Genomic DNA, 144,179 nt, shown 5'->3' on the forward strand with positions numbered 1-144,179 from the left:
CCAGACCAGGGAGTTTCCTGGTGACGTCTCTCACCCAGGCCCCAGGGAGGCAGCAAACTTCCCTGTGAGTTGGGTCTGGTCGACATATTGGGCCCTCTGTACCCCTTAGGAGGGAGTCACCTACAACTATCACCCTCCTCTTTTTCTTAACTAAGGACGTCTTGATGCGTGGGGCTCGTTGACTCACCCTAGGCACCCCCTCGGACGGACCTTCGTCAGGGTCCTCATGTTCCTGTCCCTCATGTTCCAGAGCCCCATACCTGTTGTGTAAGGGCAGCTGGGACGGTGAGGGAGGCCGGGAGGGAATTCGCCGACCTCTCCGAGGAGGGACCTGCTTCCATTTCCCCTCATCTCTTAGGTCCTCTCCTTCTGCCCGGCAGCAAGAGGACAGGGGATCTCTTGCTGCTTGTGGAGCCTCCACCAGCTGCCCCTGCCTCAGGGCCGCCAGGGTGTGGCTCCACCAATCTATCTCCCTCTCACACTCCCTAATGCTCCTCAGCCTCTCCACTTCCTCTTTCAGCTCTGCCACCAGGCTGAGCAGGTCGCTGACCTGGTCGCACCGCACGCAGGTAGTGTCCCCGTCGGCCTCTGGTACAACCGACAGGCTCAGGCACTCTCTGCAGCCGGATACTTGGACAGCCGCGTGCCTGAGCGGGAGCTCCGTCTGTGTCGCCACAGTCTTTCTGGCCCCGGTTTTCAGCCGAGTGGCGACCATGGCTGCGCCTCCTCTGGGAGGCCTCCTCTGCTTCCAAAGCATTTCAAAGGGATCAGCGATGGAAAAAATATCAGCAAAATTTGTGTAACAGAGTTGGAGAAAACAGACCTGACATAAACTTGTAGCAACTGCTAACAGTGCGAGTCAGTCAAAGAAATGCTGTTCATGGTACTGATGCCATTTTAAGGAGGCAGAATTTTCAGGTGTTCACCTTTGTGTCAGGTACAGTCCAATTCTGTGCATACTGTTCTGGAAAAAAAAAACCCTATTTCAAGGTGCAGTCCATGATTCCCTAGGGAACTCTGTGATCACAGCACAACTCTTGGAGCTGCTTTGATTGCAGATAGAAGAAACATTAGTTTGTGATAGAGACTGAGTTTAACCATAGCAACTGGGTCCAAAAGGACAAATAATGGACAAATGACACTACAGGATGCTTTCCTGTAATCGCTGTCTGAGATGTCTCACATTGGGTATATAATGGATTTACAATGTTTGAGCCTACTTGAGTTTTTTTGTATTGGTGCATTTTTGTGCTCCAGTTCTCTTTTCATGGATTTGTTTTTGAGCTGATTGATTTCCCCATATGGTGCATTAAAAGCCCTGGGCATGAGAACATGTAGTTTAGTGACAATACATGCTAGCACTTTAGCACTTGGCTTACTCTGGTAAAGTATTACTTGTAATCTGAAATGGTACCTTTTTAATCTAATCAAGCAAATAATTCCTGTGTCTGATTTTCATGCAAAGGTGACTGCAATGTTGCTGTTATGTTGCTTCCTACATCACGTTGCTTCTGCAAGAACATCTCTGCCAAACTACATTCAAGTGCTTGGTGGTTGTTTGACCTCACACCAGGTTTCAGTTTTATAAGAGACATAGGCCTCTTTGTCCCTCTTTTTAAAATCATGCATGGATAGATACAGGGATAAGATAGGTTAACAGAGGAAAGGAGCAGTTACCTTGCTGCATAAAACAAGTAGATTTGCCACTTTCAGCCTTAATTAACCAGGGTTCTACTTTGAGGAAAGAGTGCTTGATTGGTTCCATTACACGCACGTAAGATTTTAAGGATTATTCCGCTCTCAAGGGAAAGAAAGGATGTCTGTAACTGGGGAGGCCTGAATTCCCTTATCATAGTCCCAGAATTAATGTTCAATCTACCATGTTTTTCCATCAGTATCTTCAGAGGAAATGGTAAGGCAGAGAAACTGAAGCCTCCAGAAAGACAGCAATATACCAAAATTTGAGGTATGCAGCACAGTGTGCTGTATGCTTTTTTAGCTTGTTTCTCCATGTATCCTGCCTGAGAACTGCTTTAATTTCAGTTGCATTTGTTACTACTCTACAAGAGCACCCTGCAGAAAACTATAACATGATTAGAATTGAATCAAATGTTATGAAAATATTTCTGAATGAAAAACAAAGGCCTCATCAAGGAGTTTATGGTGGAAATACAATCCCCTAGCCAAAGTTGTATCTGACTAAGTTGTATCTGTCTGTATCAATCCGAGTCAGGTGGGAATTCTCCTCTCTGAAAGAAGAGAAGAGAGAGCTTAGGGTGCTAAACTGAAAATAGCTGAAGGGGTGAAAATATTTGTAAGAGAAACTGCGAAGATGAGGAGTTTGGACAGTAACCTGGCAGTCGGAAGGGTTTGAATATGAACCAGGAAATGCTCAAAGAGACAGAGTTTAATGCAGAACTATGGAGAAGAAAAGAACATCACTGAAGAGTAAGAGGCAGACAGTTTTCACAGTGTCTAAACAGGCATTTTATAGACCAGTATTTGTAAATCTGCTTATCTATGCATGTACAACAGCTTTGAAATGCAAAATTTATCTCCAGCAATGTTTTAAGACTTCAAAATCCTATAATAAAATTGGCATTTGGACATAAACCACAACATAAGTAATTCTAAATTGTAATAATATTATCTACACAATTAATCTGGCATAAATCATAGCTACACTAACCAGGCTCTAAATATGCTGGGCTTGCTCATTACTACAGTTATTCCATTCTCTTATTTTACTGAAGCCCTTATCAACCCTTTGCAACCACATCTTCAGTGGTAGTGACTTCAAAACAATACACAACAGGAGGCAATGCTGTACTTCCACGTAACAATTTCTGTACTACCCAAGAATCTTCCATTGTAGTTAAATATAGTGAAGCATTCTTCAAGCAAAATAGCTCGTTAATGAAATCTATAGACAGGACATTTATTTATTTATTTAAATACTATATTTACCACCAGATGACTTAAGATGTACAGCATTACAACAAGCAAACTTCAAAGCTTGTTACTCTGCTATTTACATGCATGTTCTTGTTCTATTGTAAGTGTAAAGGAAATCAAGCCTACTTGCAGTGAACTAATTCAAAGGATTTTTTAAGCCTTAGTAATCTGATTTTACTGATACTGTAGTTTGTCAAAATAATAGGTCAGCTATCTTTGTAAGTCATTTCAGGGGTAGGCTGAAAAACACAAGTGGAGTAGTTCATAATTGTACATGTTCCTCTTTCACAGGGCCAGAAGGCTCAATCAAAGAATTTGGGACTTCACTACAGAACAGAAGGAACATGGTGACTTTTAAGTTTTTCCTTACTTTATAAGTGAAATTATCACTTTTAAGGTCCTCCATTTTAGGTGCCAATCCTTAGTTACACCAGACTAAGGTTTTCAGGATTGGTTGCACTTGCTGATCTCTCTTTTGCAGGATTGGGCTTATATTTCCTACTAATCAAATTCCATAGAACACAGTAGGCTTTTGTGTTCAACAGTGTTTACTGACATTTAGTGCTTTTCTACTTACATATCAGCCCATGCTGCCTGAGCTGACACCAATAAATGGGGCTTCAGGGGAATTTTAAAAAGCAACTAAGTTTATTTCCAGAGGAAGGAGGAAACGCTGTTTTACTCTGCTGTTTTGTGGATTTCTACATCAAAGTGCTAAACAGAAGAGTGTTACCTTCTCTGTTACTGTCTTATGTACAGGACACCTTCTGTTTATTGCTGACGGCATCTTTTGCTTCTAAGTAGCTGATCTATCATTGTATTACATATTCACAAAAGCAATGTTTTACTTTAACGTTTTATGTCTCTGCAGAGAAACATTCCAAGTTTCCAACTATTTTATATATCTGCTTCTACCTTTCTGCAATCTTTAATTAAAAATTAAAATTATTTTTATAGAATATTCAGTAGTTGTTTCCCACTGTATGGTACTAGAATATTTGGAAATAATTTAGATTGATTTATACTTACTGCTCAGTGCAGATCATGGTTAGTCATATTTCATTCACAAAAGCTACATTTCTTAAGTTATTATTTGTGTTAAAAGATTTAAGAGAAAAAAACCAATGGAATTTTAAAGTAAACTTGGATTTGAGGATGTTCCTAACAGTGTTTCTTAGAAGGGCCAGGAGTACAAAATGCTGGTTTGCTGAACCCAGTCTTTGTTCAGAACTGAGGAAATCTGGGCCGAGACCAGCCCTTCAGTTGCAAACTCAAGATGTCTCTGTACCTGTGTCGTGGAACAAAAATTCTTGCTGTTACCAGGTACCTTCTCAATTTTGAAGTCAGCCGCACAGCGTGAGTCTGCATGATGTTCCCTTTAAGTAACACCCAAAACCAATGCTCTTACCTGTAAGAGGAATTTAAATTTTTTTTTTTTACATCTTTGCTCCACCCCTCCTTACTTGACTATCTGAATTTGTATACAACACTGTGCAGCCAAATGTCATGTTTAAGCTGTTTTTTATAGTAAGTTAACACAATGTCATTTTACTACAATGTCTTTTTTTTCATCCATGGGATCAAAAATTCATAGCTCTTAATTTACTAGAGGACTAAAATTTATCCAAGAAGTTTTGCAATAAATATTAAATTAAGAAAGTTAAGATATTTTTCATGATAATAGCTAGCGGGCAAGACTATAGCAACTTGCCTTGCAGTGGAAACACAGATAAGGATTATTAAGTACGGGATTAAAGGAAAATCTGAGAATGCCATTTAAAGCTACATTTTCTCCTCATGCTTTTGAAAGGTCAGAATATATCCTGTAACCTTTTCAACTGAGGCTTAAATCAGCTAATGCAACTATCATTGATTTGCTTTACTTTTGAGACATGTATTAGAAATGACTGACCTCTTCCTAGTGTTCTTAAAAACATGCATCTTTCCCTTCTAGCCTGCCTTTAATCATCCTCTTATAAAAATAAAACTGCCTTCTGCTCAGCAGCACTGAATCAAACTGATAACACACAGCACTCATCCTTTAGTATCAGACTTTCCCAAACAGTAGCTAACTGTTGTTTCAGGGTCCATTAAAAGATATTGGGGGGCCTTAACAAGTAAAGGGTTAGTGCAGAAAACAGTTTCTTATTCCTCTCTCTTCCACAAACACCTCAGCAAACATACAGGAGTACATGCGACTAAGTTACAGCTCACTTCCACAGCAATCTCAAAATTGTTGAGGAGGCATCAATACAGTGTGTGGGACAGGACCAAGAAGGCAGGTGTAAGTAATTTCTCAAGATGAGTTTGCCACTTAAGAAGTAACATGTGCTTTAGCCATAGTATCCAATTTCCTTGAAGCTGTCAGCCATTGCATACCTATATGCTTGAGGTATATGCCACTACCTTGTCTTGATTATGGCATCTTGAGTTTGGGTTTTCAGGGTACAGAGAAAGGGTGCTGCTAGGACAAAAAAGCATCTGTGATTCTCTCCACTTAAGACCTATTTATTCTTCCAGACCTTTGCTCAGGGGAATAAATAGTGTGTGTTTGTGTAAGGTCCAGAGTTGAGTTTTATTTATTTTTCTGTTGGTATTGATCAGGAGAATACACATATACTTAATACAGTCTCCTAGACATTATAGTAATGAATGTTTTACAAGCTGAGAAGTAACTAAAGAGATCATCATCACATCTGAAACTCATTAAGGACAGCTTTACAGAAGATACTACCTATGACTATCACTAGATTTTCAGAGCATTCCACCATTCACCCTATAGACTTCAAACTTTAAAAAAAGAGCTTTGTAGTGCTGAGCAGAGTTAGTGATAAACAAGATTGTTACAAACCAAATTAAAACGTTTTCAACAAGATGTGGTTTCTCTGTTAAGTGGAGCCAAGAGAACCACAGAACAGCCCTGGTTGGAACGGATCTTGAAAGATCACCTGGTTCAACCTTTTGTGGAAAAGGGAGCCTAGACGAGATTATCTAAATCCTCCAGCAACAACGACTCTACCACATCCCTGTGGAGGTTGTTCCAGTGATTGTTCTCACTGTAAAAACAGTTCTTTCTTACATCAAGATGAAACCTCTCCCAAAGCAACTTGTATCCATTGCCCTTATGAAGAGAGAACCTCCATCATCTTTGTAGTTACCCTTTAAGTACTGGAAAACTGTGACGAAGTCCCTCCTGAAATGTCTCCTCAACAGGCTGAAAAGACCTAACTCCTTCAGTCTTTCCTCATATGGCAGGTTCTCCAACAATTTGATCATCTTTGTGGCCCTCCTTTGGACCCTCTCCAGCATGTTCACACCTTTTTTTGAACTGTGGGGCCCAGAACTGCACACAGCACTCCAGCTGCAGCCTGACAAGCGCCGAGTAGAGTGGGATGGTCACGTCTCTGTCTCTGCTAGGAATGCCCCTGAGGCTGCAGCTCAGGATCCAATTTGCCTTGGCTGCTGTGGCAGTGTACTGCTGATTCATGTTCAGCTGGCTGTGCACCAGGACCCCCAGGTCCCTCTCAGCAAGGCTGGTCCCCAGCCATGCAGATCTGAGCCTGCACTGGGCTCTTTGGTTATGTCACCCCAGGTGCACGACTTTGAACTTTGTTAAACTTCATACAGTTCTTGCTAGCCCGCTCTTTCAGCCTGTCCAGGTTTCTCTGAAAGATGGTGCTCTGTTCTGACATGTCCACCTCACCAGCCAGTGTAGTGACATCAGCAACTTGGTGAGGGTGCTTTCAGTCCCGTCATCCAGATCATTTATGAAGGTATTGAACAGTGTGGGGCCCAGCACCAATCCCTGGGGGACCCTGCTTGTGACAGGCTGCCAGCCTGAGTAAAAAACATTGATCGCCACCCACTGAGTGTGGCCTGTGAGACCGTTTCCTGCACATCTCGCAGACCACCCACCCAGTCTGTATCTTGCCAGCTTGTCCAGGAGAAGGCTGTGGGAAACAGTGTCAAATGCTTTGCTGGAGTCCAGGTAAGCAACGCCCACTGCTCCCTCCATGTGGACAGAAGATGTTACTTTGTTGTAGAACGTGATCAGGTTAGTCTGGCATGATTTGCTTTTGATAAATCCATGCTGGATTTTCCCAATCACCTGCTTCATTTGCATTGTAATAGTTTCTAGGAGGAGTTGTTCCACGACTTTCCCAGGGACTGAAGGAAAGCTAATGGACCTGTAGTTTCTTGGGTTCTCTTTTGAGCCATTCTTGTAGATGGGTATGAGATTTACCCTCTTGCGGTCATCAGGGATGCCCCCTGATGTTCACAACTTTCCAAAGATGGTAGACAGTAGTCTTGCAACAATGTCAGCCACTTTTGTTAACACCCTGGGGTGAATTCCCTCCAGGCCCATCAATTTATGTGGGTTGAGCTCTTGCAGAGGGCCACTACTGGTGGGTTGACACGTGTTGTTGTAGCTGCTTGATTCTATGGTCTACAGCCCAGCTGTGCTAGTAGAGACAGAGGCAAAGAAGGTCTTCAGAACCTCTGCCTTGTCAGCATTATTAGTAACTTGTTTCCCTGCACTGTTTAGTAATAGGCCTACGTCTTCCTTATGCTTCTGCTTAACTGCTCACGTATATGAAGAACCCTTTCTTCTTCTTGACGTCTGGCCAATTTCAGTTGTAGCAGAGCCTTAACCATCCTGTCTGCATCTCTGTGTGCCCTAGCAAGGTTCTTGTAGTCCTCAATGGGTATGTGGCTGACTGTCCATAGCTGGTGTGCTTCTTTTTTGCTTTTAAGCACATCCAAAAGCTCATTGTTAAGCCCTGGTGGTCTCTTGTTCTGCCTTCTTCCTTTCCCTTTGTAGGCGACAGACTGTTCTTGTGCTTCCAGGAGGCTGTTCTTTAAAAACTCCCAGCACTCAAAAGCTCCTTTGCCCTCCAAGCATGCTTCTCATGGAATCACTCGCATCTGGGCTTTCAGCATATTGAAGCTGGCTCTTCTAAAATCTAGGGCCTTTGTTCTACTACTGGTCTTCAGTGTGCTCAGCAGGATCTTAAACTCCACAATTTTATGATCGTTGTATCCAAGGACAGCCTTGGTACAGCACTGGTAGTTATGTTGTCAAGTAGGTTTTTTCGGTTTGTGGGCAGTAAATCTAGCAATGCACTGTTCTTAGTTGGCATGTGCAGCACCTGTAGCAGGAAGCAATCCTCATCCATGAGATTCCCGGAATGCACAGCTTGCACACCAATGTGTTGTTCTCCCAACAAATGTCTGGGTAATTGAAGTCACTCATGAGGACCAGGTTCTGTTTGCCCAAGATTTCCTTGAGCAGCCAAAGTAAGCTTTCTTCAGCCTTGTCATCCTGGTTGGAAGGTCAGTAACAGATACCCAATATAAGATCAACCGTGGTGATGAACCATCTAATCTTGATCCAAAGGCATTCAATAGAACTTTTGTGGTCTCCATAGCTTACCTCTATACACTCAATGTCTCTTTCTTTATGAAGTGCAACTTCACCTCCTCTTCCTCCCTTGCTATTTTTCCAAAAGACTTTGTAGTCATCCATTGTGGTCTTCCAGTCATGAGTCTTCCCCCAAGTTTCTGTGATTCTTATCACGTTGTAACTCTCAGACTGGGTATGAAGCTCCAGTTCCTCTTCTTTCCGGCCCAGACTACATGCGTTGGTATACATGCACTTGAGGTGGTTGGAGTTAGGGTTCTTGCCTTTGTAAAGGGTTGCCGAGCATTCCCCACACACAGTGGGTATGCTCATCCACCTTGTTGCTTATGAATATGCATGTGTCACAGCTCTCGATCCTACCCCCAAGTTGGTTAGTTTAAAGCACAATTCACTAAGTCAGCCAATCTGCTAGCATGGTTAGGCTGCATGCAATTACTCATTTGTCCATTTCCCATCACATTTCAGGATTTGTGAGTCCCTCTTTCCAGATGATTCCTGTCAATATTGTATCAGCAACAAACCCAATTAACACAAGTCCTACAGGAATAGGCTGATTTAATGGGCTACTTGAGGTCACAGTTAACAAGCCAATTCTACATCTAATGGGCCACTGGTACTTGGTACTGTCTTGTTTCTGTGGAGGCAGGATAGACAACAACTCTCCTAAGTGTGCTAGACTATCAAATTGTACTATATATACTCAAGAGTTGTTGGCTAAAAAAAAGAAAAAAAAATCAGTGGTACAGCCTACAGAGAAACAGCATGGGGATCAGACACAAACATGTAAGAGACATATTTCATCTTGATGTAAGACCAGACAGAAACATGCTTCATCTCAACACAAGAAAAATTTTTTCAGGACAAACAATCCATCACTAGAACAACATTCCCAGGGATGTAAAGTCCCAATCACTGGAGGTTTTCAAGATACAATGGGACTGGGTGCTAGATAATCTCATCCAGGCTCCCATTCCCAACCATAAGGTTGGACCAGACAATCTTTCGATGTCCCTTCCAACCAGGGCTATTCTATGATATTCTGGATCTCTTAAGACAAAAATCAGGAAACTCTAGAAATAAAAAAAAATAAATAATGCAGTCAACTTTTATCTGAAACAACCATGCCTGTGTGAAATATTTATTAGAAACCTAGTGAACAGACTTTCCTCGTTGATCCTTCCTCTCTAGTACAATTCCTCCCACAGAAGTCACAGACATTTATTTATGAAAACAGAGGGAAAATATTACTAAGATAATATCAGAATTGTTTAATTTGTGCTTTAGAAAAACAAACCTTCAGAAAAAAAGCCAAGCTTAACATAACTCCCCCCTATATTTATACTAAGATTTTCAAAACAGCCTAAAAAGGTTATATGCACAAGACTTCACTCAACTGGAACTGCAGTTGGGTGCCTACTGCCTTTATGTCTGTGGAATGTGAGCTGTAGAAACCAAGAGAATTTTTAGAATACAGGTGATATGACTACAACCAAAAATGTAGACTTGAGCTTATCTGTCAGCAGTCAGAAAAACTGCTCACTAGGAACCAAAAGAGCAAAGAAAAGATACATTTTTAATCATATTCCAGCCACCACAACTGGACAACCCTTCAGAGCGGAAAGGGGAGCCGTTAATGTACTTCATATTGAGCTCTATTTCACTGGCTTCAAAACCACTTATGTAAACACAGAACTCTCTAAGAAAATTTACTTTCTACATTGTGGAATATTCAACATGAAGAGGAAAGGTTTTTTTTAAATTTTTCTTCCTTCTATGGAAAACAAATAATAGGGACACCCCCACCTCCCCATTAGAGAAGAACTGAAAGGCCTTTTGGCATATTTCATTATTAACACAATAGTTAATAGGCATATAGATTCTTGAAGGGTTTGCTTTGGCAAGGTGCTTAAGCATATGTCTCATGTAAGAAATACCTAAATGAACCTCTGGATCTTTAAGTTAAGCACGTATTTTATTCACTTACTGAGCCTGAGTCAAAGGAATTACAGGGGGGAAAAAGCCCATCAGAAACAGTTTTGATAACTTACTAAGTACACATCCAGAACTGAAGCATTATCATTTTCCATTTCCAGTGTGCTCTGTTCTGAAGTCAAATAGATGGCACTGTCTTCTAAAGTGAATGTTGAACTTGAAGGCAACCCTTTACTGCAAAGAGAAGGGAGACTATAGTCAACCAAAACTACAAGTTACAGATTGCTCAGTCATAACTGAAAATTTGAAAATATGTTTCTCTCTTAAACAAAAAAGCTTTAAATACTTAAGGACAGAATGCAAATGGACAAATATTGATGTGTTGACAATGGCTGGATAATTGGCAGCTTATATTTGACTAATGTACACAAACCACAGCTTCTACCTTTGCATTAATTAAAATTTTATCAGGAAGTAATACTGCTCTGAGCTCTCATATTTTTTTTAAGAATGAAACTATGTCACAGTAAATATGGGATAATTTAATTAATCTCAAAAGAAGTTACTTCCACATTACACATGGTGTAAATTTTGGCAGCATTTCTTAATTCAAAATAGGAAAAAAAGATTCAGTAATGAGGCACAGTGTCATTGGAGTTTCTCATGCAGATACAGGATCACTTGCAGGCAACAGTTCAGAGAAAGTGGAAGAAGAATAAGAGTATACTGTAATTAGTACAGCTCTGCAAGGAAGTGGTATTTACAGAGCAGGTGCATTGTATTGTTTCATTCATAGATACGATTTTTTTGTCCTCTGCTATCCAGAAAGAATGTGAAACTGCAAATGCATCTGCACAGGATTCTTGTTTTGTTTTGTAAACACACTTGGAACCACAAAGCTGAAACTCTGCAAGGTGTTTTAATGGAGTTAGGTGCCCATTATCACCTGTCCTCACTAACTGCCAGCAATTAAGACTCCAGGCTGCCTTGGAAACAAAACTGTCAGTTTTTCAGAGACATATTTTTAAAGTTTTTATTTATTTGCACACAAGGTGAAAAGCAAACAATTCTGCATTATTAGTAGGTATGAAAACACGGTTACAGCCATCAGTCCAGAAATTACTAATTTCCCCCCTCTCTTTAAGTATGTTTCAGATGGGGTATAATTTCAGAAGGAGCAAAGCTAGCAAGCAAAGTAGAAAACAAATTCAAATGCTCAAAATAATAATGAAACATCAGTCACCCTCATGTTGCATTAGTATTAACTGCACAGCATTACACTTGCCACATGACAATGCTCCTTTTATTATAGTGTATTAGGCACCTTTTCAATAGCAAGACTATTTCTTTTGTCCTGAGGGTGACCCAGCTCCCACTGACTTAGTAGCACTTCTCACACCCGTTACTTGTATTCTGTTGAGCAACATTTCAGTCACATCAGTTTTCTGCCAATGCTTCATTTTAGTGAAGAGGGGAGAGCAGACACGAAGGGAAAGAATGGGCTGTTGCCAAATGTTCAACTATGTTTTATCACAAAATAAGCTCTGGCATGAAAGATACTACTCCTGGAAAAAGGTGGGGAGGAGCCGGGCGGGAGAGAGTCACTTCTGCTCGCAGAATTTTGATGTCTGCCATTGCACAGGCAGGCCTGTGCAATGTTCAGGCCTCTGAATGTGCAAAGCCTCTTATATGAAAACCACGTGGCATGAGCTGAATGTGCAGTGAGAGCTACTACTGCTACAAAAATATGCAAACCCAGTGGTCAACCCTTCCTTCTGGAAAACAGCGCTCTGCATTACTAACCATCAAGCAAGTCGGGTAGGCTGTGGTGTATACCTGGCTTTCATTCGTGCATCTGGCTAGGTTTAAAAGCAAAAGAAATTGAAATAGTTATTCCTTTCATATACATATCAGGCCACATCACTGCCACCTTTACTGCTGTTTTTAACTTCTCTCACTTCCAGAAAACCTCTGGAACCTGTACTCAAGACGAGGTGAGGATTCTGCAGTTCACACCAGTGGCATTTTACTTTATATCCTTCATGTATCAGAAGACTAAGACCCAGTCCCCCTATTACTCCAGTTTAATTCACTGGCTAACCGTGACACATACTTTTCTTCCCCCCTCTCTTCTCTACTTTTCCATTAGAAGGCACTGCGCTTCTTTTGCTCTTAGTTTATTAAATTATAATCTATGTTGCTTCACAGCCTGCTGTGGATAGCAAATAGCAATGTAAATTCAGCACTCAGTCTTGGGACTGTTAAACTACTATTTTACCTATAACACAGCATAAAGACAATGCCATCTCCCCCTCACCCCCGCCCCCGTTACAGAAATACACTACACAGTCACACAGGAAACGAGAGTTGAAACAGCATCACAGAATCACAGAATCACTAAGCCCTCCTAAAGAATCTCTTTTTTAGGAAGTTCACTACTAAATAATCAAATTGTGACATTTATAGGAGCTTCTCTTAACATGCTTTTGTTTGTGAAGGACAACCAAGGGATCAGGCCCAGCCAGCATGGGTTCATGAAAGGCAGGTCCTGCTTGACCAACCTGATCGCCTTCTATGACCAGGTGACCCACCTAGTGGATGAGGGAAAGGCTGTGGATGTTGTCTACCTGGACTTTAGGAAAGCCTTTGACAGCGTCTCCCACAGCATTCTCCTGGAGAAACTGGCGGCTCATGGCTTAGATGGGTTTACTCTTCGCTGGATGAGGAACTGGCTGGATGGCCGAGCCCAGAGAGTTGTGGTGAACGGCGTTAAATCCGGCTGGCGGCCGGTCACAAGCAGTGTTCCCCAGGGCTCAGTTCTGGGGCCAGTCTTGTTCAAAATCCTTATAGATGATCTGGACAAGGGGATCGAGTGCTCCCTCAGTAAGTTTGCAGATGACACCAAGTTGGGTGGGAGTGTTGATCTGCTGGAGGGTAGGAGGGCTCTGCAGAGGGATCTGGACAGGCTGGATCAACGGGCCGAGGTCAACCATATGAGGTTTAATAAGGCCAAGTGCCAGGTCCTGCACTTTGGCCACAACAACCCCATGCAATGCTACAGGCCTGGGGAAGAGTGGCTGGAGTGCTGCCTGGCGGAAAGGGACCTGGGGGTGCTGGTTGACAGCCGGCTGAATATGAGCCGGCAGTGTGGCCAGGTGGCCAAGAAGGCCAACAGCGTCCTGGCCTGCATAGTATGGCCAGCAGGAGTAGGGAAGTGATTATGACCCTGTACTTGACCCTGGTGAGGATGCGCCTCATATACTGTGTTCAGTTTTGGGCCCTTCACTACAAGAAGGATGCTGAGGTGCTGGAGCATGTCCAGAGAAGGGCAACAAAGCTTGTGAGGGGTCTGGACCACAAGTCTTATGAGGAGCAGCTGAGGGAACTGGGGTTGTTTAGTCTGGAGAAGAGGAGGCTGAGGGGAGACCTTATCACTCTCTAAAATTACCTGAAAGGGGGTTGTGGCGACGAGGGTGTTGGTCTCTTCTCCCAACTAACTGGTGGTAGGATGAGAGGAAATGGCCTCAAGTTGTGCCAAGGGAGGTTTAGATTAGATATTAGGAAAAATTTCTTCACCGAGAGGGTGGTCAAGCATTGGAACAGGCTGCCCAGGGAGGTGGTGGAGTCACCATCTCTGGAAGTATTCAAAAAACATCTGGATGTAGCGCTTCAGAATATGGTTTAGGGGACATGGTGGTGTTGTGTTAATGGTTGGACTTCATGATCTTGAAGGTCCTTTCCAACCTTAGTGATTCTGTGATTCTTGCAAGGCAGCCTGCAGGATAGGTGGAACTCTTCAGTCTCTTTTGGTAATGACTCCCAAGTCATTGCATAGCCTTTGAAGAATGGTAGAAACAGTGCCAGGTAGAAACAACCAACCAAAGCAGAAGTTTGAGCTCTATTTTGGTTTTGGCTGTTTGGTTTGGTTGGTTTTTTTCCTCCTGCAGTGTGAAAAACACCTCGTGTAGGAATATAATTATCAGCTTTTTTCAGTTAGTGCCAAAATAAAACACCCATGAACTAGAATAAGGCACTGTGTCTCTCCTGTTGTTAAGACTTGTAATAAAAATAGGCTTTGATGTCAAATATGCTTTCTTGCTGCATACCCCACAGAATATTTACACCCTAAATAGCAGTGCATTTGCAATGTCCAGTGTGTTTGAAACATTGTATATAAGCTTTTGAAAAAATTATCAGCTCATTGCATCATCAGTTTTGATCTTTAAAATCTCTGCACATAGAAGTTAGTCAGAAAAATGTCTTGTAGGATAAATGATCAGTAGAACTATTGCTCTAAGGTATATCACAGCAGGCACATCAATTTCACAAGTCAACAAACTCTATACCTTTGCGTGTGCCAATTAAAATCATGAGACCTGTCTTTTTTGTACCTGACATACATATGTAGCTGAAATGAGATGGTGTAAGCAATCAGAATTTAGGAACTCAGTCTATATTACAAAATACTGACTAATAACAGCCAAATCCACTGACAGGTACACATCAACTTGTATCAGCCCTTGGAGGGGTCTACACATGAAGTCTGTTCTGAGAAGCTCCTCTGGATATTCCTCACCAGAAAAAAATAAGGTATTGAAATTAGACTTGCAAGGGTGAGTATGGAATATGAAAAGCAGCATGCAGAGGGACAAATTCAGTCAAGGAAACATTTACTTATGTATTAAATAACTGCTATTACCACTGGAGTTTCACATACACATCTGTTATTTAACTGTGCAGTAATTTTGAATTTCAAAAGTATAGGTTTTCCTTCCACTTTTCGACAACCAAGTTGTTTCCAGAAACATTGGCTAAATAATTTATAAAACTTCTTTTTTTCTGTGAAGGAAAACAGTTATGATCTTTTTAGGGCTCTACTAAAAGAAATTGCAAGAAAAAGTGCTGCAAACAGGGCAGCAACAGCCGAATGGGATTAGATCCAATTAATTTAGTAAGCACAGATGGAGGCATTCCTCCTTCAGTACATATGCAGAGATCTTCACAAGAAAGCTCACAGCAACATACAGGGCTGCTTTTAAAATGTACCAAAAAGAAAAAAAACCAAACAACCAAACACTACACTGTCCAGACTGCAATGTCAAATTATGTCACAGTTCATCCAGCATAAGCAGCAAAGGATCCCATCAAATTAGGAAACGTAAAATTGGCAACTCACTCTTTAAAGTGATGTTGATGAAGTTAATGATAATTCTGCAGACTTGCTTATGATATGCTAGTATGTCTCAAGGGAAGATAGTGCAGCGAACCAAAGTATGAAGCAACATTGTGTATTCCACGATGCTGCAATTTGGTGCAAATTATGGGAAGGCTCACTGCTTTCACATATATAGTGTTATTTTTACACTTACAACAGTGAGATTTAAAAAAAAAATCTATTAAAAAAGTCATATATCTATTTGATGGTGAAGGACACACTCTTGAGCTAATATTCCTTCCATAGGGCTACCAACATCTGTTTCCTAACAACTGCTAATCCCAATTACCTGATGGTAAGGTCAGGTAACATCACAAGTACCAGCAGAACCTCAGAACATTGGTCTGCTGCAAACAGAACGCCAATTTTTCTGGAGGTTTTTATTTTTCTGAATGGGTGGAGCCACCTTGTGAACATTTTATCAAAAGAAGAGCCCTTCAGTCATGAAAGTGAAATAAACCCTGGAACAGAGCAAAGTATTCTCACTCTGCCTTGAGGCTGCCTACCTATGTAGCACTAGAACTGAAGAAAGACTCAAAAGCAGGGGGTGACATCCCTTGTTATTCACCAGTACTTTTATCAGAAACCTCTAGGCAGTACCATTGAGCAAAAAATAAATTAAACAGGTATGATGTAAACAGGGTACTATATTTATTGGTGCTCTCTCTCCTATTAAATATCATGTTTGCTTAATATCCTGTTGAGTTATGCAGCAGTGGTATTTCTAGAGATGTTTTGAGAGGATGAACTTTTGTAACATGAAATACAGTCATCTATGAAATCACACAGGCTACTTCTCAGAAAAAACGATGTACTTTCTACATAACAATATAGCCTTGGAGCAGGAACAGGTGAAATTAAAGGGTCGCTCAAGGCTAATTACAAAACACCACACTGGATCACTTTCTCAAAGCAGACTGAGGAACTTCTGTTCACAGTCCTTTTCATCTTTGTTAGGTCCTTCTTCCATTGTCAGGGACACTGACCTTTGCCTTTTGGGACAGCACTGATCTGTTCCAGGAACAGAGCCTCCACTTTTCAAAATACTTGACTATCTTACAAACTTTCATTAAGGAAATACTCCTGCTAGGTCTTCTAAAAAAAGTTATCCTTGTTACTGCTTTCTTGCCACCCTTCACAGAGAAATACTGAAAATTATTCAGAATCTCCAATAAGGACAAATACACTGTGGCAAAATATAAAGTGTCTAGTTTTGCCACAGTTACTAATGATTTCTGTGTAGAGTTTCTAGGCTTTATTTTATGTACAAGCCTCAGAATATCAGTGGGCAAGCAAATAGTTTACATCTGAGAATCAGTTATCTCTCCTTGCTTTGCTGGAGTTAATGTCTGTTCTGAATTCTTACTTGTTATATGGTATTTAATACTGAATTTAAATACCTACACAAAGTAAATAATATATTAAGAGTAGTTTCACATGCTTAAATAATACATCCATAGAGCAGCATTATAACCACACAGACCACTTTAAATAAGATTTGTAACAAAGCAACATTAATTTTTTCCAGACTCATACATTATTAAGGACTCTCTGATATCTCAATGATTAAAAGATAAAGTGTAAATGGCTCAGAAAACTTTAAATGGAGAAAGAACTGCATTTCTTTTTCAGGAAATCTAGATGCCTCACTGATCCCTCAGTACCGATACTAACCACTCAGTACTTGATACTAAGGATTGATAAACCCTAACCGTTTACACTGAATTCCAGGATTACTCAGTATTCCTCTGGCTATGAAAGTAACCCATACTACAACCTCAACTTCAGCAAAAAGCTAGTAGGAAAAGCAAATTTTAGATTAATATTTCTTAAGACTATGAACTCCACAAGATAGGGATCATCATACTAAATATATGTATGAGGCTTAAACCATTGAAATTTAGACATGCCATAAATTAATGAAGCTGGTGCATCATCCAGATTTGCTTTACGCTTCACATTTGAAGCCAGAGACTGAAATTTTATATTTTGATCTGTATTCAGGACAAGCATTTACATGCTAAGAAAGATGCTCTCTTCTATTTCCCCAAACACTTTGCAAACCAACTACAATAAACCCAAATACTAACTTCTGACACCACTGGAGAGGGAGGAATTCTGTTCACTTAGATGGCATTGTTTTCTGCTAATGCCACCATATACCATTAAGAAAATACCAAACTGTAAGATTACATTAAATATGTATTAGTCTTTTGTCCAACAGTGCTTTTTTGATGCTTCTTCAGGACTACAGGTAGCAGTGTTATGCTCTTAAAACCAATAATCTTCAACCTGTTCTTCTGCTAAGTTTCTTGCTCTGTAAACCTTGTCACAGTATGTTTGTTCCAACAGAGCATAATGGATAAGCAAACAAACATAAATTGTTTATTTGATTAAGCACCCCTGAACACTTTTAGACCTTATGCATTAGTATTTAGATATGCTATTAACTACTGCAGCTGTAAGCCTAAAATAGGAAAAAAAAGGAAAGAATGACAGTACACCTTAAAGCATATGAAGCTCTTCAGATACAACAAAATATAGCTTCTACCATCATCTACTAAATCACATTAGTGAGATTTACAAATAACAGCCTTTTTTCAAATTAAATAACTGAGCGAAACTGACATGTACATGGAACTTCTGCATAAAAGAGTAAAAAAAAAATCTCAATCTCTTAACAGCAACACACATGCTATCAGCAGTTGGTAACTAAACATTCATATCTGCAACACCATCATCACAGCTGCATTGATCACTGGTTTTAATGCAGGCTTCTGGTAGGGGAAAGACAAATTGGGGAGGGGGGGCACAGGAGAGAACAAGAGAAATGCCTATATTACACAGTGTATGTATCAAAGAACACTTCAGCAGAACAGAGGTTTTGCACAATTTCAACAGTGCACTGTGTTCTCATCCTCAATTTTTAGATTGAAAAAGGAACAAAAGCGAAGCAAAAACCCTCATTTTTACAGTTACTTCCTCCCATTCAGTAATGATCAGCCACAATAAGCGTGCTCAACTGTGCTGTTGCCCCCCTATTGCTAAAACAGTCTATTTTATCTTGGTTCTTAATTAAAAAAAAAGCAAAAGTAATTCCATTAATGGAGAACTGGGAAAGCCTTGTTTTTCTTTTAAGCCACAATTGCATGTTACTTCAATCATAGTCAAATTTTTTTTCTTTCCCATGGGGATTCCCCCACTGTCTCAGTGCATCTGTTCCTAGCCTTAGAGCATTCAAGTCTTTTTCCTCCACCTACCTGCTTATTTTCATGAAGCTTGCATTAATTTAATCCTCTTCGAATCAGATTCAGACAAATTTGTCTAAGCTTCAGAAGCTAAGGGTGGTGGGTGGACAGACAGAACATTTAAACTTAACACACAAAAGTTTGTTTACATAGAAAACCAGACTGGCAAAAGGTGTGATGAAGTATTCCTTACAGCAGGAAAACTAATACCTACAAACCCCTTCCACTGAAAAAACAGCAGAAGATTTTACTTTTATTTTCTAAGCTGTCTTTGAAAAGGTTGTTTGACAGAATGTCAAGTCATGGGACATTTCAGTTCAAATTTTGGACATTTCAGGAAGTTTAGACTGTGTAAGAGGGAAAAAAAAAAACAAACACAAACCCTCAAAGCTTTCCAAAATTTCAAGTGGTCTGTACCAGAAACCATAAATGCAAAGGTAAGGCAAACAACCAGTTGAAAAATGTACAGAAAAGCAGAAAGAAAAGGGAAGAGAAGGCAGAAGTCCATACTACATACACATACATGTTACAGAAAGGAGGTACAGAATATATGAAGAGAAACAAGAATTAGATTTCTTATAGATTATTTTCCTAGGCTTAAACATATCAGAAGAATTCAGCAATCCTCCTTATATAACCTGCAGTATCTTGGCATTGCTCTAAAGACAGAGAGGTGAAGCATCCCTTTATGCATCATGGGATTTTGTTTGGGTTTGTGACTGGAAGCCATGACACCTGCTGAAAGATACACTGGAAAGAGACTTTCGATTGTATCTTGCAACTCCTATTTAAAACATTTCCAGAAGCACCTGTGAAGGCATTAACCTCCTTTAGCTGTTTACAATTGTACAAGCAATGTTAACTGAGACAACAGTCATACTGCTCCGGACATTCAGACTTGTCATCTTTAATTTAATTCATCAGTACTTACTAGGAAAACTTTACCTGGAGGAGGAAAAAAAATCTGTTATCACTTGTGCTATAAAAATAACCCCTGCTACAATACGTAAGTTTCACATTTCCTAAGATAAAGCAAATAAACCCTTTCAAAGAAGTGTATTTGGACTCAAAATTGAAAATACATCTAGTGGAAAACAGACCTTTTAGGTACTAAAATATCTCTGCGCCAAATATAAACCTACTTGAGGAGGAGTGGAAAATCTTTGAAAATTTTAGCAGAAGCAATAAATTGTCAATTCTGTTCTCTTACTAAATGAACACTTGACATTGCTTATGACAGAACCACTTGACTGAGAAACAGCTTCGTAGAACAGAAACCAGCTGTCTTTTGACAAACAAGAAAGCCTACATTTACTGAACAACATATGTCGTGTTCGTCCATTTTTTCCTGTTTACTTTCCTTTTTTAGATAAAGTCCATTTTGTGCTGAAAAATACAGTCATTTTCCCCTCTCCACTACTCCTTCATTCACTACTTTTACCAGTTCCTCTTCACACTGCCTGGGTTACACCTCAAGTTTCCTCTAACTCTTCAAGGACTGAGGAATAACTTGGTGAAAAATAATTAGCCATTTCTAATAAGCTGTATCTTTATGCCTGCTGCGCAGTCTCTCTTTTTTGCTTTAACCAGAAATCCCTCAATGCTCCTCTGCATTATCTACCAATTAGTTATGCTAGTTCTTATCTGTACCAAGCCAGGTCCACATAAACCCTCCTCACATGATACAGCCTCAGGACCTGGCTCTGGCTCAGCAGGTCACCTCTGCCTGCTGAACCACATTGGCAGCAACTCCTCACTTCCTACCGTAAGTGTTGAGCAGCCTCAAGGAGAGATGGTGCTGAGCTCCTTTCTCATATGAAATGCCATTTCCCTCTCCTTGGAGAACAACTACATTGATGGTTGATAGAAACAGATGGTAATTCCAAAAAAACCAAAGTTAGAAATAATGCTTCAAGGTATCCAAGAGTATTACTGCTCTCTTTTTAATGAGGCAAGTAATGGCATCTGTCTTCTCACTGGTATGGGCACATACTGCTCGTTAGTGTTATTAGGAGTCAAGGAGCTGTACAGATACTGTTTTATGACTATGTACACAGGATTATCTCACTGTATTGCACTAGCCCAGAGATTTCTAACTGATTAAAAGGAAATTCATATACTCTCTACTTTGTGCCAGGACACTTTGAAGGAGAAGGAAAAAGCCCAATGAAGAAGATGCCAAACTGTAATTCTATTAAATAACTTGAAGCAGAGTGTCATAGTCAATTACATATTTAATGAGTAAAAGGAGGGTCACATCTGTAAACAAATCATTCATTCAGGGTTTGTTTCAAAGGCTGCTCCAGGATTTCTGCTTATCAGAGATAAATGACAAAGTAATGAGTCCTGCATCACAACATTCTCTAATACTCCAAAGCAGAACTCCAGTGGGACAAATCTAAACCATATATGACTCAATGCATCATTGTAGCATGGGTTTTTTGGTAGTTTTGTTTCCCTGTCAGCTTTATCATGGGAGGACTGAAGTTCCTCCAACGTACCATAAAACTATAAAAAAAAAACTTCAGCTGGATATATTATTTAGTGCTATGAAGAAGGAAAGACCTCCCTGCATTGAGGCAGAAACCAGAGGTGGGTACAAAACTGCAAGTGTCCAGAATCATCTTCGGGAAATAAGTTTAATACTGAGCATGCATAGCAGCTGTCTTAAATCCTAAAAGAAAGCCACTAGCTATTACAGCAAAGCTAATCCTTGTGAATTGTACTGAGATTGACATGAACCAGTCCTTGGTCAGGAGAAAAAATTACCGTGGAGCCCTAGCTGAAAAGGATACAGCTAGACCAGCACAGATGTTAGTTGGTCAGCCTCTGTGGCAGATCTCTTGGCTAGGGGCAAGGTCTTTTTTTTTGACCCAGGACATGGAGAGAGCCACACATACAGGAAAATATCATAGACTTACAGCTTTTGTCTACAATTAATTTACGGAGAGTAAAGAGCATTTGAAATGTTTTAAATCTGAACTCTTTATCCAGACAACCCTGCAGTTCTTTGCTGACTGATGCTAATACAAAGTAGTTCTGTGGTTTTATTTGATGCTTAAAGCAAATAAAAAATGCCAGTACTCGATAACCTGTATTTCTAGCAAAGCTAAAACTTTGTAAAAGACCAGGGATTATTGAAGTCCTTTGAAGTTTGAAGTTCCTATTGAAGCTTTGTCACAAACTGGACAGACTGACAGAAGTTGAATTGAAGGACCTCTATTTCTACTAATGTGTATTCATTGGTAATTTTATTTCCTAAAGGTTCTGTAGATGCATTTTGGGACAACTTGTGATGGTTCTGTAATTAGAACTTCATCTTTGTTACATTCCAAACCATACCTCATTCCAAATTTTTATAGCAAAACATCAGACCTATGGAAGATGCCACATCAGTGAGATTAACTTAATGAAACTGGCAGGTGCAAATATCACTTTGGTCAAGTAACTCTGCAAATCTTTTTACTTCTTATGAAAATGCAGTTGGTTAGATTTTAATAGGAGGTTAAATCCTACTGCCTCAAGATTGCTTTTAAAATAACTTCATCTTTTTGGACAAAGTTTAAAGAACTACACCTCAGCACACGAGTAAGCTTATCAAATTTATATAGACACTGTGTAGTCCAGGATTCCAAATTATTCCAAATAAAATTCAAGATACTTGAGTTCACAGTGGCTACTCTTCTTGAAAAAAACAACAAAATGGCTGGTCTGTAGTACGACACATGGCAAAGAGATCCACAAGCAGGCAAGACAAAAAAACACAGCACATTTCAAGTGTACAAGATAGGCTACAGGCACATACATAGATGATCTCTCAGCAAGCCTTAGTTGTGTAAGTGTGGTGTTGGAAAGTCATGGCTAAAGTATATTCAAACACAACTCAAATCACATTCAAGATAGCTCACAAGCATCTGCACAACTTTTCTTGAGGCCTTCCTGGTTTTATCCTTCCTGGGTTAAAATTAGGCAAGCTCTAATCACACCCATGGACGAAGTTTCACAGAAATTAATTTCAGAAAATGGTCATTTTGAAAAAACTTAAAACAGACCATTCAACACTGCACATTCAGAATAAATATCAGCTTGAAGGTAGGTCCCTTTTCCTAGCACGTCACAGTTTTGTGCAGCTGTTTTAGGCTACAGCCAAGTTACAACAGGTATTTCCTACCCTGATCTTAAATGTAGTTTGGTTTATCACAGAATCACTAGGTTGGAAAGGACCTTCAAGATCATCAAGTCCAACCATTAATCCAGCGCCACCATGTCCCCTAAACCATCTCTTGAAGTGCCACATCCACACGTTTTTTGAACACTTCCAGAGATGGCGACTCCACCACCTCCCTGGGCAGCCTGTTCCAATGCCTGACCACCCTCTCAGTGAAGAAATTTTTCCTAATATCTAATCTAAACCTCCCCTGGCACAACTTGAGGCCATTTCCTCTCGTCCTACCACCAGTTAGTTGGGAGAAGAGACCAACACCCACCTCACCCCTTTCAGGTAGTTGTAGAAAGCGATAAGGTCTCCCCTCAGCCTCCTCTTCTGCAGACTAAACAACCCCAGTTCCCTCAGCTGCTCCTCACAAGACTTGTGGTCCAGACCCCTCACGAGCTTTGTTGCCCTTCTCTGGACATGCTCCAGCACCTCAGCATCCTTCTTGTAGTAAGGGGCCCAAAACTGAACACAGGATTCGAGGTGCGGCCTCACCAGTGCTGAGTAAGGGTCACGATCACTTCCCTACTCCTGCTGGCCACGCTATTTCTGATACAGGACAGGACGCTGTTGGCCTTCTTGGCCACCTGGGCACACTGCCGGCTCATATTCAGCCGGCTGTCAACCAGCACCCCCAGGTCCCTTTCCGCCAGGCAGCTCTCCAGCCACTCCTCCCCAAGCCTGTAGCGTTGCATGGGGTTGTTGTGGCCGAAGTGCAGGACCCGGCACTTGGCCTTATTAAACCTCATATGGTTGACCTCGGCCCGTTGATCCAGCCTGTCCAGATCCCTCTGCAGAGCCCTCCTACCCTCCAGCAGATCAACACTCCCACCCAACTTGGTGTCATCTGCAAACTTACTGAGGGAGCACTCGATTCCCTCATCCAGATCATCTATAAGGATATTGAACAAGACCGGCCCCAGAACTGAGCCCTGGGGAACACCGCTTGTGACCGGCCGCCAGCCAGATTTAACGCTGTTCACCACAACTAAAATGGTTGGACTTATGGCACAGACTAAGGCCTAAGCAAGTTTTCAATGCCCTGTTTCCTTTGGGAACATGACAAAAAATTCAAATTTTACTACAACATTTTTGCTTTGTTGATGTTTTCTGTTTTGTGACCCCAATCATAATACATATAATAACAAAGAAATACATAACAAACCCTATGGACTTATGGCACCCCTCCTTTACTGGAGAGGTTCAAGACTGAGCTACAGAGACACCTGCCCTTATGCTTTTTCTTTCGTAGAGCCTCCTCCATTGCACACATTGTCAGGCTTTTAGCAAAATGGTGGGGAATTCTCTACCACATATACAGTCTTTACCTGCTAGAAGAGAGCATAGATTGATCATGATGATAATGCTCATTTACGTTCCAGGAAGAAGAAGAAATTGTAGTTGCCAAGGAAACCGCTTCAAACAGAGATGGAGTGCTCGGCACTAGATCTGGCCGGTGGTGTGAACCTAGTACTGCATACACAAAAATAAAGAACATTAACAAATTCCATTTCAAATCAAATCCAAGAATCTTTGTGCAAGTGTATGGAGTCACATAGTGCTCTCAACAGCTTCTTTGAAGCTTCTTAATATGTTTGAATTGATTAGATTGTAATATTCATGTGCCCATACCCACATTCTTTTGCATTACAGGGCGAGTTTCAGCTGCTAACCAGTATATTCAGCAGAATACAGAGCAAACCCAAGGTCAAATATTAAACAATATCAGTATGAATATCTGATGAATTCTTTGAAGTTCTGGGACTAGCCTCACACTACCAGGGCCCAGTTTTTAGATGGGCTTAGACAGCTGGTTCTCCTTTGAGCCTGGCTGCAGATGAGCTCCGAAAGGGACTGTATCTCTTCAAAAAGACTCTGGAATAATGAACTGAGCTTCAAAAAACACTTCACGTGACATGTTTGTTTAGAAGTCAGTGAAAAGAATAGCACTGGCTCTGGCCTCGATCCTCTATCTGGGCTGCATAATTTTTTTTAGGATCCCCTGAAATCCAGAAGATTATCATCATAGTATAACACTGATTCTAATTTCCTCTTGATCCTGAAGGTCCATTCTGCCAAATATGACTAACAACTCGCTCCATGAGAATAATCTGACTCTGAAGTTTTGAAAGATCAGCTGGATTGGAAGATTTCTAGTTATAGGGCTTCTAGAGCTTATACTAAATTCCTTTAAAAGCATTGTTTAGGCTGTTGATTTAAAGACATTACCTTCTTCATCAAGGCTGGCATAACTTTGTCCTTCAGCGAGAATGCTATGTTTTTCATCCTTCCACTCCTCGCTAGCCGCACACACTACTTCTTGTGATGTTGCCTTTAAGGCTGTGATGGAATTGCACCGTTTCTTTGAAGGTGAAGACTTCAAAGCTGCATTACCAAATGAACATAGGTGTTGAATAATGTCATCTTACCTCACTGCATATCTTTAATAACGTATAAAAAAGCAAGCCATCTATAAAGGTAGAGTTTCTGAATACAGACAAAGAACACATCCAGATACAAACCCACTTATCAAACATTATATCAAAGCTAGAGCAAAAGGCATTGTTATTTCATCCATGAGTCAAGTATTTTTGTCTTTTTCTGGGGTTTCTTAGTACTCATAGGACAAAAAAAAAAAAAAAATCAAGTCAGTTAACCATCTTTGACATCACTAAGTTACAAATCTCCTATGGAGTACCAAGCCATGTAATCAGAGACAGAATGATACAGAAAAAAACAGAAGACAGGAAAACTGAAAAGATATTTGGGGTATTCTGAGACTTTATGATCATTTCCTTGAGCTGTGAACTACTGCTATATAATGATGTATATGCTACTGCAGAATTTCCACTTCAGTGACATGTCAAACACCTTCTTTGGGTAAAATAAACACTTCCAAAATGTTGATGGCTTGTACACTCAGGTATGAGCATCCCCTTTATAATTCTTAGCAGGGCCTGCCTAGTTACAATGGAATTTTGGGTGAAACTCTAGGATCTTACCATTGCCACTACTACTGAACCATGACACCCATTTGTAGTTCTTCTCCAGAAGGATGACAGCTAGTTCAGCTACTGTTTTTCAGTTGCCAGTTGCTGACCCCCATGCACTGGCTGCAAGGTTACTTCAGCTGCATTGCAATAGCTCGTATTGTGCTCCACAACAAAATTCAAATTAAAAGCATCAAAGCCACTTGGCTAAAGACTAAAGAAGAGAATCAGATGCATAGCTCCAGTATGTTGCTAAATAATATAGTAGATAGCTGCTGAGCTAGCCTCTTCCCAAGGCTGAATCTGCTTGTTATGTTTTTATTGTTATTTATGAAGGCTTGTTCTGTGCAGTAGGGGAAAAAGCACACATTCAGAACAGGGCTTAAAAGTTTAAACTGTCTAACTCAAAGTTTAGAAACAATGTTCCTGAAGGCAGAAACACTCCCAATTCTTTATTTTATGAAAGAATGATAATGCCTTTGAACATTTAATCCATACAAAAGTAGATTAATAGCCTTGTATGCAAAGCGGATCAATAAGAGTGGGATATTAAGACAGGTTAATAGTCTGGAAAAATAAGACAGACAGATGAAGATTAGAGAGAAAACTAGGCATGATGTCCTTAATTGTACATTGTAGTTTCCAAATACAGAACGAGTTGTGTCTTGTGCTGACATAAATGTAGCAGTCAGAATTAGAAAGTACAGAAAAAAGGACTCCAATGTTCAGGAAACATATATGGCTGCATGAGAGATTTATTTTGTCCAACAGACAGAAGTACAGAGTTGTCTGCTCCTTACTCTGGATCAGTGCAGAGGAGTTCCTTTGAGTAATGTGTCTCAGACAACAGACCTCCCACCAGTCCTCTGGCAAAATTATTCTAGGGTTTAAGAGATCTGGGTCTCAGAAGGTTCCTTTCTCCTTTCAGCTGCATTTTCCTTCATATTTTGTCATATTAGATCACATTCTTTTATTTTTATATTAATCATCCTTTTCTGAGGGATTTAATATTTAACACCTTAAATTGTTAATTTGTGCTAGTACTTGTAGTCATTCTTTTTTCATTTAAAGCTCATTTAGTTCTAATCGTTCATTTGTATTTTGTTCTATCTCTATCCACATAGACTTGTTTCCCACTCCATATAACTGATTACAGTGTTAAAGAGACCAGCATAACACTGGTCAAAGAGGTATTTACAAAACAAGTTCTACCCGTTTGATACAATGACATATGCTCAATACTCTTTTTGTTAGTATTTGAGCCAAGTGTCCATTCCACATTTTGACATTCAACTCCAAACCTAATACAGGATTATCAAACTGCTAACTAGGATCCATTTTAGAATGTAAGTTCCTCTATAAACCACATCATTCTAGCCAGCCAATTTATATTTATTTGTCAAGAACTCTGCTTCATAAGAAGCCTTGAAACTCACAAAACACTTTCCTAGAGGCTAAGCAGAAACATCCCTTCTCTTAATCGGGGCGGGGGGGAGGAATGTGCAATTGCAGCACCTTCACAGATTTAAATAATAATTTGTCTGTAAAGCAGTAAGTTAGTATGGATGCATACTATTGAAACCAGCTGATCTGTGTGACCTATAAGGTTTTATACCACTTGCCATCATTGTTGAAAAAAAGCCTCATTGCTCAGAACAGCTTTTCCCCAAAGAGCAGCCTGGGCCACAGTGAACCCCAAGCACTCATCTTTGCCCTGATGGTATATTTATCAGGTCTTCCCTACAGCCTTCCTCACTGTACACATACACCAAATGCATCTCAGCAGTCATGCCCATCCTTCTCTGCACTTGGTAGTGCTTCAGACCTAATTTCCTTTCAGTAGCATGACCACCTCACAGAGGAATTACCCATCGATTCATTAATATTTGTAAGACTTTCCAAAAGTCTTATTTTCTTGAATAGCTGTCACAACATACCATGCATATAGGGAATCACTAGCATTAATTCAAATTCTCTTTTCTTCTAAAGACTCCTTCACACTACTTAAAATATCTCTTTTTTTTTGTTTGTTTGTTCAGCTACTCTCAACTTTCTTCTTTCATCAGTTTACCCTATTCTTTTTTCTTCTTAGTTAGCAATTTCACAAAGTACTTCTCACCTACACTTCTGATTTCTTGTTGCTCTCAATTATCAGTTTTCCTTCTTCTTTCTTACTCTTTTAGACCTAATCACATACGTAGTTCTAATCTGCCATGTCTCTAATATTATTTTTTGTGGACAGGGTCAAAGTTCCACAGGCTCATTCCAAATAATTTGATTCTTTCCAAAAAAAGCTGGTTACTGGTCTTCAGAAAAGTGGTATTATCATTAGACAAAATGCAGAGTTACAAAGGCCAGTACAGGCTGAAAAAATATTGACTTCCAGTGGTAGAAATTTTAGTGAAAATAAAACCTGATCTGAACTTTTGATGGGAGAAGCCTGTAAGAAGATGAGGCTCTAAACTAATTTTTTTTTGATTGTGCAACGAGAATATACTTATCACATCTGGAAAAACTGTAATTCATGGTAGATATCAACATATGAATGTACGTTCAAGATGTGCATTTTTGAATGATAGATAATTTTTCCCTGTTAATTTTCAATGTCAGGCTAAATGCAGCAAGTCTGAAAATAAATGTGTTCCTTAATACTTGCCAGTTCTGTTGTTTTGCTTCATAGCTGTACCCAAATTATGATAAAATATCTATACTGCTCACTCCATAGGACTAAGGCAACACTGATTTGTTCTTTTCAGTTTGGTATCAAGAAGCAAAATGTGATAGCTATTTCTCCAGTATTTTTTCTGCAATTTAACTTCCTTGCTGGCAAGGCAGTGTGAGAAGGCCTTGTCACTGTATAAGCACTGCTCAGCAATAACTGAAACCTTGGTGTGCTAGCAACACTGTTTTCATCACAAATCCAAGACACAGCACCATAAAGGTACTATGAAGAAAATTAACTCTATCCCAGCCAATTGCGGCCCACCGGGGTTAAAATACAACATACAGGAAGAACTCACCTACATAGGATCAATCTATCCTCCATCCCCAACGCCTTAAGAGAATCTACAGTTTCAGGATCTAGTTTAAGTTATATAAATCAATTCATTTTATTTGACAAAAGTGACACTCAATAGTCAAATTTTTGCTGCAAGACTTAAGCCTTTGGACAGCTTGGTAGTGATGTCCCTCTGTAGTGATGGTGGGTTTCTCTTGGCTTTTTCACTTCCCCTGTGTATTTGGTCTATGTGGCAAGGTTTTGGTAGCAGGAGGAGGGGTAGGAAGGGGAGACGGGTTGCAGGGATGGCTTCTCCAAGAAGTTGTTAGAAGCTTCCCTTATGTCCCATGGAGCCAATGCCAGATGGCTCGAAGATGGACCTGCTGTTGGCCAAGGCTGAGGCCATCAGTGATGGTGGTAGCGCCATTGGGATAATGTATTTAATAAGGGGGAAAAACTGCTGCACAACAACAGCCAGAAGGGAGGAATGAGAATGTGTGAGGGAAACAGCCCTGCAGATACCAAGGTCAGTGGAGAATGAGGGGCAGGAGGGGCTCCAGGCATCAGAGCAGAGATTCCCCTGCAGCCTGGGGTGAAAACTGTGGTGACACAGGCTGTCCCTCTGCAGCCCATGGAGCTCCATGCTGGAGCAGATACCCACCTGCAGCCTGGGGAGGACCCCATGCTGGAGCAGGTGGATGCCTGAAGGAGGCTGTGACCCCGTGGGAAGCCCACGCTGGAGCAGGCTCCTGGCAGGACCTGTAGTCCCATGGGGAGAGGAGCCGAGGCTGGAGCAGGTTTGCTGGCAGGACTTGTGACCCCATGGGGGACCCATGCTGGAGCAGTCTGTTCCTGAAGGACTGCACCCTGTGGAAGGGACCCAGGCTGGACCAGTTCATGAACAACTGCAGCGTGTGGAAAGAACCCACATTGGAGAAGTTCATGGAGGACTGTCTCCCATGGGATGGATCCCGTGTTGGAGCAGGGGAAGAGCATGAGCACAACCCTCATTCCCTGTGTCCCTGCTCCGCTTGCAGGGAGACGGTAGAGAATTTGGGAGTGAAGTTGAGCCTGGGAAGAAGGGGAGGGGGCAGGGCTGGATTTGGTTTTATTTCTCATTACCCTACTCTGATTTTGATTGGCAATAAATTAAATTAATTTCTCCAGGTCGAGTCTGTTTTGCCTGTGATTGGCAATTTGTGAGTGATCTCCCTGTCCTCATGGCGACGCATGAGCCTTTTGCTATATTTTAATCCCCCTGTCCAGTTTAGGAGGAGGAGTGATAAAGCAGCTTGGTGGGCACCTGGCATCTAGCCAAGGTCAACCCACCACATGCTGTAAAGCAGCTAACAGTGATATGTATCTTACCGTTGAGAATGAATTGAAAGATTACGGAAGGAGAAACGGAGGGGAAAACTGATAGTGACAAAGACAAAAGACTTCATTAATATCCAACTTCCGATTTTTTTCCTTGATAAAGCACAGAAGAAATCTGTATCAAAGGGCAGAATGCCTATCTTTTCAAACATGCTGGAGGTGGCATGTAAACAATCTTTACTTTTGCAAATTAAATAAATTAAAATTAATGGGGGTATTCCTATGATGCAGGACTAGACACATTATTAGATCATGACATTTATCTTTATATTAGTGCTAATATAAGGGAACCTGTTTTACGTTCAGATGCCCCTGATGTGTCAAAAAATACCTAGCAAATAATTCTCTGTAATTTTGCTATTGGAGTACAATCCCATTAGCTCCAGTGAAGAAACTCAACTTCTGGCAATGTCAGTGCTACGTGATGCTGAAGAAAGGATTCTTTTGTTGCAAGACAGAAGCACTGTAAAGTAATAATTACAAAAATTTCTAAATGAGTAAAAGTGGCAACTTTCTTACCTTGAACTTTCTTGAAAACTCTTGTACTCATAAACTTTAAAAATCTGTCTGCATAAAAACTTGGTCGGTGAACTGAAACAGTGTCCTACAAGATTGAAAAAATTCTTAGTCACATTTTCCATATGTAAATTACAAGTAAATTGTCAAGAAAGAAGCTGGACACCTCAGGTAAACTATATCATACATTTCAGGTATACTCAATACAAGTGAATCCTAACAAGTTTTTCCTTTTTGAAGGTTAATTCTTCAAGCACTTTAAGTTGTAAGTTATGAATTATACAGCCATCTTCTGCAAAATCTTCCTAGCACTTGAAATGCTATTTTTCACATTATGTACATTTTTCAGTTCAAGATTCATCAACATCCTGCTAAGCGGCCATCGTCTTGTGTAAGTTATAAGGACAAGCTCATCATTTTAGTTGTTTTTTGAAAGATCAACAAATCACATTGGAGCATATACTGGGAAATGGACCTAAAAGATTTCAGCAACAGTCCAAACCACGTGGTGATGGCAGACTACAAATACACCAGAGCTAGCTCTTTCCTGGTCAACATAAGTCAAAGTTCCATTAGGTAAAATGTCAGCAGTTGAAAAAAACATAAAGAAAAAAGATCTACTTACCCCATCATAAACAAGAGCTTTCCAAGAATGTTCAAGCTTCTTCATTAACCTAAGCATAAAAAAACCAAAATCAGAACTGCTTTTAAATTTTCCACATTTATAAGGCATTTCAGAATAGCTTATTCAATAAAAACTTGAAATTCAACTGACCTATAAGACTGAAGAATATCAATAATACCCATAAATAGAAGCAGCTTTTCTCCTTTATGGCTCTTAGCTGGAATACCTCCCATTCTGAGAGAAACAACAAAAAAGTAGTTAGATTATCTTATAAGACAGCTCTGATCATCGGTTTTCGGGTGAATGGTACCCATGTGCAAACCCAAAGAAATCTGAACAACATTAAAGCTAGATGCCACAGTGCAAAGTCAGTCAAATGTAGGTAACTTAACATACAACTGATTTTAAATAGCAAACCTAAAGTATCTGGGATCCAGTGGTAAATATCCATTATAAACAAAGTGTGTTTTAGGATAACTTTTAGTTAGAATTGGAAATCTGAAAATTGGAAAAAAGTATACATCAGGTTATTACTAAGGAAAATAAATAATTTTGCCTAGCTAAAGGAGAATTTTGTCACTTTATTGATCACATAAAACAAAATTGTAGAGACCCTGCATATTACTCCAAGTCTGAAAATGTTCTTTTGTAAGTTTTTCACTAAAAATTAAGTACCTGCTTTTCCAAAATTTCTTTACAGACAGATTAGTGACAGAAAAAGTAACAGTATCAAGTTGAGAAGGCTGACTGCCTGTATCTCCACTTGGTTCAGAGTATTTACTTGACCGTGACCTTAAAGAACAAGATGCTCATCCTAAGAACCTCTCTTCCTGCTCCACCACCTAGAAAAAAGGCTCCATTGTTTTTAGAACCAGAATCCGAAATCCAATTTTCAGTTTGTCAGCTTCTGTTGACATTGATGGATCCACTACCAAACCAGAAGAAAAAGAGATTGAAGATGCAACACGAGAAATACCTCCAAATCTTTTTTAACAGTTTGAGAAACAAGTAATATGCACCTGAAACAGCTATCAAACACAGAGTTGAGAGTATATTCCCCATTCTCCCACTAAAGCACAGTAGTCCCTTCCCCTGACAAAAACAGAGCTACCACCTATTCAACCTTTTTTTTTTTTGTGGAGTGTGTGGGGTGGTGGGCGGGGAAAGGTTTTCTACTATTCTAGGCACAAAGGAAATCATGTAAGAACAAGTGGAGTTGAAGTTACTGTAAAACCCCATTACTGTAAACCCCATCTCAATTATTGGTCAGACATTCAGAAGTGTTAAGTGGTTTACATAACTGTATTCTGTCATCCTTTCCTGGAAGCTATGACTGTAAATTCCATACCATACAAGCAGCAGTTACTGCTGCTGGGTATCCATTCTCATGGATTCTAATGAACCACAGAAGAAGACTGACCTAGGGGTCTTTTGTTGTAAGACTTAGTCTTATTTTCAACCTCCTCAGTGAGGTTTGCCACACTAACAGTTCTGTCAATACGAGAGAGGAGATAACGCAAGGGGCCAAGGAAGGACTCAACTGCTGCAGTGGGCTGTCAGCAGTGGTACTGCATTACTCAGGACCTGGGCAGCACTATATCAGCTCAACTGATGGGGCAGCTCTCCTGGTTTCAGCTGGGATAGAGTTAATTTTCTTCCTGATAGCCGGTATAGTGCTGTGTTTTGGATTTGGGACGAAGATAATGTTGGTAACACACGGATGTTCTCAGTTGCTGCTGAGCAGCCAAGGGCTGTCCAGCTTCCCGTGCTCTGCCCTGGCAGCGAGGAGGCTGGGGGTGCACAGGGAGCTGGGAGGGGGCACAGCCAGCACATCTGACCCCGGCTGGCCAAAGGGATGTTCCCTACCATACGGCGTCACGCTCAGTGTATAAACTGGGGGAGTTGGCTGGGGAGGCACCACAGCTCAGGAACTAACTGGGCATCAGTCAGCAGGTGGTGAGCAAGTGCGTTGTGCGTCACTTGCTTTTGTATATCCTTCTATCGTTATTGCTATTCCTTCCTTTTCTGTATTATTAAACTGCCTTTATCTCAATGCACAAATTTTACTTTTCTTTTCCCAACTCTCTCCCCTATCCTACTGGGGTGGGGGCGAGTGTACAAACAGCAGTGTGGTTTAACTAGACAGGCAGCTAAGCACCACAACAGAGCCCAGGGTGGGTTTCCATACATAATAACTGACCACAGGGACTTTCTTGGATGACCTATATAATCAGCTTTGGCTTTTAGTTAAAAAACCAAAACAAGCCCAAAACCCAACACGCCTCAAAACTACCCATGCAACACCTCTGCCACAATACAAGACCATTCACCATCTTCTGTGTGAATGTGAGTAATGCTGTAAAAATAAGAGTGAAAATCAGCTCTATCTAATTTATATCCTAGAGCTCTGAACATCTGGAAACTCTCTATAAATGCTAAATATCATAATTCTCCCATTTTTTTTTGTTGTAGGTTTAAGCACATGTTTCTATATCATTAGTTATATTTACCTAGTCAGCTCCCTTGAGAAGCAGAAGAATAAATCCTTAATTTGAAATTAAACCCTCATTACAATGAGGGACTGATTATATAGAATGAGAACAGTGAACATAATGCTCTCACTCACACTGAATATATTTAAAAGAAAACAATAGAATAATGATCATCTATATACTTAAGTTTCTACTGCAGTTTTTGCTAGATAGAAAAATAAGAGGAAAGCAGCTGTTCTTAATCTCAGGAAATACTGGATAACTCAGTTATTCATGGATATGACTGCACTTCAGTATTGATGATACAGTTCTACATACTGCGTATACTACTTCGAGATGAAAATAACCACTGTAGGAATATCCATTTCAGTGGTAATAAATAGTTTTTCCTTATGGATCATCAGGCTGTTTCCAGTTAAAATTAGATTATACCTGGGACTTTTGTAATAGCTGTCTCATAACATCTTTTTTATAAATGAATACACTTGTGCATACATAAGTCAGTGTGAGCTAACCAAATTTGCTATAATGTATTTAAAGATGATCAATCTACTAATCAATGTTTTAATTTCCTGCTGGGCAGCAAATCTTGGTGGTCCAGCTTTTGGTGGGGGCAGGAGGGAGAAGCCTTAATCTTTCAATTCCTGAAATGCAGTGTACTCTTGAATGTTTTGCCTCTTAATCTGAAGTGGCACAGACTGAAGAAACAGAATGCACAAGTTTTAACAGTAATCTTAAGAGCAGGTTATGGCACTTACGTGTTTGTTGTCTCTGTGGTAACGGAGTCCCCTGACTTCCCAGGGCCCTGTATAGACTCCATGGCTGTGGAATAGAGAACTTTCTGCCCTCCAGGCCGTTTCATGTCCGATGCACTCTGGGAACTCTCTCCGTCTTTTTCCTTCATGTTACTGTTCAGTATGTGGATTCCCAGTAGCAGACTGTAATCCATGATCTTAAAACTTTCTAGAACCTATCAACAAAGAAGAAATGGCTGCACTAAAACAAAAAAAGACTACTTACAATATGAATTACACAGCAGCATTTTGAAAACCGAAGCAAAAATAGGCCTTCAAAGCACAAGTTTCTCTTATTAAGAAAATGTGTGAAATCCTAATTAAAGAAAAATCTTTGACTGCCCCACATAAGCCAAAGTGCTAGTTATCTAATTAGCACAATGCTCTTGTTACAAGTGGGAAAGAAAGATGCATAGCTGAAATGTAACCCAATGTTACGTTGTAGTCAAGGAATGTATGTCCAGTCAGCATCTTTTTAATTGATAGCAAATAATCAATTAATAGTTGCACTGTATACTTACGAACGATAGACATTTTTAAGGTCACCTCTAATGCATGTCCCAGAATTTGCTGAGCATTTTTGCCTAGGTGACTCTCCACCTCCCCTCCACCTCCTGTTTATAACTGAGAAAACATTCTTGGAGAACTTGCAAATGTCAAAAACAGCATTTGCTACCACCCTCTCATTAACAGCTCATGGGATGTGGGTACAAAAAATCATGCATTTCTCTTTATTAGGCTAAACAGGGCCTATCTAACTTGCAAAGGCAGTTTTATTTCTGAAGTATAACCCTTTTTGTCTCTGTCAGTAGGCGAGTTCCCCTCCTCCTTTTATGCACATGTACTGTCATAAGTTTCTACTAAATTACATCATTACTAAGTCCGGCATACTGCCATTACAGGAAATACAGTTCAAGTCAATATGCAAATGTGAACTAAACCAAGCTGTGATCACATCTAGTAATACAACCGAACTGTTAGCAACTGTGTTAAATATCTTCTATAACAGCAGTGCTAAGGGGAGAGAGAAAAAACAGTAGGAACTGAAGAATAGGCTGTGCCACTCACCTCTCCTTTACCTCATGCAGCTCAGCAATGATTCATGATAACGTTCTGGCAGAAAATGCCCTAAGATAATGGTGTAATTTTTGGCACGGAATGAAGAGGCAGTAGTACATCCTTCTCACGTGAATCAGGATAAAATGTGATTTTGCAGAGATAATAAGTAAAGCGCAGTAACTCCAGGTATGTAATTTTGATAAAGACTATCAAAGTACAAATATTTTTACACAAAACACTGACATGGATTGTGAACTCTTAAGACACCTTTTGCAAAGTGTTGGCAATCACCAGGAAAGGTGTAGTGGTCTGTGAAATTTTATGAAGAGGAAAAGGGAGTCTACTATTTGACATGTCCCCAGAGATAATTTTAACTACAATGCCAAAGTACATAGGCAAAGAGGTAGGAAAGCTCTGTTCCGTTCCGTCTGCATTTCTTATGTACTCATTATATTATGGAGCAGCCAAATGTACAATACAGCTGTATTCTTATCAATCTCTGGCATTTATCTTCCATGAGGAACACAGTGCCTTAATTCTAGCACTGTTGTAAGCATTTAAAGTGAAGAAACAAAGCGTAACATGATGTAACCTAAGTGTAGAAAGGCATAGCCTCATTCTGATTTCCAGATGCAAGGGAGGAGTTTAGAAGACACAGTAGGTTTGATATTACTCAGAATAATCCTGCACAGAGGTGGGTTAGTTCAAATGGAACACGAAGAACAGCACTTATGTATGGCCCTCAGTATTCGACAGCATCCTCTGATGATAGAGCTCCCACTGTGTTTCAGGACACAACAAAAAAGCATATACTAAATTACCGTACAACAAGATAATGAAATTTTACTATGCATTCTTTAGGAATGTTGGTGGCTAATGATTTCCTCTTTTATGATCATGAATTACAAAAATAGTGCAGCTAACAGGTACAAAGGCACAGACACTTGGCACCAAATACGTTCTAGAATTTTATTTACTGCTTGATTATTCCTACCCTTTACTCAGATTTTCTCAAAAAGAAATTACTATATAAAAATATGTAGTCAGCCGCCAAATACTGAAAATAGATTCTGGGTAGGCTGAAAAAAAACCATAATGCAATTCATCCTCTATAAAAATACTTACCTTAGTAGTACAGTCAGCCAACATTGTTACACAAAGCCAGAATGCAGCAGCTAGTCAGGCTTGGAAAAAGCCTTGCCACCCTTATTTTACAGTTATAAACACAACTGCAAACAGCTCTGCCTAAAACCTATTCTTTACCACCTTTTGAATTAGATTACATTAGACACATTATGATTTAACTGCACTAATTACATAAACTACGTCTAGGATTGGCTGTAGCCTCATGGAGGGCTGTGGTATAACGTGCCGCTTCTTCCACAGGGACCTCTTACGTGATCTTAAAGTCATCTTTCTGACTGCATCAATTCACCACTGGCACTTAAACCCATACTACTTGTACTATACAATGGACTAAAATTCTCTTTGCCTATTTGTGACTTTGTTCTACGATTACTGAAAAACGTCATAGAAAGAAGTAGCTACTTTGTTACTCCAGTTCATTATGAAATTGAAACACCTGGACATACAATGGATCAACTGCAGTACAAATTCTTACAAACAGCACATGGCATATGAACTCTAGCCCTTGTCCCCCGGACAACCTGTTCATGGTCCTACTCAGAGGCAGAATTGTCCAGTCCACAAAGTGTCTTCAGGCTATTGTAATATGACCTGCCCCTCCGTCTGTCGACTGGTTTGATACACAGTTCTGATCGCCTCCCCTTAGAAATTTAATAACCAAACCAGCCACTCCTAATGCAAATACACATCCTTTGATCAGATCTAAGCATGTTTTACTCCCTGTTTGTTTCTAAGGGAAATTCTGATACGAAATAATTCACCAGAATAACAAGGAAGAATCTCAAACATCAGCATTCAACAAAAACTTACTTCGTCTCAAACTCTTCAGTCTGTATTAAGACAGAAATTTTACTTCAGTCAGTGGCATATCCAGCTGAAGATATCTGAGGGGTTCTCACATATGTACCACCATTAATATTTAAAATATCAAATAATGACTACTTTTAAATGTGTAAGTAACATTTTGCACACACAGTTATACAAATTAATCTAGTCTGTCAAGGAAAAGTTACAGAATGCAGCACATCAAACTGTTTCTGAACATGAAGCATCCTATGAGAACTCAAAAAGGCATAAACTTTTTCCTAGGATGAGGGTTGCTTACAAGTAGCTTTGATGACTTTAGACAGAACTGCTTTTGAGAAGCAGCAGCAAGTTTCTTCTACAAAGGTACCAAAATGAGTTCCTAATCTAATGGAAAAACACTCAAACAAATCACAGTATTAACAGGCTATATTCACAACACAATGAGAAAGCCCTGTAAAACACCTGATGTCATCCATGTGAGATGACTAGAATTTGACATTAGCTACCAGAAATAACATAGTTAGAAATTCAGTATTTACTCATGTAGCCACTCTGAAATGCACCTTCCTACCAAAATGGCACTGGGAGATTTCAGCAAGAATATTCCTATTTGTTATCACACCACACGATTAAGTGTTGTATTTGATAATGACAAGGGAATGCTCAGCTCATTAACTTGACATTAAATAATTAATCTCATCTGTATTTACGTATGTGTTATTTCACTAGCTACACTGATTCTGCCAACACCATGTTGTTACTTGGTCACCAAGTACTGCTTGCAAGGCTGGCTTTAGCTGCTCTGACAACATCCAGATGGCAAGCCTCACTCACCCCCTCCTAGCCTTAAGCACTATTTTGCTCTCATACCACATAAAAATCCCAGTGAAATGGCATCACAAAATACACTGTCTTGGAACATAGAAAAAGAACTCCCTCGACCAGGCTTTCTTTTCTCTGAGATAATCAGATGTTAAAGCATTCTGTGAATCATCTTAAGACATGGTTGCACTCAACTATCTCAGCCAGTGACTAATAGAGTAAAGCAAGTATTTCTGCCACGGAATTTCTTTTTTATTTTGGATGAAGCCCAAGCTGTGTACTGTCTGATAGAAATCTGCATTCACGTTGCTAACCATGCAAAACAACTCAAGACAGCAGGTCATCTTCATAAAAGAATTAAGGAAAATGCTACTCAAAAAAAAAAAAAACCCAACAAACACAAGCTTATGAAATGCAAAAACTAGAAGGATAACCATGCAAACAAGCATTTCCTCTCCTACAAGCATTTTGGAAAATGGACTTAGGTACTAGCATAACAGAAAGAAGACTGATTTTACACCAAATGAATAATTAATTTCCAACATAAGGAGACACATATAAATCCTACAAAATAAAGGACTATCGCACAAAATAAGCATTTCTTAGAAACAAGTGTGCAAATGTCAAATGCCTAGTGATGGGTCTGGTTTAGAAAAAAATCTATTCCAAGAAAATAAATCACCAATCCCCACCAAAGCATATGTGGAGTCACTTCCCATTTCAGCAGAATTCTTGAAACTTATTGTTAACTAACACTCCTAAAATTACAATCTGTTTTCTGATTTTCAACGTATAAGTTGAAAGATAAGTTGATAAGATTCTAATTCTACCTAAAAACCTTAGCAGCAATGCATTTTGTCCTTCATGTCTTGAAAAATTTTAAGCCATGTGAAAGAGAAAAAAGCACCATGACTGGAACTCCTACTCTGACCACCAGACAAAAAATGCTGTTCACAAACTTTAACTCTCCAGATAGTGTGGAGATACTGAACCGTAAATAACCCAGATAATACTTCTATGAGGCATCTAATCATTCTCCTAATTTTAATGCAAAAAATAAGCTATAAAAATTAAGTTTCTTCCACAGAGCGAACAACACCGAATCTCCACCTGCCAGGAAAGGTTTTGGTTTCCTCATCTGCAGTAACACGTGCCTTAAGGAAAAAGGTGAAGAAGGAAACAGTAAAGATGATTTGAATCTCACTTCTTAGTGACAGCTATATTTACAGAGGGAAGAAGAAACTTATTTTTCCATCCTCAAGAATTTGGAAGAGATGCCTCCAGCAAGATGTCATAAAACATGCATACTTTGCCTACTTGTAGGTCATTAGCACTTCAATTGATAGCTTGAAAAATACTTTTCCTATTGAGACAGAAAATCCAATTGCTTACTGCAAGACAAAATTCCCTAGTTTTACAGTGAATTGCCTCGTCTATTTGTGTAAAACATCTGTTAATGCAGTTTTAAATAAGATCACAGGATCCCTAAGGTCACCAAGTTAACTGAGAAGAACTAGTTTTGAGTTTATAGGCCAGCTCTTAAATATGCTTCATTAAGAAAAAAGTAATCCTTAAGTAACAAATTAAGATCACTAGTGCTGTTATAAACTCTGGCTCACGTTAACCTCACTTTTTTAAATAGTTGGGCAATAAATCTTAGGTTCAGTTTTTAGAATATCATGTCTTTGCAATTTTGCTACGGGATTTTATCCCAAATTTCATGATAAATAAATACTGTTTGATTTGCATAGATACTTTTTTCATCCCCAATATTTATATATATGAAAAAGTGTTATGCAAGAGGAGGGATAAATACTACGATTGTTGACTGACTGACAAAAAGAGGTTATCTAAGTACCTACAGGTAAACATCTTACTAAGCAGACATTAACATCAAAGTAGGAACAACACTTGGAAAATTTTTTCCATTTGACCAGTTAATAGAGTTAACTGCATTTTCATGCACTCCTCCTTTTAGCCCTTTTCAATTTTCTTTTCTCTTGGATTCAACAGCAGATGGAAAAGGAAAAACACAACCAGGCTATTTTTAATATAATACCCCAAATTCCTGCATATGGTTAGTTGACATTCAAGAACATACTGCATACTGCATAAGTGCAAGCGTGTGAAGGAAAGATTTACAAATAAAGAATCCTGTCATTATCTGTTCTCCTGAAATTCATGTTTCTTGTTTGAAGTTGTATTAACATGTCTTGTTAAGTAACTAGAGAAACAATTTGTAGAATAGTATCTCTGTATAACCATGACACTCAGTTTTAAAAGGGACTTCTTTCTTTTTTTTTTTAATAAAGTTACCAGTTCTTCTGTACTTTAAGGGATTACAGCAAAGATACTAATAGTGTTTTCATAATCAAGCCACTGGACCATATGCTAATGAGATGTGCTGGTGTACATTTCCTATAATTTTTGACAGGTACCTTTAAAAAACTCTACTTTAATTTTTAACATGGGATGATCAAAAGACAAACTTTGTTACTTGTGTGTTTGAACTGTGAATTCCTTGTACCAGAGGTGTGTTCCCTGTGCTTTCTGCCCAGAACTTGTATTTATTAAACTGCTTAAGAGCTCCAGTAAAGATCAAATAAGTAATAATGGATGCCTAGCTTTACTTTGATTCCATATCAACTACAAAAAATAAAATACTACTATTAATTCACTTCTAGCCTTTCTCATACAGAGTTGCACTAATGTTACTTGCACCTAACATATCACGCAGGACATAGCTTGTCCTTTGCCCCACATAAGTTTTCCTCCACACAGAAAGAATTTCTACAGGATTAGCTGTTTATAACACAGCAAAAAATACAACAGCAAAGTTTGACGTGGAGTTTAATTTTCTGGACCTTAAAAAAAAAAAATCCCCAAATGCACTTTAAACTGTCTTTAATGTCTTTACTTACTTTGTTTTCACTTAGTACTTGCTTATGTGCCATAAACTTTTAATTCTTGGTCTCATTCATGAGCAGAACAGTCTCTGTTAATATTTATAAGAGTAATTTTATTTGGAAATTGAAGAATCAACTCTATTCTTTAATAATTCATAATTTTATATAATGATCAGAGTAGCTAGCAGTATGATTACTAAAAATAAATCACAGCTATTGGAACTTCCAACACTCTCAGTAGTTACCATTATTCAAAATACCAGCACATTTGCTTTACAAATGAAAACACTCTGAAGGGAATAAGGCTTCAAAGCAAAGACTTTTAGGAAAGGTATTCAGGCAAGTGAAACTATTTATTTTTAGTACCATTTACCTGTAGTGTGTCTGCTGTCTCCCCATCACCCACCGCAGTTACTATGATAGTCCCCGTTGGCAAGGATAGGTATAATACGTCTCAGCAATAGACTGAAATTTGAAAGCTAGTTCAAATTTTCGATTGTGTGCACTGTATGTACAATACACTCAGGAATATTACAACTTCAGCAACACTGTAATGTTACACTCCTTGGTTCAGCTAAGGTGCAAAAAGTGCAAAATGGTACATGAGCAGAGCTTTCATACCCTGTCACCTTTGAGTATGAACATAACAAGCAAGGGACGCAGGAGCTGGAGAACGCTATCAGTCTGTACCTGTCCCAAAGCAGACAATCTGGAGCGGTTACTGGAGGCACCAGCCCACGACAGATTGCCACAAGCCACTCAGCTCCATCCTCTAACCGGGTGGATCATGCATCTCCTCATAACTGATACGCCAGCAGTGGTCCACCACTGCCGTACCTGATAACTGCCTTTCACTGGGGAGGGAGCTCTGTCAGCTGAGGAGGTGTATCAGGAGGCCAGCTCAGCTAAGCCAGAGCACAGCTTGAATGTGAAAAAGGCAGCATACGGGATGGGGGAAGACAGGCTACAAAGGAAGAACTGAGAAACACTGCCTGGGCATGTGGGGATGGCTACTGTCAAGGAAGCCAAAGCTCAGGTGGAGTTGAGACTTGCAAGGGATGTGAAGTGCACAAAGAAGAGCTGTTGCTGTATTAGTGGTAAAAGGCTGACCAAGGAAAATGTGGGCCCATTGCTAAATGGGGCAGGTGACAAAGTGACAGTAGGCACAGGCCATAGCAGGTCCCTACCATCTTCTTTGCTGTCACCAGCAGGTTGTGCCAGGCCTCTGCACTTTATGGCAGGACTTAAGTCCTGGAGGAGAGGGGCAACCAGCTGGGGATGTTTATATTAAAGCAGCAGGGGAAAAAAACATTGCTTACTGATTCTGATTGCAAATATGAACAATGAAAATATAATACAAATTTAAGCAACACAGAAGAGAACTTCTCATTCCCAAATATTGGCAAGATCAAAAATTTTCTTTCTTTGGCGAATTTTTAATTCGGTGCCTACACTGAATTTCTCACTTTCGAGTAAAAGGAAAAAGAGGTGACAAGTTTTGAAGCCCTAAAAATCTAGGTCAGTTATCACTCATGCTAAGTAGCCATCCAAATACCATATGGGCAAAACAAAGCAGTGGCAAATCCGATGTACTTTTCCCAAAATGGATTGAGTATTTCTGTTCTTCCTAAAAGGCAGTAGTACAAGGCAGGTAACCAGATCCAACCTCATTTGTTGGGCAAATTCAGGTATGTGAAAGATAACAGTGTCTACTCCCTTTATTTTACAACAGAGAGTAAGACTTATTTGAATAGAAAAAGAATGCCAGTCTATTTTTTTATATACATATAATATTCAGTGTGTGTATATATATACACACACAGAGAAACATACTATTCTATAGCATATATATAAGTATTTATGTACATACACTTACTATTTAAAGATAATTTTCTTCTTTTCTTTTATTGAGATTTAGCTGGGCCTTTAAGAACTCCAGACTAACTTTAGAGTTGTTGATTTAAGATTACACACTGAAAAAGCTGATGTTTAGTTCAGCACTCAAACAACACATAGCAAGAATTTACTGAAACTTTCTAAGAACCAGTAAGAGTCCCCTTTATATGTAACAATTAAATGACTGATTCTTGTTTTTACTGTTTGGTCCAGTTGCCTCTTTCAGATTCTATTTATTATTTTATATACAATAGATCCCCCCAGGCTCTGACTGGGTAAGTAACCTTCGACAAGTGGGAGTATGCACAAAAGGGCATCCAGATCCCCAAATGTGACATACTGATGCATTCTGCATTATCACACACAGCAGGAGCTCAGGAAACGCTCACTGCAAGTGGCTACAGAAAGAACAATGTGTGGTGTTAGATAAATGTCTCACACTGAATACGCAGCTGAACATTAGGTCACCCAGCTTTACAAACCAAGCACAAGGCATTGCAGACTTCTGTGATAATTAAACAAAAAGTACTATTCATGTGCAAAAACAACGCTTTCCATCTTGCACTACAGGTGGCAGCGAACAACAAACTCTGATGTTCAGGATGCCTCTTCGATGTGATGAATTCAGTCTACCCATTCTTGCTGTTTTATTACGACGCTCTTAGGATTTCCCTCAGACAAAGCCATTCTTTTCTTCCCACAGCCCCTGTGCATCTTGTGAAACTCTGAGACACCTGGATAACTCCCCTTTTTCCTACTTTGTATGTTCTCACTTTGCTACAGAAAAAATTCCATTTTACAATTCTCCCTGTCTGCAAGAGGCGCTGATTCCATTCACCAGCGTCCTCTCATAGGACAACAACAAATATGCTTCTCCTGCTTTGAAAATGTTATGTGGACATTAAGCACTACCTTTCAGCTGAGGAAGAAATTACTTTGCTCCAGAATTAAGATTGCTGCCACTAGACATTCAGCTTCCTAGTTCTTCTTACCTGACAAAGAGGCAAACTTCCCAAAGCAGTACTGAGCTTGCAGGTCTACATAAAGTTTATAATATGTAACAATGGTACCACAGGGCTATTTATTGTGCCTCAGGAAAAAAAAAAAATCATTCAAATCTCCAATTAATGGAAAGCAGGAACAAAAATAAAAAAATCCAACTCTACTAGACTACTTTCGTATATGAATCTGTATTCCCACAGATGGATCAGTGTAATCCTGGATGTACAGATAAACAGGGGGACAGCCCTGCAGAAAGGGAGCTGGGGGTTGTACCGGTTTGGTAAGCTCAATGAGCCAGCAATGTGCCCTGGTGGCCAAGATGTCCAACTGTATCCTGGGGTGCATTAAGCACGGTATAGCCAACTGTCTGAAGAAGCAATTGTCCCATTATACTCAGTATTGGTGCAGCCACACCGTGAGTACTGTGTGCAGCTCTGGACTCCATAATCTAAGCAGGATATAAATAGAATGTGTCCAAAGGAGGGCAACAAAGATGGTGAAAGGACTAGAGGGCATGACTTATGACAGCAAATGAGGATATTAGGTTTGTTCAGCTTAGAGGAGACTGAGGGGTGACCTCATTGCTGTCTACAACTTCCTTATGAGGGGGGCAGAAAGTGTGGTGCTGATCTCCGGTGCCTGGTGATAGGATGTGAGGGACTGGCTTAAAGCTGCACTGGGGAAGTTCAGAATGCGTATTAGGAAAGAGTTCTTCAGTGAGAGAGTGGTCAAGCACAACAAATTCCCCAGGAATTAAAATTGCATGGAAAAGGAATGGACATTAAACAACATAAAGAGCCACGTCCTGCGCTCTGTTTTGCTGAGGTAAATCTAGAACAGATGTGAACACAGAAGTTTAAATAGTCAATAATTTTTACTCACTCGACAATCCCGCTGTAGTGTTTTCATTAGAGCACTGTGTGTTTCAGAATCAAAATACAACCCTTCATGCATGTCTTGCAAGAAATCCAAGTCTTTGAATGTAGGGTTGGACTTCTCCCTCTCTTTTCTTGATGCTCTCCGTTTGTATGTGGAGCCTTTCAAGTCATATGTGAAATGCATTTTCAAGGCTCGTGGCAAAACATTGTTCATTACAACAATTCTAATATTAATGCCTCCTGACTGAACGCAGTACAGCCCATAAAATTTGGGTAGAAGAGTTCTTGGATTCTGGTTCAGATTCTAAAACAAAAGAGATATAGTTACATATATCTATTTTTAATGAACTTCCATGCTTAAGAAAGGTTTTTTTTAATACTAAAGGACATTAACAAACATCAAGAAAATCATGCATGTTTTCCTATTCAGAATAGTTTCTTCGACCAGTTGATTTTCTTCGCGGGCCTGTATTTCAGAAAGCTAGCATAAACACTGCCTTTTTGCCAGAAACTTATATCGGCCCAGAGAAGAGCAGTAACTGCATTTAGGCCAGGTTTCTCTTTCTCACATCCCATGAAAGAGCAGACAAGCCCAAACCTAAAAGCATCCTGAAGACTTAGTTTATTTATTCTGACCCGAAAAACTTTTGCATTCCACCTGCTGGAAAGATTTGAGGTCAAATGTAGTTCTTACTACCTTGACTTGGATTCTGAAAAACAGAACGTCTGCTTTTCACAGTGAAGGTTAATGCCAAATGATCAGGTTGTCTCCTCAGGAGTGTGAGGTCATAACAGAAGCATGACTGACCATCAGAACAGAAAAGAGTGAAATAATCCAAATTCCACAACAGGAGAGGATAAGAGAGGTGACAGCAAAAATCCCCCTTCCGAATGTAACTAGTCTCAGGTTTTTTGCATAAAAAAGCAAGAAGGGGAAAAAGTATTCATGTGAGACTTGAAATAGTAAGTCACAAGATACAACTATGGGAAGACAGTACTTTCACAGGAAATTACTGCAGTGATTAAAGTTTTGTACTTTGGAAACACTTGCATATGGTAGCAGTGTGAATAAAGTTTACAGAAAGCAAGCAAAGTGGCTTTTTACCTGTAATAATGCCAAGTTATGATTACAAACAGCAACAACAAAGTACCTGCCACTGTTGCTCTTTTTGATGCTGTCAGTGCATAATTTTTTTAAACAAACAGTGAATCCATGTTACTTTAGTGTAATAATGACAATATTTCTCATTTTTAGTACAAGTAAGAGGGTAACTTTTCAAGTATTTATTTAAGAAAGTAAAGAAAGAAAAGTCAGTCAGACAGAGGTGTAATACTCTAAAGTCCTGCATACCACCCAAAAGAATCTGTTCATATGTGAGAGCCTTTTGTTGAAAAAAAAAAGTTTTGAACAAATTATATGGATAAAAATTATTTTTACATAATTGTTTTAATATATAAGAAATGGCAATTAGAAATACTCCACAAACAAGAGTGAAATTGACCAGTCTGGTTTCTTTGTCCACTCTGAGTGAAATGCAGAGGGTAGACAATCACAAAGTGGAGAAAAAAAGTTGAATTACAAATGCAGAAACCCTTTTTTGTTACTAGCTTATTAGAAGCAAAGTTTAGTATCAAAGATGACATTCAGCTTCATCTTGAATGCTAAAAGAATAGCAATTATTATCTTAAATATATCCTTGATTTATATCTATACTTTCTGATGGGTGTGCAGGGTACAAAGTTGAAAGACAGGTAAAAGATGCCAAAAACACTATGAAAAATATGGACAAAGCCAATGAAAGATTAAAAGACAAGAAAGGAAATGGAATCTTCAGAAGTGTGACATGAAACAGGAAAAATGCAAGTCAGATACAGTCTTCAATTACTTACCATATAATAACCTGGCAAGAGCTTCTGAAGAAACTCAGCCTCCTTGTGTTGAACTGTTTTGATGATGAACTCGTCATCACTAGTTACAAAAAATAAGGACCCACTGGCACCTGGGTTGGATAATTCAATTAAAGGCTCACTGCAGATTGAGTACTGGAAGAAACAAAAATCGTTTTTCACTGCCAATGCATGTGTTACTCAAATACAAGTTTAATACACAGAACTGCAGGTTCAAATAGGCACAGAAGAATCATGGAGTTTATTCTTTTGGCTTCAGCTGCAGCAACTCTACTACTGTACTGGGTCACAATAATTTAATTGAGATCTGGCAGGGCAGCTGTTATACTCCACTCTGCCCAGGACATGCTGGACAGCCGCGGAAGAGCAGTTGGCAGCTGAGTGTACGGTCCCTCTTTATACCCAACAGCATCAGCCGGTGGTTGAGGTGGAGAGAATCCATCCCAACACTGTCAGCATTGCAAATTCTTGAGTCAGAAGCCCTAAGATGACATCTTCACTGCAACTGTTCGGTTTTCATAGCCGTTTGTGAAACTGGTACAGGAAGATGTTAGACAAACACACTGGGAGTAGAGGCTTTTTCACTATAGGCAAATAGGCAAATCCTATTCTGTGAAACTGGGACTGAAACCGTTAGAATAATAATCTCGGTATAGCTGCCAAGGTAGTTTTCTGACTGGAAACTACTCAAGACAGAAAAACTAAAGATATCGGAAAATTTTGGAAAGCCTGCTTAGACAGTCTTTCTTCCACTGGGAGACAGTAACCATTATGATCACATTAAGGAGGAAAAAGACACCAAGGAGTATTCCTTACTAGTAGAACCAGATCTCACACAGAGGTTAATGTAGATTTAATAAATCTCCATTAATTCAGAGTTTATGTTTCATTCAAACTAAATGGAGAAGAGACATTAAGCTCAAAACTGCAGAAAAATCCCTTTATGTTAAACTTGAGAGATTGTTTAGAACATAGTATCATTAAACTTTCATTCACACACTCTTTTTCTTGGTTATATATCATCGATTTTACACACTTGGAGATTTACTGTACAGTCCAATATTTTAAGATTTCAGTCTTTGAAAGAAAGAAAATTACATAAGACATGAATTGTGAGTAGTGTAAGCACCAGGGAATTATTCTTAGGAGTGCAGTATGTCTTCAGGTCTTCCCAGAACAAAAGGAATAACTGTTTCAGTACAAATATCTGGTTTATTGGGTTATTGCCTGAGATGAGTTGAGAAATTCCACAAGAAAACACAGTTTTGTTTGTTGAAAACAGCTTTAAATTTAACTTGAGTCTTGCCATTGATTTCAGTGGGTAGTGATAGCAAAGAAAAGTCATACAAGAAAATCTAATAAATATGTTCTTTTGTGAGCACTTGAACTAAAGAAGCATGCTTCCTATGGACTCAAACCACTGCCTTAATGCTCCACCTGAGGCTTTTCCCATGCTTCCAATTTTTAAGAGACTTTTGCATGCTCTAAAAACGTTACCTGTTTCTATCCCTGCTCCTCCAGTTCAGTCAGTTCCAATTAATATGAGATCTTTCTTATTAAACCCTATAGCTGCAATTGTCTACAGATAGAACAGCAATACTGATCTGTAACACTACAGACCTTCAGAGCAAAACAGCAGTTATACTGCAACCTCTGCATTTTGCTTGCCAAAATATATAAAGCTTCATGAGTAACTGTCATTGTTGTAAGTATTTGACACCAATTAGCCTAAACATTAAAGCTCAATAAAACAGTACAAGCACAAGTTATTAACCTACATTGTGCGTTGATCATTTTACGGTTGAGCTCATTCCTGTAAAATAAGAGTCTACCCAAGTGCCACTATACAAAGAGTCCAGCTAATTTTGACTAGACACTTATGAAAGCCAAATCAAAACTGCAAAGTAAGAAAATCCCCAAGCCCTTGACAATTAAGTACTTCATAATCAAGAAGTTTCCCTGCAAAATGCGGGTACTCCATGAAGTTTCCAGTGATAATTTAATTCTACCAGCAGTTCAAATGTATTTACCCTTGTTATTGAGCCTGACTCCTACAATGCATTACTGCTCAACCTTCTTGGAAGTAGTGAAACGGTAAATCTTTGTGCTTCTCACTGTAAATTAACAGTGTAAACTCACATATGCTTGCAGTAATTTCTCCTCTTCTTATTTTACTTCCCTTCCCCTTCAGCTGCAGTTGGACAATCAATTAGTATACTGTTAAAGTGTTTTAGATATCAAATTGCAATTATGGTCACTACATGACAGATCCAGATTTCACAGAAACAAGAGGGACTGTTCAGCCAGAACCCTGACATATGCTACTGGGAGCAAACTCTTAGCCAGATGTTTTGGTCATAACCAACTGGGAAAAGGCTCCCAAACTAAAAATAGTTGTGCTTTATGATCACAGTACCCATCTGATCACATCTGTCTCCGGACCGCAAGAGACTGCAACCTGCTCTGATTGTAAAGTGATGCCCATCTAGAATCAGGAACAACAAAAATAAATTCTAACATGCTTGCAGAGCAGGTATAACCCTAACAGTGGCAGGCATCAGTTACAACACCACACTCTGAAATTCCACATAAGGTGTTATTATATTGTATGTAATACATATTTATGTATTATACATAATATGTTATTATATTTTGTATATTATGTAACATTTCACAAAAATACCTGTTTGTTGAAGGAAATCTGCTTTTGCATTTTCAAGAAAAGAAGGTGCACTTACATCTTGAAACTAGCTTTTCCAGTTGCCCCTTTTCCTTGGAAACATACCACTAGTGTCTTTTGCCATGCCAAGAGGAAAAATAATCTGGAACAAGTTGCCTTTGCTGGCAATTTCCCTCAGGGATTAGTCGTTTTATAGCTAAACTGAGTGACACAAATCTCTTACCAACAGCAAGCAGTCTTTCTATAATCTTTAATTTATGTTACTGCAAATGCTTCCTTAAATGGAATAGAAGTTGCAGGTGACAATAGCTTTACTCTAGGAAGTACAGCCTTTTTAGCAACTGGCAACACAGCCCGAATACTTTGTCTTTCACCAGGTCCATAAAAGCAGATAGATAAACAACATATTAAATAATGACACCTTTACAAAACTCCACCTCAACTGCACTCCCCTGCTACTAACATCTATAATTCAAAGGACTATGTGTTTTTATATATAGCTATATATATAGTTGGGGCTAGTAATAAAAAATCCATACATAGTCCTAAGAATTAAAATCAGAGATCTACATTCAACCTAAATAAAAGCAAAACCAGCTAAGTTTTGCTTTTAGGCTCATTGTCCAAGAAGGAAAAAAACCCTTATAACACACTTGAACACAGTAGAAGACAGTGAAGTAATATATTAAGTAACGGTTCAGCACTATTTAATAAATTTTTCTTTTTTAATCATTCAAGTTCTTCCAAATTATTTTGGTTTAAAAAAAAAAAAACACTTAATAATGGAACAAAATGGAACAAAAAGGTCTGGAAACTCATTCAAAAGAAGTTAACAATAAAACACTGATGTACCAAATCGCTGATTTGTACTGGGACTCTTATTTGTTGGCTGGACCAGCGTGAGACAAACTGGACTTGAGGCAAACATCTAGAAAACAATCCAGCTCTTTGCTTTCACACTACCCTTCCAAAAGCAGAACTACAGAAGTAGCAAAATTGCACATCCTCATCTCTGGCAGTGAACAAAGTGGTTCTACCAAGTAAAGCCTGCTTTTGTGATGGCAGCAAATGCATCACTTTTTTCTCATGTAAATAGCTGAATACTGAGAAAGAGTAAGTCTTCAAACTATAAAATACAAAAAGATACTCTAAAATGCTTCTTTTTTGGCCCATCGCCCACTTTTCTCAAGGCTAGATGAGAACATTTGCAGACAAACACTTCTTTAATGAAGTGAATAAATAATGCAAATAGCACAAGAGCACTTTATTAGAACTGAATTGGTAGAAGTCATAGAAGTACCGATTATAACTTCTCTAGAAACAATGACCTGAATGAGCAGTAATACTCAAATTACTCTAGTCAATAAACAAGGCAGGTTTTTATAGGAATTACCTCAAAGATGAAGAACTAAAATTTGCATAAAACACTAAAAATATTCACTAGTTACAAGCCACTCCACACAAAAAATTTACTACCCATTTGGGCACAGTTGTCTTCTGTCACTATGAAACTAGCATACATTATAATCATTTGTAACTCAAAGGAACACTGCAAGCTCTTACCAAGTAATCATCAGGCTTGATACCAAAAAGTTCTCTGAAATAGCGGAAGGCAAGAGGTGCATACGTCTTAAATCTGAAGTCAGGGTAATGATGAGCAGGAGTGAGATTGCTCCCTTCACTGAAAACAAAAACAAAAATAAACCAAACCCAATTATTACTGAGCAATTTTTAGTGACTTCCTTCTTGCAGCTAGTTTTACTGCCTGAAGCAGCCTAACTCAACCATTGGCCTTCTGAGACAAGTCATAAATGTGGATAAGCCTCCCTATCACCATTAATCAGTGCAATAGAAATGTCTGTAAGAGATAGAATACTACCAGCAAATTCCTTTCTCGTGCCTTGAAGAAAATGACTGTTATCACCACTCACATCCATTTGCACAATGATCTGGTTTAAACCAATGCTACAACTTCTCATCAACCTCCAGGGTAAGCCAGTCAAACAGCTTCCTGATGCATGAAGGGTCATCCCACCTCACATAAGCTCTTGCAAAAAGTTTGGAAGTCAAGGCAGCAAAACAACTTCACACCAGTTTGGTGACCTGAATTGGTTTGCAGCGGAGTCAGATGGATACCACAGAGCAGAACCGAGTGGCCAGAGCTGTGGGAAGGAAGCAGGACTACGTCTGTGTTTTGGTGCCAGCAAACATTGACTGGCTCAGCCTCACTTATAAAACAGCATCCTCAGCATTAGTCGTTTCTGCACGCTAACTCCAGTTGGTATCTCCCTCTTCCTTGGGAGTACAGTCCACTCTGGCATTGCTGACCTTAAAGTGGTTTTCTGTTTGTCTGCCTGTCACTTCACATATTTTACCCAACCCACCTCATCTAAACCAGCAGTAGCGTACATGCTCAGTCCGTTAAATAGGAACACGGGGCACAGACGCTTTGAGGAATTCTGGAAAACAGTATGCAGTTATATGCATGATACAGATTCAGACTAGAAGAGGCACAAAAGACTACTAGGCTGACCAGCCTGGAAGACAGTTTTTCTCAAAGGAAAAAGTAAAATAAATGAATTAATAAAAAAAAAACCCATCACTGTAGCCTCCTTAGCTCTTCTCCTTGTTTTATATTTACCATCTCACAGTATTTTTAGACTGCAGTTGTATGAGTCTTGAGATGAATACTACAGGGCTTAAGTTAAAGGAAAAGGTCAGCAGTAAAATGCTGCCAGAAGAAAATATATCTATATAAAAAGTGCTGGTGGATTAATTTATGATGGAAACTAAAAGAAGGCTTTTAAGCCGAAGAGAAAAGGTTCTACGCTATGATTTCAACACAGACAAGAACAGCCTTAAGGCAAAGTTTGGTCAGTCTCTGAACCGTTTGATAAATAGAGTACAAAATCCAAGAATTGGCAGAGTGGCCAAAATCAGCTCTTCCAGCACTTCTTCACTCATTTACCCTAACTAAATTATTCAGAAATGCACCTCTATGCTTGGCAATAAGAATATCCAAAGTATACAAAAAAGGAAAAAAAAAAGCTAGGAATTCACACAAATATGGAAAGGAATAAACTCTGAGCAACTTTCCTGCAAAGACTAAATTAAATCATGAAAATATTTAAGAGCTTTGATCCAGTACAATTACTGCTTGTCATATGAACCTGTAACCTTCCATTAACTACAATTTGATGACAGAAGCCTATCCAACCCACCTGGCTGCCCCTGTAAAACCCAGTGGAACTGAACTGCTGCTAATTAAACAGTGTGAGCTGGAGAACAAACTTTTCCAGGCTCCAGAAATGCATATAATTTAGACTCTTGAATAGGAGACAAAAGTGGGGAAAAAAAATCAGGCTGTCTGGAAATCACAAATAAAAAAATGGTTGTGGATGACCAAGGATATATACAAAGACATTAGGGTATTGCTGCTTCTTGGAGTGTTAAACCATACAGTTAACAGCTACTGAAGGCTGCCTGGTCCTAATTAACTCATCTGATCACTTTATAATCTACCGTATCACAACTCCAACGTATTAAAAATAAATCCACATGTATTTCATTGTTCCATTATATAGTACAAAATGGAAATCAATAGGATAGTAGGCTGCAGATGCTACTTTTTCTTTACAGTTAGGACTGGCTAACGCTTTTTCCTATAAGGTCTTTCAGTTGCTCAGAACACTGCCAGCCTTGTCTGACGTTAAGTTTTACATAGCTGGATGTGTCTCATTGAATGTTTGTGCAATATGAGGATGCCACATGGGTAATATATAGCTACAGTGGGAACCTGGGGACATATTTGTAAATGCATTTAATTGTTGTAAGATGCAGACAAGAACAGAACAGAGTGTTCTCTGCTGAAGCATCACATCATTGTCAAGGAAGATTAATCATTTAAAATTTATTAAAAAGCCCTACCTTTCAGTACATAAATACCTTTATAAATCTGCTTCCTGCAGCCATAACTCAAAAGCTTCTTTTGTGAAAACATGGCAATAAATAGATTACATGTCCTTACTACAGCAGAACATGTACTGTTGTTGGAACCTCACCAAGCTGAAATGAACACAGGCAATGTGCTATGATAATACCATGAGTCCAAGAAATTTTGTAAGTGCCTATGGAGTAAAATGACCAATACTGGGTCTGCAGGTGGACAGTAATGCATAAGTAGAAATTTATTCCAGAATAATTGCAAAATAGAGCAATTATTTTGGAACAACATCTACACAGAGGGCAATTCCATGTATTTAGAGCATATAATCTTACTTTATTACAGATATGACTGTCAATTTCACTATGCAGACAAGTTTCATTATTCTTTGTAAAACCATTTTAAAAAATCCCTTTTACTAAAGGTCCGCAGAGGTTTTTATCATACCCTACCATTTCTGTTAAACATATTAATTGGTTTCCCCTTCATTGCCTAACAGAATAGTTTATAGGATCCCAACAGTAAGCTCTTCTGTGATGTAAGAAGCAAGCCTGACACAAATTTAAAATTTCTTGGTTAGCCGTCTGGAATAAAGTTTGTAAGGTTTTCTTGTTGCTATTTTTAACAGAAAAAGCACCCTCACTTCCAGTATTTTCCTACAGTAATGGAAAACCTTCAAATTCCTTGTGGCTGAGTATGTCCTTGCTCTTACCTGAAAAAGACAGTTTCCACTGTACAGAACGCTTGATGTAAATACATCTGTACCTTATTTAGACACAAAATTATTCACCTTCCGCTCTATTAGCTCTTGAGAGAATGTATTTTGTGGTTTCTCTCCACATTTTCTTGGCGCATCATACAAGTGTGTTTCACTCTGACTGGATTAAAGTATATGTGCAAAGCACTATGTGTAACAACTTTTAATCAGGCTAGGGAGTTTCATGGGGATGATTATGTCTTTGAAGTTGAATAAGAAAAATATCTGTTATCTGTTGACAAAAAATTTAAACTGCAAAATGGACCTTTGGGCATAATAGAAATGCACTCTATAAAAACAAAGAAGGTAATTGTATAATGTTCCTCTCAGATAGCTTAGGGCACAGGTCTATCAGAAAAAAAAAAAAAAAGGAAAAAATAAAGGCTTTTAATACCAGCTTTGATTCTGGCAATCTTGAGGAATTCAAATCTCTGTACATGAGCTATGACAAGCAACACAGGCTTTGGAAAGATTAGGAAGCAATTGTAATTTATGAGGTATTTCAATAACCTTAGCTGCAGGACCAGACAAAAGGAAAATATAGGTAGGTAGAATAAAAAAAAAAAAGAGAGAGATTTAGCTTAAGTGAGTTTAATAGATAAATTTTATATATTTCATTTCTGAATCAAGCACACCTGGAAATGACAGTATGTGCATCTTAACCTGTCTCTTAGTAAATGCTGAGAGTTGATTTAAAGTGTAGGTGGTGCACTACCAAACAAAAAATGAACTAAAACCATTATATTTTTAATGGCTTGCAAAAATTTGCCTAAACAAGATACCCAGATCTGTCTCTTCGCAGCTTTTCTTTACTATGGCCTCACCCTGGCAGGACGTACTCAGAAGATAGCACGCCTATCTGAAGGGGCAGAGAAGTCTAGCTGCATCTCTTGGTAGCAAGCCAAGGCACAGGGCAATGTTAATAGGTTCTCATGTAGCTGTTAACAAAAGAAATAGTCACGCTGTAGTTGGGGGCCCATGTATATCCCTCTTGTACATATTGTAAAAAGCATAAAGAGGAGAAACACCTCAGTTTTCTCATGTGAAAGCAACTTCTTAAATCTTAAGATCAAAATAAAACATCTAAATTTAAATGCTCCGAATACTAAAAACTGAGTCTCCAATTTCAGTTTCTCTGTTCTTGGATAAAGCTTCTCTTTTACAATATATCAAAACGTGTTTAAACTCTACAACCTGTACCCAATAAATACATACTGACAGATCAGGTAGTGCTTTGGTGTATTCATTTCCTATATATAATTTCAGGAATGCAATTGTTTCCAACGTGATGGAAGTAGGTATTATGGCTACCTGTACAAATAGGTGTGTGTTTGTTTTTTTTCAAACTGTGGGATAAAGTCCAGTGGTAATATCCTTGTTTCTCACTGTATGTTCTCCTATACTTTCGGTTACTATATGCTATCCTAAGCAGTCCCCTGCAAGGCAGCTTTAAAACACAACTGTAAATATTAAGTATCTTCAAAACAAGTCAAGCCAATCATACCTATGCGCCAGCTGAATACACAGACAACTTCTTACGACAATGATATGACTATTTCACAACCAGCTGGAGTGCCATTAAAGAAGGAGATACCAGAATACTTTAAAAATAGTTTAAGTATGCTTACATAACCACACAAGTACACAGGTTATCACAGGTTTACCAAGAATTTGACACTAACGGAAGTAGCTACAACCCGTAATTCATAATGAACATGTTCTTGCCTTTGTTGTCACAGTATCCCCATTTCAAATACTATTTGTTTGCAAACAGAAACTACTTCCTCCTATGTGTGCTATCACTCTACTCACAAACCATAAAAAGCTGGGTCATCCTGCACATCTCTGCAACTGAAGCACTAAAAGAGCAGCAGCCGCTCTTTATCAAAGGCTTCAAGCCACTTTCTTATCTGTCTTGCTAAACGGCCCAACTGGAAACAAATACAGTGGCATAAGTCACACAACTAAGTGTTAGTGCGAACATTTGAATACGATTCACACCGAGCCTGCAGAGCACTCTATACCTCTTTAATTACAAAGATACCACTTAGCCCATCAGATAACCCATGACACAGGTTTGGTACAAAGTTATTTCCTAGGGCAAGTGTCAGTTTTCCTCATTTTTCTAAATCATTCCTCAAAAAACATACCAAAACCCAGTACACTTCAGGTTTTACTTTTCTTAGTATTTTTGACTACTTATTTGGGCTGTCATCCTAATGCTATCATAATACAATATTAATCTTTTGACATTAAATAGCAGAAAGCACTGAATAGTCTTTCATGAGCATCACTAGAAAGCAATTTGTAATTGAACCAGTTTGCTATACAGATGACTGTAACTGCAGGGTGCATACAGGACAACAGCATCTAACAGACTTACTAGTTGAATTAGAAACCACAGCAAGTGTTCTCAATGTACTTCAGGTCTAGACCCTGAAAATAAAGTGTATTACAAAGAGAAATGCTCAAGACTGATAAACAGCTTGCTGCAAAAAGGTCGAATTCACAGCTGTGCTTAGCAGCAGCCTCCATCTAAGAAAACAAAAAGAGATGGAGCCTGAACCACACTGCCTTGCTCCAAATGCTCTGCATTTCTGAAGCTGCATACGACTGGCTAGCCAAAGTTAGCTGACAGAATGGAGCAGCTTCTGTTCAGCTTGTCAAGCATCGCCGTAGAAAACGTGCCTAATTAGTGCACGTCTGCTGGGAGAGCTTAGCAAGCTGCCCCTGTGCCAACCAACTCACAGGCAGCTGCATGGCCCAGCCACCAGTTTGAGCCACCGCTGCCCGACACAGACAGGCCTACGCGCTCAGCAGTGAGCCCTTCTCACCACGGCCACGTTACCCGGAGCCAGCTCCACGCTTGAATCAAAGCGCTGCCAGAACACCACTGTAGCCACATTGCACAAATGGCCGATTTTGGAGACCAAGAAATGAACTGGTTCCAACCAAGGAAGCCAGGGGCACAGAGCGTAACGCAGGAAGGGGGTTGTCCCACGTCTCAACACAGAGCTGACATAGAGGACAGAGCATAGGCACGGGCAGGATGCACAACCTCCCCACTGAACCCGCCAGCTGCTGCTGCAGCAGTACCAGCTCCAGGTAAGCAACTCCATTGCTGGATTTCCAAAACAGTGCTTAAAAGCCAGAAGAGAAGTTCCTTGGAGTAGTTCCCCCTGTGGTTTCACCCTGTTCAGGGCGCTGGGCAGGGACGACAGACACTGTATTCTTCAGAATCAACTGAGTCACTGCAGACTGCATTTGTTTCTCAGTCCAAGGAGCACATTTTCATAGTGCTGTTTAAACTCAGTCTGGACTGTGGTTCTCAGTGAACTCCTTTGTAGCAGCCCCTACTAATACCGCGCTTAGTTCCCAAAAGCAACATGTTACAAACTCCTGGGCAGCCAGAAGAGAAAGGGACAAAGGGGATCCCACAATGTGAAGCAGAAAGCAAAAAAGACACTTTTCCACCCCCTACACCACTCCAATGTACAAATGGAAGCAAGCACCTTTGCAATCCAAATCCACCCACTGTACAGAGATACCTGTGACTTCCTGAAATAAACACCTAAATGAATCTGGGCTAAACTCTGACCAATTTAACCCAGTTACACAGTAACTCTGGGCCAGGCATAATCTGTAATCCATGGAGTTACTCCTGATTTACATCAGTAGCTCCCACAATAAGCATGGCAGTTATGTTCAGGTCTGAATTGACCACTTTCTTTTTTCTTGGCATTTTTCTCCTTCCTTCATGAATCTGGAACGCCGCTGGCAGCGTTTCACTGTGGTTACCGAAGCTGAGGTAGAGGCGGTGCTGAGAGAGTCGCGGAGACTATTTATCTTCTGCCACTGATAAAATTTATAAACAACTGTTGACTATTTTCCTCTAACAGTAAAAGGGCACAGGTAAAACCATTTTGCTCGCAGGCTGCTGTTTCACTGCATTTCTGCTAGCTCAGGTCTCCTTCAGCCCTGCCACCAGAGCAGCGATGCTGCTGCTGTCGAAGCAGCAGGTGTGCCTGTGACTCTGCTTCTAGGTAGAGGTCAGCCCACTGGACCTGCTGCTGTAACTAATTTCAACTAATTGCTTTCAATCAAGATCAATCCAAAGGGGAGAAAAAAACCAGTCATTAAAGTAATGACTTTTAACAACACTGCCTTCACATGTAGGTACCGTTCCAGGAAAAAGTGAAGAGCATCTGAGCGCAGCCTTATCTGGAAAGAACATGTAACGTTGGCTTTTTGCCTCCGAATACAGTAACGAAGCTAACTATAGACAAGATGCAGGGGCAATGCACATAATGCCATTGTGAAAGACTCAAGGTCCCAACACCCTCACCAGCTAGAAAGAAGCCTGTGCAATCCTAAATTATTACAATTTATGCAAACTAATACCATTTTAGATAAATGAATGTGCATGTTACATTGAGACACAGGAAGGACTTGGAAATTTGACATTCCTGTGCATTAGCATAAGAAATCGAGTGCCATGGTTTTAAGAGGTTGCTATGGATAGCCAATTTTTAGTTTCAGAGAGAATGTTATCAGCAAGTGCTCTTTATAGAAAGGCTCTCTGTTACAGTAGAGATGACTCACTGTTAGAGTAGACTCCTGCTTACTAGATAGCCATGCAAAAAAACCAGCTATGCTACTCTGGCCATTACTTTCATTTGTCTAATTTTCCTCATATTATTTATTTATTTATAGGAAACTGTCCAGAAAGCTGCTACTAACACTTTTGTAATAAATTTTATGTTAGTGCAAACATTCCTTCGGCTTCTGTTTTCTTTTTAAGCCAGAAGGGATCTCTCCTAGCTGTCCCTTAAAAGCAACATAAAACAGGGAAAACTTATTTCTGAATGTACATGCATGCAGGAGAGAAGACACATGCAACATTACAGAGTACGAACCATTTTACTTGTTCCTTTAAAACTATGTTGAAAAAGATAGAGATTAGATTTTCTTCCAAAACTGTGCTATGTAATAAAACAGTTTTTGCATGTATGTTTCATTTAATTTCCATGAACTACAAAGCTGGTATCACAACCAAACAAACTACAGAGGCCCAGATCTCTGTCATAGTCACACATTTCACAAATATGATGGCTTACTCCCTCTTACTCCATTTTTCAGACAAATACAAACTTTATTACATGATATGCAAATTTCTCAGCTGTAATCTGGATTTTTTTTAAACAAAATTTTGCAATTACAATGTATGAAAACACATGCACATAGTTAACGTCTCTATATTTACCTAATGCACAAAAGAAAGACTACAAAACTGTGCACAAACCTTATAGTTAATACCAGAACAAGGATATGAATACCCTCAATTACTAGGAACTAAAGAATATAATGTAAAAGCTTCATTTCAGATAAGAAATAAATTTTCTTCTCCTTAAAGATATCTCAGTTTGGAGGAAAACAGGAGTTGAATCAAACAAATCTACATGAAGCAAGATCAACTTCGAAGTGCCAATTATTTTGTACGTTGTCAGTTTAACTTTGTTTTAGTGACATCAGTAATTTTTAAAGATTGTAAATTATTAGAAACAGTTCATGAAGTAGCATTCAAGCAGCACATGAACTAAACTTTGAACGCATCCCCGAATGCAGGGAATACTGCAAACATAGCATGTTCTTATCGAAATGATGGGCATTTAGCACTTCTAAGAACCCACACAACACTGAACAGAACAAGTCACCCTGGTTTTGAAATACCTTTTTTCCTAAACCTTCTTTGTCCAATTCCTAGCGTATGTAACTTGGAAAAGTTACATGGCACTGTATTTCAGCTTCTAAACTCCCAAAATGAGTATGACCTTGATTTCTCTCATCAGCATAACTATATTATTACAAATTCTATACCATCAACTTGGCAGTGATACAAGCTGAGCTGGCCAAATGCAAAGCAATAATGGTGCACAACCTGTAGTCAGCTAGTAAGAGCTGAGCCTCATCACAGGCTGAAGTCCTGGCTAGAATTTTATAGTGTGGTGTGAATTTTTATATTACTCTTAACACTATAGGACTTGAATTTTCATAAATTCTGACAATACCTCAACAAAGTGTCAAGTATTATTCTCAATTTTTAGAAACTAAACTGAATCTAAACCAATATGTGAATGCTGGACATAATACTTGCTTGCACATAGATCCACAAATCACCTCCATTCATTATTAACAGCTCCTTTAATTCAAGGTGTCACAATTACTTTCCTTCTCTAGAAGTGAGACGTCTCAAATCTTTAGTTGAAGTGTGATCTTCCCAGTTTTCTCCCTACCTTCATTTTCAATGACAACATGAAGACAGGATAATTTTCAAGTTCTCATACATTAAACTTACTCTAACCCCATTTTGCTAGAATTGGAAAACAATCCTTGTCTGAAATATTTACTTACAATTATGAAACTCTATTGAAAATAAATTCAATAGGCTTGTCCTTACCTTGGTAGGAAGACACTTTCCACTACATAGAAGTCTTGCATAAGAACATCTCTGTCTGGTTTTGATGTGAGGTTTCCTACTGTGTATCCTATTCCCAGCTGGATAGCACCTTTAATAGCTGAGGATGCAGTCTGTGTAGAAAGTCAGAATTCAAGCATGAGTTTGCTAAAAACAGATTTCTGTTCTTTATCAGTAACATTATATGCTAAGCTTTTAATCATTTTCTTAATAATAATGCCATGTCATGTTTATCTCCTAGACCTCAGAGATGACTGCTTTTCAATTAAAAGGTTTAAAAGAAACACTGTGTTGTAGAAAAAGCTACAAAAATCAATTCTCCAGTTGTACAGACTGAGACTTTTCAAACTGCCCTAATAATTTAGACATTGGGTTCTAACTTATCATAGAAATATAGAATACCAGGTTGGAAGGGATCTCAAGGTTTATCTGGTCCAACCTTTCTTGACAAAAGCACAACCTAGACAAGATGGCCCAGCACCCTCTCCAGCCGAATCTTAAAATTGTTGGGGAATCCATCATTTTCCTGGCAAGATTATTTCAATGGCTGATTGTTATAATGAAAAATTTTCCTCCTGGGCCCAACTGGGATCTCCCCAGGAGTAACTTGTACCCTTTACCCCTCATCTTTTCCATGCAACTCCTTGCAAAAAGAGTCTCCATCTTCTTTGTAGCCACCCCTTAAATACTGGAACATGTTGATAAGGTGTCCCCTAAGTTTTCTTTTCTCAGGGCTGAACAAACCCAATTCTCTCAGCCTTTCCTCATACAGCAGGCTTCCCAGTTTTTTCATCATCTTTGCGGCCCTTCTCTTGACCCTCTCTGGCCTGTCCACATCTTTTTTGTATAGTGGGGACAAAAATTGAGCACAGTATTTCAGGTGTGACCTGACAAGTGCCGAGTAGAGTAGAATAATGACTTCTTTATCTCTGCTGATGATGCCCTTGTTGATGCAATCCAGCATCCTGCTGGCTTTCTTTGCCGCAGCAGCACACTGTTCACTCATATTGAGCTTGCCCATCAGGACCCCTGGGTCCCTTTCCACAGAGCTGCCCCCAGACAGGTATAACCCAGCCTGTGCTATCACTAACAGAGATATTACAAAACAGGTTTTCTTGTTTTGTGAGTAGCAAGTCCAGAAGTGCCTTATTCCTCGTTGGCATATCTACCATTTGTATGAGGAAACAGTTCTCTATGCATTCCAGGAACTTGATGACATGTGAGCTGCTGTATTGTTCTTGCAACAAATGTCTGGGCAGTTGAAGTCACTCACAAGAATGAGTTTCTGTTGACCTGAAGTTTGCTTAAGTGACCCAAACATTGCTTCGTTGGCCTTATCATTTTGGTTTGGAGGTCAGTAGCAGATGCCTACTGTAAGAACCCCCTTGGAGACAACCTCTCTGACCGTGACCCAGGGGCATTTGATAGGGCTTCCACAATTGCCATAGTTGACTTCTATACATTCAGGGTTCTCCTTAACACGGAGTGTGACTCTTTCTCCTCTTCTTCCCTGCCTGTCTTAATGAAACAGCCTATAGCCATTCATCGCAATCCTCTTAAGACATTTCCAGTCTACGCAGACATTCAGGCTGCTTCAGGAGTTTGAAACAGCATGCATTATCTTCTGGAAAAAAACAGTCACAAATTCCAGGCAATTATACATGCAAGCCAAGGCATCACAATGCAGGCTGATGGTTTAAATGCAGAATCTGGATGCAGATGTATTTATTAAGTTATGCTTCACAGTCAATGCAAGAGGTGCATTACCTGTGGGGAATCCAGAGATAAATGGGGAAGAAAAATCTCTATATAAAAATCTATACGCATAGAGTGAAATGACTTAAATTCAACGAACAGAGCTTGCAGGGGAGAGGAATTCAAAAGGACAGCACCAAATTGTGATAGATACTGTATATACGTAAATTGAGACCACCTCTAAAACTTTCTCATGCTGACTAGACAATCCTGCTGAATGGATAAAAAAAGGGCAGAACTGAGTCAAATAAGAAATCAGTCAAGAAACGAACTCTTAAGAAAAGATGGAAGGAGCAAAAAAAGAAAATGTTTGGGAAGGGAAGGAAGGCTAACAGGAAGGAAGTATCTTCCCTTGGCATGGTGTAGTTTCACCAGACTGAAGATACTGTTTTGGTACCTCTTCTCAGGTTTTGCCTCCCACCCACCCAACAAGCAAGAGGCTATCAGAGGAAGCAAAGAACACATGAAGTTTTATGGTCAGGACTACTTCAGCACTTGAACAAAAACATTTCAGGAATAGGAATTACATAAGAAAGGGTTCAAGTATACAAAACGACTCTTGTTCCAGTTCTTGGAACAGCATATGCTAGAGTGACTGCTTATTTTTAGAAAAGAAAAGACAGAGATGTGTAGCTTCTAAATAATTAAGACTGCACACCAAGCAGAACTTGCATAACAGTTCAGAACAGGCAATTTGATGTGAATAAACACCACCACCATTCTTAGACTGCTACTTTGACTATTAAAAAGATTTGGCTTTGTGTCATAAGACGACTCACATTTTTCTTTCCTTGAAAGGCCTCTATTCATGTATGATTAAAGCCCAACAAAAAACAGTAATTATGTAACTTTGATCAAACTAATACACATACAAATAGAGTTTCTGCTTCATAGCTGGATGCCCATCTTGTTCACTGCCACAGCAAGGGACGATGTCTGAAAGAGCAGCAGATGGCACAGTACTGTATTTCATTAATGAGAGAGCATACACCCTTAAAAAAACGTGATTTCAAGAGGAGAACTCTGGACCAAAGAGGAAAAATCTGGATCACCTTTAAAGCTCATAAACAATTTCTGTAGGACTTCTGCAAATTAAAAGATGCCCTATGGTGTCTGGAGGGTAGAATGTAAGGCTGCAGAAATAATGATGTAGACCCATTTTTTCTGCAGCAATGACACCAACGGCTTTAACAGAAAAGCAGTGTTAGGAAATCATTTAGGATACTTTAATAACTGTTTTAAAACAAACTGATTGCAGTTACAGCATGCTGAAGGCAATTGCTGGCACAAAGTCAATTGTTTGTGAAACAACATTATAAGTTAACCCCAACAAAGGCTGGTCACCCAATATCCCCTTAGCAAATGACAAGTTTTTGCTTTCACAAGACTTAAAATGAAAACAAAACAAACCTTGGAGTTTATCTCAATACAAACACTTATCCTGGTCTAACATCTTTATTATTATTATTTTGTGATTAAGAAAGGAATCCAAGGAAGAGATAAAAAAGCTGCTCCTCAAGCCTTAAGGAAAACGCTTTTGAGTCATCCCTTTTATTACTACAAAAATATATTTATTGGAATCTACAAACACAAACGGAAAAATTGGACTCTCTCACAGATTTTTCCTAACTCAGGCACCTCTTTTAATGCCCATCAAGGCAGCATAATCTAGTTTCAAACCTAAGCCCTTTATTTCTTGAATACTCTCCTGCTGTAGAGTAATAAAATAAAGTTCAGCAACAAAATTTTAGACTATGAAACTAATTGGATTTGTGACAACAATTGTCTTTGCTACCTTCAGGGTCACAACAAAGCAAAAGTTTTACCATCCTCCTTTTGCTGCCTACTGCACAGGTGCTTTGGTGGTTTTTGTACTGACAGTGAAGACAGAAACCCATAAAAACATTGTCAGTTTCAGACTAAACTACCTTTTATTTGCTCTGATACTGTGGATCCTAATACGCCAGTCCAGGATGTGTCCTCCTTGGCAACATATAACAGCATAAACTTGAATGGGTGTAGGCACACAACCTCATCTCTCTCAGACCAGCTGAGGTCTCACTGACTTCACTTCTACTGCTGCTGTTGAAAAGGACAGACCTGCTCCTTCCTCTATAGACCCCAAATCTATGCACTGCTACTCATCCCACTGTGCCAGCAACAGTTTCTCTGTGTCCAGCCAACCAGTTACAAAAGAGCTGATACAAGTTTTTAGGAGGATCAGTTCCCTGACTCACATGAGCACTAACTTCAGCCACGCAGCTGAATAAAAAAAAAAATCACACCCTCACAGCATACAAAAAGTTGGATAGGGCTTATGTTTGTCTTTCTACTGGCTGCAGGAGGACAAGTGAAGTCTGAACTAGCAAAAAGCATACCTCCTCAAAATTAATGTGTTGTCACCTTCTGAACACATCCTAATGGACACTGAATTTATGCTAACTCGGTGCTTTGTGCCCTATGGCCAGCACACTTTTGTCTTGGTAGTGGGAGTCCTGGATTCCTCTTCAATACACAATCGGAGTCAGCTACAGTTTCTTCCTATGAAGGTTGTAAATGGCTGGCAAACCTATCTAACCATTGATGTGACGGTAAAGGATTGGTTCTGAGTACACACTGCACAAAGATTTTAGATATGATAAGTAGGTCTGTTCTTTTAAACAAGTTTTCCTGTATTGTCTCTGTATTTGTATGGGGCTATTAATGACAGTAAACAAATAATGTAACAAACATGAGCAGAGAGGAACTGAGTGGGATGCAGGTTTCATTTAATTTTATAGACGTTCCTCTCTATTCTGAAATCACAAAGTTATTTTACCACGCTTTTTTTAACTCACAATTGTTTTTTTGCTAAGTCTTGATGCATTCCCCACAAGCAGCTCGTGAAAAATTAACATTCCTGCCTTCTTTAAAAGTAGACATCCTAAGGACATCCTTTAGGACAGCGTGGATGTCAACTTCGTCCTTATTTATCTGTTCTCCCTTTTTATAAGTCATTTTATCGCAGCTGAAGTTTGGCCTGTGAACTTTCTGGGGCAAAGATGGTAATTCTTCCAGAAGACATCTGCCTTATTGCAGGTGCTATAAAGCAATGAGGAAAAAAAAAAAAAGAACTCTGCCTCAGCAACTCCATCTCATTATCACTCTTGGAAGGTAAGATGATGTTTGCTTTCTTTCACCCTCTGTACTACTGTCATTCAAACAGGTTTTAAAATCTGCCTCATGAAACGGTAGAGATACCTACTTACCATAGTTCTATTTAACAGATGGGGAGAAAAAGGCATTTGAAGAGAAGCCACCTATGATTAACACAGCTCTGCAGCCATGCTTCCCACAACATAGCTGCCATTAGTTCATTTCTTTCTACTACTCTCTGTGGAGAAGCCTGCTCTCACCAGCCCACTGTGATGCTTGGTGGGACTTAATGAACTGGACTGGTGTAGCGTAGCTGAATTCCTGCAGGCAGCATTCTCAGAAAAGTTAAAAAAAAAAATTAAATCCACACAATCTCACTTGGTGAAAACGATTCAAGCCACATGGGTCAGGACAGATGTGAATATTCTACTACAAGTATGCATTTGTTCTTCAGTTATACTGGTTACCGTAAGTACCAGGAATCCACACACACTATCACTCCCATGCAAACACAGTTTATCTTTTTCAGACTCCTGAAAAGATACTAAGCCCCCATAAATTGTGTAAACTCTTAAGCCAAACCATGTGAGGAGACCACCTGTTGAAAAACAGTACATCTTCTTCAAGCAACATTTAAGAAGAGTTCTCTTTGAACACTAGGAAGTTGCAATTAGGTTCAAGATGTATGTGTGGTTATTGCCTAGTCCATTGCTTCTGCACTAGAGCTCTCTTGTCTTTGAGTGCCTGCTGTGCTTACAGTCCCATTGAAACCACACTTCTTGCAGCTGCTTCTGCCGAAGCTTCTGGAGGTGGCTACCCCATCTCAGCATGCTCTCTGCAGCTGCCACATTTGAGCTATCCATTTCCTTTTACATCAAAACACAAACAGGGCCATAAAAATAGAGTTAGTAGAAAATCCCACTGACTGAACTAGTTTTACTGTTTCTCCACAACTTGTAACCATGGGTCACTACAACCACGGTACTCCTTCACACTTCCTTCAGTGCACATTGTACTCTACCAGGAAACAGTTAAGACATTCACAAATTAGATTCTTCCAGCTCAACTGCTATCAGAATGTTTTTCTGACCCAAGATGAATCTGATCTCCCTTCATTTTCCAAATTTGGATTCAGGTGACTTCATGGCTTTCAGTTCATTTTTCCACCATTTCAAAACATTTATGCCGAAATTTCAGAAGTAGCCACGAATCCAAGTGCTTTGGTTCTTCTTCTCTACCTCTCTGAGAAAAAGAATTTGAGACCCGTAAATTTGGTAGTAGCCATTGTTCCAGGCAAAGTCACTACAGACAGTCATTTCCCTATCTTTGCAGATGTACAAAGCATTCAAAAGTCTGCCATTGAAAACATAGGTTCCAGCGCAGCAAAAACTCCAGTAGCAAAGTTTCAATGTCCGCAAGAATACGCGCCCTACTTGCAGACATCAGACGCAGGGCATAAGCCAATGCCAAAAGCATGCCAATGCTGCTCATACATGTTTGCAAGCTCTAACAATAGGTAGCCCATTTCCTTTATTCAGGCAAATTCACTTTGCTCCTGGGGCAAAATGACTCACACTTCTGATACGCGATTTTGAACAGGTTACGTAAAGTGCTTGTAATACGCTAAGCACAGGAGACGCAAGTTATGTAATAGTGAGAAACAAAGTCTAATTGTATACATGTGTGGCAGCCTTCAGATTACAAGTAGAGATTTCTGTAATCTCGTAGGAGGTTTCCACAACGAGAGCACTATATATATATCCGCTTTGTTTTCTGGTGTGATTTTCTTCTACACACTTAATGTGCTTTGACAGCCAAGACTTTGATGGGTATCCAAGAAAAGCTGCAGTCCGGTGACTGCATTTTGTTGCCAGGCTCCCTTCCTACCTTGCTTCGGATCTTCAAGCATGAAATGGAGAAAATAACCACAGCCTTTTCCTTCCTCTTTCTGTTTCTCTCTTTGTGGGGAAAAGAAACAACAACAAAAAAAACCCAAAGAAAAAACTAAAACAAACCAACCCCAAACCAAACCAATCAAAAAAACCCCCACCTTCAAAGATCTGGCCACAGTTTGCATAGTTTAAGATTTCTTTGATCTCAAAGTTATGTGAATCCTCTACTATAAAAGCTGCATTGAACACGTATCTGTGAAGTTTCTCTTCTATTAAGTTCTTTCATTAGAGTCACTGAAACAGTGTAAACTTTGCAACTTCTTGAAATTTACATATACAGAGAAAACCCAGGAGGAGTTTCAGAGATTATAATGCTTGTAGCAAATGACTGCAACTGCACAGCTGTATAGACCCACCTTAAATAACACCATTTTAAAGAAAGGATATGCAAGGGAAGGCTGTGGTTTTCCAAAGAGAGGAAAAAACCCAAAACAAACAGAAAGTTTGTTTAATCAACTAAATAATATTTGTTTACTCCTAATGTTTGTTTAATTGTCTAAATAGTATTAGACAACTAAAGGACAGAAGAGCATTTCTGTCAGATTGCAGTGGCAGAAAAACTAAAAGCTAAAAAAAATTAAAATAAATTAGAGCTGAATGAAGAAGCATGATTCATAACAAAAACTGTGCCACTGTCTTGTTCTAGGTATGCATTTCAGAGTCTGAAAGGATATTGTAGCAATGCTTGTGCAAGGCCTCACACAAGGTTTTAGTAAAGTAAGATTTTCTTGGAGCTCCAGGGTGTTTACAATCATGCATCTGGCAAGTCGGATTTTCATCTGCCAAGGAAGTGGGCCAAAACTTGACTATTGTAGGAAAGTGAAGAAATGCAGATTTAATTAATTCAGATAAAGATGCTTCCTACTTCTATTTTAGCTGAGCCAAACAAAAGAAAATACTGGAAGAATCTAAAGTCCCAGAAATGCAACTGATAGGCCTACTGATTACTTATTGTTCTGGAAAGCTTTATCCTGGATGAAGTCAGAGATGCTCTCCTGGAGAAATTCTGTTTTTACCCAACTGAGGCAAGCTTAAAAACAATGAAAAACAGTCATTACTACAGATGTTTGTAATATATGGATAGGTCTTATAACTAATCTACATCAATTCAGGACATGTCTGGAACATATTGCTACTGCACAGCAAAGATACTAGAGGTCAGAAGTAAACTTCGCCATTATAAACAAGATTCCTTTTTCCCTCAGAATGAACGGGTAAGTAATCCCTTTGGGAACACTGCTAAGGCCAAGATACACTAAAGAGTTACAGCAGGCCAAAATACACTGATGCACACCCACTGAGAAAGGATTGCCCATTTTCAACTATCAATGATTGAGATGCTTTTTCTTAGCATACAGCTACAAATCAATTTATCACAGCTAACTAGTCCTCAGGGGTGAGGTGCGCTAGATGAGACAACCACCCTCAGCAGCGCACACTCTAACAGTATGAACAAAATGCAAAACGCAGAATTACAGAATGAAGAGAGAACAACAGAATAGGGAGGGGATTGAGGAGTCTAAATTAGTTTCCACCCATTCTCCATCTGCTGCAGCAACTGAGTCCCACATCACTAGGTACAACTACAGCTGTATGTCCTTTCTACACTAGTCAGTCCAGTCCAGCTGCTACTCAAAGCAGTATCTAGATCATCCGCCCCGGAGCCTTCAGAAGTAAGGGGGAGTGAACCACACGGAAAAGAATGTGAAGGTTTTCCACATGCCCCAGTGGAAATTATTTTTCTTCAAACGGCCATTAGAAGGAATTTGTTTTCCGATGGAAACAGGTTTTAGTAAGCTATCACTCATCTCTATATCAATGGGACAGATTGTAAAGTAAGCAGTTTCATTTACGCTAGACAAAAAAAACCTTTTATCTCCAAGACAAAAATACTGATTTTTTACACTTGCATAAACCAAACTGATTAAACAAAAAATCAAGTATTTGCAATTATTTTCTCCAATTTTCCCCCCAGGTTTCTCTTATGAGACAATTTACAGTTCTTAAGGGATATTTACATTTCCAGATCAAGCAACTAAAACAATGCTTAATTATCTATTGATTAGTTAAGCTTACTTCTCATTGGATCTGGCACAAGGAAAATGCCTCCAAAGCCAAGACATTTATTTAATTTTCTCTTATGGGTCATTGGATTTTACATCACAAAGCAGACATTTTCCATGCATCGTTTTTCCCATTTGTATGTAATTTTTAGAGAGAGAGAGATGTGTGTGACTAAAGCTGCACAAACATAATCTTTGCATGTCATTATGAAAGATGAATGGACACAAGAAATAATTAGGCAAAATGCAAAATTGTTTAAAACAAAAGGTTATTTTGCTTTTTAGATCAGATTGAGGATTGCTCCCCCTCAGTTCCCACCCCATGCAAGGAAAATGTAACCTTTAAGCAGGACTGTATCAGTGCATCCCATATTCCTAGATATTTCATTTCATTTTGTGCATTATAGACATTCCAACATGCATCTCAGCATCATGTCATTTTTGCCACAAAGTAACTGCAGATCCTGAATCAGCATGCCCCTTCGCAATTGCTGGGAGAGGACAAAGAGGCACACTGTCATTTTGCTCTCTGAGAAGACAAAGAGCCCAAGGAAGGTTTTAAAGTTAAGACCAAACCACACAGCTCATGACAGAGTTACTGTTACAAGTCCTCATGTGGAACCAGTGGGTCCCACAGCAGGAGACGATGGCAGGATGACATTAACTCTTCCTTCACTAATCACTCAGCTTTGCAAGGGTGACTTTTTAACTGGGAAGGGGTTCAGACTGAAACTCATCACATTTCAGGATGATTATCTTCCAGAATTAACACTAGAAATCCCTTGAATTACCCATGTGAAACCTGACATTACAAAACTTTTTGAATGTCTGCTTTTTTGAACTACATGCTAGTTACTCATTCTGCTTCCAGCTCTACCATTGGTCCATTGGAAGTCCCCATGCCCACATCTCATGACACAACTTCTTTGGTTACCAGACCTTTTCAGTAGACCGTGTCACTGGTAAGGATGTTCCAGGTCACAGACACACACCAGTACCACAGGTCCCATGCCACACAATTCTTCATAAATTTACTCAGTGCTATCTTAACAGCAGTTATACAGCTGCCCTTGTGCTATACATTAGAGGTCAAAGCAGAGCAGAGTAAAAACCAGAATTGCCACAATTCAAACCAAGGCACTGTCCTTTACTTTTCTAAGCTGAACAGCACAAGCGTCTTCACCTTTATTATGTTTTAAGTTGTGGGGTTTTTTTAACATAGTGGAAGTGAAGCCTCTCAGCAATGAGAATGGGTTAGCAAGCATGGTCTGACCTCAGAACTACTTGAGTATCTCGCCCAAGTGTTTCCACCACAAGCAAGGGCAGCAGATGGGAACAGGAACTGCCCTGAAAAAGCACCAGCTGAGGAAACGAGCTCCTCCCTAGCCCAGATTTCTGCAGGAAGTGGCACAGGAAGTCATAGGACAGCACTGCAAGTATTTTCCAGCCAAACAAATCAAGTGCAATAACGCGTGACTGGAGAACTGTAAATGCAATGCTTGTATAAAAGAGTGAAGAAAAGTGATGTGGACAATAAAAGGCAGGCAAGTCTTAACTGTAAACAAGACTTCAACAGAGCAAGATCTCCTTGTGAAAGTTACGTAAAAATATGGGATTAAATGGGAAATGGCACAAAATGCTTCTGTCAAAAACAGGTCCTGTAAGCTCACCCTGCAACCAACTTTCTAGACATATGCAGTTGATTTCTCTGGACTTCTGCAAAAAATATGAAATAATGTTACATGGAATAGCTGGAGAAGGTGAGAATTAACAGAAAGTGCAAGGTTTGTAAGGAACTTGGCCTAAGAGGGGAGATACATCGTTAAAAGTGAAAGCATCAGGCAAAGACCTGCTACCAGGAAGCCCTGCATGGATAAATTGTGGGGTCAAAATTTATTAACGTTATCTCAAAAAACAGGAGCATAATGATAATATTTGGTGATATCATTGGGGCATATGCAACACAGGATCTTGAACACAGAACAACTGAGGTGTATGTATAAAGAAAAGGACTTAAACTGGCGTAAGATACAAGTACAGACAACTCGTGGTTCAGGGAAAAAGGCAGAATTTGGAGATGATAGTCAATGTGATCTCCCAATATCATGTGGTTGTGAATTCTAGGAAGTGTCAGAGATTTATTTCCAGCAAATACACAGAAGAATTTGTGCCATGGTGAGAAATTTTTACAAGGCTTCCTCTGGAATATTGTGAATTGAGAAACAGAGGAGATCATGTGGGATGACTGGGAGGAATGGAAACACGCCTGTAGTGGGATTACCAGGATTTGTTGTCTAGTCTAGCAATATAAAACTGCAAAAGCGTCCACCTCAGGCACTGAACTTTTCTTTCTCGTACTAAATGTCAAGAACAATTTAGACCTCAATATTTTAAAGTCATTACATGGGAGACTGAACATAGCCTATATCTAAAGAAGAAAAAAGCATTTTCTCAAACATTATTTCCTTTCATTTCTGAGAAAATTATCTGGAATGTTAAGGCCACACAGATACTGAAAATGTAGCTGCCAACAAAAGGGGTGGAAAAAGATATAGCAGCTTATTATTTGCCTTGACTTCACCAGCAGGGCTGTAGGCAACACTCAGAAATTAAAAACCCTAACCCATGATATATACTGTATATAGATCTTTGTGCTAGATCACAGAAATTAAGAAAAAAACCCACCACTTCTTTAAGGTGATCTGTCAAGGTAATGATCAAATCCAGCTGCTAACAATTTGATTGTGTAAATATGTATAGAAAAATGGGCATTTATAGCTCCCCTTAGTTATCAACATTGCTAGGTGGACCTAAATAATGCTGCTCCCGACAATATGTGACAGAAAACCAAAACCAGTATAAGCTACTGTTACAACATCTAAATAGCTCTATGCCACTACCATTGATGCATGCTCCTACATTAAACATGTCCTCCGTGAAACAACATTTATTTTTTAAAAAACAAAGCAACCAAAAAGTGTACTGTTTGTCAAAGCACTGAAGAAGGTGGTGGGGTAGCTTTGTAGTCCAGACACATTGCAGAAACATTCAAAGCATCTGGGAACCTACTGTACAGAATTTCTGACAACAGAGTTTATGCCCAGAGGTGTATCTGTTGCTAAGAGCAAAGAATTTCCATCAATCTAGCAAGAGTGCATACTTTAAAGCTGTACTGAAGAAGCTTTCAAAGTCAGCTCTGCAGTGGGTAGAAATGGCTCGTGATTTCACAGAAGCAATAATGTATTTTCAAAAAAATCCATATAACATGTTTTGTTTGTTCTTATATTTAGTCAGTTCTGAAATATATTTCACTTACAGCAGGTTTGGATTACCAATATGAAGGGAAAAACATGCAATGAAGAGGTTATAAGTCTTATTTACCTTTTTATATGTTTTCTCTTCATTTGGCTTTCCAGCAGTAACATTTCCATTTTCAGTAACAGATGACATCTAGCAACAGAAGTTTAAGTTACAAACAAAGTAGTTTCTTTAGAAAAGTAAGCTTTCAGAAAACATCATACAATTTGTTATCCACTTTTTGCAAAATTCAAACTTTTTAGAGGACAGCAAGTCACCAAGATCAGTGACATATCTAGCATATTCCTAGAAGGATTTTCCAGGCAGACTAAAAGGACAGCTCTGCCCCAGGAATATGTCCAGCATATGACTGACGCTACACAACTCTCTATTTCTTTTTCCGCACACCAGCATGCACGTCTGCAGGAAGGCACTGCAGTGAAACCTTGCTCCTCAGCAGACTGCATGATGATGCTCTTGAAAGGTACAATGGTGGGCAAAACTATGAAGCCTGTGAGCCAGATATTCAGTGGCATGTCTCAGAGGCGCAAGGCCTTTGGCTGCATTGACATGCTGCATCTCCTTAAGGAGATAGTTGACATTGCATCGTATCGTGGCTGTAAAGTAAGACTAGACCAAGAATAAACCACTAAGAGGTCACTTGGGTCAGACACTCTAAGTGTGGCTGCCAAAGTGAATAAAACAAAAAGCTACAAGGATGTGTTTTAAAATCATTCTACCTTTTGCCAACACATTGACAATGGAAGTATACATACCCTTACAAACAACAGGACAAGTCATCTGGAGCTGACAGCAAAGATCAGGCCATTCATGCCATTCATTGGTGGTGGTAATGTTTTCCAGAACCTATTAAAAGAAAAATCCACTATCACACTATGCCGTCACAAATTTACATCTCGCAGAATAGCTTTAGATTTCCTTTTTCTACTTTTCTTCAGCCCAAGCAAGAATCCCACTACGAGGTATGCTTTTTAAGAATCATCTCAAGTAACTTGGTTACTAATGGGTCATCTAATGTACTTAGAAACTATCAGTATTATGCAGGATAGAATCAGTGCAGTCTAATTTTCCTTTGCCCTAGATATTTCATGACTGTGGCACAAGCAATCCTACAATAAAACTGCTTATGTAGAGCAGTAGACATACATGCTCTGGAGTGTTGTGTAATTACAAGCTTTCTTCCATGAGGACTTTAAAAATTAAGTACTAAGCCTTATAGTCTCCACACTGGGGATAGCCCATATTTTAATTCCACCAAAGCCAAAAAGATAAGCAATAGGAGGGATGATTTTGAGGACTACACATTGAATAATTCTAGATAACAAATGAACTTATTTTGGAAGATTTCCATAATGGTAGTTACTATCGGCATAATTTCTGTAAGTATTCTTGTTGAGGTGAGCTATTTCATAGTTAAAATGGTTTGACTAAACATATGAGAAAATATTATATAATCAGGTATTATCTGATACCTCTTTGGAATCAGCTCTCTCTCCCTTCTTCCACATCAGTAAAGCTATTCTACAATTTAATTTCTCAACCACACCGGCAGAAATAAAAATCAACTAATTTGCCTTTAATCAGTACAAATAGCATCTTGTACATAACTAAAAATCGATAAACAAAATAAAATATTCCCAGGCCTCATTCACTGAATTTAATTTTCCAGTAATCTGAAAAATACTCATAACACCATTAAGAAACCTTTTCATAAAAGGCTTCAAAACAGTGTTTTCCTACTCTTTAGAGAAGCAGACTATTAATTGCAGCTGAGACAAAATAAGGGACAATAAATAGAAACCCGAATTTTCTGAGAACAAAACAATGCCTCTTTAGCAAAAACTTTTCTAACGTTACATACCAGCATCTTCCTATTGCAGCTAGCTACATTCTTCATTGTAGCCTTCATGCAATTAATGTATTTTGATAAATTTCTTTACTTGGATGTGCATTAACATCATCCTACACATCAAATTCCTACTTAAAGGCAACAACTCAGTTTTCATAGCTTTTAAAACTGAGTGTAGTTTATCTAGCTTACTCAAACATTTAATATTAATTAGTACTGAACACCACCTGAACGCAGACATCAAGAACTTCTGTTAAAACAGCTTCTGTAGGAAAAGAAATGTTCTTTTTAATCACTAGTAGGAGGAAGACTGTTTAGCCAACTGATCCCTGGGTAAAGCCACCAAAAACCTCTAAACTGTTATTCTCCACACACTCCCAAGACTATTGATATAGTAAGATGTTCTGCTACTCCCAAAACTTCCTAAAATATGATCATACACACTCAGCAAAAGCCAAATATGAATGCAACATGGGAACTTTCTTTCAGTAAGAAGTTAGCTGAAGAAAACACTCATGCCAGACATGGAAGAAAAGCCTGTTTGTTCCCAGCATAGTCAGACAAATTATTCAAGAACACTTCATTCATGTGAAAATACACCCCTGTAATACTGCCAAGGATAGGAAAACAGACAGTGAGATCTCAAGTTCAGTAACTACCAAGTACAAAAACACATACACCATCAAGAAGGTAAATTTTTCCTATCCATTTTATGGATAGCCAGTTTATTTCATTCCTAGAGGCATCTAGAATAGAATTATTTCAGTTCCTAATCTTTTAAGAAACAGAGCACCCAGCTCTAACCTAACTTGCATTGTGTTAAACATTTTTCAAGATCTTCACTGTGACAACCATCTCCTATTCCATGCTAATAATCTTCTGCAAAGCAAGTATTGCTCCATGTATTTTCTCCCTGCTCTGCACCTACTGAAATGGTACAGGGTGCTTTCTCACCTGCTTTACATAGTGCTTAGCAAGAACTACCATCTCGGTTCTGTTGAGGTTTAACAGTGCAAAGACAGGTCACAACTTACAGTCCCAGATCCACTTCCAGGCTAAGCTACAGCTATTTATTACAATAGCAGGAGACTACTATAACTAAGCATTGGATCTCTGCATGTATCTGACAAAGGGCAGGCTCACAATAAAGACTGGTGGGACGTCTCAAAAATACTGCAGGTATTCAGTGAAATACTATAAAGATCTCCCATTTAGCTTCTTGGATGCCACATATCCTACCTGATGACAAAAGAGCGATACATTGAAGTCCAGCAGAAATTTAGAGAGTATTTTTCCCAGCGCTCTTGAAGAGTCAACATTTTGATCATGAGTGTCATTTGCAGCAAAACTAGTGTGACCTGTTCAGTTCCTGAGACACAAGTCTACAGCCTTCCATTCCAACTTTCTGCTCAGAGCATCTTGTCCTAAATGCAGACTTGAAAGTATCACACGTTCTCCATGCATGCTTCAACCTTTAAACGAAAAATCTATGTTTTACAGTTTCTCACACCGGAATTGTTGAATCATATGCTTCTTAACTAATACAAACCACAATTCCCATGCATCTAGGGAAAAAGTGCCACCTGCATTTTCCTCTGAAACTGCAAGTGTGCCTTTTTAATTTCCCTGCCTAGCCAGAAGGCCGCTATGACAGCACCATCCTGCCCACCATATAGCCAGAGTTTTGAGAACTGAGGTGACAGACCACAAATGCAAGCTCCCTACCTAGCTTCTCTTTTTTATTCTTGAATTGTTAATTGCATTTTCCTTTTTTAGCAGTAATCCACCTTTTACTGACAGCACAAGGCATTAATTTTGCCAGATTGTAAGTAACTGTATTTACACAACCTTAACTTAGGCCCAGCTCGCAGGAAAGGATACTAGTACTAACACTTGAATGGCCTTTCAGCCCAATTTCATGTGAACTTTAGAAAACTTCAGTGAAAGACAACATCCATGACAAAACACTGTTGTTAGATTCCTACAGGCCCCATGCATTAATTCATCCAGCCAAAGATTAGTTCTGCCTTCTTTGCATTATCAAGAAAATCATATTTGTTTGAAAAATGCATTTTTTAGCATCTTTAGGTCATTTTCTTAAATAAATAATTTTTAAAAGCACTGATAAAACATGCTATTTAGGAATCACATTCCAAATACAAGCCATGCAGCTTCTTACTACAACTGCTGCCTTGTGCTGGCTGATGGTTAACATTGAAATTTTTTATTCCTAGCTTTTGTGTGAGATATCTCCCCAGGTGTATACTGCCGGGAGGCTTCTACAGTGGTTAGTACATTCAGAAAAAGAAACCTCATTTGAAAGAATGTATACCAGGTGAAAGAATTTCACTTGGCATAATCTATCATTTTAAATAAGAGTAAAAAACAAAATAAAAGCAAAACAAAACAACACACAATTTTCCAGTGGGCACAGGGAGAATACTGGAAGTTAAAGAATACAAGAAGCAATTACGCCTGTTTAAGACCAGTAATATACAAATAAAATAGACTGTTTGCTGCACATTTTTTTGTCTTTAAGGGTTTGAAACACACAGTGGAATTTTCAGGAAACCTTTCTTTTTTTTTTGTCTTTTTTTTTTGTTGTTGCAAGTGAATGCATTGGGATGGAATACATAATTTTTTAATTAATCCAGAAATTTGATTCTCATACTTCCATGCATTTCAGATAAGCTGTTTATTAGAGATAGCCACTTCCTAATCCTTAAACAGTTCTCATCCTCCAGGAGGACGCAAAACCCCAGAATGGGGCAGCTGACTCCTCAGAAAAGCACACAGAATCTCATGTCAAATTCATAGCAAGGATATTAAGTCAGCAACTAGCCAAAAAATTGAGACAATCAGAATAATCATTTTGTCTGTCCTAAGTAACTTGAAGTTTTCAACACAAAACTGCATTCTTGACAATGACAGTCTGTCAGCACAACATGTAAAGATGTTGCCAGGTATTCAAATTCTATAAACAGCATTTATAGGGTATTCCATTAGAAAGAGTCATCAAGTTAAATTCCTTGATAGCCCTTGTCACTCCCCTGTTACAACTTTAAAACCATATCTTTTAACACAACTATAAAAATCACAGCCATTTCATTTACTACAAAACTCACTTTTATGGTAATATTTGCCTGGTTATACTTTTCCTTGTGGTAGTTGTGGAAATAGCTTGAAAAGTCAGTTCCTCAATTCACTAAAAGGACTTGCAAATCTATATGGCAACATGTTTCCACCAAACCACTCAGGGGACAGAGTCACACACTGCCAGATTTCAGTGTGAAACTGGGAATCTCCGTTACACAGCGATGCGGGAAGGGGAAAAACTTCTAAACCAAAAATGCTCCACAGCAGAAGAAACTTCCATCAACACATATTCCTATTTGTCCTCTTGCAATCCCCCACACCCTGAGTGCCCCAAAACTGTTCACGGTATTCTTGGAGCTATGGGAAAGTAGCTCCACGATCAAAAGGCACTAATAATGCCAACTGCCCTACTTCCTTGCAATGGCCAAGACTGGAGCTCACACCTTCGTAGGCACTGAACAAACTTCTCTTGCAGACAATGCATTTATAAAGCATCCCTCCCATCTGGAGACCCTGCCGCCTAATATGACGTGTATCAGGACCTGTTTTCCCAATTGGCTATCATCTCATTCTGCCTACTTTGCCATGAAACTTGCTGGTACTCTGGACCAGTGTCAAATTTAGGTGACAAATTTAGGTCAACCACAACTGACAATACCTTTCCCCTTCCCTCTCTAATAGAATTTTAACAGTAGAATTATTTAGAAGCTTATTTGCAAATGAAGGGGCTCGGGACACACAAAACATCCTCTGGCACATATACAAATTGCATATATACATCTTGTTTCCATAGGAAATCAAGTTAAAAGCATCAGCATACTTCTGGGTGACCCTGGGAACAGGAACTGAAGAAGGGACCTCAAAGTGTTTTTGCATTGCACTACTTTCAGACTGCTCAGGAGGCAGCTGAATTGTTAACATGAGATGAAAAGTATGACCTAAATTGGTTTTACTACATTTTAGCTACTTTACAGAGCTTTTCTTTACACTTTAAAACAATGCTGACTATCATTTTCATTATTTAATTGCCTTCATTCTGAGGTGACCACACAATGCAGAGTGGTATCTAAGAACTTGCAAGCATTGCTAGACATTGTGCCAGATGTAAACAAGTGAAAGCAAGCATAATTTGGTGTAGTGCACAGAGTAAGAAAAGAGGCAATACGTGAAACATGCTACAGCCTTCTCAGTCATTACAAGTTAACCCCCTCTCCAAAAACTTTCCATCTTTTAATGTCAGTGAATGTTCTTTGTCCATGAGCATCTGGACAGTTACACAGCCCTCAAGTAAAAACTGAGGTAATGTATGTGGCCACTCAGTTATAAGAAAACACACATAAATTTCAGCTATTTATTTTTCTTTTCTTCTCTTTTTTTTTTTTTTTCTTAATAGTATCCCAGACACTAGTCTGTGGAATGGGTTCACTTCTTTACAGCAGAAGTCATGTAGCAACCTAAGATCAAACATTCCTGCATGTCTGCATACCTGAAACATCCAAGGAGTAAAAGCTAGTATATATTTTCCTAAACCAATATATCCTGAGAATGAAGTCAATCTTTACATATTGCAATGCACCAGGCAATCATTAGAAATTCTGAAAAAGCTTCAAATCTGAAAAACTCTTTTTTCCTGCGTGAGTTTTCAAATTCAGAACTTCAATCTAACATTCTTTAATCTATCAGATTCCTGTAATGCCTGTTAGCTTATTTAACCTGTACTGTCAACTGCTGTGACTTCTGCTCTTCCCAGAAGCACTGAAGGATCTCTTGCATCTTTCCAGACACCAACTGTGAAAGAAAAGCAAACTTCTTACTGCATCAATACCACTGATTTATCCTGCGAAAAAGAAATTAAAAAAACCAAATCTCTCTTTTCTGCCTTTCTGGCAGGAAAAAAAATGTGTTGAATGAATTGTAAAGGAGAGAGAGAAAAGAGTGAAGAAAAAAAGAATACTTATGTCTGTTACTTTGGCAAGTTTCCCTGACACCCCAGCTCGTTATGGAGATTTTAAGAGTGACTGAAAGTCAAACCTTCTGGGTCAAATTTGTGATAGTACTGTAACGATTGCTGCACTAGTGAAAACTGGAAAAGGTTGGTCTTTCTAATTAATGCTAGGATGAACTATTTCAGGGTGAAGAGCTGCACTGAGCTAAAAAAAGCAGATATTGTATATCTTGTTATGCCCAGTATAAAAAGAAGAATTATTCCTAAAACAACCCTGCTCATGTTGTCCACTGTCAAGACCTGATTAGCCTATAAATCTAATTACTTTTTTATTTTGCCTCAAAAATAAAAGGAAGATGGAGATCACAAGTAAAACGCAACGTGATCAAACTCACATCTAACGTAAAACGTAAAAAAAAAAAATCTCCTCCTTCTCATGGTCTTCATGAAAACGTCAGGACAGCACAAAGGCTACAGACAAAGCAGCAAGTAAAAAGCATCACAAAATTGCCATTCAGACTGTTCACCTAGTCTAAGTCATCTCAGCTGTTCACACCACCTTTATTTACCCAGCTTAATAACACACATTAGTTTCAGTTCCCTGTCAGATCTTTTAGGCTCTCAGTAACTAACCCAAGTACAATTCTGAGATTCTGATACTGTTTGATTTCTACAGTGATCCCCTACTGCCAGGAATACTGCACAGTATTTGAATTTTTTCTTTTTTTAAAAGTCGTAATAGGAGTACCAGGTTTTTTTTAGTTGGCAGGCTGAATTTGAACAGTAATTTATCAGTGTCTATTTATATTATAAACTATATACGTTTATATCATAATGCTTTGATTTACTGCAAAAAGTGTCAGAACATCTATCCTCCTTTAGCTTTCAGAAAGAAAAAACAAATAAAATGGCAGAACTTCAGCAAATACCACCTCCATCCAAGTTTACAAATACTCCAAATACAGCTTGATTACCTGGGAGATTTGACAACTTACAACACTCCTGCCCTCTTCCATTTAAAGTGGTAGTCCTAGTGCATTAACCTGTTCACTAAGGCAAAACAGACTACAACTGTAATATTGAGAGTCACAGAAATAGCAAAAGTTATAGCTACATATTTTATTTTCTGTAACTAATCACATTTTTTGTTTTAAAAATAACCTGCTGTGATTTTTCAGATGGAAACTTACTTACAACGATGGAAATAAAACTGCACATTTATTAAAGGAATAAAAGTTTAGAAGTCTTAAGAAACACAGCATACTGTGTTCTTCCAACCAAGCACATCCCTTTCCATTTGTAACTTCTGTGTTTTTTAAACTCTGCACCTCACAGATAACTTGAAAGCGCTCTAGGAAGAGATGGTTTTTTTGCTTTCCTGAATTTCCAAATTCAGAGCTTCATTCTGAGAGTCTTAAATCTCACTCCTCTACTGCCTATTAGCCTGTTTAACCTCTACTGTCAACTGCTGTGTCTTCTGTTCGTCTCAGAACCACTGAAGGATCTCTTATGTCTTTCCAAACACCAACTGTAAAAGCAGAGCAAACTTTCTACAGCACAGTAGATGGTGTTCATGTATTAAGAACTACGAGACTTTTCCAAATCACTGATCCCAGACCAGCAATCAGGAAGAAGAAACATTTGATCCCTGACATAACTGATGTCACACTGTGTATTTTGCAGAAACTAACAGGCCCTCCCTTTTACAAAGTGAAATGGCCTCATTAATTTCTCATTTTTTTGTAACAGACTGAAAGCATAGAAAGTAGAAAGGCATATTTGTACATAGCCAAAGAAGACTTCCCAATTCCTATTTATGTTTTCATAATTGAGATTCCATAGGCCAACAATGGTAGCTTTTAGAAGACTAGCAATCTTCCTATAATGCCAACTGGAGTTACAAATGAACAAAAATTGTCAAGATGGGGTTTTCTTTGAAACAAGTGAAAGAAAGAAATGTCTGCACACTGTATACAACTGTATGCAATAGAAGAAAATAGAAGTTACAGTAGTATCACAGTGAAGGGCACAGGTAGAAGGCTTTGCAGAGTCCACAGAGCTCTGCTCCATTACTTTGGCAACTTGATATGGCAATGGTCGTAATGTATTACCCTAATGGATTAGCATGCTCTTAAAGTTCTCCATGCTTTCTTACCCTTGGTCCTGCAAGATTAACTTTTGTACATACATATATCAGACATTGACGCTTTGAGATAACACCACCACATAATGCATGCTGTCCGACAAAATACTGCAGCATGTTGGGACAAATAGTTGATTAAGAAAGCAAAAAGAACAATCAGACATAAAATTCTTCTACACTGCTTTGTGACAGTACACGCAAAACTGAATGACAGGGATCACATAACACAGTGGTCATGATTTTTGGAAAGAAAACAAGGCAAGCTGTATCACTGACATAATCGGTAGGTAAGATCCAAGGGGAATGATGTCTCATACAAAAGGAAAAAGAGGTCAGTGGAAGTGTTACTTATTTTGTAAAGGAATGACACAAACAAAGGTGCAAACAGTCCCACCTTGCTGGGCAGGGAATATATATAGAAGAGAAATTTGGTCAAACCAACAACTTTAGTGATCTGAAACTCCAGAAAGAATTATACAAAAAAAGGAAAATAGGTCAAATGGATAAAGCTAAGTATAAAAAGCATAGAGGGAATACATAAGATTAAAAGCAGAAAAGCACAGAACAAATTATGACAAGAAATGTGTATGAAAAAACAAAACTTCACAACAGTTGTTATGCTCCATTTTGAGACTTTTATCTTTTCTTTACTTATCCACTTTTTTCCACCTCGACAAAAAGCCATACCATATCTTTCTTCACCAACTCAAAATTGCTATGCAAACATAACTTTACAACAGAAGCACATAACAAAGAAAGATAATAGAAATTATTTGCTTAGAAGAACGTTCAAGAAAGGATTGTTGAGTGGACAACACACAAAAGCTGTGGTTAAAACAATTCACATGCACTAAAACAGATGGCATAATTTGTTCATCAGCTCTCCACAGACAACTGGTAAGTGAAGCACCACTGGGAATTATTCAGTCCATTAACTTATTAGCATTTAATCAAGCACAACCAAGTTTGCAGAAGGATATGCTGTGGAAACACTAGCTCAATGCTAGAGTGGATTATCATGCTCTTAAAGTTCTATATGCTGTCTTACCCTTGGTCCTGCAAGTAGAACTTTTGTACCTACAGCTTTTACGGAATGCTAGGTAATTTAAGCTTTTCAGCAGCCAGGTTATTGAAGATGTCAAGTCTTTAAAACCCCATTTTTGTCTCCATTTGAGTGTCCTTCTATACAGCTGCAAAAAGAGCTGAAGAGAGGATGTGATAGGTAATATTGGAGATTTTTTAATAGATTAAACAACTGTTTTAAATGTAGTTGGTACTGTCTTGAAGGAACGGAAGGGTCTGGATACTCTGTCATGATTCCTCCTGGTTTCCATAGTATCAACATGTACCACTCAGGCTGTATATCTGCACCAATTTGAGTTCATTCAAGCTGTCGCTGCTGTGGTCCAGCCTTCCAAGCACACATTTGATAGCATAAGGAGCTCTTACTAGGACAGCAGTGCTCCTCAGGCCCCAAAAGAACTCAACTAAACAATTTAACGAACCTACCAAAGAATAATAATCATAACAGAACTCCTCACAATAGCAAGCACAACTTTTACACAGACTCTCCTGAGATCAAGAAAAAACTTGGAAGGGGATGAAGAAGGTGATGCAACATGTCAGACCTTTGGCCCATAGAACAGAATCATAGAATCGTTTAGGTTAGAAAAGACCTTTAAGGTCATCGAGTCCAACCATTAACCTAACACTGCCAAGTCCACCACTAAACCATGTCCGTAAGCACCACATCTACATGTCTTTTAAATACTTTCAAGTATGGTCACTCAATCACTTCCCTAGGCAGCCTGTTTCAATGCTTGACCACTCTCTCAGTAAAGAAATTTTTCCTAATAGCCAATCTAAGCCTTCTCTGGTGCAACTTGAGGTCATTTCCTCTCATCCTATTGCTAGTTACTTGGGAGAAGGGACCAGCACCAAGAGAACACCAACATCCAAGCACCTCCTTTCAGGTAGTTGTAGAGAGCGATAAGGTCTCCCTTCAGCCTCCTCTTCTCCAGACTGAACAACCCCAGTTCCCTCAGCCGCTCCTTATAAGACTTGTTCTCCAGACCTCTCACCAACTTCGTTGCCCTTCTCTGGCCACACTCCAGCACCTCAGCATCCTTCCTGTAGTGAGGGCCCCGAAACAGAACATGCAGCCATGTCGAATGAGAAGAGAGATCGATTGCCTCAGTTGTTTCACTCACTCACATACTTTCACATAACCTCTGAGTTGCAAGTCCTTTTGTAACAAAACCAGGAAGCAAAACTGAAAGACAGATGGGAAGAAATGCTAGCAGCGGTGCCTAATGGGCGGGGCAACAGCACCAGAACTAAGCTCAAGATTAGCTTGAGGGAAATATCTACAGTAACACATGGCTAAGGTTAGGTGCCCACATGTATATTTAAACAGCAACTTCTTTTTCAGGTGCCTAGCTTGTATGAAAGATAAGGTCACTCAAGAATGGATACAGAAGACTGATGTAAGCACCGAATTAAAAAGCCATGTCTAAATTCTGATGACAGGCACTTTAAATTACTGTAATGAATAATAAAATCTATTATGACTAGTTTAAAAAACCCACTATTTTCCTTCAGGAAAGATAAAACTACAATTAGTAAAAGTTTTCACTGGACCCTTCCAACTTAATTTTAGTTAGAATTTAGCAAAAAGCTCACTTTATTCTTGAAAATTATTTTTTAAAACTCTCTCTTGTACCATTCCCATCACAGAACAACTCCTACATCACCAAAATTCTGTTGATTAGACTAAGAGCTCTCGGTTTCCTATAGAGCAAAAGTTTCTCAGAGACCTTTCCCAAATCACTTGCAAAGCTATGGAGAGGGAGACCATTATCCCGCTTTATGAAATGCCCTATAAAGCACAAAAGCTGGAGTTGTCTTGGTTTAAATAAGCTAACGTGTTTTTTTTAAACTGCAGTGAAAGTTTCAAGGAAGAAAAAAATAATTTGAGAAGGTGCATCAGAGAAGAGTAGATCAAAAACTAATACAATAAAATCAAATTCTGAAACTAATTAAGGAAAGAACTGCTCAGCATGTAAGGAAATAGCTACTATTTGTCATAGCTGCAGTCCTGTTGACAGCCATTTTACAGCTACTATAGCAGAACTGCACCACTACGTGCACCAAAGGAACTGATAGTATTTTTAAAAAGTTATTCCATTCTCTGACCATGTGGCTGCTTAACTGTAAAGGTTACTATTGTCCTTGTAAGAAACTGTATACTTTTCTTCTCCAAGTCAGTCTTTAATGGGCAGACCAGAATGAGCAACAGACTACTTTTTTGCCTGACAGCAGCCTGAGAGTATGCTGAATTTGGCACTCATTTGAAATTATGAATATACTTGTAGTGTACTTTAAGAAACAAAACTGCATCAGCATACATACCTATCCTACTGACATTAAGGAACATCAGGTATATCTTGGGAATAAATATGTACATCTGTTTTAAGGTATGGAAACAGCACAAAATTTCTACATGGTGATACAAAAATTTTCAAATAAACATTTTTAAGTAGTTATTTACAGCCAAATGATATAAATGAATTGTTTTTCAACAGTCTTTCCCTTGCCAAAACAAACTGAAAAACCTGTCCCTGAACACTTTTGGCAGCAAGAAAGTAAAATGAAGTCATTACTAAGTATTTCTGCCCATTCCAAAACACTCCATTATTTTTTAGATGTTGTTTATACTCCACATTGATTGCACCAATAGGAGCATTTTTGTATTAAAAAAAGGCGCAAGTTCCTAAACAACATATAAGCACCACCACAGTCTTCTTCCCCAGGAAGTTCACTGCAAATGCCTAGCTGTTTTTTTTTAAATAACCTAGCTGCAAATATTATGGGAAAATACAAAATCTTAAGCTATTGCTATTAACAAAGGATACATCTGCACATAAATTAGCTTCTCAGTAAAAAAAAAAGATAGTGAACACAGTGAGAATGGGACTTAAAACAAAAAGGAAACAGTTCTCCACCAGCACAGCAGCAACATGAGCAAGCAGTGGGTGAGCACTGTAGCAGAACCATACACAGCCTGACACCACTGGATTTTAAAGAGAACAGACTAGAACCTCTCAGCTCTTCCAAGGAAAATGAGTGTGAGTTTTCCCACAAATGAAAGAGGTCTCTGAATTTTTGAGAGGCCCGAATAAGAATCTCCTTCCTTCACACAGAAGCCCTCTGAAACACTGTCTACACCTCTCAATGCATCATTATAACTAGGTTAGAAGCATCATTATGACTAGGTCAGAAAAGGCATCAGTATTATCTGTAAGTCAGTTAATGGCCCAGACTATAGTTTTCAAAAGGTAAAAATACAGCTTTCAGCGTTTAGAAATTAAAAAAAAAAAAAAATTCACACTTTTTACCTAATGCATACTGTTTTATGAATCATTAACTAGAAAGAGAGAAGAATTCCAACATGGCAAAATACAGTCACTGGCTATGAACATTATATAGTTTCCATATTTTGGATGAGCTAGCTATGCTTTTACTTTATAGCAAGTAAAGAGACTGGTCTTCAGGTTTGTTTGCAATACGATATCATTATAAGAGCACTGAACTGCAGCCCTGCACTAGTTACTAAGGTCCACCAAGTAAAGGGTAAGAACACAGTGAGACAAGTAAGAGCCCGACTACCCTATGTGCTTGCCCCTCCTCACCGTTCCAGCAGCAAGGATGGCCACAGGAGAGACAGAGCTGGCCCCTTCATGGCAGGAGCAGGTGCTGCAGAAGGTCACAAGAATGGTGACAGTGGTGTGAACAGTTGTCTTGCAGAGCACTGTATTACCTACATGCTCGTAGGAGAAGGCCAATAGTTTAAGCAGCAGATCAGGTGATCAGCTAAAAATCTTTACTGAGGTACTCTGGCGGGTCTGTGTGTGTTTGTGCAAGTTAGCGTACGCACATGCGAGAGTGACACGAGAGGACGGCTAGACACTAGGATGCCTCACAAGGCCAGACTGAAGGTGCTGTATGTACCACATTAAAAAAGCTGCCGTTAACCAGCAGCAACTAACACTGGTCTGGCATAAAAGCCGGAAAAACTCGACACTATCCATACCTCCCTCCAAAGCAAATGGCTTTCAGCAGAAAGGTCTAAGCTTGCATTTTTGCTCAAGAGGATGAAGGAGTCACTACGGTGGTGCTAGGCAAGGCCATGACAGACAAAGACACACACAGCCTTAACCCAGCAGCTGATGGCAAACCACTCTCCCCTCACAGGGGTAAAGCAGAAGTCCAGCAATGCTTTTTGGTAGATGCTTCACTTGGGAGCTTCTCCGAATCATGGAAATAACAATGAGGTTTTCTAATGAAATAATCCTTGATTGCTTGCTCTACCAAACAATTTGCCTGTGTTGGTACACCTGCCTCTGAACAATCTTTTGCATCAATGGGCCCAGCAGGTCCCAAACTTGGCCAGAGTGGTCCCTCCACAGGTTTGGAAGGATCTCCTTCCATACCACCGGGCTTAAGGTACAACAGGTACTCTTCATAACAAATACAGATTCCAAGAGCTGACACATACCAGGGTAGGTGGATGGAAGAGCAGTCTATAGAGGTATTTGGTATCTGCATGGCATGTATCTCCAAGAGGGTGTGCACCCTTCTTTGCTTCGAAAGCCGCCAAGGCTATTAAAACTCCATCCCTCTGGGCTAGCCTTCACTTTGCTCATTTCCCTTGTGGTGTTTATGTTCTCACAGCAGGAAGAAAACTAGAACTAGATGAAAAGCATACTTTCTTTCACTTTGAAGGCTTTCATGCATAGAACAGACAGGAAGGGTGCAAGCGAACACAGTGAGCAGTTTGGGATGAGGAACAAAGAAAGAAGAAAAACAGGCAAGTGAAGGGGGAAACTTTAGCAAGAGATTGTGCTGAGTTGAACTGGGAGGAAAGGAAGAATAGGAGGCAATAGTGGATCAAGAGCAAGGTAGCCAAAGTAGACTGGAAATACATGTTAGTACGAAATACATGGATAGGAAAGGCTTTCTGCTTTGGTCTATTAAAAACAGGCATTCAGTGCCATTAACTTTCAATAGTCAAAAGGATACTCAGGGGAGGGGAAAAAAAAAATTTAAGCAGATAGGATAAAATTATGTGGTAGGGAAGGGAGCAAAGAACTCTTTATCCCCAGGACAATACAGGTATTTTTGTCCCAACATACAAAAAGCACAGTTCACTGTGAAGCACATTTATCTCACAGAAAGGGCTTGAGATATTCAGTCCTGCTCCATTTGCCTGTTGTCAGGTCACTACTGCCTATAAAAAACAGCATCAATCCATGGTCAAGATCAAGAGACAGATCAAAAACAACCAAACCAGCCAAACCCAAAGAGCAGTAGAGCTTAGCTGCAAAGGGAACCATTATAACTTCCTCCTGCACTGCAGAGAAGCTTGAAGAGATGTATCTGCAAAGGACCACTGGAAGGGGCCTGTGCCAACAAACCAGAACTGGCTCGTGCAGAAGCCTGCTGGGAGGCAGCAGACCTCAGCAGCTTGCTACGGTAAATCACATTTGCTTGTATCAAGCTGCTGTGAAAAGAAAGGATTGTCCCACCTTGACTTCATCACTGTCAGATATTTACCACGAACTATTATCAGGTGGACCACAAACTACAGACATAAATTTAGCCTTCAGATTCAGTGAAAAATTATATATTTATACACATGCACACACACTTTTTTTCATATTTTCCTCTGCTACTTGGTACCAACCTGCAGCAGGTGTACCTGTGCGAGATGCGATTTTTACTACCCTTAACTGTGCACATCAGTGCATAACATGTGATCCCAAACTCTTAAACAGGTTTTTTTAGTTACACCGCATGACAGGCACAGTGCCATTACGAAAAATAGTTGCAGGTTTAGACACCCAAAACAGAGAACAAAAATCATAATCCTACACACCTCTCTCAGTAAGTCTGTAGTCTTAATACTAACTGCTCACACCTCTTATCAAGTCTCCCAATCGTCTTTCAGTAGGCAGTTGAGTATCACTGGCTTGAAGACAACCTCTTTATATCATTTTCTGTCATTTCTTTAAGAAAAAAACAACAAACCAAAGACCATATATATGTCTTTTTTAGCCACTGCACAGTTTGGTGCACCTCTGTGAGGTATACGTCAAGTACAGCTATATTTGCAGATGGATCAATCAAAACTATTACCTGTATGCATAATTTTGGCTAAAACAAAAAGCAATCACACAAAGAATTCTGGTACCAGGAAATCAGAGGAAAAGGAGGTAATGCTTCAGTTCTATAGCTTAATAACCAGATGAAACCTTTACAAAAGCAAACAAATATACAATATTAGAATTTAGCAATTAAACACTACTCCTATTTTTTGCAGTACATGCTGTCAATATTGGGAAACATCCTCCTGCACAGTTATTTTAAATGTATTGATCTTTAGTAGGAGATGCTGGTAAAGCGTATTTTAAAACCTTGTCAAGCAACTAAGGTTGCATTACTCTCCACATTTTTTATGACCCTCCAAATGGTGTTTTACCACGCAAAACAGACAGAATTGGAAGTCTAGGTACACAATGTTCTGTAGCAGAAAGTAGTATTTGCCTGCATATTCTGTGTGTGGAATAATCCGATGTTACAAAAGGAACCTTTGAGCTAAGGGAAGCAGTCAAAGGAGCAAGATGTGAACTTGTACTTGTTTTGCAAAAGTTCTGTTACACTGTTCTTGAGAACTGAACAAAGACATGTGTTTCAGCTCCTTTTCTACCTCTGTTACCAGAGGCCAAAATCAGCCTCGCAGGCATGAGAAGCACAGTCACAATAAGCCAGAAAAGTCTCAAGTGAGTGAAATTACTTCTGCAGTAAGTTTTTTGATGACAGAGAGCATTTACCACAGACGTCTAGGCCTCACACACCCTTTCTTTTCCTCTGTCATTATACCAGGCAAAACAGATCACAGATTAAAAAGAACAGAGAATGTGAAGGCTGCATGCAATGTATTTTTCTTCTAAGTCACGTACAAGTTTAACTATAGGTCCTGAGAGAGAAATACAGGATCTCACTATTGTATTTTACCTGCATTTACATCTCAGGGCCACAATTTCAACAAATAGCATTCATGTGCGAACCTTATGTGCTCTGAACTTCATGTGCTCATTGAAATTGTTAAAAGGTTATTTTTCAGAGTGGTATTTCCTATTCAGCATCTGAACGATCTTCTCATTTCAACGGATTCATACTTCTGCTAGACAATTTCTAGCTTAATCTCCAAATTCCACCACTAAACTATACTTAAGATCTCAGGATAACTTGAAACACATTTGTTTTTCCCATTTTGCAGCTCATTGCTATATAATTCTTACCAGGAAAACATGTATTTTATAATAAGGGAAAAAACACAGTATTATTTTTTCTCCCACCCCCAACACTCTTGTGTCAAATGAAATCTGTTAATATTTTTGAACATGAAGACAGTCCATAAATACATTCCAAGTAGGCTTTTTGCAGAGCACACCATTTTATCCATGTTAAATTTGAGATATGAGTCCAAGAACTGCCTTTGCAGCTCCTTAAATTGTCATTTTGACTGCAGGAGGTGTGATCCTGGATGAGCAAGCTTCACCACTACATTCTTACACACTATCACTGTGCACTTTTCCCAACAGTTTCCTCCTGTGACTTGGCATCATGAGTCATTATCTCCATAGGCCTCTAATATTTGCAAAAATGCAATAATAATGCCAAGACTGACTATGTGAATGATTAACAGTCTACATCCACTCCCTTGAGGTGTTTTTCTGGACAACATTTATAAAATAATTAGCCACAAGTTTAAGGATCAAGAGAGATGGCTCAAAAATAAGAAAAGCAATATTGGTTCTGAAGAAATGTGTCTTCCTTACTTCCTGCATCACCACAGCCTTAGTAAAATTACTCCAATGCTTAGCGGCTTGCAGAATTAGCCCCTATTTAAAAAAAAATAAAGTAAGTAGAAGTACCTATGTCACAAACTAAACAAAAAACTCACCTTTACTGCAACAGCTGCAAAAGTATCCACATAGAATAGGAACAGCAAAACTAACCCTAAGGATACAATGCATAGGAAACTAGCCCCTCTTGAAATTCCACAGTTCAGTGGTCTAAAAGGGAAACTACTTGCATGCTTTTATGAGTTGTAAGTATAAAGACAGGCTTACGTGCGAAACTTCGCTTTAATGAGAAATTCCCACATACTACACCATCAACAATTGCATCTTCAGGTAAGAAACAGGTCCACCTCTTATGGGAAAAAAAGTCTGTATTTTAGTTAGATAGCCAAGAACCTGGAGACCACAGGATAAAAAGCTATGACTAATGACAGAAGTACAGGCTATGACATCCTTATTTCCTTTGCAGAAGCATGTCATGACACTCCTGCCACTCTCCTTATTTCTCACCTCCAAAAAACTGAAATTATACAGAAGCCACATTACTGGAAGGATCAGCTGGATTTTGAAAGTGTCATTATTGTTGCTATTGCCTCCTTTGACTTTGCTTTGGAAGAAATTCTGAACAACCCAGAATCACTGAATTAATGGAGGGCAGCTGATTTAACCACCCCGATCTACACTGGGACTTGAGCAAAACTGTGGTTTCACTACTTCAGACTCTTGTAAACATTTGTATAATATGGGATGGCTTCAAAAATTATATTAGAAACCAATTTTCTCCCTACTGTATGTGCATGTTAACTCCTTTGGTATGGTTGAGAACAATTGCCTTATCAGTTTTCCCCTCTTATTCTGATTTTTCAGCTATCCATTTCTGCCTCAAAAATACTTAAGACAAGAGTTTCATCTGGGTTACCACTTATCATGCCCTAGACAAAAGCAGCAATGAAGAGGGCAGCACCCTACCTTTCAAGTTACAGAGTTTGAGGTAAATGCAACAGAAGGGGTTTTATGTGTCTATTTATAGTACATGCTAATGGTCCACAAAAGATCTCATGCATATTAATGCATTATGTTTTTCTAAATGGAAACAGTCATGAGCTTAAAATCAATCCAAAAAAAAGTGAGATAGGTAGTTGAAGATTGCTTCACTGTTCAATTAACACCCTTGTTTCTAACATCTATTTGATGGGGCATAAGCATCAGCAACTAGAATTTTAGGAGATGCTGCTATGTCCCTGTACTCTCCAGGGAGAGCAAGCCACTTAGATTGTATTTCAGAACACATTTTGCTCAACCTGTATATTCAATGTTATTTTACTTTAACATATTTATATCAGAGTAACTGCATATCCTGGGGGAACAAGTCTGTCACCCTTAAAAGGGTGATTTTAAGATTCATTTAGATATAGATTAATTTAAGATTCATTTAGAAGTTGGAACAAGCTGTAGTCAACACATTCACCTGACAGTTTTTCTCCAGTCAGGAAGAAGTGATGGTTACAGCAAGTTTATGGGCACCAAAAAAATGTTTACATTCACAAAAAGGGGCAAGAGGAGAGGGGCACTGTCAGGATTAGAAGTGTTCTGGGAGAATCAGGCCTAAACAAAGGAAAAGTAGTTCTTGAGTTTCCTTTATAAAAAAAAAGCACTGTTATGACACCATGTAGTAGCTAATTATAGGCTGCCTAAAAAAACAGTAGAATATTTACATTTCATCAAGATGCCCATTAGAAGAAAAGAAAGATGTCAGGTTTGAAGTTATGAACTTTCCAGAGGCTTCTGTTACTTTTCACTCCATAATACAACATTTTGTTTGTAAATGCACATCTCAATTTTGTTTCATTAGTTATTAAGAACACAATAAAGTAGTATCAATTCAGTGTCTTTTAGTCTGACAAAATTCAGACCTCGTTATTCTTTGTAAAAGGTACTTGTATTACACCTTTATGTATACATAAATAAAACTATCATTTATTCTCATATATACGGTGCCCCTCTTCTCCCCCAGTTTAGGGCATAAATAGTGAAAAGTCAAGTGTATTTCACATCTAACACAGGAGTCAAGCTACACAAATCCCTGTAAGTATCATCCCAAACAAGTATGTTATGCAAATCTCAAGAGACTGAGGAAAACACAAAGAAAAACACAAGACAGGAGAGGTAGGCCCATCACTCCAGAAGATCACCTTGCTAGACAAAGAGCATGTATGCATCCTGCTACAGTGCAGAAGAGCCAGAGAAAAAAAAGTGTGGTCCTGCAACAGACTAGAAAATGGAAGAAGCTCTTTTCATCCACTGTACTCAACCCAATACTCTCTTCTCTACGATGTGCTACTGCTAAAACTCTTCACTGTCAAATGACTTGCATGAGTTACCAACAGTACGCAACCCTACAACAGGCATTTCATCTCTGATGAATGGTATTGAAGGAAACACCTTGAGAAAGAAAACTGGAGCTGCCTCACATGAAAACACTTTTAAAAATTTTTTGTTAACATAGTAGTTTTTGAAACCGCTTGTAGCATGGACTCAAAAACCTGGAGTTAAGAAATTCGGTTTTGAATGGTTGAAAAAATACAAGGTCCTGGGGACTTCATCTGCAATGTGCTGCAGGTCCAGACAGGGATAGCCTGTATCCCTTTTTACAAGAGAGGCTATCAATATGCATACAGGAGGAGTATTTAAACTGACAAAAGCAGCTCAGTTTCTTAGAATCCTTTATGAAAACAGTGTATTTTAAAGCTTTAACTGCACTTACTCCTATGATTTCAGTTGCTGAACATGCTTCCTGACTCACCATGAAGGAACAAGAATATTTCTTTTTCCTAACTTTATTGGTCATTGCTCACTGCCAGAATCCTACACATACTTCAGTTCATAAACTAGAAGCGTATCACTTCAGAAAAGTTGTGGATTGTAAAGCAAGCTGGATTTGATGCAGGACATAAGTGTCTTGTAAATTTTCACCATCCAAAAAGGAGAGCAGGCTTTAGCCTCCCTGGCAGGCTTTAGCCTTCCCCTTTACCTTCTGAAAAGCAAATTTCCACCAAACATCAGCAGGAAACAACTTGCTGTGGGTTTTGGTTTCTATCCATTCTCCTGGCCACTGACTAAAGGTAGCAGGAAGCATAATTCCTCACACTTTCAAATGTTGTAAAGGGGTACGCTACACTTTCTCACACTTAGCTGGCAAGAGACCTGGGAGACACTTTCTATCTTAGTTCTTTTTTTCCCCCCTAGCATAAACTCTGTTGGCCAAGCAACTCAAGGCTTAAACATCCGTGTTTGCAAGCAGCTGGGATACAGCTTTGCCCACTCTGCTTGATGGCTAAGAACACCTGAAAAGAGAACGATTATTGGTTTCATGCCTGCACAGCAAAGCTCTATTAATGCTTCAACAGTGTGACTTGAAAGTATTTTTCAGTTCCAGTGTCTGAGTAGCACAAGAAGTACATAAGAATTCCAGCTTGCTGGCTGCCTACAAGAAGCTCTTGAGTTACAACTTCAAGGAGATTCTATGCACTTTATAAAACATATTCTAGATGTCCTTCTAGCAGTGGGACAGGCAGCAAGAGACAGAGTCACCCATGTGGATAACAGTACAGGCACCTATAACTTAAGCAACCTGTGAAGTTTCCACATTCAAAACTATGAAGTCATGCAAGATGTGTTCAAGTTCTTACAGAGTCAAAATACAACTGGGGGAGAAAAAGCCTCCCTAATCATTCCTATATTTTCAAAGAAAATGTGGCTTGAAATTACCTGCTTAGCAGCCCTTTTTCCCCTCCATAACGTAATTCAAGACAGAAAAAAATATAAGTATTCGCAAACTTACTGTAATCACTTCCATTTTACTAGAAACAAACTTGACTTCAAGAATATTGCTATTTAGAGCAGACTTTTGAAAACACAGGAGAAGAACATATGCTTTTCATCTCTGTAAAAGCATGTATTTAAGTCCTAGGCAGGCATATTAGGCTGAAAGTAAATACACAAAGTGTAAACTCTACCCAAGTCCAGAAAGGCCCTTCAGAAGTAAAATGAAGAATGTTTTTATACATGCACATACAATTTATATGCATATATAATATATACAGTCTACTTTATATATTACATATTATACAATTTTGTTATATTATGAAAATGTTATGCATATGTACCCTGTACATACACACACACACACAAAGGGTTATAAAATACAAACATCTTGTTGTTAATGTGCAGTGACAAATTGCTAAATATCCTCAACAGAACATAGCATCAGAAGTGTGAAATGGAAGAGGAATTTCTTCCCATATAACTATTTTATACTAAAAAAGATAGATTTTTTTTTTACTGAATAGTATCTAAAATGTTAGGAAACTAACTTTTTTTACTGCATAATGAAAATACAGTCTCATATATGAGAAGATACAGTCTTACAATATCTGAAATACAAAGAATATCAAAGCAAGTATTTCACTATATTTATTAAAATCACTGCATAATATGAATTATGAATCAGTGAATAACAGGTCGCCTCTCCAATATTATAGCTGATATTGCAAGTCTGTGACTTTTCAAAATAATTTACAATTTTATTGTGTGGTACTGCAACACAATACCAGATCTGAGTGACTCCTAGTTTTCAAACCTCTGTATCTTTATCATAGCAACTGAACAGACAAATTACTTCATGTTGCATTTGTTTAAGTCCTTGTTTAGCCGAACTTGCTGTCGATTACTGGCATTCTTAGGCTGTACTGCTGCACAAAACCAAAAAATTCCTTGTCAATAGGAGGTACAGGAGCTGTAGTCCCACCACGTTTTGTGGGCCACATCCAAATCAATACAATTCTGCTTGAGCAGGAATGGGAATTTCTCTTCCCAGTGAAACCCAGATACCTGGAGTTACAGTTTGCCCCTGTACAAAGATTTTTAAAGAAGACCTTATTAATCATCTTTGGTGCTAAGGCAGCAGAATGCCACACAGTGGACATAAAATAACCCCACACAGACCATTCCCAGGCTACCTAGTGTAATATTCCTTCCAAGCTGGATTTTGCTACTGTTATCACCCACCTTTGTTATCTGCTATCAGTGCAAAAAAGTTAAAACTGGAACAAATGGTATTATTTTTCTCCCTCTACGTAGACAAATGATAGTTCACTCTGAGGGTTTAGTTCACTGAAATGTTTGCTTTCGCTGCAGAGCGCCCTATTTTCTTGAAGACAAAGTAATGAAGAAAAAGACAACTTTGAAGATCACTGCTGGCTTTGCTAATTATTCACTGAGTGCCAGGTCTGATTCTCAGTTACAAGCATGCAATGCCATTGGTCAACAAAACATGTATGTCAGAGTAGAATATATTCCAATATTTAACAGGCACAAATAAAAGTCAACTATTAAAATATATGGCATGAAATACAACGTCAATGTCCATTAAATAAAATAGGTGCTTCACAGTGTCCAATCTGATTCTGTGCGCTGCTGGAATTTTCTTAGAGACTCTACAGCACAAGCAGGTTCACAGCCTGCATCTGCTTACCATGCATACAGACAGGTAACAGGCAGATTGCACCACTCTACTGTGACAGTGACAACCACAGGAAACAGACAACACGGACAGCGGCTCTCACCATAAGATGTTACCCTTCCCTATACTCAGTACACAGCATTTCTTCTTTTTTCAGTTAGCCCTTACAGTACAGATCTTACAAATTCTTGCTTAGTCCTTAAGAGTCTCTCACATAAAGGGCTGAACCTTTGCATCCCTCACTTCTGCCAGAAGAAACTGCAGGGACTCAACAGGTCTCATGGTGTGAGCTCTGATCTTCTCCTCAAATCCCAGATTTTAAGTGACAGCTTGTTGCAAAGTACTGAGTTCAACCTGACAATCTAAGTGCAAGTTTTTAATATGAAGTAAACACTTATTTAGCCTAGGCCTTATATACTGAACTTCATGAAATGTTTTTACCCTCATTGCCATACCCTCAAACCTACACAACCAGAACGAAGTTTACAACAACCAGCTGCAGCTTGCTGAACCACTCATTTCCACATGCCAGCTAGCTTTAATTCTTCAATAAAATGCAAAGTTGCATCAGGTGTACTCTATAAAATTTGTGTTTATAACTTTACATTTAATTTTAATGGAAAAGACACAGTATCCAGCAAACCTTATAGAAATCACAAGAAAACAATCAAAGAATTTTATTTAGTATCATAGAATAGTTTGGGTTTGAAGGGACATTCAAAGGCCATCTAGTCCAACCACCCTGTAAATAGATTAGGTTGCTCCTGACCTGGAATGTTGCCAGGGATGGGGCATCTACCACCTCTCTGGGCAACCTGTGCCAGTGTCTCACCACCCTCATTGTGCAACATGTCTTCCCTCTCTCTAGTCTGAATCTACCCTCTTTTGGTTTAAAACCATTACCCCTTCTCCTACCACAACAGGCCCTGCTAAAAAGCCTGTCCCCATCTTTCTTAGAAGCCCCCTTTAAGTACTGGAAGGCTGCAATAAGGTGTCCTTGGAGCCTTCTCTTCTCCAGGCTGAAAAACGCTGAAAAACTCTCTCAGCCTGTCCCCACAGGAGAGGTGTTCCATTCCTCTGATCATTTTTGTGGCCCTCCTCTGAACCACTCCAACAGATCCATGTGTTCTGTGTGCTGAGGGCTCCAGAGCTGGACGCAGGACTCCAGGTGGGGTCTCAGCAGAGCAGAGCAGATGGGCAGAATCACCTCTCTCGACCTGCTGGCCACACTGCTTTGGATGCAGCCCAGGATACAGCTGGCCTTCTGGGCCAAACGCCGAAGTCAGAAATTGTTTGCTCCTAACCTTTCCAACCTCAGTTTTGCTGCCTCTAAATGTAATAGTCCCCACTGTTTCAAATGTGTACTGCATAACAACACTAAATGAGCACTGCAAGCAAACATGGAAGTATTTAATGTGGTTGCTACTGCAACGAAGTTTTAACCCAAGCAGTTACTAAGTTCCAGTCAGAGGTTCATCGCTAATACCCCTAGAGATTATTGCAAATAGAAAAATTCATCCTTATTTTTCACTATGCCTAATTGCTTACCCTCTCAAACTACGTCATAAAAACATACAGATTTCTAGCAGTTTTCATAGAATTTGTGATGCTTTAGCAAAACACTGCAGTGTTGCAAACGCTGAGAAAAATGTTTACATTTCAAGAAACAAGTTAAAATCCTGAAAGAAACTTACTGTCCCTGTAATTAGACCTGAAGTTTCAAGTTAAACTCTTTCTGCTTTGAAGGTCTAGGTAAAAATCAAGACATTGCTCAATAGTAGCAACAAAAATATCCCAAGGCATCTTTTGTTTTTAACTTAACTTTTATGAGCCACACTTCTCATCATGTACTTTATCATCATTTGCAGTTATAGCAAAGCAAAACTAAACTATTCTACTAAAGTAACGCTGTGACAAAAAAAAAAACAAACCCAAAACCAAGCAAACAACTTATAAATTACTTCCCACCACAGTCTGTTACTGCATATCTAGCTTCAGCTGAAGACAGCTGAAATTGCCACTGGCATTTTAGCTTCCAGTTTAATTATTCCAAACAGACAATGCACTCATATGCTTTCATGTTTGCTAAAGCTAATGATGCTATCCTGCTACTGCACATTAAATCAGACATATACTGGACATTAAAAAGATAGATTACGCTTGCCTGGGCAAATAAATTAGAAGATTGAGGGAATTTCGGGTCATATTTGTTAGCTGCATAAATTCAACTCAAAGTTCTATAATATCTGTATGAACAACATATGAACAGACCAGATAATTTCAGATTAAAATAAACTGAACTGATGATTTCAGATTTCAGCTCTTCCTCGAGCCACTTCCAACCAAGGGGAAACCCCCTTCCAACCTTTCCCTTCAAACCATCGAAAGCTTTTGAGTTTGGCAAAGAGCTATGGACTGCTTGACACTGCTGTCTGACACTGACCTCCAAGGCCTCTCTGACCACAAAGGCAGCCTGGCACAGGGATGCAGTCATAAGCAGGTAAGATTCAGCTCAAGTAAGAGCTGTGATAATGCCATACACGAAAAAATTTTAAAGATATTTTATCATAATTACTCTGGTGTATATTTCTGAAACACACCACTCCAGTGTTTTGCCTCAGGACGAAGGAAAAAAAAAAAACCCAAAACATTAGTCTGCAGTGTCTCCCTTTTGAAAGGCAAATGTACAAAGTCAGATTATGACCTGGCAATATATGTTATTATTTAAAATAATGAGATTAAGCAACTGAGCTTCCAATATATATTTAGTACAGATGATTTTTATTATTACTGCAATTATCACTAAATGCCCTAATTTAATAAAAAGATGTTTGTTCATTAGCCATTTTTTTCCCAAACTGAACTTTTAATTACTCAAACACAACCTGATGCGAGAAGAACGAAACATGCAAAGCTAAGCTTCACTGTATAGTATCACATGGCAACCAAAGAGATCAGGCAGTTCTTCAAACACAGGTGACTTCCACAATTCATTTTAAGTTAAACATAGACCCAAACCAGCCAGAGATTATGTACCTGCATCAGTTATTTATGGTAATACATTACATGTACTCTGGATGCACATCTCCTCGATATCTGTTACCTGCATCAACACTGCGTTGATGTCTCCCCTCTGCCAGCTGTGTCCTGGGGCACACCTGCCCAGACCACTGTGCCACAAAGCTGATTTAGGACACCAGCAAGGCTGCCACTGGGAAGACTGCTGGTAAGGGCCAGAGGGGTCTTTGCCCACATAAGAGAAATGTGGGCAAGCATGGAAAAGCTGTGGCCATGTTGAAGCCCTGTTCCAGTCTTTGAATCAGGGACAGTCTCTGCATCAGGGCACACACCTAACCCTGCACAGGGGCTTCCCGTGCTCACTCAAAGAACACCCAGACTCAGATCGCACCATTTAGCTCATACGTGTGTCAGAGGGAGAAGCTGTGGATGAGAAGCCTGTACAGCAAACTAACAAAGGGAATGCAAACAGTGGGACCACATGAAAGGGTCTTGATTAGGTTTCAACATTCTGTGGTCACAGATCATCACTTCATACCAAACCCAGAATCATGATTCAAGTGGTGAGATGGAAAGGGCAATTCTGAATGACAGGTATTCTCTGTAATGTGTATGCACAAACTGGGAGGAGTCAAGGCAAGTGCTAAAGGTAACTGCATTTAGTAATTATGCAGATGTTCATAGCTGCTTACCAGTTAATGACTGACCTCCACATAAGGTCAAACAGCTGTTAAAAAATTATCATTCTTATATCACAGGTAAATAAATACATGCACGAAAAATATGAGGTAGGATACTCCTATGATGCACAGCTGCTTTGGAGCTGCAAAGTCACGGTCTGATCACAAACGCACTTAAACTACAGTCATCTTTCTTGAGTAGGTTCAGAGAGGAGTTCCGCAGTACACAACTACTGTAGGGATCCTTACACTGCTTTTCCTCTGGAGGAACTAAGGTAAAGAGATTCTGCTCTCTGACAGTCAGCTTGACACATCGATCTTCAGAAGCATTTTCCACCCTATAGAGCTCCTGTCACCTCTGTGACATAAAGCCCATGAAGCAGAAAGAAGCTGGGTAGGTTCAAACATTGAAAAGACTTGTCAAAATAAACTCAGGGGTCAGTAACATGCAAGACATGCTCTGTTTTGGGCTTTAGTACCATGGAGTTCAGATCCCAAATAAATCTAGCTAAATCTAGAAACTGGAGCCCCCAGAGACAGAGCAGACCATTGCACTTTTTTCCTTTCTAAACAACATTTCTAACTATTCATATAGGAAGAAAATACTGCTAATGTACATTGCTGAAACACAGAGGTAACAATTTCCTTTCTTGGTATCACAAGGTACATTCATCTTACAACACTATCAGCCTTCACACAGAAGTATCTTTTAAAATTAAGAGTGAGCCAAGTGCATGTTACAGACCCCCGTTCACAACCAAGCCTATACAGAAAATGAAAAAAGTGAGAATAGTAATTAGCAATGGAATAATTAGTTTAATGACTTACTGTATTGCTATTAGAAAAAGTTAATTGATCAGTTCAGTTGCTAACAGGAGGCAATAATCTCAATCTGAGAACCAGTAACTGCGAAGAGTGGTTCCAAACATGTTTCTTCCTTTATCCTGAAGCTTTGTATGCTCGCTCTTGGTTAATTACAGCACAGCAGGAAGGCCTGTGCTCACATAATAATAATAACCTGGTCTGCTGAGGTAAGGAGACCTAAATGAGGGAAACACTGCCTTCATTGCAGGCTGTATAGGCTGTAGGTGACTCAAAGTATTCATTTGCTGCACAAAACCTCCGGTTTTGCTACTCTGCTACAAAGAGCTAGTTGAGTAACACAGTCCTAGGTGGGGTCTGTCTGTCTGCATTAACACTTCAGACTCCAATGTGAGTGTATGCAAAGCACATGACAAAAGTCACACCTAGGCACACACCAACACACAACAAAACCTGATATGTTCTCTAAAAGAGAAGCAACCTTGTAAACCCTAAACAAAGGCACGGGAGTCTTACAAAATATCCAGTCTAGCTAGGCACTGGTATGTTTCTTGGCTATTTTTGAATGAGAACACTACAGAACACTGCATTTGCTGTTTAACATATGCAGACAATTACAATATTTCTCCACAGACATGTCAAAATTAGTTGTTCATGTTCTACATCATTCCAGACAGAGAGCTTGGGACTGAGCAAAGATGACAGTTTACCGTACTCCAAGACTTAATTACAGTTTTGTGGACTAACAAGTAGGACGGTCCTCCTGCTGTTGGAGTTTCTTTTTTCAAATACTGAAGCTTGCGACTTTGAATAAAACATCCTTAAGAATACATTTCAGATGTGAAGAAGTACGTGAATCATCTTAACCTAAATATTAATATTAATAGTTGTAAGCTACTCGTTCTGTAGTCCTGGCTCTGAAAAACTGTATTTAAAAAAAACCAAACAAAATGTTCATTTAACAGTGAACATTTTAGCAGGTATTCCTACATAAATGAAACAAAAGCAGTTTGCCATTCACATTGCCACTTAAGAGGTCCTTCTGAATTACTATGGATTATTTTGTTGAGGAGATGGATTGTTATTTATCGATTACTTTATTCTTCCTTCTCAGAATCAGTGTCACTGAAATTTTTACAAAATTGCTCCATCTAGTTACAACAGAATTTTAAAAGGTATTGTGTTTTAATATTAGGTAATTTTAATATCTCATACTTGAATTCCATTATTTGCACACCAAGCAGTAATATTCTATGTGTGTTTTTCCACCTAGAAATCAGATGTCAAATTGCCTCTTTGGCAGAGATGACATTGCTTTCTGTATATGCTTAGAATCACCATATTGACATGACTGAAGATTAAAGTAGTCCCAGCAGCAGCACATCTCTGTAAGGGATCACCAACACACATTTCAGCAGAAGTCTAACAACCAGAGAGAAAGTGATCATGAAAGGCTATAGTCCTTACTCATGCATGTTCCCAGCAGTTTCAAAGTATTTCTAGTGTAAGGACCAGCAAAGCCCCAAAACAAAGTGAAGTTCCCAATTTAGATTTCTGTTGCCACTCAGAAATATGTAATAATGTTCTTTCCATTTGCAATACTTTAGTGTCCTACTACAGCGTTTTGTGAATAGCTGGCAAAAGGTTTATAATGTAAACAAAACCTGATAACATGAAATGTACAAGTATCATTAATTAATGAGATGACCTGTTACATCATCATGTTTGTATTAAAAACAAAACCAGGAGCTGTGGACTCCCATGAAAAGGTTTTCTGTTTCCTAGCCAAAAACCTCTTCATAACACTTCCTTTGTTTCTGTATCAAACAAAGGGACTGAACTTGGTGTGACACCTGTCTTCCCTCCCAGGACCTTCCACTACTATCCTGAATGTGCGTTTCTTTTCACATTCAAAGTGTGTGCAAGGCTGAGTGGGAATAAAGACTAACGTACCAGTCCCTCAAAGGCTCCTGTGCGTGCCTGCCTTCAAGCACTGTGATATGATCACTTATATGATTATCCATACCGACTTCCACATCATTCAAAATCGAGCAAAGATACCAGTCTTGGCAGAACGTGGGTACTCCAGTTTGACTTAAGGGTGTGCTCCTCCATGCAGGGTAAGCCACATGTGCCTTTTTCTTTCCAGACTACTTATCCAGAGCTCTGTGGGGTCTTATACAAGATGACTCAGAGCCACAGAAATACCTTTTGATGTCTCTGCAGCCTGGTGACCAGGAGCCGGTCCTGGAGGCAATTTCCACACCACACAAATCAGGACAACCACCTCTGGTCTCTGAACAGACTCTCATAAAACATATTACAAAGAAAAACAGGGAAGATCCTAATCAGTGCCTGCAGGTGTGTATCTGCTGATTATGCTTTGCACTATGAAGAAGGTAAAGGTGCAGTAACCTTTACCTTGACTCATAAGCCAAAAGACAACACTGAATGGCAACCTCTCCATCAGTCAAGAAGGTAAGTTTTCATCCCTCCATCCTCAGACAAACCTCTCCTAATATGGTCAGCAGACACACTGGAGCAAAAAGACTGAACAGGATTATTTATGGCCTTAGCAATGTTTTTTTAGAATTATGCATACAAAAATATCGGTATATTCAAACAAATCAGTACACAAGCCCTCTCAAATTTGTAAAACATTAGAACAGAAGAGCACACTAAAGACAAAGGTCTGTGACACATCTGACAGATCCCTACAGCAGTCCGGAATGTCAAACTGGACACTGAAGTAACTTTAAATAATAAAGTGATCCAAAAAACTTAACTCAGATAGCACTGCTGAAAATAAAGTTCAGTGTTCTTATCTGAGATCGTTTTTATTGTTTTCCAGAGGTTAAAAGAAAGTCACTGTCCTACTGTTATCAATGACTGGCAGACAAGCCAGCCGCATACCACTGCACACACACACCTTCCTACTGAGGAGGAAGCGCCAACACGCCGTGTAGTGCTAACTGCCACACTGTAAACCTGGTCATGGTCTCATACAGTCATTGCGTTACTCTCAGGCAAAAAGCCTTGACTCATGACACATTAAAACTGAGACTTTAATTAGGTACAAAGGGAAAGAACATCTGCAGAACCTTTTAAGGCAGCAAGTTACCTTAGCAGTATCCAGGGAATCCCAGAATCTTTCCATTTTGTGCAATCATCCTCTGAAGACTTTCATATATAGCCATAACAGGAAGCCCATGAATTTCTAAACTCCTTTTTAATAACCCTATATCTTTACAGCTTGGCCTAGGAAAGGTATGTAATCACAAAGACTGCTATCTTGACCCAGAAGAAATATTTTCATTAATCTACTAGTTGGAGATAAGCAGCAGTGGTGGCTGCAGTGGATTTTTACATTACCCAAATAAAAACTTGACTGCTCTCCATTTCTCTGGATCTTGAGTTCTTAGGATGCTTTACCAACAACTGAGTTTGCTGAGAGGAAAAAAGCAAACAAAGAAAACACATTTCCCAAATCTTGTAAGCCTATAGATTACAAACTGTCCTCCAAATCACTCAAAGACCAGCAGAAACCTCTAGTAAGCTAAAATAAAATAATTAAGACTACTTGACATACAGCCTGTGACCCTACTGTTGCCTCAAAAGTCATCAGTAATGAGCAAACCACAGTTTGAGACATGCTATCTCATGCAGTTAATCCCCTTCATGAACTGAAAAAAACCGCCTTAGATTTGGGGAAAAAACAACAGTTTGTAACAAATCCAAGACGAAACGCTTATCAGCTCTCATGGTCTTGCGGCAGGAGACTTCACAAGACTTTACATAACTAAATGGGAGTGACATTCCAGCACCGGGAAACTTTTCTATATGCACTGGTCAGCAAGAGCAGCAAAATAACACAGGTCAGAAGCCAGCGCAGGCTACCAGCCGCAGTACAGACCTGAGGCTCCCTTCAGCTTGCCACCCTTGGTATCTCCTTGCTCCCCCGGTTGCTGCTGCTCGGACTAGCTACGCTGAGACCTGGAGAATGACTGACAAACCCCTGCTACAATTAAGCTATCTGGAAAACTGCATGGATGTATCCTCTGGCATTTAGCTGACTCACACTGGTACCCAGGCCAAGAACTTCTCGTGAAAACAAACTCAGCAGGAGAAAAAAGCAAATTACTTTCCCAGATAGAGAGGAACAAGAAGTTCTGGGTACAAAACAGCCCAAGGAGAATCTGGCCCACCCCCGCCCTTTGCAGACACAGGTCTGTCCACGGGCTTTGCTACACTATAGCTCATGGCAACAAGAGAAAAAGCCCTGATGGCCACAGAAAGTGAGATTTAAAGTATGATGCAGACTGGGGGCGTAGTAGCGGCAACAGCCGTTGCAACCAAGCATCAAGTTTCTCTCTCTCAACTAGATTACAGGAACACTGACAGCAATCTCATATACTGTTTTTTCAAGAGCAAAAGAGTGTAACAGGTCTCACTCTACTAATGCCACTTCTCTTCCGCCTCTCCATTGCTGTTCACACACCTCTGCAGCACAACCCCACAAATGTCTGTAATTGCAAATTCCACCATTTAAAGAGTCAGTTGAAAGAGAGCTGCCCTCCACACTGATTTCTTCTGTTCTTGCAAAGTTATTTTTAACCTGGACCAGTTCAGTGATCTGATATTATCACAAAGGCCCACCAACAGTTGCGCAACCACAGTCAAAAAAGTGGCAAACTGCCGTAACAGTTGTAGTATTTTTAAGTCAGTTTTGGTGCTGAAGGCAACATCCCATTAAACTGCATTGCTTGACAAGCTCTAAACTTAAGTGCTAGCAGTTTCCTTCAGTTCAAATGGTACAGCAATGTTTCTGGAGTTATGAACAAGATTTAATAACTGTGTTTGTAAATTACAGCAATATTTCTACTATTGAATGGTATTAAATTTTTTAAGTATTTGTGCAATCAAACTGTATTTGTATTTGTGTCCATTATACTTAATCTGATCATAAACTAGCACCTATAAATTTCCAATTTATATCTTCACGTGCCAGGAAACTGCAACTCAGTAAGTTTGTACAGAGACAAAATAAACCAAGCGGAACCCAATTCCAGATCCCTGGTACTTTTTTCATAGGACGAGTTTTATGATTCACAGTGAATTGGTCTCCACTAAGAGACGATAAAAATCCTCTTATTAACACTGGGCCATGACCTGCAGACACGCACTTCTTAAGACAGCATTGGATGAATCTTTCAGCCTCTGCGTCTCAGCTCCAGGGTGTGTAATACAGGTGTTCCCTGACATCAAAGAGACATTTTTAAAGGAATATTATGTCACTATCTATAGAATTTGAAATACTGCAGTAACAAGGATCACAAAAAAACAAAAGGTACCAAACACAGTGGGCTGGACGGGTGGCATGCAGTCACACAAGACATGAATCTTGAGCTAAAAGAGATAGCAATAAAAATGAGCATGGTTAATCAAATGGCCATCATCCAGCACTAAACAGAAGCCTCCTATGACTATGCATGTACATAGCACCACACAAAGTTTTACAAGTAACTTACTTCTTGACTATGATGCAGATCGTAGCTGTGACATACTGAAGAAACTAATGATAGCTTTTAGTTTTTTAAGATCTCGTATTTCAAAATACAAGCCACAAGTACCTCTGGACAATGGTGAAAATATACAAGGCACTTGCAACACCTACAACTTCCCCTACTTTGCTGATCACAAATAAAACAGTTAGTTTTACAGCAAGGAGGAAATAACAGTGAAGTGGTAGATACTGCACCTTGCAACAGGCTGATACAGTTTTCTAATTCACAACTGGAGGAGGGAAGGTAAAAGATGGGATTTCCAGCTCACTGAGAGAGGACTTCACATTTGTTCCTCACCCAGAAGGAGAAAAAGCTCTTTCTGGACTGGACAAATGTGAAGAATATGACAAGATGCATGATCTCATAACCACAGCAGGAACATGCTATGAGAAATCAGACACTTGATCTATTTAGGGAAAATAAAATTCTGAGTATTAGTTGTTGGTACAGCACAAAATGGATTCAAACATAAATTATACCTAGGGGATAAAGAATGGTCCAAGCTGTACGTAACACTGGGTAGCAGGGAAGGCATGAGGATCCTCTTCCCAATCCCTGCCTAGCGCTGTCAGTAAGACTTTATTTATAAAAAGTATTTAACTGCATTTAACTTGTGCAGAGTTTGCTATTCTGTTCTAAGCCATATGGGGTTTTGAACATTGCAACATATACCAAAATACCCCCTATATGCTTCAAAGTGCACATTTTATTTTGCCTGATTAGTGAAGTTTGCTTTTTAGCTTCCACAGTCCATAAATTTCAACTATAGCACTGTAGAATTACCAGCAGTCAGCGAAGTAACCACACTGCAACACCAACAAGTACACATTCTGCAATCACTGTGTAAGACAAATGCTTGGGCATGCTCTCGGCAACTGTTAGCACAGCACTGTGTCCTGCAGGGTGCTGAAAACTGCACAGAAGCTGTGCCCTCTCTTATCTCTCCTTAAAACCTAGCCCATTCTGCTGGTGCCAAAAGTAAAAAAAGAAATCCCTTAGCTACCTACAGGCTAGATAAGAAACAAAACTTAAAAAAGAAAAAAAAAAAAAATCAACACCATTCCATGTGGATGGAATACAAACCATATAGGCATATGCTTATTTTTAGCCATGTGCTTCAATTCTCCTGATATCAAGAAGACCTAAATACATAAGTAAAGATTACAAACAGCCTTAAACTACCACCAACTAAACTCAGTGAAAGAAACATCCTGCTGGTTTTAATGGTTTAAGTATTCATTCCTAAATGCAGAACATGATTTTCCACTCCCTGTTTTATCTAACTGGGTGAGGGGAAGAATCCAGGAAAGAGATGAAATATAGTGAAATAAAAAGAGTGAAGAGGAACATTTTTACAATCATGTTTTATTGTTCCTTCAATATATTAATTACCAGAAACTGACCTTTAAAAACAAAACAGATTTAAATATTTGCATTCAATTTTGGGTTTTGTGAATCAGTTTTCAGATGGCTACAAGGCAAGATGTACATTAAGGATGGGAGAAAGTATCTGGGTGGAAGATGTGACAAATTAAGAACTGTTTTTTAGGCTTTGGGAGAGTCAGAGTAACAACCACATTAGACATTCATCAGACTACGTATTCTCTGCTTTGAAGATCAAAGAATTTTGAGAGACCATTTAATGAACTTTATTAAAAAGCATCTCTACTGTAATAAGCCAGGGGATAAACATCCTATAAATCTACACTGAGAAATAAAACTCCCAATGGGTACTACAATTTATATCCCCTATACTGCCAATGCTCCTTATCTTAGTTTCATTTTAAGAGGCGTTTCTGTGGATTTAATTTTGATCTGAGCTCTCCTCCACCTTGCATTATCTGAATATTATCTCATTTACATAAATACATAACTCCCTAACAAAACAGAAGGAACAAAACCACCGTTTCTTCACCTTAAGCAATATCCTTTTAGAAGAAACATGAAACAAGTATATCCACATTTCTTTTGGGAGAGCTAACATAACATCCACACAAGTTTTCCTGAAGCAACAGCACGTACCATAGCTCCGTTTTAAAGTCGTATTAAAAAGAAAAGGCGGGGAGGGGGGCGGGGGAGGACAGGACACGGACACAGACACAGCAACCCAACCACCTAAACAGTGTTCTGGAAACACTGCTGCTTTAGGAAACCCACCGCATGGGCTGCCCGCACCTGAATAAGCTCGTTCAGTCGCCGCAGAACTTAATCCTGGAATCGCCCGTGCCTAAGGCATGCAGGAACCTACCCCTCACACGCTGCTGGGTTGGTGGGGGTTTTTTTCCCTAAAAAGCTACAATCCCACAATTGAAAGAGACTTAAAAGCCCGTGCAAGTTCACAGAAAAACCCCGACATCCCCCCCCCCCCAAAAAAATCCAAAAAAACAAACACACACAAAAAGCCCAGAAATAAGACGCGTTTTTTCTGTCAGCGCTCCAGTCCGCAGCTGGCCCAGGGAGCCGCCGCGCCGGCCCAGCTCGGGGCGCCCACCGCCCACAGCCCCGGCTCCCCCCACCGCCCTCCTCCTGGGGGAACGAAACAGCCCTAAAAATGAAAATAATCGGGGGGGGGGGGGGGGGGGAATACCAACCCAGACAGCACGCGCCGAAGCCCCCCGCCCCGCCCCGCGCCGAGGCCGCCCACTCCACAGAGGGGGGAAAAAATAAGGCAAGAAAAACCAGAGGCACCGTACGTACGGATGTCCCCGCCTCAGCCGGCGGGTGCCCACGGCCAGCCTGTCAAGGCCTCCAGCCAGGCGCCCCCCGGGAGGCCTCCCCGCGGCCTCCGGCGCTCCGCCGAGTCCCCCCGAAGCCGGAGCGCTGGACCGGAGCTGCCGCGCGCGCCCGCCGGCCCCGAACCCGCCCGGACGGCAGCGGCACGTTCCCCTCACCTCCAGCGCCGGTGTGTGGCGGCGTGAGGCGGCGCGCCAGGTCGCGGCCCAGGCCCCGCCCGCGGGCCGGCTCCTCCCTGCCCGCCCCCGGGACCGCGGCGGCGTGGGCCGCCCAGTCTGCGACCTGCGTGTGCTCCCCACCCCGCCCGCGGGCCGGCGTTCCCCGGGCCCCTGGCTGCAGCCTTTCGCCGTTTGCCGCCTCTTGCCCTGTGTTTACGGGCGCTCTGGGCGCAGGAGGTTGGCTGGGGCACTGGGGGGGCCCGGGGCTAGTGAGCGGCTGGTGGCTGGGGCTCCCGGGTCCCCAGGAGACGCGGCTGCAAGGGGTCGTGGAGGGATGCGCGCTGCTTTGATGTCCAAGGCCGCGGTGGTCCACTGAAGCGTGGCAGCACCTGTTGGCCCGTTTTTGGCAGGAGGGACTCTGTCTCCGGGGCCCGCCGGCTGTTGGGGTTCGAGCCTGTCAGCCCGGACTGAAGGGTCACTGTCTGTTGCGTGCTGGCTTCAGTTTGCCTCATTTCGTTTCTCCAGGATTGCGCTCGTTCATCGCGTGTGAGCTCCAAGTACTGCTTCTCACATAAAATTACTTTCGGACTGGCCACCAGGAGACGCGTACGCCCTGAGTGGGACTACGCAAGAACTGTTACTGCAGCATCCACCTGGGCACCCCCGTCTATGCTGAGACGCCAAAAATCCAAGTTCTTAACTCCCCCAATGTCATGTATTTTCCATGTTTAAGTTTTGCAGGCCTCAGGGAGGTATTGAGGAGGAAGACAGTGAGGAAGGCTGTAAATCAGTGTAGATGAATGAATGTGGAATGGAAGCTGGGAGAAAAAACGTGCAAAGATTTCCTGCTGATGAAAATGAGGGGTTGGGAGGAGCTCGTCTGCAATACAGCTATATTCAAGGGAATCTTTTCTACAGGGGCCCGAGCTCTTCTCAGGAAGCAGAGTGCTGGGCCTGTACCCCTGCCGTGTGACCCGAGGCTGCACAGGTGGCTGTGCCTGATCGCTGCTGGAGAATGGTTACAAACCCTTAGTGTCTGCTCAGGACCTTTTTATTCCTGGTAGAGTAGAATACTCCCAAGCTACATAAGATGTGTGCGTAATAGCTGTGCATTTATAGCTGTAATTACTGATACCGGATATGCTGATGTGTGCACACTGAATTCCAAGTGCAGAAGGAACTTTGTATGTATGTGTGTGTGTTAAAGAAAAGACATCACATAGCTTTTCAACATGCGACTTCCATTTTGTTCCTTTTTGTTCAAGGTCTTTACTTCACTCTGGTTTTTATCTGCCATGGTATTTATAACAAATTATATCAGAGCAACTACACTGTATGTTTACTCAAAGTGATGTGCAATAGTCACACCACTTGAATGACAATGGCTCCTCTAGGTCAGAGCTGCAAGAGAGATGTCTGGTAAACTAGCTTCTGGACTCATCCTCTGACGCTTCAGTTTCTGCTTTTCACACCAGTAGTAGTACAGTGGCTCATATACACTGCAGTCAGAAGTGCCATCTGGCTCAATCTTTAGGGTGGATGACACTTTCTAAATGTACTCAAAATCTGCAGCATTAACTAGCTCGTGGTGATATGAGTATTTGGAAAATGATGGAGAATAATCTAACACCATTAGGACTTTTCAAAATTTCCTTTCAGATCTTTAAGGTGGACTGCTTCATGTTACATTTCACCTCAACTGGAAAGACTGAACTGTCTTACAGAACTCTTGCAAAGGAAGTTTTAAGAAGAATGGCAGACAGCAGTTATGCAGTGAACAGGCAACACCAAGTCCCAGGCCCAAGAAGAGCAGACAGAACGCCTGATTCCTCTTGCTGCAAAAAAGTATCCTAAAGTAGGAGAAAGTTTCCTCCTTCTTTCTTCTTTGTGCTGAACCAAACAGGTACTTGAATGTTTTTTCCACTCATGTGTGCACTCAGTAACAGTGCTATATGATGTAAGAAAATTGTCAGTAAATGACAAGTTTTGAATCTCAATGACCATTTTCTTCTCAGACTGCCAGGATGGAGAGTGCCCTGGGGTCTGACAGCATCATCCTGCACAGTTACACGAAAACCAGCCTGATAAGAGTTGCCACTAGCTGTGGTAGTAGATTGCTCCTTACAATCTGATTTTCTGCAATTATCATTTTGGTAGATTGCCCTGCACTGAATTCTGTGTTAACACTTTATGCTGCTTACATTGTATGAGCTAGCAAGGTAACTGCAGAAAATCTGGAGCCGTAAGTGGTAGTCAGACACATTTTTCTTATTCATATAATCACTCTTTGATGGGATTGATAGTGCTGTTTCTGTAGAGGACATTTATGTTCATGGCTTCAAAGTCTGAAAACATCTCACAGCCTACGTATTTCTTCCACAAAATATCTGAGATGAGAGAAATACTATTTTTTAGTTTTATAAATGGGTGACTGAAGACATGTCTTGACAGTACACTAAAGTCAGCTTTAAGATTCATAGTTCCAGATCAAAAGCACTGTGGCAGAGTAGTGATCTGGTATAAACTCACTTCACTGGTTCAGACTCCTTTGGACAGTTTTTATATGAATTAGCTTTATGCTGATGAGTTTTTTACGTTTCCTCCCTCAACAGCTTACATTCTTAAGTGTGTGGGGAGAAGTCTAATTGTGTGCCATGCCTGTGCCAGAACAAGTTTATGCTACTGGGAGAGTCAGTCAGTGGTGCACAGGTCCAGGATGAATGTTGTTGGAACCATCAGTACTTGCAGCTGGATCACTTTTTCAATGCCGAACATTTAACATTTTTATTGTGTCCTCAAATTGTCAAAGCTTTTGCATAAGGATAGCAGTATAGAATACTCAGTCACTGCAGAATACTTACGTGAGTTCCAGTTGTCTCTAACACAGGAGTCAGATGAGATGATCAAAATAATTTTTTTTGTCTCAAAATCCATGAGCCACTGTTGATCTGAGCTACTAACTGACTATGTTCAGCATAGGGAGTCCAGCATCATGCACAGAGAGTATTTCAGGCCCACATTAGTAATTTCATGTATACGTTCCATTCGTTTTACATACGCAGTAACCATGGACCAATTTTTGAAGGGAAGTTGCACATAGGAATATTTATTTTCCTCAGCAAAAAACCCACGCAAAGAACAAAAAAAAACCCCAAACTAAGAAAGGCTTTCTAGAAATCTGAAGCTGCAGTAAGGAGCAGCTTAGAGCCTTCTGAGTAGCAATGGGTAACAAAGTCTTTTGCATCAAAAGCCTTCCTCTAGATCATGACTTATGCAGGAGTTAAAACTCAATGTGCTGTTTCAAGACTGACAATTCTGTGACATGTTAATTTGGAGAGAGATGATTTTTTTTAATAGAAATGTATAGAACTACAAAGAGTTCTGTTTCTTCTCTTAATTAAACTAAGCAATTTTCTTCCCTCTCCTATGTTCCTCTCCCACCACATCTTTGAAGAATATGCAAGATTATATTAAAAAAACCCAAACTGTTTTCCACTTCTACTGATTTGATCGGCTTATGAAAGAATAAAAAAGGATTTATATTGAAATAATATTAAGCTAAGGATGCACTTTACAGGAAATTAAACCTTACTGGTCTCTCATATTTGTCTGAATATTCAAGGGCAGTTTCTCTTTTCTGTCTAGTAATTGCAGATACCATAAACTTCTTATATTCTTACATCCTGTCAAGGAGATGTGAACTATGGCATATCAGTATGTCAACACTAAGCTTCAATTTTGTTTGCTGAAAACAAGGGCAGGAGAGAAGGCCTTATGAAAGGGCCCTGAATGCTTTTAAGAACACAGACGTTTCTCAATAGGGATTACTTGGATTTCTGATGACTGCTTTCAGAAGAGCATAAGTCTTTGGTATCTAAAAACTGATTTTTTTTTTTTCTTTTTTTGCTGCTCCACAAACAACGGAGATAACTGAGCAGAACTTGCCACTCATCTATGCTCTAGAAATCAGAGATCTGTTCATACAGATACTCCTATGAGCCATGGTAATTCAGACAACATTTGTCTACAAGTTGGAAAATCAGTCATCTTGATACCTTCCTTAGAACAAAACTGCAGTCTTTGTACTGATGATATTATTATTCTGAACAGAACAGGTGCACTTTTCTGGAACCAATGAAATATGGGAAACTGTCTCCTCGCAGAATCATTTTCTGCAGTCCAGCCAAGTTTACAAATAAATTTAGACTTTCTGGATTCATCATCCATGACTGCATCCTCTTAGCTACCCATGATAGACCCTATTGTGGGTATACCCCAGATAAACCCTGCAGTAACCTGTGTTTCTTTGGTTGTTCTTGTAACTATGAGGCTGCAGGGCATGCGTGTATGGTGCTGACAACAGGTAGACAGGACTTTCAGTTGGAGTGTTGCCATTATTTCCTGGTTTTTTTGAAGACAATTACATAATCTAAGACAGGTCCATAAGGGAAACTGCATGTAAGAGAAAAGAGGTTGTAAAAACTTTTCTAAAAGTGAGAGAGGGAGAAGCGTCTGGGTGAGTTAAAAATCCAGCACTGCCAACCAGAAAGTATGCAAAGCTCTGACAGTTAATTCATTAAATTAATTTTGGCCACACATTCACTTGAAAACTGAGCAGTGTTGAGCTCTCCTAGCTGTGAGAAACTAGATGACATTCATTCTGTTTCCCAGTTTAGGACACGTATCTGAAGTGATCTGATCCCTAGGAAGAACAGGCAGGGAGAAATTCTAAAACAGTATTTTCTTTTCCTGTTGGTTTTACTGCTTAGAGGATATAGATGCAAACTGGTTCAAAATCTCCAGAGGAGGGGAAGAAATTAGTAAAATGTTAGAGTAAGTCTTTTCTGAATGTTTTTATTGACTAGTGTTCTAGTTTCGTGCTTTTTAAAATAACACTGCAATGACTGTAGAAATGTAATTTTAGGTAAAAGATTGATTTGAACTCACCCTTCTAAAAAAGCATCAGATTTAAAGTGAGGTTGTATTTATAAAGATTTTACATGTTCACTAATGATGCACTTATTAATTTACAATAACCTGTGTTATTGGTATATAAGAATTCTGCTTCATATCTGAAGCAACTGGGAAAATGAAAATTCCATTTGAACATAAACTAGTGTAAATGCTTGTGTCTTTAAGTTCTACAAAAGCAGTAATTATACAACACAAACAAAAATGCAGGTACTAGCCTGTAGCATGCACCCTGCAGACTTCTGGTGGCTTCTGGGGCTTTCTTCTTCTCAAAGCTATGCCTTCTCTTTGAGATACTGAATCAAAGTACACTCTGGTCTGAGTGCATGCCTCGGGTTTCTCTGACAATAGAGTATAAAACTCCCAGTTCATTGTCTGGCAGAGCAAGATTGTCTTTCAGGGAAATCTAGTGCCAGTGCAACAACTTCCATGTATAGAAATGCCTTCTCCCATGCTTGGGATTCTCCCTGCTCTGATAATGAACCATGTGTTCTTAAGTCTTTCAGTGCTGTTTTATGTTTTTACTTTTAAAGACCGTTTAATATTTAGAGAAAAATGTCCTCAGGATTCATGTCAGGGAATTTAACCATGAGGTGCAGTGCATTTTCGATGGGTTTTGGTGCAATTTTACTGATAAAATCCCACTCTTGATGTGCTGTGCACAGGGGTGTATAGCTGTGTTCACATACTGGGAAGGAGAAAATTCGGTTTCCAAGAGTATTCAGAAGTGCATTGCTCATGTATCAGTGTGATATCTTAGTATTTCAAAACAAGAAATTGCATCTGGCTTTTGCATGCAAGTTACAGTTTACATGCAAGTTTTATTGCACTCATTTCAGACATCTTGTCAAAGTGTAGGTCATGAGTTGTTAGTAACAGGTCAAGAAAACATGGATTTATTCCCTAGCTAAACAGGAGCTCAAACCCCTGAGAAGCCTCCTCTGCTGGGTGGAACTAGAGACCACGTCTATGTTTTTTGCAGACACATTCCTTTATAACTGCACAGGAACAGAGTTCTAGTTTATCACTCTTTTTATTACAGTATCACATCATCATATGGAAAAGCAAATGCTGGTATGTACTATTCTTGTGCTAAAGCTAGCTCCTATGGCCTGTCTATATGGCACAGTGCAGCACTATGCCAATATACTGAAGGGAACTCTGGTACCAGGTACAATAGAGTTGCATTAGCAACTTAATTAGCCGAGACAAAGGGTGGTACTAACACAGTTACACAGCTAGGGCTCCAAAAGCAATGTCTTTCAGCACTCCCTCTCCATGGTGATAATTAGGCAGACTGTGACTTTCTAACACTGCATGAGATGCTACATTAGGCTGTGTGAGCAATCAAGCAAATGTTCTGTAGTTAACAAGCTGCTGCTTCCAAATCCTACATGAGTAAGCATGCCCTGCTGTAAATTTTCTATTAGTGGGAAATTCTAAAAAAAGTTTTAGTAATTGTTTCTAGTCACAAAAGAAAGAACAAAATAATAAGCATAACAGAGAACAAACAAGAGCAGAAGCACACGAAACAGAAGCTTGTAAGGTGTTCAGAATTCCTTCTTGTCTTCCGCCTTCAAAATCCAATGTATTCAGGAGAATTTCACACAATATTTATAATTGTCCTGTAGGAATATGATTGTCATTATTATCAAATAGCCAGTGTTATTAATTATAGTAATCTTGCACAATCCAGATCAATCCAAACTTTGCTACTGAGCTGCTACTACGTTGCTAAAGCCTGAATTTACAAGAACCTTTGTACATGAGTAGTCCCAAAGATACTCTTTTTCCAGTGGGGTGAAATCAGATGCCTACACGGGACAAGCAGGGGGAGAAGCACACTTGAATTCCAGCTGATGTCTCAGTACAGGTCTCATAGCTGTATCACTTGCTTGGATAAACTGCAGCAAATACTTTACCTGTATTCTGTGAGTGTGAAATAATGTTGAGCTTCTCATCATATGTGCCTATAGACTTTCAAAGTTTTTCTCTTGAATTGTAACTGCTTTTATGAAACAGAAAATGGATTAATCTTTGTAGTTGTTGCAAATGGAAGACAAGTCTTTGAAGCAAAACCACACTCCCACTCCAACATACAGAGCACTGAAGAATTAATTCACAGTAGAAATACTTCAAAAGACATACATAAAACCTTGAAAAATTTACATCACTGGTTTCTTTCATATTTATCATCAATATTTCAGTTTTTGCCATTATTTTCATTTCCATTTTCATTATTTTTTCTTTCTTTAATGTTCGTTATTTTTTCAGTTGGTTGCTATATTCTCCTCTGTTTTTCTCACATGCTATTTTTAACTCTAGTTACCAGATATTTCAGGTTTTGTTTTGATTCGTGGAAATACAGTCTGTCAAAGCTAGGTGGTGTGGATTCCTGCAACTTTTGCCTATTCTTCTGTGGAACTCACATATTCTATTCCTTAGTAGGTTAGAACGTGTGCAAGTTTATTTGTTTTACTTAAACTTCATAAACCATGTTGGCTTTCTGGGTGTAGCAGTGATGAACAGCAAAATGGGAAGGGACTTTTTCATGTTGACTCCCTTCTTTGAATGTTGCATCTAGAAACACTTTCTGTCAGTATTTCACTTTCTCACTTAAAGTGATATTAGTAATCAGAAGCCGAAAGACTTATTACTTTTACTATTAAAAAGGGTTTGCCAGCTTCCATTTAAGAAAAGGCCGACAACATTTATCTTAAAATTCCTGTGCTAAATGCCAGGCAGTGTATAAAAGCTGGAATTCATGCAAACAGAGGAGTTCCTTGCCTGGAGAGCTGTAAAATTAACTTGCAATGACTGTTCTTCCTGAAGGCAAAGAGAACCTGCAGTGCTTTATTACTTGAAACAGCCTGACATGAAGTTCAACAGTATGCAGCTTTCCGTACATAAAGCTGCTAAATCTGTAGTATTATATATATGTAAAAAGATCTCACAATTTTTTTTGTTTGTTTGTGTTACAGATCATCATCTTCCTCTGTGTTGTTGTTTATTCAAACTGGGCAGTGAATCCAAACCGATCATTTAACCTTTTGGTATGTACTTAACATTATGTTAGGTTCTTCAGCATTGTTGATTGTGTTCCCAGAGTTGTGCAAAAATTTTGACTTGCTTAACCTTGAAATTATTAAAACATTCCACAGAGCAGTTAACATGTTTAACAATAGTTGTTTTCCTGTTGTGGGGATCTGATCAATAAATTGTATACCTAAGTGCCCCATGTGAAATCCATAGGAAAACTGAATATTTGAAACCCAATATTCAAGTCTATAAATGAAAATCAGTGTGATAGCTGAAAGATACTTGCCAGGCAATGAAAAACAGGGCATGGAGTTGGTGTTTTTTCTGAAATTATAAGTTAGTTTACTTCTTTTAGGTCAGTGTTTCCCTAGGCTGAAATTCCACATTTAGTTACCCTTAAGTTATTAGCCATTTAATACTAAGTCTGATCTTTTCAAGGAAGTGATGAGGTATCTCACTGTCAGTTCTGTAGTGACAAAGGCAACAGAAATTTAGTCTTGTTTGTTGTCTACAAATTTACCACAGTGTATTTCAGAGCATCATTTCTTTTAATATAATTCCAGATTATTTCAAATTATCATTTCAATTTATGTTTCTTAAGATGGCACTGCCCCTGTTGCTATGATGGTTTCACGTCCGGCAGTTCAGTAAGATGATATTCATTCCCATGACAAATGAAAAGGTCAAAAGTTCTATAAACCATATTTGTTATCATGAAGTACATGCAATTCTTCCCACAATGAATCTAGGTACTAAATATTTCATCTGTTAGTATCCCCCAAAAAACATGCTTGGGAAGTTTATTTGATTAATTATAGTAATTCTTTAAATATTTTATGGTAGTTCTTTAGCACGGGAACTCAATAAAACCTTACCGTAAAGACTCAACTGAAGGTAAAAAAAAATAGCCAAAGTCAGGGCATTGTCATAAACTTTTATTTATGAGCATTTTGTGTTTCAAAAGCAATTGCTGAAGAAAGCAATAGCTTAAGTGCTTTGACCTTACTATTAGTTATTTCACTTTCACAGTGACTGTGAAATTACTATTATTTGTAAACTCCCCTTCTTAACTGTGTTTGAATTGCATCATTATCTTAAATAAAAACATTACTTTACCATACCCACAGTGCAGTCTGACATGTTTTGAGTCAGCAATTTGTTTGGTGGATAGAATGTTTTTGGTGACAGTTCACATTTGGCACACTGACAAATTCTTGGAGAGTCTGGCTCAACAAAAGCAGTGTCTTCCAGGTTTTTCAGCAAATGTTTAAGGGATTGGGACTGGAGAAATGTTATGTGCAACAGCATTTATTGCAAAACAGAAAAAACTTTTTTTTTAAAATAAAGAAAGATTTGGGAGGATTGAAAAGTTTATTATTCTCTTGGTAGAACTTTTTCAGGCCACTAAGGATTTGGTTGTGCTGCTGTTGAAATTGATGATAGCAAAATCCTCAATTATTTTGGTAGGATCAAACCCAAAAGCAAATGGAGTTCCATGAAGCTACCAAAACCATAATATAAATGTAGCAAATATAAGCTATGATCAATTTGATCTACATGGGTTTTTTTAGTTAGTGGCCAAGCACTTTGCGCAAGGTTTTTTTTTGTCTTTAAGACAAACCAGAGACTCAAATGCAAAATCCAACATATAGCCTTATTACAGAATTTGTCACAGCTGGAAGTCTTGAATACAGACATAAGGGCACTGATTACTATAATCTATAAATGCATTTTCTTCCATTCCCCAATCCTCTTCTGTAAGAGATATTAGTCATCAAATAAGTCTTTGAAGGCTAAATTTACAAGATTGCAATTTAAGCACTCAGTAAGTTTCCATTTGATACAATTCCAGAAAAATGGTGGACCAAAATTGTTATTATTTGATGTTTAAAACTGAAAGTACCTGCTGACTTTACACAGTCAGAAGCAGAACTTTTTGTTTATTCAGACAAAAATGACGTGTTAAAGAGAGAGTCAGAGCACTATGTGCCAGTATGCCTCTGCCTTAGTGGTATCACCTTGGAGGATTTACGTATTGTGAGTAATGAATTGATCATTTAAACTGAACAAAGGACAGGAAGAATCAGAATAAGTACAACTAGCGCCCTTTCATGTAGTAATCAAAAGCTATTACTTATTTAGGAACGGATTTGAACTACTAGAAAGTAGAGCTAGAAAGAAATTATATCCAATTACTAAACCCATGACCTCATTAATTCCCATGATTTCTGATCATTGGAATTAAGAGGAAAGAAGTCAAGGGAATTCCACATGAGAAGGGATGTGTATGTATTGAGGAGAGACTCTTTTTACAACTAGGTTAAGAAAAGACCATATACATAAACATGAAACAGTATATACACACAGATTTAGCATTGAGAAAGCCCTGAGAAAGTATGCAAACAGTGCTACATCTTTAGTTTGGGGCAAAATTCTTTTTAATTAAATCATAGCTATTAAGTCTTAGGCTGCACAACTGAAGAAGCAGAATAATGCTTGCAACTGATATTTCTAAACAATTTTACATCAATAGCCAAGTTTTCAAGAAGCAGCCTTCATGTGAACACTCAGAGCATACAAATGTCACATAAGTATAGTCAGAAAGGTCAGAAACAGCATCATCCCCATGTTGTCTACACCAGAGTGCAGAAGTGACACAGCACACATTGCAAGCAGGAAACATGTCAAGAACTTACTAGCTGCAGCAGCTGTTCTTGCAGAACTTCAGTTTCTCTTCAGGCTAAATGCACTGTCACTTTTTAAAGGAAATACTAAAGAACAAATCAACACTTTTACAGTGTAGCCACATGCAGTGTCACAACCACCAAAAAAGACTCTTAACTGAACCTCCTCCACAGTGTCCTTCCTAACAAGCTTACTTTCGCCAAGTCCTCATCTGCACAAACTGTCTAAATCATCTTTTGGAAAGAAAGGTAGGTCACATCCTCTCTGCCTAACTTAAGGCAGCCATTCAAGTCAACTCTTCAAAGTGCCTCAAGAAGTGATCTCAGGCCACTCTTCTATTCCATAAGAAGCCCAGTTCTCTGTCATATGCTCCCATCACCTATCTGTCTATGAAAGAGTCAAGGAAATCTGGCTCTAGGACCATCTTAAAAGCTCACTCAACATACGACAAATCTTTTGACAAGCAACCCCCTTATGGCATTTTTAAAAATGTGGACACATTTTATCTTTTATTGCTGCTTTATCTTCTTATAGAAAGAAAGTGAAAATGGAAGAGTTTTCCATGAATTGTTATTTAAAATAGAATGAAAGTAGACATTTGTTTGGGTGTCAGTTTTATGCTATTGTGTCATTAACTCACATTATATAGTACCAGTCATAAATATTAGACAGAACTGTTTTGTACCCAGAAGGGAAATTGACAGTGGAGGTTAGGCAAATAAGTAAGAGATAAAATAGTATTACGTAAGGTGAAAATGGAAGTAGAAGAAGAGTCTGGGAGACAGAAAGAAAAAGAATCTTAAGTGCCTTGATAGGGAAAAATAAAAGCAGAAGCAGTGTATCTTTGTCCTTGCTATCCATGGCATGGTGCATCCATCTCACAACTCCTCAACAGCAGATAAACTGGGATGATTTCAGCCTACAGTTTCATACCTCCACCACTTGGTAGGTATTATTAAGTTCAAATTAACATGGCAAAGGAAAAAACCCTTTATTTCTGAATGCCTCACATAGAACAAATACAGTAGCTAGAGAGATGCAAATAAATTAAGAAAATTGAAAAGGAGCTAGAAAGGCTGTAATGATTGCTGCCAGTAATCTGATTAAAGGCTTGAACCCACTCATCTTGTACATGTAAACTTGTACCTTGACTCAGTATGAGACTTGTCTATATTTAGGAGCTATATGATTATATAATTAGCCAGAATCTTATGGTACTGGTGCTATGTCTCCATAGTACAGAGAGAGTTTCATTCCAGCTGCATTTTGACAGCAAGGGAGCTCTCCCAGAATCCCCAACTCAGACCTTGCAGGCAAAGAGCTGCTCTCTTCAAAACCCGGACAAAGTTCAAATCAAATTTAAAAACCTATTTCTCTGCTGAACAATTTGAAGGATGTGGGGGATGTTTCTCCATACTTTCATACCTTTTTTTGTTTTTCAGATGCACAGTTGGTTGTTGTTCGGTGGCAGGTGCTCATAGTGGTGTGCAGCCCTAAGTCCTGTTTTCAGATGTGTAAAACACTGTCATTTTACAGTATCATATAGACTCTCCAGGGAATGACATGTATACAAGGCAAAACAAAGAGTTTTGAGATTGGTTCTTCAGAAAACCAAAAGTCAGATTTTCCTGTTTGAAATATTCATGGCACTCCCAGTGAAGTAAAGGGAAGCTAATATGTTACATCACAGGACAGAACCTGAAAAAATGTCTCTGCTTACCAGCACAGAAGAAATGAGCTCATCTCAAACTGTTGCCCTTTTAATCAAAGTGATATTTCACTGCCACACATTGAGATAAACACATAATCTCAGGTTCGTAGTTTGGAGGAGAATGTGAAAGGCATGAAAGAGGCTAAAATTATCATAATTTTAATGATACAGCTTTAAATTACAGTATTTTGGCAACCAAGGAAACAACTCTGGGCTGTAACTTGTGTCTGATTTTCTTGCAAGATGACTATGAAGAGTACATGTTTGAATGAGGTGGTGGCAAAGCTTTACACCCTTCTTTGCACAGGTGCATGGGAGTACCCAGAAGGCAATCTAGCCTATCAGAAGAAACTTACTTGCCTTGGAAAAACAGAAGGTATTTATGAAAATAAAGGAAACTTTGAGATACTCAGGGCTTATATTTTTTCCTTCCCCCAGTCTTGGATAAAAATGTGAGAAGTAATGCCACTTGACATTTCCCAAATGCTCAGCAAGGGTAACTGGCATAGAGTAAGTTTACTAGTTGATACAGAGCGTAGTGTTCCTGAAATGTTTTGTCTAACACATTTTCCAATAAACCTCACAATTGTCAAATATTAGTAAGCAGAGTACTGAATGTCACAAAGGAGAGTAGCAGCTTCGCTGGCAGAGCAAATCTTTGGCAGAGACAAGAGCATCATTTTCCTAACACAGAAAGTAAACATAGCTGGTAAATGAGCAGAGGAAAAATCCACTTTTACTCTCAATACACGCATAATTTAATGTCCTCTGGAAAAGCAATAGACTATTATCCCAGTCATCAGGTGCAACTTATCAGCAGAGGCTGTGCTACTGGTAGAGTGACATAGTTTTAGACAATTTGAAAGTATTAATCTGTTTGGAGACAACATTTCTGGCATAGTACTCATATAATCTGATTACAGAGGGACTTCTATGACATCATCAAGCTAAATTCTGTGTGGTAAGGTGTGAACTTCTGCGTTTCTAAACACGCTCCTTAAAAATCCAGTTTAAAACCAAAACACAGCATAGCTACCACAGTCCCTGAAATAACAGCTGGGTTATGAAGGTTGTGATTGTGTCATTTTATCTAATGCAGAGTCCCCTGGGCAGTGAGACCATTAGATGGGTGGCTGCAAGCGCCATGGTCCTGCACAGATGTTCCCAGGTGCTGCGTGTCCTGCTGGTCCTCCGCAGAGTCCTGGCATGGCTGCCTCCTTCTCTGTCTCACCTCCTGTCTTTACAGGAGGTGGCAGATTTCCAGCTGCCTTGACACTGCTTCTGTGGACAGCTCTCCCTTTTGGTCACTGAAACCACCCGTTGTGTTACTGGGAGTGAATCTTTTAGTCATGTTGGTGTGGCTGTTTACAGGAGAGAAGGATGGAAATTTTCAGAGCAGTCATTCATTTCATTTTGCAGTGCTCAAGTGCCTGAGGTGATATTTCCTTGCCCCACTCCCACGCTACCCCCAGGTGAGTGTGTGAGAATGAGATTTGTGCAATAAATTATAGTTACAAACCGCACAGGAAATTCTGCATGCTGTGCACTGAAGCTCCACAAGCAGAACAGCAGGTGTTCCCCAGGGATGCATAGCCTATGCAGAGTCCCCACAGCACTTTTGTCTTACGTGGCACTGTACAAAGAGGTAGGGGAGAAGTGTGCATGAGAAATGAGGTGTGGCAGAAATTAGGATGCCACACATTGTGCGTGCTCAGAAGATGGTTCTTGCTGGGATCAAGAAGGCTGGCAGGGAAGTGTGTAAGCTATGACTATGTGTACCCAGTATTTCTAAAACAGAACCTACCTGCTGGTAGGTACCGCGGTACCTAGGTAGTACCCGCTGGTACTACAGGCAGTAGCCTGGGCTAGAGGGTGCAAGAGGGGCTACTCAACAGCCCAAACCCCAGTTCTAGTGGGCAGAAGGCTGGCAAGGCTTACAAGGGGCAGAGCAGCATGATGCTGAGCCTAAGCTGTTACTGCTTCTGAAGACATGAGGCTTTCATGGTTAAAAAGATAAGCAGAAGTTTATGGCTGCAGGTAGCACAAGGGGCATAAGCTTGTACCTTCCCCAGGCAAGCCTTGACTAATACAGAAGGGGATGTGTATAGTTGTAGCAGTGTGTTTCTCAAGTAGTACTGCTACACTATCAGCAACGGTGTGGTCACCAAGAGCCTCAGTGTTGTGATGGAAATGGATGGAATAAGTCACGATTTATTGAAAGATAATCCAGTTGGCCTGCAATCTGTAAAGCAGTTATAACTCTTCCAGTTTACAGCCCATTCCAAGAACATGATGGACAGCTACTGTTTTCCCTTGCTGAGGAAACATCTTGTTGTCTGAAGCAGACAGTTGTCATCTAAAGGTTAAATAGCTTGTTGGGAATCATCAAGTACTATTCTTATCAGGTTTATACAACAGTAAGTTACTGTTCCAGCTTCCTTCGTTGCTGTCAACAGAGAAGTGTCTTGCTTCTGCAAGGTGTTTTGCAGTTACATTGAATTGTCTCCAGTGTCACTCTGTAATTAAGGATTTAATGTAGTTATTGCAGAGTGATATCGTTTGACTAATCCAATGGTAAATCTGAATAGATGACTGGAGTAATACCTCTGTTATGTCTTGTAAACAGCTAAGTATATCCTTTACCCACTTCCATACATGGAGGATATGCTTTAGGTATGTCCCGCAGGAATCTGCTTCGCACTTTGATACAGTATTGATCCATTGTTTAAAATGTTACATTTAATCAATTGTTTGATTTAAACATAGGATATTTTCTCTGTTATGACTCTGTTGCCATCTCAGCTTGGCTGTTCCTTTTCCTACGTGCCATAGGAAACAGTCAAAGAAGGTACAATATTTCATTTGCTGATCAAAGCCATAACCAAACCACTGGAAAATTATGCAGATTTTGGTAACAAATGCTACCAATGTCCAAAAAATTCCAACATTGCAATCAAAGTAAAAGGCTTGACTTTTTCCCCTGTCACATTGCTGAAAATAATTCTGATGTATAAAAGTATGTATGTCTGAGGAGAAAGAGCTGAATGCCTATTATTAATGGATTTGTTTCAAAGTTGTAGGTTGCATTCCACAGGCTTTATCCTCCTCCATTAAAACCAGTAGGGTTTTTTCTTTCACTTCAACAAGCACAGGACTTAGTCCCTCGTGACTTTTTTCCCTGTTTTCTAATCACTAAGCTACCTGATGTGTTGAGCAAAGCAGTGCAGTTACACCATTACCCTGCCGGAGTAAGCTGTGGAGATGATAACTTAAACAGAAACTGCTCAGTAAGAAACTGCCAAATTAATTGCTACTGTTTTCTGTTACAGAAAAAAAAATAATCTCAGATACTGTCATTACCATCACTGGTGCCATGACTGCTTTTCACGCACTGTAATTACAGGAGCATGATTGCTGTGATTTAATTGCTGGAAAGTCAAATTACAAGAAGCATGGTGGAGCAGGCTGTCTGGCAGTTTTACAGAGTGTTGCTATCTTCTCTCTGACACAGAACAAGACAGTACTAGTAGTGCTATTAGTGTTAACACAGCCATCTCCAATAAAGGAAGCATACTAAGTGGTTATCAGACCTGCTGCCCAAAGAACTTCCAATTTAAGGCACACAAGCAAATAAAGCACAAGCCAGGGAGGCATCTGCTCACAGGTGGTGTACTTCCTAGAACAGATGGGTTTTCAGGACCATCTCAAGGAAGGAAAGGAAATTGAAAAACTTTTTCACAGTTTCATTTTAATTGGCATATACAATATTTTTATGAACAGAGCTAGAGTACAAAGTAGGAACTGGGTAACTTAGTATCTGACAAACCTGTGAGTATGGAAAAAGGTGAATAAAATAAACAAGCAGATGGCAAGTTGCCAGGTTCCAGTGAATTCTCATGTGAATATGATTAAACTTCAGCAGTGGCTCTGGCTCCCACACTTGCCAGTTTATTTAGCAGCCTCCTAGATTGCTCTCAAATTCCAAAATTGATGGCTTTAGCATGAACAAAACCAAAACCATTTGGGCTTCCTGCAGATCTGCTTCCCTAACAATCACCGATTGAGGTTCAGGCTTGCTTCTAGCCACCAGTGGGTCAGAAAAGGTTGTTACTTCCCCCTTTCATCCTCCTAGTCAGACAAATAGTGAATCTTTTACAGCTTTGTTAGAACAACACATTCAGCTCAGTCATAATGAGAAAATAATTTCTCAGAGAAAAGGGAGAGTGTGGAGGGGTTCACAGCCAATGCAGCATTTAGCTGGGTTGGATGGCCCAGGGGTGTCCAAGGAACACTGAAGATGAGCTGGGGCAGTTGCCCGCTTGCCGCCCATGAGGGCTGCAGTGCAGCCGTGCCTGTGGCATGGGTAGATTAGGAGGAACAGCTCATGCCCTTCTTTCTTTGGGCATTGTGGCAATTTCAGGAAATAGTCCATCTGTTGCCTGCATGCCCTTCTGCTTCGTCACAGCTTGAGATCATTGAGCAAAGAGCACAACACATGGTTTAGAAAGCATGATAAGTATTTCTGCTACTCTTTTTCTTAGGTGTTTTACCTGAAATATCACTAGTGTGAAGCAAGCACAACATATCACTAGTATCTATTAAAATGCCACAAAAAATAACTCTGTACTTTATAGTTTAAAATACAGCACTTTCCAAATATGTTGCTTTTGTAGGTACACTTACTACCTATGGAATGAAGGTGTTTCCTGGGAAACAATTCCCTGCTCAGCGTGATGTTGCTTCTGTATTTAACTTATAGTTTATATCTGGGGAGTGGAGCACACAGAGAAGGCATGGGAGAAAGGGAATAATTTTTAATGTTTAGTTTGTGGAGGGTTTTGCATTGCCTTTTTTGAAAGGACAGTTGTTCGTCAGAAACGTGAAATATTTAAAACAGCTGTGCCTGAAGATCTCAACCATTTTCACAAAACCCAACATGTTTAAGTAACATTCATGCTGCTACTGAGTTTTACAGAAGCAGCAACCAGTGCTGACCAGTGAACCAAAGAGTAGAACTCTGTACATGGAGGTGAACATAAAGTTTTTCCACATTTCCTGCTGAGACCTTATCTCATAGCTTATCACACAGACCAAACAAAAATGGAATTTAATTGACGTCACTTCACGCTAGAATATTAATGGAGCCACAAGATATCTGCCTAAGGAACTTGCTGATCTTAATGACTTCTGTGATATCTTATCTAGGGAAGAATTTTATACTTGCTCACATCATGATCTGAAAAAGCAAAATATGGAAAAATAAGGAAATATGTTAGGTCATAAGTTCCTATTAAAATTTTGCCCCATGAAAGCTGTACATATAGAATACGGAAAATGAGTTGCTTTTTCCTAAACAAATCCGCATGTGAAAAGGTGGTCATCCTATTTGCTGCTTATCAATTAAGTCCCTCCTTGTTTGGCACTATTTTTAACATATTCATGTGCTAAAGTAATCAGCTTTTTTGCTGTAAAATGTTCAAAACATTCTTAAGGTTTACAATTGCCATGAAATTAACACAAGAGATTTTATTCTGTCACTAACCCTCATTAGCTTAACAGTATTTCTTATCTGATTTTTTATTCTTGTGTGCAGCTTGCAACTACAAATCCCCTGTTAATATACAAATGCATTATACTTTGTAGAGTGCAAATCACAGAAAACCTCATACCACCCTCAAAAACCTACACACAATGCCAGCTGCTTCATCACTTTTCTCAGGTAAAGCACTGTGTCTTCATGGCTCAGACATGGGAAGTTCAGACCTGGGAAGAAAGGGCTGCTTTGGTTAAGACACAAATCCTTATAGGTTTGCAGCCTAGTATTATTTAGATCAGCATTGATGTGCTAGTATTTCTCTTCACTTTTCATTTTAACTTTTTGTTATCAGTCATGTCACTGTACTTTCTTGTTCTAGCTGAGAAGCAAAAATACCAACAGAGCCTGAGAAAAGTCCCTTCTGCCCTTCCAGGCTGGGTGGGAAGCACAGTCTCATGAGAGAGCTGAGTCCTATTTTGATCTTGTAACCAAAAACACTCAAGTAGGTTGGTAGGAGATTCAAACCTATGCACTGTATTTCAGAGAATCAGAGAATCACAGACTGGGTGACGCTGGAAGGGGTCTCTGGATGTCATTTGGTCCAACCCCCTGCCCAAGCAGGACCACCTAGAGGTGGTTGCCCAGGACCATGTCCAGATGACTTTTGAGTATCTCCAAGTATGGAGTCTCTGTAGCCTCCTTGGGCAATCTCTGCCAGTGCTAAGTCACCCTTACAGTGAAAAACTATTTCCTGATGTTCAGAGGGACCCTTCTGTGTTTCAGTTTGTTATTGCCAATTGGTCTGTCACTGGGCATCACTGAAAAGAGCCTGGCTTCATCTTCTTTGCACCATCCCTTCAGATATTTATATACATTGATGAGGTTGCCTCTCAGCTTTCTCTTTCCAGGCTGAACAGTCCCAGCTCTTTCAGCCTTCAGTCTTTGGACACTTCTCCGAGTTGCCATGATCAGTCAAAGATTATTGGGAGTGGCCTCACAATGACATCTGCCAGCTCCCTCAGCACTCGTGGCTGCATCTCGTCAGGGCACATGGACTTAATATAAGTACAGTTTGCTTAAGTATTCCCTGACCTGATCCTCTTCCACCATGGGTACATTTTCCTTGCTCCATGACTTTCCCCATGGTCTCTAGGGCCTGGAATTCCTGAAGACCAGCCTTGCTGGTAAAGACTAAGGCAAAGAAGGCATTCATTACTTCAGCCTTTTCCATGTCCTGTATTACCAGGTCCCTTGTCTCACTGAGCAATGGATCCACATTTTCCCTAGTCTTCTTTTTGGCACCTATGTACTTATAGAAGCCCTTCTTGTTGTCTTTGACAACCTGGCCAGATTAAATTCCATTTGGGCTTTAGCTTTCCTAACTGCCTCCCTGGATGTTCAGGCAATGTTTCGGTATTCCTCCAAGGTTACCTGTCCTTTCTTCCACCTTCTGTATGCTTCATTTTTGTGTTTGGCCAGGACCTCTTTGTTCATCCATGCAGGCCTCCTGGCATTTTTGCTTGAATTCCTATTTGTTGGGATGGACCACTCTTGAGCTTGGAGGAGGTGATCCTTGAATATTAACCAGCTTTCTTGAGCCCCTCTTCCCTCCAGGGCCTCATCCCATGGGACTCTTCCAAGCAGATCTTTGAAGAGGCCAGAGTCTGCTTTCCTGAAGCCCAGGGTTTTGATCTTGCTTTTTACCCTCCTCGCTGCCCACAGGATCCCGAACTCCACCATCTTATGGTCACTGCAGCCAAGGCTGTCTTTGACCGTCACATTCCCAACAAGACCCTCGTTGTTGATGAATTGAGGTCCAGCAGAGCACCTCTCCTGTTGGGTGAATTGATTTCAGTTGAGTTGTATTCAAATAGAGCTTTCAAATATTGAAGTTACAAACATATTCTGATGATCTAGAGTAAGTTTAATTTCAAAATGTCATGTTAGTAGATGATTATCATTGTTGAGGCAAATCAAGTTATTGGGGGGTGATGGGGAAAGCAATGCCTAATGTGGTGGAACTCACCAGTGGTACCACTTGTCATAGGCAAAGGCAGCCAGTCCCCAGATGACTGTGCACATCTTGCTTCTGTAGAAACTTTGTTCCTAGGAGCTACTGGGCTTACAGTCATCTTTCCAAAAAGCTATTTTCAACACCACTAGTCCAATGACTCCCCAACAAAAGATAGTAATAAAATGGCAAGTAAAGGTAGTAAAAAGGGCAAAAAGTGTCATTTGTCTAACAGGAGTGCATTATGACTACAGAATGCAAGAATTATGTATGTGAATCAAAGTTGGATGTGCTTTCAAAATTTGCTAACAAAATGATTAGCTCAGCAAGTCTAAGCCTCTTTCAGTGGGTTTAGGTCTGCTTCCTTGAGAGAGTTCACCAGTGACCAGCAAGCCTTCATTAAATACACCACCGTTGACCTGGGGACAAAGGTGTCATATTTTACAGTACTTCTAAGCTTGCCATGCATTAACTACCCTAGCTCTGTAGGTGACAAGCAAGTACAGCTGGTGAGCAGCTTATTATTTCAGTGAAAGCAAAGCTCTGCCTGATGCCCAAATCATGTCTATCAAGATACACAGTTGAGGGCTTTTTCCCATCCGGCCCCCAAAAGGCTATTTCTACTTTTTCTAAAAAGTTTTTTTAAAAAGTCTGATGCTTGCATTATCAGCATTAGGAGTTTGTATTACTTACTCATCCAGTGGTTATTGGTTTTAAAATAAATTCCCCGGTGAGGCAAAAATCTATTTACACAGAGATATTTCTAGAAAAGACTTTCTCACCCCCACCTTCAATGTTACATTCATTCATAATTTCACATCTGTCAAAACTGGTTTATTACAAACTGACTAAAGTATTGTGTTCCTTGAACTTAGCAGGAAAATGTATCTTGTGCTTGCAAAAAATATTTTATAAATGTTTTGAACTAAATAAAAAACCTATCTGACTGTTAGGTGAATACAGTCATCGAATAATGCTAACATTATGTTTGTAAGTCAGACTGGATTAAAAAAAATCCTGATTGTTCTATAAGCCTTAAGTATGGCTCAGAGACAGAGAAGTTACCTGTTCTTGTTAAGATAAATGTGAGGTATAAATAAAAAAAATTGTATTCCTATATTACTTTATTTGCCAAATGTTATATTTGCTGAGACAAAAGATATTTTTAAGATGATATGTGAAAGATGAGATTTTATGGAGTAGCCTGACATTATGATTGATTTTTTTGAACAAATACCAAAAATGCAATTGTTTGGCAGCATGAATAAAAATCTAGGGCCACAGAAAGTGCAGTATTGTATCAGATCAGCATTTCAGCTTTGGCCAAGAAATGCTTCAGATATCTCAAAGGGACAATGCAGAATGGATATTTTTGGAACAGCCTATTATAAATCACCTTATTCAGCAATCTGACTTGTGCCCCCAAACCATGAGGGTTCTTATTTTATATTTTTAATACTAACTAATCTGCAACTGTGGATGATCCCATTATTCATATAAATGTATAAAATTCACTGAATCTATGGCACTTTCTGGACAATCATTCCATTCAAATCAGCAAGTGTACAAGACAAAGTGAATACATTACCTGGCAGAAGTACCTGAATCACTTACTTTATTTCAGTTATATGTCTAATTTGTCTTTTGACAGGATAAATACTCCCTGTGTTTTCTACTGAAAACTGGCCTGAAACTTAAGGGCTTTCCAAACCTTGTCATGATAAGGACATCAAGGAACATCTGAGGATGTCTCCTGTTCCTGCTGCATCCTGTTAGAGATAAGAGTGTCTGGAAATGATAACAGTCATTCCATGTAAGAGCACACTACTGATATTAATGCAAAATAGCTGCACTGGTGGTGTTTCTACCATGTTCTGTGCACAGCTGGCTGTGCCCATGAACACCTTTGACATGTAAGTGCTGAGTAATGCCCATCACACCATAGGTCAATGACATATTAAAATCCATGTTTTGAGAGACAACATTATAATATTGTCAGGTAACTTGGTTGAGTCATTGTTTTCAAACAGTATAGGAGTTATTGCACGAAGAGGAGAAAACACGGGTTCCTTCTGTTTCCTCTGTGTTGAACTGGTATGTAGGTGGCTTTGTGCCTTGCCCTCCCTGTGGGCCAGCCAAGATGCAGGCAGGGCCCCCATGCTCTTGGGGCACATGCCTCTTTTTCCAGCATTTAAGGTCTGCTGAGGTACCTGGAGGCAGCAAAAAATAAATGTACTGATTTCAAAATTAGCTTTCAGAGGAGTACCCTTGTTAAAATTGGAAATCTGTAAAAAAATGTGTTTTGGGTAAAGACTGTCTTCCTCCTAAGGGAGAAAAGATTTCAAAGGGCCCAGTGATTCCCTTTAATTTGAAGAAAAGGCATCAGGCTGGTAGAGGAAACAAACCCTGGAAATGCAAGGGTTACGGTTTTACAAGCAAGCACAAGGGGAGGCTCTCTCTCAGAGCCGGCACGGCTAGCATAAAAGAGGTCATCTATTTGAGTTTTAAACCGCGCAGTTGCGTGTGTGGCTGCACATCAGAATTAATGCGAGGGGGGAAAGCGCCGAAGCCCCATGCCGCCCGCTTCGCTGTGGGAGTACGAACGGCCCGTGGGGTGGCGCTCGCGGCGCGCAGCGGCTGCGCAGGTGGGGCGCGCAGTCCTGCTGTGCAGTGCGGCTCGGTCAGAGGGGGGGGCTCCCTTCCACACATGCCATCACACAAATCTTCATCAGTTTTGGCTCCCTTCTCAGGCACCTAGCATGGCCCTTGGTAAAGGTACCCGACGGACTTTTGCTTCAAGTAAGCAATCACTTACCAGCTTTCTACCATGATCCGTGGTGAGTTGATGCTTGATGTATTTTTATTGCTGCAATACTGACTTCTCTCCCACTTCCCACATTGCCGATCAGTAGGGGAATAAGAGAGTCTGGAGACAAGGAAACTAAAGAAATATCTCTATGCAGTGTGGTGCTGTGCATGACCCTTCTCTGAGTTGCTGGTTGAGTCCTGGGACGCTGCCCTAGCTGTTTGCTGGATGGAGGGAGAGCAGGGAGTGAGAAGGAGAAATGTAGCCATGTATCTTTCATTTCAATACACTCTGGTTCTAAATTATTAGTAACATTTTCTGTGGAAAAATAACTTGTTCCATCATCACAATTTTCAAGTTTATCAACTTTTTGCCCTCTCACCTTTTTTTAGCCTAGAAATTCTCATGAGTTTTGAGGTAATGTGAGGATACAACTTTTCTTGCAATGTTCTCAATACTTCCTCATACTGCGGTTACATTGCAAAAGCAGGAAGTGGCACATGTGTACAAAGGGTGTAAGAATACACACACAGTTCTCTAAACACTGTTGGGCTTGTGAGAACAGTATCATTTCTCAAGACCGGCTGATCATGTTGCGTATACACAGTGCTTTCTCCCTCTGCTAAATACTTATGACAAGAAAGAGAATGAACTGTTTCTTTGTCAGCTGAGTATATTCTCCTCTGGCTGCAATCTGAAAAGATAAGTGTTAATGTAGTCAACTTTTCCGTGTCAGAGCAGAGATCTAGCCGATGCCACTAGAAACACATTCCTCCTCCATACCTGTTAGAGAAACAGCAAGTCTCTGCCCCGAATGAAGCCCCAGGTTATGGTTTTCCAGCACAGGGCACCTCTGTTCTGCAGTTGGTGTCACCTGTTGTTTAAGCACCGTGTTAGCTAGAGGATGTCTAATTTTCCCTCAGGACAAGGCTTCATTCTAAGTGTGGAAGCAGCACGAATGCTTTGCCTTTTTCTGTGTAGTTTTCAAGTCTGTCGAATTGCCTACATGCACTGATCACCCTCTTTTTGTCATACAAGATTCCTCCTTTCTTAACCCAAGCTTTTTTCTTTCTCTCTCACACTCCCTCCAATATCAGCAGACCTCTAAGGCAGTGAAGGCTCACCTGTTCATGCTGATTTGAACTGAATGTGGTCGTTGTTTGTCTGTCTTAATTGTTTTTTCTAACAACCCAGATCTGACATACATGGGCATGCAACGTGTTTATAAACATTTTCCATTGTGTCACCTTTGTCTCCCTTGAGGGAAAGGACTGAGCAGGAATACTCATCGAGTACTCCTGGGAACTTCTTCCTCTGCTCTGGGATGCAGTGCCTTCAAGATTTTTCTTGTTTTCTTTCCATTGCCCAACAACCCACAGCTCTCAAATTATTTGTAGGCACCTTTCTAGTGGGACTATACAATCAGGATGCAAATGACTAAATTTTTTTTTTTTTTTTTTAACATGGTGCAGCTCTTCTTCATTGTTCCTGAAAACCTGGATTTTCAGGTGGGATCAGGTCCTGCCTCTGCCTCTTCTTGATTACATCAAGAGCCACCCCTCATTGCTGGTGGGTGCAGGTAGCACCCCATGGTACAATTCTGGCCCCCTGCAAAGCTGGGCATATGCCACAGTAATTCTTTCCTCTTATGCAGGTAGGAAAGGATTCAGACCCTTCCCTACTTCAGCTTCCACACTTTTCTCAAGGGTTTTGTCATAAAAATCTGCAGTCTTTTTGAAGGGGAGTAGATAAACTTCTCCAATAATTTGGTGCAATAGTTTAACCCCTATGCAGGATAGATATTCTGGCCTCTCCACAGCTTCCCAATCTCTGACTTAGCATTTTACCACTTATCCCAGTGTACAAGCAGTGGCTTTTTCCCCTTACACACAAATTGCTAAACCCTCCTGTTTCCCACCTGCTGAATTCTTGGCTCCATAAAATCACAACAGAAGCAGCCCAGTGCTGCACTCCTTGTCCTTTGGGCCTGCACAGGCAACATGTTGCCAGTGTGGGTGTATGGTGGCCTCAGGGAACCGGCCAGCCTCCAAGCCAAGGGAGTCTCAGGAAAGCTTCTGCTACACAAACCCCTTTAGCTGAGGGGATCAGGTTTTCAGCTTGGTTTTAGGCAAGTCCCTTTGAGGACTTGTGACCATCCTGGACTGACTTTCATAGCTGGTTTTTCATGACTAGAAAGGCCTCTAAAAGGGCCTGAGAATTTTTTTTTCTCCGAAGACATGTTCCTTTGCTCAGGAAAGTATATTTTCAGTATTGTCTCATGAAAAGTTACACTACCCATGCAGAGAACATACCTACTTTGAAAAATTGGTTCAAATACTTCTACCAATAATTACTCATATACCTCAAATTATAAAAGATCATCTTTTGTATGAAAAGGTCTGGGCATCAGACCTTGCTCCCTTCCCCACAGGGGAACCTGTGGTAAACTTATCTAATAAAAAACAAAACTATGCAGAAGGACAGTAAGATGATCCACTTACTTCTGTCCTTTCCAAACTAACAGGCATGTAATGTTATTGTCTTTCATTTTACTATTAAATGTATCACAGAGTCTTTTGTCTGGCAATTATATTGAATTCAGCCAGTTTTGTTAAAAGCTGAAAGTTATTTCCATAGCACAGGTCTTTTATATCCTTCAAGCCAAGTTTCATGGGTCTCCATTCTATCACATGCATGACAAACCCCCTCACCAAGTACGGTTCTACTGGGTTCACCAGTGAGATCCCTGCAAATCCACTGAGAGCTGTTACAGGGCAGGCAGAGCCATGCTGGGAGGCCATGGAGGCATGAGGTGGTTATGAAAAACAAGAAGAGTTTTTTATTTTCTATCATTTACAAGTTAAAGCCTGCTATGAACACCAGTTTTTAATCAGGTTGATGACTGTGGGAAATGTATGTGCAGTTAAACTAACATGTTCATGAGCTCTTGATCATAAGGTGTCCTGTGCCGAGTAGCACAGACCTTACTGTTTCATCATCCTGATGAGTTTTTCAAGGTAAGTGAAGTCCTGAGAAGGACACTACTCACCTGAGAAAGCTTCTCAGCAATTTACTGATGGGTTTGTTGCCCCAAAATAATTTTGTCATTTCTTTTAATATACAGGATTCCATTACTTGAAACAAAACCTTGAGTTGTTTACCTTTTCAGATTAGGTTATGTAACTCTCTAGACCTTAACTGGGAAGTAATCAGGCTTCTAGGAAGTGCTGAAGGAGCACATTCCTTCTCTTTCTCTGAAAAGGCAAATTCCTTTTAATTTCTGCTTTACTACACATCAACCAAAGTAATGGGAGGATTTTTGTTATTATCAGTGGACTTCAGACCAGGGGTATTGCCTTGATGGTAGAACTGGTTTACTGATCTTAATCCTGAAACAACAAAGAGTTTCTGTGCATTTATGGTTTTATCTTGCTATCTAATAGTAATCAACGCTTTTTCTTTTTTTTTCCAGGCCCTTCCTTGCTAACAGTGATGACTTAGATCTTTTACAAGTTTGAAAGCACAGGCTTTTTCAATAGATTGGTGAACCAAGATGTCACTCTTTCTAAGATTTGAGTGCATTGGGAAGGACATGGATTCAAAATAATGCTAGGGTAGCATTTAAAGGTATTAAAACTTTATTTGGAATATAAATACGAGCCTATTTTTAAACAGAATAAAAACATGGGTGTGGGCATGTTGTCTAAGAGATAGACAGAGATAATACCTTTTAATAGACCACAGAAAAATACAAACTGGGAAAAATACCCAGGGTTTAAGTAGATACCTACAAACGGATCATCTCTTAAAGAAAATGCATCTGGTATGTGTGAAGTAGAGGCATCATACATTTGAAGTAAAGCAGAAATGAAAAGGAATTTGCTTTTTCATAGAAAGAGAAGGAATGTTTCCTAGCTTGTTTAAATTCCTAGTGTAGATGAAGGCAGATCTTGAAGTTATTTGCTTTCAGTTGGTTTGTGGTTGGAAGGAAGTTCTACCTCTGCCTAATTATCTAACTTTTTCCTTGGGTCATGCTTCTCTTGAATGAATACCTCATGTCAGTCTTAAAAGAAGCACTGAGCATAGTAAGGGGCAGCATCTTGTGTCATAGAGCTAGCTAATGACCACAAATTCACAAGTGTGCAGCTGGAGCTTTCACAGGCTTTGAGGACAAGACTGAATGCCTCTCAGACAACCGGGCTATAAGATACTGTGAAACTCTGGGAAGGAGCAACAGAAAGGGCCAGGGGCCAGGGGAAAACCTTTATCTTGGAGCTCAGTAATGAAGGAATTGCTTTGCCAAACTGCTTGTTAGCCTGTGTAGTCATTGTGGGACATTGTAGTCATGGGGACAGAGGTTCAGCTAGTACAGTCACCCCACCTGTCCTGGAGCTGCAGGCTGCACTGTGGAGAACTCCTGGGAAACGGAAGCACTAAACACCAGTGTCCACAGTGAGGATTCCACAAGCTTTCTTTTCCCCATGTACATCTAGATTGGATTACTTCCTTTGCAGAGTGATTTTTAGTGTCCTCCTTACTCTCTGAGCACAAGGAAAGAGAGAAACTTACCACTTTACACGGTAGTGAGGATATGTAATACATGCCCCAGCCTGTGTGCTACATGGGACTATCTCTGTCTAATCTTAACTTTATCTGTCCCCTGTGACACTGTACTGCAGGCAGGGCAGATTTTCCTCTTTCTGAGCAAATCAGTTTTCTTTCCAACAACATGCCCTTTACATATTTCACAGGCTCAACAAACTTTGCAGGAGTTTGCAAAGTCTAAGGATACAAAAAAAGGCAAATACAAGTGATCCAATGCTTGTTTGCACTGCAGCCACTCCTGCCCATTGGCAGTAGGCAGGAGCTTTGAAAGGTAGTTTACGCTAATCTTAAAGAGGTTTTAAGCTACCGGATTGATGTAAATGCTACTCAGTGCATATTTGTCCTGCACAGTACCCATGACATAATTGTGCAGACACTGTACAAACAGAAAAGCCCTGCATTGAGCTTCTGGCCATCTAAAGACAATGTGCCAGAATTTCATCTCCTGCAGAACTTGTCCTTCTTACCTAGAGAGAGGCATCACTTGTGGCACATTAATACACAGATGTGAGCATGCTGCTGTAGCATATGGATTTCCATGTGGATGTGTATCACTGCAGTGATCAGGACATCTGCACTAGACAGCCTGTTCTACAGCAAAGGAAGGTGCAGAATAGGGTAACTACAAGAGAGTGAGATGATCCATGAAGAAAAACATGCCAAATGTGTGCTGAGCACTTTTACAGGAGACACATGTGAAGCAAGCTTCCCTCAAATCATTGATCTTGGATGAAACTACCTCGTGCCAAGCAGAAGTATTGCTGTCAGTTTTCTGAAGGAAAGAGCAGCGTGCTGAGAAGGCCTGTGCCTTCCCCTGATGATCAGAGATACGTCCTCAGCAGATGCACTGAAGGGAAAAAATTTATCACTGGCAACCCAGTGTGGAGACAAGAGGCCAGATACAGCTGACCTCAAGGACTGCTTACTTGATAGAAACAGAGGGCATGCCCTTACAACATTTATGATCCTTACTGTACTGAGAGCTACTGCTGGGACCATACTTTTTAACCGTGCTGTAGCAAGCTCGAGACATATTATTTTGGCAGCAGACACCACCAAGTGCTGGAGCAGAGGCGCTGCACGTAGGCTTTGCTAAAGGAGAAGCTGTTCTGAAAGACACCAGCTACCCTGCACAAGTTTTTGGCCAGGCTGTAATGTATTTTTTCTGCAGTGCCAAAACAAACTAAAGGCCTTTGACACTTTTAAAATATGGTTTAACTTGAAAACCCTTCAAACACAGTTTTAAGGTTTTCTAAAATAGAATTGGAAAAATGGAAGAAAACTGAAATGAGGCTTCAGGGAATGAAGTACTCAAAAATAATTCTAACTTTTTAGGTGACTGCATTTCAAACTGAAGATCCTCCTCATGAAGATAATGTGCAACACAATACTAATGTATCTCTCTATCTTCCAGCTGAGAAATCAGCTTGTTTCACTCAGGGTCCCCTACAGCATAGTATACCACATGCATGAGACCTGCACAGGTATGGGAACTAGTGTGACTGAAAAGATTGCCTACCTCTTTAGTTTATGCTTAGGAGAAGCATTATTGTAACCAACTGTATGTAATCAGAGTTTTTCATGGCAACATGAATTTTAAAGGAATGAGGAATTTAAATGTCTTTAAACAGTTGTAAAATTAAATAAAAAAAATGGGCTCTTCTAGGCATCCTCACTAACCTGCTCCCATGGGCTGTGTGATGAGACACATTCTTCTAGTGCAACACCCATCCAAGAAGGAAACAGGCGAGGCCACCCCATGATCACCTTGCAGGCCATGGGGGCTGTGGTCGTGGAGCAGAAGTCTTAGCATTGCTGGAAGGTGCCTTCTAAGAGGCTTTTAGGTTTCTGTCTGACCTGAAAAGTCTGAAAGCAGATGAAGAGAGGGAGACTTTGCTGAAGCATCTCTTGTAAGCTGCCAAGTGGGAGAAGCCAGTTTTGAGTCTGCTGCATAAAAGAGGATTGTGCTAGTTGTCCAGGTTACATCCACTCTTGATGCAAGAGTAGAAAGTGTTTACTGGATGCAAACTGTGTTTAAAATCCTAGTAGTATTATAAATCCTAGTAGTATTATCAGTTTTAACTCTTTGAGGTCAAATAAATATTTGACTGTAGGGTGAATCACAGCCCAAGCTTGTTGGCTGCTTTGCTGCCTACCAGTTTTATCCATGTGTTGGAGAGATCAGTATATGCTCATTGAATTTAGCCAGAATTCATTGTTTTCCAATAGAAAACTGCCCTGCTCAGATTATTTACCAGCACCTGCATTGGCTCCTCACATAAACCAGTATTGATATCTGGGTCAGATTTTCTTGCAAATCTCTTACCTCTGCTGAAACCCAGCAGGACTATGAAATATATTTAGCAGTGTCTTCAATTTTGGAAATGTGCTCAGTCAAATGTTTATCAATGTGGGATCCCTGTTTTAGCCCAGCATTTAAAATACTATAACTCGTGTTTCTTTCCCACTTTATTCTTTTTTACTTGCTTCCCTTTACACGTTCTCCGTGTGTTGCATCGTCATATTTCATGTGTATTGAATCACCTCTTTGCGAACCTACAGGAGCCCACTTCAGTGGCTGCATTTGACCTGGCTGGAACTCCCAGCTAAAGCTGCAGTGAAGCCAAAACTCCATGATGCAGGCTTAGAAAAATCTGGCATTTTAATTTTCTATCTGCTATTCTGTTCCTCTTCTTTTGCCACTGATTTCTGGCAAGTCCCTGGGAAACTCACTTCATGCTCTTCTCCAGCAGTCTGCTCAGGGAGGCATGATGAGATCTAGGCATGAGGTGAAGGGAAGGCAGAGAAGAGCTCTGTCCTGTTAAACAGACTAATGCAAGATTGCTTGGCACATAGCCTGCAAGCTGCCTGCTCTGTCAGTGTCAATGGGTAAGTGCAAGAGCAGGTGGCTGAAACCAAGCTGCCTCCTCCTAAGGCAGGGTCACAGGGATGTTCCCTGTGGTCCCAGCAGAAGTGTCCAAAACCTCATCTGAAGATCTTGGCATTGCAGGACTTGCTCTGAAACATCCCCTCCAAACTTGTCAAATGATCTCTATGAGGACAGGATGTGTGCTTTGGAGAAATGGAGCAGCAAGAAAGATTGGAAGAACTGGAAGAGTAAGTTTTTCAGCCAGTCCCTCTGCTATTGACCTGCTGGGACCCCCGTGTTAAAGCATGGCAGCCCAGCCAGCCTGGCACTGGGCCTTGTCACTGCAGGTTTTTGACTGGTGGAAAACGGGGGCAGAGAGGAGGGTGCAGAGGTGGGAACTCTGTTGTGGACAGAGCGTCAGACTTCAGGACTGTATCCTCCCTCCCAGCCCCACAGTCAGTAACTTCATACTTGGTCGCACAGCCCAGGGTCAAAGGATCAACTGCAGTTGGGTCCATTAAGGAAATGTTAATTGCCCTGGGAGGCATGCAGGCAGCACTAGAAGCTGTGGTATAGAAGGATTTAGCACAGCTTGGAGCCAGGCTGAAGACCTTCCTCAGGGTAAGGGACTGGCTTTTCCTCCTAGACACGTGCACAGCTGCACATTGTGGGAGCTTGTGCAGAGCCGGGTGGCATTCAGACCACCTGCCCAAAGCCCCTGCTCATGCGGATGAGCTCTAGGAAGCAGTAAATGCCTGCTCTGACCTGTTCATCAAGGAGCAAATCACCTTGATGCCCACTCTGCTTCTCCTGTGCTTCCTCCGACTCCTCATGCTTATCTTCCTCCCGCCTGCTGTGCTCTTGGCCCGGCTGTTTTTCACCTGCAGGACCCAGTGCCCCCCACGCTCTGCCAACACTACTGCCAGGGCCTGGGCAGGAGGGCGAGGAGCAGCAAGTGCTGAGGCAGGGCCTCCCGCAGGAAGCCCAGACGCTCCTGCAGCAGCCCTAGCTCCCTGCTGGGAATCGCAGCCCCTTGGGAATCCTGCAGGACAGTCAGGGAGGCTCGAAGTCATGGAAGACAGAGAAGTCAAGCTGATGCTCGAGATGTTGATTCAGGAAACAGTACAGCAAGGTTTGCTTAAAGATCTGACATGGTGGCAGAATTTGCTGAGGTGCCAGGAAGAGCAGAAGAGGCAACCCCGAGAGGAGGAGATACAGGTCACTAAGAAAAAATGGGACTGTCTCAATAACGCTTTTTGTAGGAGATATGATCATCTGCAGCAATGAAAGGCCAGACCTGAAATAGTCTGATTTGCCTCAAAGGCTCTGGCTGGGTTTGACATCCATCAGAGCAGCCTAGTCCCTTCCTGCTGCACTTTGCAGAGAGCTTCCATTCCACAACAGAAGGCAGGAGTTTTTCTTTGGAGCAGCCATGGTCCAGGGACCCTGTTTGGTCAAGTGCCTGATCAAGGGTCAAAGGAAGACTAGGGAGAACATGGGCCTGCTGCTGAATGGTGCTGGGGACTTGGTAACAAATGACATAGAAAAAGCCAAGGTACACAATGCATTCCCTCCTCAATGTTCTTTACTGGTAAGACCAGTCTTCAGGAATCCCAGGCCCCTGAGACCCTAGGGAAGGTCTGATCAGATGCCACATTTACAGGGTCATGGGGGATTAAAGCAGCAGGTGCCATTCTAACTAGCATATCAAGTGCCCAAAGCCTTCTGGGCCTTTTCAAACATTTTACTTATTTAAAACCATTTTAATATTGGAAAATTGCCATTCCATTTATGTAGGGAGTTGCTGCTGAGCCGAAATAATATAAATGTTAAGCATGATACCCTACCCTCTCTGCTGGCTTCCTATTGCTTCTGAGTTGGGCTGTTCTCAGAGGCTTGGATACATTCAGCAGCAGTAAAATTATTAAAGCCTGCTAATTATTTTTCCTGTGTTAATCATCTGTATGCCTCATGTATTGTACAGCCAACACTGCTTTGCCCTTTTCTGATAGTACCTGCGTCCTTGTTGTGCAAAACAAAAACCACACTGCCTGCAGTCACGTGTCTCTAATGAAAAGCTTTAAACACCCTTCTTCTAAGCTTCCTCAGCTACAGCTTAGGACATTCATCCTAAATGAAAGAATGAGAGAAGAATAATTCTCAGGATGCATAGAGTAGCTACAGCATTTGACAAATCCTGCTGACTTTGCCCCGGTTTGCTGCTCTTCCTCCATCCTCCCTGGCTCACACCTCCTAACCCACATAGGCAAGATACCTTGGAGGATATTTTTAATGCAAGTGAACATAGAATCTAATGGATGGATGGATTTTTTTCTGTGCCTCTGAGTGAAAGAATTGTAGTTGAAGGATGCTATGTTCTTCCTCCCTCCTTCTCCCATGTGCAAAACTCAACTGAGGAATTGCCAGTGGACCTTCTTTTTTGTACCTCTGTTGTGGGCTGATGTCTCTAGTAAGCCCCTCCACCTTCACTGTTGGTCTTAAAGCAGCCTTACAAAGAATGCACCCAGCAGGCACTCTTCAATTGCTTTTCAGAAACAGAAAATATTTGGGAGGGTTGATAGTGCCAGTGTTTCCTGTTGCCAAGAGAATCGTGCTGTGTGCCTCAGGTCCCTTGGCTAGCCCTTGTTTTTGGCTGAGGGACCTGCTCCAGCAGTGACAGGAGAGCAGGGAGAAGAGCCAAGCACCATAATCTAGTTGGGCCATTTTGACTGCTCTCCTTTAAAGTAACTCCTTTGACGGGGGTTAGGCTAGTGACAGGGATTTGTCTTCTGCTTTGGGCCCTGGTCCCTTGACTTCTAGCATTGCATTTCATTCTGTGGTCCATCAGGAGGGTTTAAGAAATCAAGAGCAAATAACATAATCTTGAATTAACACTTTTTTGTCATGCTTTTTCATGGTCTCTCTTTGTGTTTCAGCCTGGATGCAAAGAGCGGTTGGGAAAGAGTCCAATGCATTTAGCAGAGTGCAGGCAGTAAGCAGCCAGAAAGCCCCACAAGCTGCTCAGGAGCCTGGGCTGCAGCAGTGACCTCCAGGCACTGGGACAGGCAGAAGCTGCTGGTCAACTCACTGCTCAGAAAGGAGGGACTGACCCCACAGTCTGTCAGGAGCAGTCTTCTCCTCCCATCTACTTTCCAGTTGGAAGGTCTGATCAATTAAACTGAAGATCAGGAATCAGACCTTTGAAGCAGACAAGTGGACTTACCATGTTTGAGTGCTCAGTCACAGAGATGAGCATGACTCATGGCAAGTAAGGGAAGTCACCTTTGCTTTTTCTGTATGAATGAATGTCTGTAGTATGCATCAGAAATAGTTTTTCATTTTACTCATTGTGAGTTTATACAAATTGTCATGTTTCTGATAGGCAATTTTTTTTTTTTTTTCATTAATTTTTTCATATGAGTTGAAAGTTAGTTTAATATGAACAAACCACATCAGATCAAGGCCATCCTGGGACAATATTCTACCAAGAGACTGGCCTGCAGTTAGCCCCAGTTACAGAATCAAAAATAGAAATGGATTTAGAAAATAGAAATAGAAATGAACTGCAGCCTTGAGATACTGAAATTAATGACAAAACAGGTTCTGGGTAAATTAGGGGCCTCTCATTGTGCCTCTAAATGACTTTTTGCTACTCTGATCTAATTGAAAGCATGACTTGCTGATTGCACTGTTGAAGTCAGAAGCAGGTCTGGCATAATATAACTGCCTGGGAAATTAATTACTCCTGTTGCTGGCTTCTCTGGCAGGAGTGATGAAAGATGATTCTGGTAAAGCCGGAAAAAGCTTGTATTTTAACCACAAGAAACCTAAATTGTGAGGACAATCAATCAAGCTCCTCCTGAGACATTAACTTGAGAAACTAACAAATTATACTAACTTCAACCTTTCAAAATTTACAAATTTTATTTACTAACAGTCCCAACTATCCTAGAAAGTCCCCTTTCCCAAATGAAAAATAAACAAATGACAGTATTACGTATGTAACCATTTAAAAAAGAAAAAAAAAGTATATATCTATATATGCATGCATTCATCAGGAGTTCAGACTTAATGTCTGAACTGGTTTCCTTTCTTGGATTTCATGAATTTCAGAGCTTGGTCTCACAATTGCTTTAAGGAGATCTAATTACAGGCTCCTTCTGAAAGACTGTGGACTTTGCCTCTGCAATGCTCTGCTCAAGCCTTTCCTT

The 144,179-nt window shown here is 39.8% G+C and overlaps 1 protein-coding gene across 1 annotated transcript; it reads right to left on the reverse strand.

Moving 5' to 3' along the window:
- Window positions 1-10,401: 10,401 nt before the first annotated feature.
- Window positions 10,402-73,411, reverse strand: PIP5K1B (phosphatidylinositol-4-phosphate 5-kinase type 1 beta; the record flags this gene model as incomplete). The annotated part of the gene is made up of 12 exons (XM_082013086.1): window positions 10,402-10,543; window positions 24,314-24,458; window positions 25,215-25,370; window positions 30,870-30,954; window positions 31,492-31,540; window positions 31,642-31,725; window positions 34,742-34,953; window positions 45,298-45,597; window positions 47,184-47,336; window positions 51,445-51,562; window positions 61,039-61,169; window positions 73,343-73,411. 12 exons carry the CDS (start codon window positions 73,409-73,411, stop codon window positions 10,402-10,404), a joined length of 1,644 nt encoding a protein of 547 aa, XP_081869212.1.
- Window positions 73,412-144,179: the final 70,768 nt, after the last annotated feature.

Source organism: Phaethon aethereus (assembly GCF_964289735.1).
Source record: "Phaethon aethereus genome assembly, chromosome: Z".
NCBI classification, from domain to species: domain Eukaryota; kingdom Metazoa; phylum Chordata; class Aves; order Phaethontiformes; family Phaethontidae; genus Phaethon; species Phaethon aethereus.